This window comes from Anguilla rostrata, chromosome 10 (assembly GCF_018555375.3).
Source record: "Anguilla rostrata isolate EN2019 chromosome 10, ASM1855537v3, whole genome shotgun sequence".
Classification (NCBI taxonomy): domain Eukaryota; kingdom Metazoa; phylum Chordata; class Actinopteri; order Anguilliformes; family Anguillidae; genus Anguilla; species Anguilla rostrata.
The window spans coordinates 35,739,759-35,864,500 of record NC_057942.1 but is presented as its reverse complement, the minus strand read 5'-3'; the positions used below and the strand labels follow the sequence as shown (position 1 = coordinate 35,864,500).

The 124,742-nt window shown below is 42.0% G+C and overlaps 2 protein-coding genes across 2 annotated transcripts in view; one reads left to right on the top strand and one right to left on the bottom strand.

Annotated features, from left to right (window-relative positions):
* cdk7 (cyclin-dependent kinase 7) overlaps nucleotides 1-2,649 on the bottom strand; it is a 9,609-nt gene extending 6,960 nt beyond the window's left edge. The window contains 5 exon segments of the mRNA XM_064296760.1: nucleotides 944-1,012; nucleotides 1,194-1,261; nucleotides 1,479-1,512; nucleotides 1,849-1,908; nucleotides 2,500-2,649. Coding sequence (XP_064152830.1) covers nucleotides 944-1,012; nucleotides 1,194-1,261; nucleotides 1,479-1,512; nucleotides 1,849-1,908; nucleotides 2,500-2,565 — 297 coding nt within the window. The 5' untranslated portion in view covers nucleotides 2,566-2,649.
* A 39,371-nt stretch (nucleotides 2,650-42,020) lies between these two features.
* setbp1 (SET binding protein 1) lies at nucleotides 42,021-110,670 on the top strand. Its single transcript, XM_064296756.1, has 4 exons — nucleotides 42,021-42,743; nucleotides 58,373-59,034; nucleotides 95,096-98,555; nucleotides 105,986-110,670. The coding sequence occupies exons 2-4, from the start codon at nucleotides 58,555-58,557 to the stop codon at nucleotides 106,537-106,539; spliced, it is 4,494 nt and encodes a 1,497-aa protein (XP_064152826.1). The 5' UTR covers nucleotides 42,021-42,743; nucleotides 58,373-58,554; the 3' UTR covers nucleotides 106,540-110,670.
* The last annotated feature ends 14,072 nt before the right edge of the window (nucleotides 110,671-124,742 follow it).

Here is a 124,742-nt window from a genome sequence, read left to right as displayed (position 1 = left end):
TTAACACTTCCAGCACCCGTACTGTACGTTTCTGATATCAACTGTGACGAGTTTAACTGTCTGCATGATAAAGGGAGAGGAGGCTCCCGTACAAATCGAGGTGATGATAAAAGGATTAACGATGTGGGGAAAGTTTGTGTTACACACGGAGTCAGCTGCGTACAGCCAAAAGCGCTGAAACATAAAATTACAGTGCCAGCCTCAAAGAGATGCATGAATTTCACATCTCTGGAGAGCAATTATTTGAAAAGTTACAAAATGTGTGATCCCCCTCAAAGATGGAGATTTATACATTGTGAAGCAGGTTTCTTGCTACTGAAATGTGGGTATCTCCTAATCTGCAGAGCATAATATTCAACTTCAAATTACCATGGAGATAAACTAAATTTCACAGCCATAATAATACTACTGGCAGCAAGCCCATTCAATACACGAAATTCCTTGTTACGTTGCTCGGGTGTGAGAAGCAGTAACATTTTCTACTACGGTACTTCACATTGATGCTGTGAAAAGACTTGACACCTCATATGGAAAGAGTGCCCTCAGTTTTGAGCCACTTCAGGTCTTACGAGACAAAAGATCAGTGCAGTGAGCGGAAGCCAACAACAGAGGGCAGCCTCTGAACAGAACAGCATGCTTCAAGTATAACTTCCAAGTCCTCACACATCCAAATGGTAGTGTTAATAAAGCCTGCCCCTGAAAACTGAACAATAAGACTGTACACAGTCACCACTGCTGCTAGGCCTCAAGAACTTCACAAATCTCTCTGTGCAGGTGTAGAGGCCACTTCAGCATTTAGCTGCCATTTACCGCACTGCCTGCATGCCACTTGTATCAGAATACAGCAATTTTATTGACTTTTTTCACTGTTACTCTAGTTCACAGACTGTGGCGAAGCACAAGGGCTGGATAATTTGAGTTTATACACAGGGTCCTACTGTACCTCAAGATCGGTCTCCATGTAGTCAAACACCAGACTGATGTTGGATTTGTGTCCAAAAGCATCAAGAAGCTACAAAAAGACATAAACAAACAGGTTTAGGTTTTGTTTGATGCGTACAACTTTGGTTTTGATTTCACAAAGAACAATCCCAAGGGCTTCTTAAATTCCTGTTGTGCAAATGGCTCTCCGGTGCTAAATATGCTAAATAAACAACACAAGTTGATTTGAAAGGAAAAAAAGGAAAGCTTACCCCAATTATGTTGGGGTGACTCAGTTCTTGAAGCAGTTTGATTTCACGGAGGGCTGTCCTGTTGATGCCTGAGGGAAAAAAAATTGACAGTAAAATTTCAGCGTCATCTAATAACACCACTGAAAAGTTTCTTGAAGCTTGAATGGAAGAAGCCACATAAAGAAAGATACAAAACTTTTGCAAGGCTAAGAACATGTATTCGGCTACTGAAAAGGGGGCTTGGCAGTCCAATGGACTACCACATGAATTTATGATGCATCAACCCATAAAGCAACATTCACTCACCATCCTTGGCCTCTGTCCGGTGGCCTACTTTTATCTGCAATGCGAACGCACACATAAATAAATATCGTCATGTGAGGCAAAAGGAAACAAAAGGAATAAATATGGCACAAAAACTGTCGAGTGAGAAACATATTTGTATCCTGCTGGTTATGGTATTTTGCGTTTGTATCGGCGTGTTGCCAACCGTTGCCATAGATATACGATTACTGATGCAGCTAAAAGCAGGAAATGTGGATTATGTGCGCAACAGCAAACATGAAAAATATTCTACCAGAAAATACAACAAATAATAACCAACAAATAAGGCAGTTATCAAACAAAAATGAAATTGTAACAATAATATGATAATATCAAGGAAAAACACAATTACCTTTTTTATAGCAACTATCGTATTTGTAGTTTTATCCCTGGCTTTGTAAACAGTGGCAAACTGCGAAGAAAAAAGACAAAGCAAATGTATAAACTAACATATAACTATAAATCATGACACAGAAAGCTACGAAACATTCACTGCACCATAAGGTACAATAGTGATAGACTAGCTATGCATCTAACCACCCAAAAAAAGAGAATGCAGAGAGGGGGGAAACAAGAATATTCTCATTGCGTCCAGGAGCTAGCAACATGTAAATTAATTTAGTAAATTACTAAATTTATAATAAAACGCACTACAGCCAATAAAACAATACTAAATCAAAAAGCAATAGGAAGGTCATCTGAAAATATTATAGTCGGCTATTGTTCTTCACAATAGGAAACATTTTCATATCAGATAATGTTAGCCGCATAATAGCTGTCCAGCTGTTTCAACGGTGTTATCAACAAACAAGGTAGGTGGATATCTCCATAAATAATGCGAACTATTATCGATAGATGCTGTGATTTGCTTGGTTTAACTTGCCAGTTGTCTACCGTGCAGGTAACAGTTACCTAACTTGTTTATTTGAACTGTGAACGGTACTGAAAACTCTCCAACTGTACTAGATATCACATTATTTCATCTTAAAATTTTCGCAAGTACCTGACCCTCTCCGAGAAAATCAAGTTTTTCATATCGTTTTGTTCTGGATTTAACGTCCACCGCCATCACAGCTAGTAACTTCAAACTGTCAGCATGTACCAATTTCCGATTACAATATGTTAAAGATCCCCAAGCACTTCCGGGTTAAAGAAGAACATGGTGCAAGAGGATTATTGTCCAACACTGCCATCTGGCGACAAACTATTACACTTTGACGTTGTGCCTCAGATAGCACAGATCTCGGTATCTCCCCCCCACCCACGCCTCACACACACGCAGTCACAATTGATTAAATCATAATTTATGTAGTTAATAATTGCCCTATCAGCCCACAATTACCAGCCTCGGAATACATCCAAGAGCAAACAGCAGTTCTATAACAGCCTCAGCATTGACAATGGGCTTCTTGCTGTTCCTTGATAGACACAGTGTAGAGCACATCTCCCTTGCCAAACAGCTTTTATATCAACCCCTACAGCTTCAGATGGTAATGAAAGCTTCTTCTTTTTTCTCTGGCAGTCCTTCGTGTGATATCAGAAGACCTGCCATACCACTCGCAGATCTGGGATTTCACAGCAGAATAAACTTAGCAAGTGGAATGTGGAGGAATTGGCCTCAAATTCCCAGTGCCCACAAAGCCCCCCCCACCCCCCCACCCCCAGCCCACCCCCAGCCCCACCCCCCCTGCCCCCCCCCCCTCCCTCTACCCCCACCTCCCAAGCTCTGCATGCATCCATACCCTTGCACTGACAGGACATCAAAGAATCAAATGACAAGGAGCATATGTGTCCATGCCAGCGGTGAAGTCAGATGGAGATGAATCTAATTGAAAATGTCTGCAGCACTGGCTTGACATGTGAGCGAGGCAACATTTGCCTTTGATGTGAAGTGAAAAAGGCCTGTCAAGTTCGTGAATTTAATGCTGTCAGGTGAAAAGAAAAACATTCATGCCTCGTAAACATGCAGACAATGTATATTCTAACAAGCAAAGAGTAGGCGGAGGGAATACATTTAATGGATATAGATGCTTATGTGCAGGAGCCTACATGCAAGGCATGAGGCTTTGTACCTCTTTGAAGTATCCAAAATCAGAAATTCTAGTCCACGGTATGACACTGAAGAAACATGTGTGTTGTAGATAGTAACGCATCTGAATATTACTTGCGTTTATAATTACTTTAATTCATTCATTTTAAAAAATCTAATCTTGACTATCCCCCGGGGGCAATTCGTTTGCAGCATGTAAGACAAATATAAACCATTCAAACCACAAAACATCACCAAATTCATACAAGAAACATACAAATGAGATCATTGTGGGATGAGTGAGACAGACAGGATAAAGGGGCACTAATTCCAATTACTGGGTCTAGAAAGGATCCGGGTTCTGTCTGGGTTATTATGCAAGGGAAAATACACCAATGGTTATTGTAACAAAATAAAAATGCCTCCAATGAGTATCTATGAACTACAATCAAAATGGTGGTGATATGGGTTCAGGTGGTACAGAGTTATAATCATTTAAATAGAGGCAAATAACCAACATTATAAGAAATACATACGTACAAGTACATATTTCAAATGTATTTCTGCATACTATCTAGCCCTTTACGTCAGAATTGCACAAATCTGTTCCTGGAGACCCTGTATGTTTTCAATCCAACCCTAATGAAGCACACCTCATTCAACAGCGTGAAATCTCATTGAGCTGTTTATTAGTAGAATCAGATGAGCCAAATTAGAGCTGAAATGAAATCCTACAGGATGTTATAGGTTTGGGTCTCCAGGAACAGGGTTGGGCAGACCTGCTTCAAGTTATACTGCGAAAAATGTCTAAAACACAATACAAAAGAATAAACCAAAAGAAAATGAAAGAGAAAAAAAAAATGGATATAAATCTGAAAATCATAACAATAGCTCATGTTGAAGTTTTGAAGAACTTTGAAGAAATTTTGTAATTGTAGAATACTGTATGTTAGAATATCATAATGTGATAAGGAAAGTTGGAGGAAGAGAAGGAGGAGGAGGAGGAGGGTAGGAAAAGGAAGAAGATGAATATAGTGTTGATATTCACATTTTGTTTTTAAATGGCAGGGCTAACACCGAGACCCAGTGCCATGTAGATTTTTATTACCTTTTCAGCTGACTGAAAATCTTAGAAGAGAAAGGATGTTACCCCAGTTTTACTTGACAGCAGTCCTAAAATGGCTAGCTTGTCCACAAGCTGATTAAGGCATTCATCAATTTTCCCATTTGCACCAACATGACTTTCCAAGCTGTGTGGTGGCTTATGTAATCAATTGTGCTTTATGTATGTTGAATACCATAAATAGTGTAGGAGCTAAACATGTGCCAATATGTATAGATTCATTACTTGGCTGCATGCTTCACTTCCGCATAAAATGAACTTGCTTGATCAAATATTCGCAATTTCCATATCAAAGACTGTCCTTGTCGTTCAAGACCAGAAGGGTTGCATTTTCATTTCTCTTTATATCCCTCTTGCACTGCTGAAACTGCAGTGTCCAGCATTATTTTTTTCCAGTCTAATGCAGGGTGGCGTGTGCTTTCTATTATGAAGCCGTACATGTAATTCAAATTTAATGATGCTGTTTCAAAGTGAGAATCTTAGCTCTGAAGTTAAAAGAGGAAAGGCATATTCCCCTGATGTGAGGAGTGTAACTGCAGCTACTCTGTGTCCAACGGGCATTTGCACTGCAGTAGATTGTTTTCAATTTTCCACATAGTGAATTGACAAAGACAACATATTTTATTTAATTTAATGCCCCATAGCAGTGAGTTGTAAATTATTAATGCGCAAGTGTGGATGGCTGATGCATGTTGGTATTCAGTGCATCTTGAAAAGAAAGAAAAAAAAGACTTAAAAGTGCGTAGTAGCAGTGTATGACTGTTCAGGTCATTCCGCACACCCTCCACCTACAGCACAGACCTTTGTCACAATGCTAGAAAAGCTAACCAACTGAATGTAATGATTCCTGTTTGTTCAAATTCCATTTTAGTCCATTTGGAATACAATATTGGAATACTCAATATTGATTTAAATGTGTAGCAATGTTATGATGGAGCCAGGGAAACGAAACAAAACCATACCGTTGTGTCTCTCTATTGATGAAAACACCTGCGAATCTCGCCACACCCCAAGTGTCCTTGGGTGTAAATGCAGTAAGAACCAAATGGATCAAATGTAAAATATAACAGACTATGATTTATCATGCATCACCAAAAAAGGTGACGCAAATGTGGAACAACCCATACACAGCTCCCCCCTGGGCAGCAGGGTGTCTGATTATCTCTCCTGCTACTTTATGCTCTGTGATTGGTCTCTGCTTTCTTTGAGTCTTCAATATCTCCAGTAAGCCTCAGAGAAATATTCAATATCGCTGATTGTAAATCTCCATCTCCATCTTAAAAAATTCTAGTGTATAATCAAAAAAAGAAAGTCATATACTTTTTATTCAACATTTCGAGAGCATTTTCTTTTATGGATTTAAATGTTTTTGACACATTTTTGTGGCCGAATGCAAAACAAAAATAAAAAATAAATAATTTTTAAATAGTCTGATGACACCACTCTGTGCTGTGAATTTCTGTCCTAAGCTCATTTCAGACACACCAGCAAGTCTTAAGATCGTTTTTTTTTTAAACTGCTAAATAAAAGACACTCGATAAGAGGCTCATCTCAATGGAGGTGGCCTAATTTAATGATTAAAAATAGCCCTTTTTATTCCTGCATGTCATTCTGTCAGAAGTGATACCACTTGGGACTGGAGTCTTTATATATGTTAGAGGGCCTCATTACTGAAACCTTCCTGTCCCTTTATTTCGAACCCACAGTACGTATAATTAAACCTGTTCCACACTTTCAATTTTTTAGTGAAAAGAACTTTAATTAATTGGTCGTCAAAGCTACATTTTTATCTTGAATTTTCTCATTATCTCTGAAGGACTCCACACCTTAGCCACGAAGAAAAGCTTGCATAGCTGTTTAACAGCTGTCGCAATTTTGTAAGCAGTTAAGCTGGAAAGTCAACTCAACATGCAGCATATCACAGGAGAATGCCCTACAGTCTTATTACGATGCATGGAATGACTGCCAAGGTTTCTAAAGAAAATTCACCTCTTCTTAGTTTGTGGTGACCAGTTGAAGAGAGCAACAAAAAATAAAACTAGACCAATGAAGAGAAAATGAAGCGTCCATTTCAATATACTGCTTTGGATGTTTTCAGAATTAATTCTGTGCAAGCGTCTCACATTGACATTCCCTGATAAAAAACCGAAGACTGAAATCATTGTAGTTTAACTGACATTTTCACTCTTCATGTGCAATATTAGAGATTTTGGTGCCTTAAGTGCTATGAAAGTAATTTTAGCATGTATACATCCTATGCGAATGGATTGATGAGCTTTAATTATTCCTTTTTTTTGCTTATAGAATATGCATTGACTTAAGTAATTCCTCCATCTGAACAGCAACTGGTCCACCAATATATCTTTCGTTAGCTGTTTGTACCAGATATACCCCATTTAACAAAGGGTGTTAGCAGTTATGCTCTGGTCTACTTTAAAGTTTTGTCTTTCAGTTCAAGTAAAAAGTTCTCAGCCTAAAGCTGATTCCTGGTGGAGGCATGTTCTTTTAATGTGTTAGTACACTGAGAATAAACTCACAATTGTTATCAATTGACAGCAGTTTTAATAGATCATTTCACTGTAAAGTCCTGTAAAATTGGTCTAATCCACACATAGGTGATGTCATGGCACCCCTAAGAGGAGATGTGGAAGCCATATAGCTTTTTGCAGAAAGTATTCCAGTTGAGTGAGAATTCCAATTCCATGTTTTCTGTATGCCATTGAAACAAAAGTCGTCATAAAGTCTATATGTAAAAATTGTGTGTAACAAGTACATTTCCCACCCTACTTTACTTCATCCATCCATCTCCATCTTAGTTTGATTAGTACATAGTGTCTTATTGCGTTGAGGTCAGAAAAAAAAAAAAAAAAACTATTGTGCTAAGGGCTGTCATGATATTCAAGCTAGACAGCAATGCAACAATGGTTCACTAGCTTTGACAAACTCCACAATTAGGAAAGGGAACCAACTTCCGATATATGGAGATGGTAAATAAAGGCACCTCGGTGATGAGCCTCCGTCCAGCAGGTGTCACTCTGACCCAGCACACGGGCGTAGCCGTTCAGCCCCCCCCCCCCCCCCCAGAAAAACGCATTCACTGGAGGGTTTCCTAATCCTCTAAGCACACATGCTATCAATCTTCTCCCCTGCGCTGTGCAGGATTTAAACGTATTTACTTCAAGGTTAGTCCTCTCATAACTTACTGACTCTGTAAAGTGAACAATCACCATCACTCGGCGTTTGAAAAGCCTCGTCACTTCTTGTCTACTTGTGCACTTGTTCCTCCTCTCCTGTAACCCACTGGAAGGAAATTCAATTATGTGTGTTTTGCAATCAAATGTTCCAGAGTACATAACACTGCTAACTGTCGATGTCCATTGGCAGAAGATAATCGGTTTTCTAATTCTGCATCAAGAGTCCGAGCTGAGCTCTTTACTTCATCTTTGATCAATCCCCATTCACCATTATTTACTCCCCGAATAGGAAACTATATTATTTCAAATCAAAGGAATTGGAAACATACTCTACTGTTAGTGCTCTCTCTCTCTCTCTCTCTCTCTATGTCTCCCATCCCACATACACCCTCTGTTTCTATCTCATTTGCTCTCACTCTCTCACTCTCTCTCTCCTTCCCTCTCTACCCTTCCCATTTTTCCTTAAGTAAAGAAGATTTACTGGAGCTGACAAGCAATTATAAGGCAGGACTAGCCTGTCCCCTGCCATGAATTAGAAAGAGGAATTAAATTATCACTCAATTAAATTACAAAATGGACTCTCTTTTATTACTGAAATGCATTTGCCAGCATCAGCTTCACACATACTATAGTAATGCAGGTTACTGGGTTTCAGTTGAAACAATGTTGGTATTGTAGACAAAATGGAGGCGATGAGGTCATGAGGAGTATTCCATTATACTCTAAACAGAATGCAGTAGTAAATAATGGTCCACATTGCCAGTGTCTATAGTTTAACCTGTACTTACTGCGAATGAAGGGAATATACAATTTTATCTTTGCACCCATCACAGTTTTCTCCGGTTACATGCATATACAGGCAGAAGGAATTGATTCAGTACTCCCAGGGACAAAACATGTTTATATGAAACACCCTTCTCTTGGGATTGTTTCCCTATAATATAACCACAGCTGTGGTCTATTGCAACAATAGTACAGCTATGCAGTATATTTATCAGGCTTAGCTCTACAAATATTAACAAGGCTTTAAATTATTCTGTGTGAAATGAATATAGCACATGAAATTTGTCATTAACATAAATACAGCATCGGTACAACTGGTAGAATGATAGTGTTTGTGCACATTAAAATAAAGCTGCACATTCAGTGATGTGTGTGCCCACATGTTTTTGTTTTTTTAAAACAGAAAGAATAAAAGATCATTTACAGTCAGTTGAGAAGGAGAAATAACGGGAACATAGCACAAAGATAATGAAAGCCTGGCATGGCAGACAGTCTCTAACGGACACGTTCGTTTTAAGGTCACCTTAGTTGCTCATTGATATGTATTAGCTGTATAATATTTGGCTGGATGCATTGTTCATACAAAGAGTAAACAGGTTTGATCAAAAGCGTATTTTTAAAGGATATCTGAAGGGTATCACTGTCTTACAACGGGCTTGAAAAATAATTACTTGATTCACTGGATTGAAAACAAAACAACCAATAAGGTGCTGTGACAAGTATATTTTCTTTATCACTGATATTTATAATCATGTTACATTCATTCTCAGTGTTTAGGCACTGTAGTGTTTAGATAATATTGACTTTCAATCTCAACAAAGTAACTTGATTGATGGATTGATTCTAGGGATTTTCAGATATGAATTCTAATAGCATTACTGCGATTTTGCTTTGACATCTTTGTTCACCTTGGGCTGTTTATATATGTGCAGATCCAGTGAAAGACAGTTACTTTGTAGAGACATTCACAGACATTCCAACAGAAGACGGCAAAAATGAAAACAGGTGCCCCTCCTTTGGACAACATGACAGGACGTCACTGCTGACCCGTAGGATTATTCCGGAATAAGGAAAACAGTTTCCAAGATCTGTGAAGCGTCGCCATTCTTTAGCGATGGGAAGGGTGGATAAGCAGGTGAGTTACTGTATGGGAGGCTGAATAGTTAACTCATGGAGAGGTGGGTGAATATAATGACAGATGGAGGATTTAGCAGATATGCTACCATTATCCCTTTTCCTTTCAAGCTTAAATCCAGCATCAATCCCGAGCAAAGCCCACCTCCATTTCATTACTGCCACAGCCTTCCCAGCTTGACATCCCGCGTTGGGTCATTTCGTAGCTTGAAGGACGTCGAACATGAATAATGTCAGGGTGCCCCCTAAGCAGACTGGTTGCACGCCATGCACGTTTTGAATTCTTCCCAGCCTTTTCAAGGATTTCAAACAAATTGGTGACTCAAACGTTCTATAGACCGCACCTAGATGTTGTACGTTTGATACCTCTGCCCATATTGCTCAGGTGCAGCCACACTGGGGAAATATAATGATAGAATTAAAGACGGAGTTTGAAGGTGCGCACAGAAAACATTAGACACGGATAGTCGTTTGAGGGTGGCACAGACAGATGACTCCTCAGCCTTCAGCGAGTAACCCGAACTGATCTTTATTGACTTCATGTTGAAGCATGTCATCCCGATTATTGAAAGGACAGGAGCCCGCATTGCCCTTTTGAGTTGAGTTTATCTGTTCGATGATGATAACAACAGGCCCTCCCATTACAAATCAATTGATTTTCTATGGCAGCTTCACCTTTGGGCCTGGTCCTCTGTTAAACCGCCTTTGTGAGGCAATATTATATCACACATCGAGGCGTTTGGGGGAGGGGGTTTTAGTGGGACACTTATACATTCAGAAATGTATGTGTTCAGAGCTCACTGACCAAATATACTATATTTGGCCTGCAAATGTAATGCCATTGTATGATACAGGACTTGAAAAGTAATAATTGAGATTGGGAAAATAATTGTCAATTACCTGAATGAATAAATTAATCAGGTTACATGGAGCAACCAAGTGGTTTCAGTGATAAAGACTTTGATCTCAGCAGAGTTGTGTTACTATAGTAAAATTTTCACCTATGCATTTCTGGTTGACTTACTATAATTCTTGTGTTTTAACTTGCATTTCAATCAGCATTAGAGAAACAATGAAAACTTCACAAGACTGTGTATAGACTGTGTCATAATTACTATTACCCCACATTTGAATTACATAAGACTTGGAAACCAGTAAAATCACGTAGTCACGACCACCACTAAGAATTCTGTTTTAGCTCATTGCAGCTTTCAGAGAGAAGATGAGTCACACCGAAAGATACTATAAGACATGCTGAGCGTGGAATGATAAGTCATTAGGATGGAAAACATTACGAAGGGGCTCAAATAATAATCTTCCACTGAAACAGCCGCGGTGCGCTGTTGGACAGTTGTTCCACATCCACTTGGTAATGCGTTCGCACGTCCTGCACATTGCACATGCGCGCATCGTAAAAAAAAAATTATTTATGCTTTAATTATTATAAGTCACGCCGTCCCCGTGGGCCGTGAGTGCTGTGAAATTCACAAGCGCGGAGTCGCCCTGCCGCTCTATTGGACGGCTCGGCTCCGTTCGGGATTCCGTGCCGGGCGAGGGTGACCCGTGGCTCAACCCCTACCCTCGGCTCATTGGTTTGTGATTTACGCTGCGACTTCGCCTCTCCTGGAAGATGGACAAAAAAAGAATCCATTTGAGGTGTATGTGTAGCCCACTACTCATACGCTCATATACTCACCCCGTAATGAGCAATATCTCGTGCGGAGTACTGCCATTAAATCTCATAAAAAGCAGCAGGTGACGAATGATCTGGCGCAGAGGAACAAAGGAAAAGGTCTCAATCCGAAGGCCCCCAACCAAGCATGTATATCGCAGCTCTAGCATGAGCATAAAATCAATCTGGTTACCCTGGGTCCTCATCTTTACAGCAATGCGCATAGGTCTCAGACTCAAATATACGAATAATTCATTAATATACCTTAGTTTGGGGTTACTGTCAAACATCTGTGATTTGTATCTGGAACTATCAACATCAGCTGTCAGAAGGGATAGTCAATGTCAGACAAATAAGAGCTTATGATCGACTTTGGAGCCCAATAAGGAAGCCACATTTTTTTTTACAATACATATAAAATGTCTATAAAAAACCTTTTAGGTTATCTATGGGAGGTTTTCTTTTTTATTTTATTTTATTTATTTATTTTTTTTATTCATGAAGTTTTGCAGGTATGGAACATGGATACTTGCCTGTGTCATTTGTCTTAATTTAGCACTCACTGCATTTTTTTTGCATTTTCATAACGGCAGCTGGTGCGAACGATCACGGGGCAACAAAACAGCAACATGCTTTTATTGAACATATTTGTCATGCGGAATGAGATGAAAAAGTGTTTGTCGCTCAGTCCTCGGGGTTTGGACAATAACTCTTGGAGATGATATATCAGCGGGGAGACAATAATTACCATCCACTGTGGCAGCTGCGCACCGATTATTATGACTAGAGCCGTGTTTCCCATTATTATGACTATGTTTTTTATATATATATTACCATGTGTCCAGGATCCCTCTTTTCCACCGGGCATTAAATCAAAGGTTGATTGATGGTCCTAAAGAGTTAAAAGATGCCGGTGTCTCGATGATCTTTACAAACGTTGCTGATTTATTCCTAACTGCCCAGGCAGGTATAACAAGCTTTGGAAATATTGCGTTTTTGCTGGCTGCTGTTGCTGCGGGAACAAATAGCGGATGGATGTGGCCCTTTTCTTAATGTATTCTTTATGACAGGCGCCGTAAACATCGCGGATTAGCTTTTATAATCGGCCACTCTAATTGACTGTCTTCTCTTCTCTGGCCACGTGGTACGCGGCTCGCCGGAGCAACACATACGACTTGTTCTCAAGGTGCGGATGAAACTGTTGAGAGGGGCGATGAGAGTGATTTAGATGCCGCTGTGCGGATAAATTTAGATGGACGCTTCTGTTATTTGTTCAATTAATTTTGTTAAGGAGCATTTTGAAGCTATACCGCCTTTTCATCAGGGCTTCAGATACCATAAGACATCATGCAGGACATCCAGCCTATTACATTTTAGTGGTATTCGTTAATCGGGTAATAACAAAGCATTTTCTTGCATGGTGTTATCTTCAGCCCAGTCAAGTCATGCATTCTATTTCTTATGTAAGTCACACAAGTCACTTTGGGAATCCTGTAGACACCCCATGCAACTGTGAACCAATGGACCCCATTTCCATCCCAGAACACAGTCAGCCAGGAGCAAACTGAAATACTGCAGACGGAAATCTCTAAAGAACAGGAAAACACAGAGGTGGGAGCCTCTGAAATGAATGCATAATCAATAATGTCCCTTTGAACCTAGGTTTTAAGTAGAAACGCAATCACAATTTCTCACGGTCTAGCACTCAGTGACAGCACTGGAATGAATTAATATAATGTTAAGAATGTTAATAGAAGTGAATAGAATAGAATTAACGCTGTTGAATTTGACTGCAATGAAACCCAGACTTGGCCAGGCAATCTGTTCTGATCTGTTTTGTAAAATTTTGATTCGGAGTGTAACAAGTATTTATTGTCATCAAGAATTTTAGGCGGGCGGTTGGATAAACTTTGACCTGGAAATGTTCCAGAAGACCACCTTGTGCTGAAGTGTCTGTCTTTGAATATGCACTCAGCGCAGATCTTGACCTAAGATCCCAGTCTGTAAGATAGTGCCTCCACATCGTATACATAATTAAAGGCATTTTTAATGACTAGGGCTGCCCACACACTCAGTGATCATGAACCAAAAGCTTTGCATAAATGCTCAACGGTGAACGCACATTCAGGCTAACCGCCCTGGAGAACATCACAAATTAGGTAAGCCACACAGCCGTATTGCTAACCGAGCCTGCCGTGGTAAAGCTGAGGAGCGGGGAGAGAGGTTTAATACAGAGCACTTCCATACATCAATCAGGACAGGATCATCCGTCAGCCTGCATCTCACAGCTATCTTTTAAATAAACATTTTCTTCAAGAGAAGGCAGTCATCTGTCAGAGATATCACTATTTATGCTGCTGAGGATTCTGTTAGCAGCCACGCAATATGTCTGGATGGGGAAAGGACGCTTTTGGTATTAAGGGTGAAAGCTAGTTGAAAACAGCATGCAGAACGTCAGGCTACATCATCAGAAGTGTCGGACACCAGGAAGACTGGTCAGGAGTGCACCTTATATACATTGACTCATACCAGAGCCACAGCATCAGGCACTGTGGCTTTCCATGAATTGTCCTTCAAAACTCCTTTATACTACATAGAAATTAAATACTGCTTATGAGTTACACACTTGCAATTGCATAATTTAACTATATTTAACTATGAGGTAATGACATGTGGGCTTGTTATAAAGTGTGCAAGAGGAGTGTAAGGTCTTTGTACCGTCTTTGTACCATTTAACTGCAGGGGAGTGTACATAGTAAAATGTCCACAATGACCAGAGTACACTCATATAAACTCTGTAAAAGTTGAATTAACACTGAACATTTTACTGTGTAAACACCCACGCCTAAGACAGCAATTAGAAATAATCATGTGAATTAGGTTAAGCTTGCCACTGGCAGGTTTACAGTGCTCAACAATTTTACCAGTATACACCAGCATGTGTAAAGTTTTCTTTAGATACTGCACAGCTCTTTGCAAAAATAACCTATGGCATGTTTCCTTGTGCTATCAAAGTGTCAAATGGCAGACACAGACATCTCGTTTCAGAATTTCTGACTTGAATTAATCTTTGCTTCATATCGTCGTTCATCAATCCAAGCTAAAAATAAAATGGTTCTACAGCCATTTTACTCAAGGCAAGGGGAAACAAGCAGCCACAGACATCATAATACAGGAGAAAAAAAGAGAGAAAATATGGCATGCATGAATATATTTTTCCCTCTACCCATTTACAACTGGAAAAAGTAGGTCATTTCTCCTCCAGTGAATGCAGAGGCCGGGTGGAACAGCATTGATTTGTGTAATTAAATCGGATGTAAGTAAATCCTGACCCCTTGCTGTCTGTCACACACCACAACCGATCTGTGAATCTTAATAAGCTGTTTACTTGTGAACTCGCGCCAGAGAGCCAAGATGTTAACATTTTCTCAGCCCTGCTTGACCGGGTGGACCGTCCTCTCCTTTAATTGACTCGCCACAAGGTCCAGGATAAACAGAAGATGAGAAGCGTAGTGGCCCCAGCCATCCACCCTGAACCCTCAGAGCAACAGTTAATAGGCAGACTGGAAGAGAGAGCGGTTCTTTCCCTTGCTGCTATTATTATTTTTCTTCCTTTTTAAATTTGGATCACCATGTGCTGCTTGTACAGTTGAGGCCTTTAGCTTTGTTCTAGCTGCACTACATTTGTGTCCTTCATTTTGAAGGGGTAAACAAAGTCAAACCCAAAATGTAGCCCGTTTTCTGTCGAAACACAGTTCTTAAACAGTTAAAAAAAATATATATTTATGTATTTAATTGGATCTTTTTACAAAAATGAAATTCTATATTAAAATGAATAACTAATCAAATTTTGTCATAGGTCTACTTTGAGGTCTTCAGATGATGTCCATTATATCTGTTAATTTGCTAGCCACAAAGCTAATATTAGCTTAGCTTAGTTTAGCAGCACACAGTAGGCATTTTCTCCAAAAAAACTGGAAAAATTGTTTTTGAAATTTGAATGTGTTTCTATGCTTAAAACTTGCAGCAGATTGCTTTAAAGATCTAGCGCACGTATTGATGCAAACTGTGAGGAGAGTTCAGAAATTTCAGCCGATGCGCTACTTTGTTTGTATTTGCAGCCATTTGTTCCCAGAAGCAATACCCTCTTACGTTATGGTTTTGTTGTAAACAGTGCTCAACAATAGAAGATGGATAAGAAAGAAAACATGTTGCTCCAGAAAGACTGAAAACAGATCAATTTTTGATGACAGTGAGCAGTAGGAGCAGTTTGTCCTCCCATGTAAACAAACAGCTTGTTGTGAATCAGCAGGCTTCTGCCAGTCTGACAGGATGCTTGCAGGCAGCCTGTCTCTTTGTGTTTCTTGCTAGAAAGCTATTGGGGGGGGGTTTAACAAAAGAATCACGCTCAGATTTTCCAGCCTACCTCGGCCCCCTTCTTCCTCTTTGAACCGATAAATCACTTCAGGTATCGTAATTGAACAGAATAGAAGAGCAATCCCCTGTTTAAGAAAAGGGCTATAATGAGTCTCTAAATTGAGGAGAAGCGACTTCTGTTTGCATGGGCAGTTGTATTCTGGAGCTGAAGAAATTTGGCGGTACAGATGGCTAGCAGAGACAATTATAGGCTGTGTGTGTGTGTGTGTGTGTGTTGTGGGCTTATGAAAAGATTAAACAGAGTCTTTTTTTTGTTTTTTGTTTTTGCAGATTTCCTGGCTGGCTTCTGACTGTCAATGGCTTTCTTAGGTGTGGACATATATGCCTAAGTAGACTGATAAGAGCAGCAATAAATACATGTAACTTAAAGACCCCATTAGAGTGCAGACATTAAAATGGCTTTTAAGAGGGAGACAGAATAGAAAAGTGTATTCAAATGAAGAGATAAGGAAGTGCAAATGGCATCTGGCAAGTGAACTCATGCCTAAATAAGGACACATCCAAGGATGCTCAAAGGTAAATGTCTTTTTTGTACGAGATCCTGGTTACATTGCCACTATTCCAATGCACTCCTGAAATGATTTTAATACAATATCTTGAAGTTTATTTGCTTTTTTAAAAAGTGGTTTACCACCAGTGTAACCGCATGCCACACATTTAACAAAATTGTATCATAAATATATAACACAATTCATTATGTGTTTGATGATAGCATTCAGTCTTTATATAATTAATTCTTAAGCCTTGAGGGGAAAAAAAGAAAAAAAATTGAGCAGAAAGACTATGATAGCTCAACATTTTACTTGTCAAGCATGCTAAATTATACACAGACAAGCTGCAATCTCTGTGACAGTGTCAGATGTGTTCAGTTTCTCCAGCAATCCCCTGTGGACATTACATCTTAAAGTATAAAAAGAGGACGGCACAGGGAATAAATTTGCGAATGCCCACACGCGCTTATCCAACATTAGCATCTGATTAGTAATGTATTACCAAACCATAAAATTTCACAAGCGGAGTAAAAGGGGGGAAATAGAGTCCTTTCATATCATTTTCATCTGCTTGTAATATTTGTTTTATGGTCTGGCGTAGGCAAAATCTATTTTTAATGGCACGGCAGCCCTTCCTCTAGAACGCTGTCAAAACACTTCCAAGCGCAGTTCTCCATGGGCATTAGCGGAAATTAGCGTCACAGATCATCGTGACAGATCTCGATGAAGCGTCGGATGCACCCGCGGTCGTGAGCGTGGCGCATGATGCAATTGGGCAGCGGTGCAGGGCTCATTAGGCAGACCGGCGTTTCCAGGAGAACCCGAACGAGAAGGTGTCACTCAAGCACACTGACGTCCATATGCTGAATCGTGGCGGCGGGGGGGGGAGGGGGTGGGGGTGGAGGGGTAATGGCCCGAAATGAAGATGCACCCTATCTGCTTCACCAGGCATTGGTCTCTGGATCCTCACTGCTGTTACAAATGCTGTAATAGCTATTGCAGCTAATACAGAGCAGCAGCAGCAGTGCAGTGTGGTATTATGTCTTCAGATGGAACTTTTCTGTCCAATTTCTTTGAACAAGCCTCTGAGGATTAAAATTTAATGCAGGCATGCAATGCTACAAGACACACACGTGAAAACACGTGCACACACACACACACACACAGACATGTACATGCACACATACATACACACACACACGCACACACACCTAAACATACGCACACACACATACACACAGACATGTACATGCACACACACATACACACACAATACACACACACACACACACACAGACATGTACATGCACACACACACACACACACACACAGACATGTACATGCACACACACACACGCACACACACACACACACGTACATGCACACACACGTACACACACACCTAAACATACGCACACACACACACACACCCACACCCACACACCTTGCAGTAATAGAATAAAAGGAATGGCACTGGAGTAACAGGTCCAGACTGGTCTCTCTCACACCAGTTCTCGGGCTGAACTCGGGTGCCAGCACGTCCCCCAGAGCCAGGTGCCAGAAGCGGAGCGGCGAAACAGGAGCCACCGCCGCTGCACGCTTCCGCCACTGACCTGCTCGCGGGATCATAACAGCTGTCAGAGCCCGGCAGATGTGTGAACATACACTGCTGTACAGCTGGCTGCCTGTGGTGACATTCCCTTCACAGTCTGAGGGGAGCTTTAGAGCAGCCATCAGCCTTGTCAAAGGCATACAGACATCAGTGAAATCAGCTCAGAGAACATGTTTCACATACAGCACATGGACATATTTTGGCCTAATCAAAAAAAGACAACAGGCCTACCTCATACGGATTAGTAAAATAATGTGAGTAATAACTAATCTCAGCTATGAAAACTTTTTTATGATTACACAATTATTTACTCGTAACCAAAATAAATGTTGTAAGCTCTCTTGTGCGGTGGGGAATTATTAATTTTACACAGTTATTAAATGGTGTGCAGAAGTAGCTTTATTTACAGAAGGAAAATGATTCATTGATCATTCTTGTGGTTCTCAATTTATGTGACACATAACAAGATCAATGAGTCATGATTAGCTTACAAGATAAAATTGCCTTCAAATAAATATTACTGACGCGCTCACATATGTGGTAGGTGCGTGTATGACGATCACCAGACGAGCAAATATTGTCACTTCACTGTCTTAAGAAGTGGAAGCTATCCATCGGGGAGAGGCTGAGCGTATTCAACATCCCCCAGCTCATTTCGAAAGAACCGAAAGACTGACTGGGTGATAGCAGCTGGATTCTCACAAGTCAGGTGGTTTAAGGACACTTCCTTCTCTTGGGGTTCCCCTCTATGCGAAACCAGAGATCGCAGATAGATATTTGTTTCGATATACGCCCATATCTAGGTCCGTTCGTGACGGGTAGGCAAAGCGATGTCTGAAGCTTCGCTTCGCCTGGCCCCAACTTAACCAGCCGGGCTGGTAAACAGTGCATCTCCGAGCTGTGAGCGAGGGTGCACGGTAGCTAAAGTGTCTTGTTAGATGCACACAGCGTTCTCAGAATCCCGCTCCCACCCCGACTCTGTGACTTTCCGTGGGTGTTATGTTCCCTGCCGAGTGTTGATTTAACACACTGACACGCTGGTGGCAATGGTGTGACTAAAACATCAGCGCCTGTCGGTGGAGATGTTTCCGCCGTGTCTCCACTCCAGCTAATTGTGTTAATGACTGCTGTTATCGGGGTCTACAAAGTGCAACAAACGCAAATAAACACTGTTTTGCCTTTAATTGCCATTTGCAGAGGCTCAGCAATAGCAATTTGGGTGCCATCCTCAACTCATATGTAAAATAGAATTCATGTTGGTGATATGCAATCTTTGTACAGACCTCAATCTGAGCAACATTCAGTTGAGCCCCAGTGAAATTTAGCCTTTGTGTAAATAGCCACAACACTCACTATATGTGTTTTTAAGTTTGTATCAGCAACCATCTGTTCTAAGATTGAATGGTGTTACAGAGTTTCTCAGTAACCTGTTTATTTTTAGTTCTTGAGTCATCTATGAAATTATGTGACGATGATCATTTCTGTTTTTATACAGAGAAAGGAAAATGATGACATTCTTCCCCTTTTTTCTGTGTGTGCCAATTTTAGAGTGCTGTATTAACTTCTTGTATGAACACATGCTTCCAAATTTGTGTCCTGTGTTTCGAGCTACACCAATTGTGTTCGTTTTCCTTCCTGAATTAAACGTTATATGAACAGTTAAAACAGTAGACACACATTCATTTACTATTGCCTTAATTATTACAAACTGATCTCTAGAGTGTAGTGAATTTCAAAGGATTGTTGCTTTGTATAATTTATGTGCATATCAATGGCATTGACTATGTTTTTCATTTTCCTTTTTTCCCCAAAAAAAAAAAAAAAATCTTAAGACAAGCCTTTAAGGCTCGTCAGCTGATATCTCTTATTGCCTGAACCAGAGGTTGGCCAATAAATATGGCAAAAATCCTCTGAAAACGAGGACTGTCCCTCAGGGCCACCGTACAGTTGTCAAATTCAGTGCCGTGCTAATTTTCCACATTTGCTCCCTCACACAAATTTTCTGGTAGCAGTACCTGCCTTGTTTTTTAATATATTTTTTTTTAAACTTTTGACTTGGTGTGTGGTTTTTTAGAAGTTCTCACAAGCCATGAAAGATCCCCTCCCTGAAATGAAATCCGTTTTCAATATGCTTCCACTCTCGAAAGCATATGAAAGCCTTCTAGCTAACATTTTTTTTTACTCCTCTTTGAACTGGCATATTGCGAATTTTTATAAAACAGACCTCAAAGCGCTGACAAGACAGGTTATACTAGAGAGCATCTTACAGATTCTTAAATATGAGAAGCCACACATGTTTCATATTTTCTGATGTTTGAGGCACATACAGCATACCCTGGGCGAGATTAAGAAAGTTTACGCCAGATTTACAGCTCCGGCATACCAAGAATCTCAGAATAGACGGCAGCCCAGGTAATACAGCCGTTCTTTGATTTTCCTGCTATCATTCAGTATACTCACGGCACGCATGCACACACACACACACACACACACACGCACGCACACACACATGCACGCACACACACACACGTGCACACATGCATGCATGCACACACACGCACACACACACACACACACACACACACACACACGTGCACACATGCATGCATGCACACACACACACACACACACACACACGCACAGGGCTACTCACAGCTCTCTGCAGCAGGTCCTATGTCAGACTGTGGACCAGCCACACAGAGAAGTGTGATTAAACCTGTGCGTGTGTGTGTGTGTGCTTGCATGTGTAAGTGCGTGTGTGTGTGTGCATGTGTGTACTGTATGATAGCAGGATCAGCAATATACTGTACTATAAAACAGCAATGTAAAACATATAACCAACCAACCCATCAATAAATTAACTGTTCTAATAAATTTAGTATGGTACTTTTAGATGTTGTCCCTACACACTGAAGGAAGGAACTGGACCTATTACATGTAATTACTGTTATGTACTTGTAAGTTGCTCTGAATAAGATACATATACAATCTGAATGATAGTCATTTCCTGTTCTTGGTAATTAGATCATACAGATAAATAAATGTAAAGATACAATCGTATTTAGTATTATCAACTGGTAGGGATAAACTACCAGCTAAAAATACATCAAAAGAATGTAAATATTTTCTAATGCTAAGTCTCTTAGCTTGCTGTGTGTCAAGGGAAGACTTAATTAATGAGACCTGACTGACCTGTTAACTCAGTACTGATCAGGATTAGACGTTTCTCCTGTCCTTTTTTATTGTTTGAGGTCGGTTTATTCAAATAAAAAAATAATAATACTTCAAATAAAAACCAACACAGTGCACACAGTGAGTCCCCACACACAGGGACTGACTGTTCCAGTGGCTTATTCTTCATAAGGCCAGAGGCCCAAGTGTTGTTGCTCAGACCCGAATCTGGAAAGAACATCTAATTCAGCCCTGTACGGGGAATAACAATGCCAGTAAACCTCATCCAAAGATAATGAGAAAATGGACTACCTCTCATCTTTTTTTTTTTTTCAAACTCACCCCCAACCCCCATCCCCCCCTCCCCACCCCCACCCCCACCCCCACCATTTCTGATTGCTAAATCTTTCAGACATAAGCAATTCATGCCAAAAAGGCATTTTTCCAGGAGCAATTTTTGTTTTGATGGCCTCCCGGTGAGCCCGGGGTATTCAGCTCCTCAGACAGAATGTGACCTGACAGCCTGCATAACCTCACTCTCAAATTTCATCTGCTCCGTTCCATTTAAGGTGCCTTCCGTTAGCCACCGCGCGGCATTAGCGTCACCTCTGATCCCTTTGGAATCGCATGCGGGAAAATAAATTCGGCTCTTTGTCCTGCAGGTCCCCCCTCGCCCGCCCCTCCATGATCATATTAGCTCCCCCCGAAAGACGCGCAGACGTAGGTCCGCAGATGGGAGTTTCAAATTAATTTTGTCAATCCAGTGCGCCGATTTGCAATTCTTCCTTCCATGCCAAGTCGTGCCCTTTCCTCTCCAGCAACTGCGTGTCCTCAAATAGCTTTCTTGCAGTGATTACTGATGAGATAACATTTTTTTAATAACTAGGTTTGAGTCTAATGGGTTGCATTGGACCACTGAAAGACCATTTTTTTAAAAAAACAAAAATTGATTAAAGGTTATTTGCAGTCAAACATTGGAAAATTATATTGGGCTGCTTAATATTCTCATTCCAAAGAATGATTCCATGAAGATAAGAATAAAAAAAGAAATCTTATATAAGATGATTATAGTATTGGATAAACATGAATGAGAAATTTCAGTTAAGAAACGACAAAATGTGTGTCATTTGTTCCAAGAATCATCCATTTGCATATTATTTTTGTTTTTCTGCTTACGAATGCTCTAACCTCAAATGACCCTTTGCCGACTTCCTGTTTTTGTACAGAGATGAAAATGTTTTGAAGGACTGGCAGCCTCATAGGTGTGGACTCTGTTGAGTTATAACAGAACCCCATAAATCTACTTCAAGAGACAGAGTAGGATAAACAAAGGAGAAAGTTTCGACATACACTTTAGGGCTTCCTTTTTTATTAACCCTCACGGTAAGGCCATGAGTTATGGACACTGGCTCAGTATGAACGGAAGTTATACACATTGCACACTCCATTTACATGCTAAGGCCGGACATGTTAGTCCCCCCCCTTCCCGAAAAGACCGTTTGCCATTGCCATGACAGTTTGCAGTTGTGAAGTTAACTAACAAAATTTTGGCAGAGTATGCATACCCTTTTAAGCTATCCTTCTTGTTATGGTAGTGCTTATGTGTACTTATCCAAAAATGTATAATACAGTGAGCTCCATAATGTTTGGGACAAAGACATACTCCACAATTCACATGTGGTTAAAGTGCCCATTCTCAGCTTTTATTTAAGAGTATTTTTTAACCATGTCCACCTGACTGTTTTTCCTTATTTCTTAGCCCCATAATGACTTCATTGACTTTCATTGGCACAACTCCGGTCCTCCTGTTGACAAATGCCAATAGCAGACTCCAAATGCAATCAAAAGCCTATAATCAAGGCACAATATTGAAAGTGCTCTTATACCTGCACAAAGGAAACAATTGAACACACCTGACTAATCAGAAACACCTGTGAAGCCATTTATCCCAAACATTATGATGCCCTGAAATGGGGGGTGTATGTATAAGAAGTGCTGTAATTTCTAGTAAAATGCAGAATAAATACTTCATGCCTTAACAAAGACTGTGAATCTGTACTTTAACCACCTGCCTCTTGAAGAATGTTTCTGATCTGCCAGACATGTGTTTTGGGGCTTTTCTTCATTATAATAAGAATTCTCTCAACTGTAGAGGTCTTCCTTAGCCCACGATCTAAAATTGCGGAGTACAGAGCCAAATCAAGAAAAAAAAAAGTCTTTGTCCCAAACATTATGGAGCTCATTGTATGTTTTTCAAAAATACAAATCCAGCTTTCAGTTATCCAGAGTAACAGTGTTTTAATACCAAAGGACCAAAATAAATACATCTATAACAAGATGAGAATTGAAAACTGTTCAGGGGACAGTTGAGTTTGACCTCTGTGGTAACCAAGGGGATATCTCATGTGGTCCAGTTACTACCCAAACTATAGCCACAAGATAGAGACAGGCCAACTACTCACACAGTAGCTGCGTGCATCTCAGACATGCAGGGCAGAAGCTTGGCCATTTCTGTGTGAAAATAACAAAGAGAAAATAACACCCTTCAGCGAAACCAATGAGTTCTGAGTCAGAAGGAGACGATACAAATGTGTGGGACTGCTCCTGAAATAAATCACACTGTCTGATTTGTGAACTTGAAGAATGGTTTTAGTCACGGGGTTAAGGGAATCGAAATAAGTGTTGGCTCGGCAGACGTATTCTTCAACAGCTTTCTGTATTTCCATTTGTTAAGCCTCTTTGGGCTAGGTTTACTGAGCACTGCCCTGTTTGAAAGAAACGTGGGCTGTTTAATGTGGGAGATGAAGGCTAGCATTGAACCGCCATAGCATTATTATTATTTATTACTATTACGAGTACCTTGTAAAGCCTCCAGCTGTTGTGTGCAATATTAATCTTGAAATCCATCGCATTTGCACCAAAAATGCTCATTTCAGCAAGGCATTTTATGCCTTATGTAATGACTTGTTTGATAAACAGTTTGCTGCTTTTGCCACATTATTACTAAGCAAGAAGTCTCTCAGTCCACACTTCCTTTTTGATACCTTTTTTTCATTCTCTTGTTTACTGTACACCGTGTCACACCATCAAATGTTTCCCACTTCAACAGGAAGTGGTTGGTTAAAGTTCTTTTCTTATGAGAACACCCACTTCCTGTCGTTTTGATAAATGCTTTTGTGGCTTTGCTCTCTAACCCCTAAGATAAACCTTCCTAACTGCTGCTGTGCATTAACTGAGCTCTTCAAAGTGCCACTTGTGTTACAGGACAAAGCTTAGGAAGTGACCATGACACAAAAAAGCATCCATCTTGGTCTGATACAACATAATGCTGGCCTCATTAACTGGTGTATAGCAACAAGAAATGAAGTAGATGTCATTTTTGCTGCATTATAACATTTTTAGAACACAGGCTGCAGTTCAGGGATGACTCACAGCATATTTAATACTCAAGGTAAAGCCCATTGACACATTCTGTGGTCCCTGTAGCATTTGCAAGTGAGTCATTGGTAGCTAAATAGAAACTGCCCTAGAAACATTTATCCTGTCGTTCTTTCATCCTAGTAGTCCTGGACATATATGTGAAATTCTGTCCATTCAATCCAGTAGTCTACTCTTTTGTAAAATGCATTTTCTGTTGGTTTCCACATATTATCTGTTTCATCAAAATTACTTTCTTCTTCCAAAGGAAGATGTCGGTCGTAGAAACAATAGCTTCTCTTTACATCTTTATATCACAGTTCTAATGCTATACAAAATATGTTCATGTTCATTTGCACACCCATTTCTCAGAACTTTTTATGTTTGAGTCTGCCTTAACTTTATTTACAATGAATTAAACAAAGGCCTAGATTGTGCACCAGAGGGAAAAGTAATTTAATTATTTAGCAAAGAAAGAATTAGCGAGTGAAAAAAAATACTGGGCCGAACCTCAGGGGACCCAAGATGGCAATTATGTGCTACACTAAAATTGCATGTGATTATAATAATCACCCCTACTAAGAGCAGTACACCTATTTTGGGACACGTTCCCAAAGTGGCTTGGGTGATTATAATTTTAAATGGAAGACGATGGAGATGAAAAATGCTTTTTTATTTTTTTACTTCCACAAATAACCTTCAGGGCAAGACCCAGTGGGGTATGCAGGTGGCAAGAGATGGACCACCACTGTGCAGATGTCACTAGAGAAAAGGCCTGTTCTGACTTCAAGGTTACCGAGTGAGAGATAATTGGTAGGAGGTGAGAAACAGAAACTTCAAACCTATGGGCTTGTGCTTTGTCTCCCATTGCCGTTGCAGCCTTGAGAAGGTGATGTAACCTCAGATGATCAAAATTACCTTTGTGAGTAGCCTACACAGCAAAAATGGAGAACTCTGCTATTAAGGGTGAAAAAAGAAATATCTCCAATGTGCCTCTATGGGGCCATTTGGTTCAAAGGTTCAATAGAAATGGTTGTTACCAGAACTTTGCAGGCCATTCTGTGATATTGGCAGACATATTTTGCCCCGGAATGCTTCGCCACAGATCAGCACAAGTAAAGCGAGAGACATGGGGAATTCCCGGATTGGGAATTTTTGTACAGACATGACGGAACGTGTCCCGGTCCCTCCCTTTCGGAACTCTGTGCACGTTTCCCGTTTTCCCTCGCTCCTGTGAGTCTCCACCAGCTTTCACTCTGCATAGCTTCAATGGGCCACATCTTCAGCTAGCAGTGGAGTATCTCCGCCTCTCAACCATCCCTGGATTAGACCAACCCTATGGCTTTATGCTTTAAGACCCTGTACATAACCAAGTCAGTATTCAGTGAGATTAAAATCTCTTTTAGAGGGACAACTTATAGAATTAGCATATCATGAGAATGATTTGCCTTTCACGTCAAATTTCACATCACATTTCACTTCCATACACTTTCAGGTTTTTTTTGTAACGAATTTGCCTTGAGTGAAACTTATCATTTTCCCTGATATAATGTGGCTGACCATTAAACCTGTAAAATGGCAGTTTTACAGCAAGTGAAGATTGTTCTTATTCTTTATGAAGGCAGCTGAAGCCCTGGTTGACTTGACTGCAAATATCTCTCTCCTTCATTCATGTAAGCTGGCAAGTTAGGAAGACACACCCGTTCCTCTTTTCACACTGGCTAATGAAAAGCCTGCCATGTTTGTAAGCAAGGCTGCATGTTTATACGGCCTTACATATCTGTCTCAGACAGGAACCATGGAGTTACTCTAAAGGGGGGGAGGGGGCATGCAGAAGCAGCACCTGTGGTTTCATATTTTACTGGTCATACGCACCTCGTGGTAACGCACGTCTATCACAATGGTCGTGTTCCCTCAAAGTCCCTTTCTTGGTTGCACAAAGAAGCATGCACTCCACGCAGAAAAAAAAGTATAAATAAGCAAATGTGCACTTGCATTCTATGTTGTAAACACATTAAAACATGACTCAGATTCACTTAAGGTAATCTTGCTGTGAGCAGAAAAGGACTTTGTGGAGCTTTGCCGACTGATTGGCCTCATTTTACTAATTATTTGCTCTCTCTCTCTTTCTCTGTCTCTCATTCTGCATGTGTGTCTCTATGTGTGTATGAGAAAACAGATTTTGGTGTGTCCATATTCATCTAGTTGGCTATGACTGCAATCATGGAAAATCCTTAAATGCTTCAGGCTGCGGAAAATGCATTGAATTGCACTTATTCCTCCAAACCACAGAAAAACAGGGCTGCTTTGATGGCGGCGCGTAACAATTACATTTCAATGGTGTCACACACCCCCTGGTTTACCTGTGAAAGCATCAAAGTCCCTTTTTATCCAAAGATTAATTGCACAAAATCGCCAGAAATGTATAATAACAGAATTTATTCTTATTTCGGTGGATTACCGGGGGCCTCCTTCTTTCGTAATACCCTAAAATGACTGTTGCCTCCCGTCGGGATAATAAATGAAACGGCCTCCAATTACACGCTTCCATGCTGGTCAAGCTTAAAAGAAGCCATTAATGAACCGGCGCTGCCGCGCAGCCATTGGCCCAGACCCGGCGGATGTCTTCCGTGTGCCTTTGACACCACCTTGCTCTCGGTGATTGGCCTTTTGATTTTGAATGTGGTCCTTTCAAGACCCTTGTCTCACCGCGGCGCTAAATATTAGAGTGCTCGCCCGATTACGCTGAAAGGCCATTGAATGTTGTGGAGATGCAAAAACAATTCTTTGTACTTAAGAACAAAGGTGGAAGACCAGCGGGGGGGGGGGGGGGGGGGGGGCACTGACAAGAAGAGACAGTCATCTACAGATCACTTCACTCTTTCACAAAGGAAATTAGATTAATGAATCATATTTTATTAAAACAAGAATTTATATGTACCTTTAAAATGCATACATACATGAATACACACAAATATGCATGCATACATACGATCATACGTACATAACATGTCAGTTAAAGTACATACATGCAATGACGCAACAAGGGGCAGAGGCAGATACCTCCCGGCAACTTGCCTCAGTCATTCTGATGGCCAACACCTCCCCTCGTTTTGAGCACCTGATAAACATCAGAACTCATCAACAAAGTACAAAAGGGAGGGTGTGGAAGAGTTGGGGTTAGCTTCGAAAACTGTATGTATTGGGTGCAGTTTGTCTGAGAAAGGGCTGTTCTGAAGAACCTGTATTGTATGTTGGTTCTGAGCATCCAAGTACGACAACTGTTTTTTCTTGAATATCCTGTCTTTATTTTTTGCTTTAGCTGCAGTTTATGACCAGCAACCAGCTTAGTACCTGTTTTATTTTGAAATAAGGACTCTGAGTACCTTATTTCAAAATAAAAGTCCTGGTGGTCCCTGTTGTGAGGTTGTATCAAATTATTGCACAGCTCACACCCTCCTGGGTGGCTGCCAAAGTGTTGAGTTACAACACATACATTCATGCATTCTACATACGTACAGTATATACATGCAATCGCAGAACAATTTGCAAATAACTTTGGCTGAGTATCACAGTACCACAAGGTTGTGAAATACTGTAAAAAAAACAAACAGAAACAACAACAAAAAAAAACTCTTAATCATGTTGTGACAAATCCTTTGTAAAATGTACTACATAAATAAAATTTGATTGATTGTAAAAGACCAGCAAGCTCAAAGGCCCTGGACTTGTGTGTGCTGTGCAGTTGGAACTCTATCATATGTGAATCTTGCTTTAGGTTGCTGCCAGAATGGTATGACTGAAGTCAAAATTGAATTGTAAATCAGTCCAATTCTGCAGTACCAATGTGCGAGTCTTGATCAACTTGCTTTCTTAAATTCTGGCTACAGCTTTTTTTGAATGCTGACTTTCTGCTGCTTGGCAATCTTCATCCCTCCATCCTGAGAGAGCTGGAGGACTCAACCTTTCAGCCCATGCATTGTGTTGTTTACAGATTGCTCTCGATTTCATCATTTGGGATGGCTCAGTATCGCACTGAAAGGCCTTCTGTACCCACATCAGCTACCAGAACCAGCTGCACATCAATGGACATCAGCACAAGAACATGTTTATCTGGAAGATCCAAGTAAAATTTGAAGGGTGCCGGCTCTATCTCAATAACCCACACTGCAAAGCTCTCTGCTGTTTCATTTCATACATGGTACAGTGGTAGTCTTTGATTGATGGGAAGAGTAAAGTGACATTTCGTTTCTCTTTATGTCCTGTATTGACCTTGGGCTGTGTTCACTTGGTGTTCCTTGGTGTGCAGCATGATTCACTTGGAACTGTTAGATGCAATAGTGGGTAGGTGTAGCTGCAGGTTATTTGACAACAAGTAAGTCTGAGAAAGGCTTCGAGTACATTTTGTTCCATGTGGGTTAGAATTGTAAATTAGTCAAACAACAGTAGGTCCCAGTATGGACTATTAGGCAAGGGACTGGAATATATAAAAAAAAAGTTTTTGCACATTGTCATACTAATGTTTTGTTTTGTTTGCAGTAAACAAACAGACACCATAGCAATCATTATGTGCAGAGCAGTTATTGGCCATTTCTGTAGCCTTGGGGAAAAAGAGATTCTTAACAACAGAGCTCACTACAGTGTGGCAGTGGAGGGCTGACAGACTGTCCGTACCACAGATGGAATTTCTTTACCTCAACCAGACAGTACTAAATTATGATGACTAAAACACTGACGGTGGGTCAGTATGCTACATTTTGGCTTGGTCAGCCAGAGGGCACTCCTGCCATGTTCAACCTGACCCTGCTTTTGAATGGCAGCATGGTACAGTGGTTAGCCCTGTTGCCTCGCAAGAAGGTGGTTCTGGGTTTGAGTCTCAGCTGGCCTGGATCCTCTCTGCATGGAGCTTGCGTGTTCTCCCGCCATTTGCTCCGGGTGCTCCAGTTTCCTCTCACAGCCCTAACAGGTAGCCCAGGGACGACAGATGGAAATTAGCCTTCCTGGCTAACTCTGGCACATATACAGAACTGTTATTATAAAATTGAATACTGTTGAATAGGAAAAAATGCAATATGACACCACAACATGGGGGTTGAAATTGTGGTAAAAATAAAGGAGAGGTCTCTGCCACAACTCATGTCCATGTACATCGCCGAAATGCATAGGCCCCCTTGGTGTGGCAGTATACATCTTCTGTTTGTCTCCACTCCAACCAACTACATCAATGCCACTTCTAATGGTGTCAAATTTGCCAGGCAAAGTCCACACAAGATTTGACTGAAGAATAGACTACATGAATCTGATTAACCTGTGGTAATACTATAGTATTTAAGACTAAGGCAAATTGCATATGCAAGGGTACATTGAAAAAATGTAATGTGCCCCTTTCCCCCATATTCACACACACACTGTGCTCATCCCTGTATGAATGCATTATTATGGGGTGAAAATATGTTTATAAAACACTCGCTTTGTTCCCAAGTCAAAGTAAAAGATAAAATTTGATTGAGCCCAGGCCTGTGTCACTGTGGTTGAGTGTCACCTCGGGTCATTTTGAATAAAATTGCCAGAAAATTCTTACACTGTGACTTTTGAATCACATGATGCTGAAGATTCCATTTGCGGTTGACCAGCAGGAAACCGTGGTTACTGAGCTGCCATGGAGGATGAGACTGTCAGCCAAATTGACTCACTGTTCAGTTTGTCAGCCCTTCATAACACTGGGAATCGAAGTTAAAGGCCTTGCGGGTTTGTGGAGTCTCAGCCTCTTCATAGTATAGTAGCTAATCCCCCCTTTGTTTAGAGATCACATCACTTCCTTTAAAAAACTCATCCACGTTTGCATGTTGGCTTCCAATGTGATTAAAACATGTCACACTATGATGATGGGTGTGAAAAATGTACCCAGCTAAGTGTTCAGTGTTGATTTCATGCTAATTCTAATAGAGTTTAAATGAGTCCATGACAAAATGTACTGTACTCAGCCGAAGTAAAACGACCTCTATCAGTGAAGTTTTTACTGTGTAGTCATTTGCTTTATTAGAATAGGTAATCATTGGCCAGCTCACCTTTAGCATGCTTTTAAATGAACTATAGATTAATTTCACAGTGTTACAGTGTAACATTTTCATAGTTAGCCACAATACAATATAAAAAAGGAAAAAAAAATTGTTATGTGAGACACAACCATAAAAGATATGAAAGAGATTAAGTGAGAAAGTGGATTAAGAATCAAAACAGTGTTGCCTGTACGGATCCTTAGGGAAGACGCCGATCTGTTCATAGACTATGACCCTGTACTGATCTGCAGCCTTTCCACAGGTCAATAAGGCAAAGAGGCCATTCAGTCTCTATAGGAACACTATTTAAAAAGCTATCAATAGCAAATCAGATGATCTTTACCAGTTGTACTGCCTCTGGAATGCACTTGTCAAAGCTGATTTATGGTCCATTGTTCCATGGGTATTAAATAAATCCTATTGATTCTTTCTTCTCAAATTCACCCCAGTGCCTGAGAACCTTAAAGATGCCCATTAGATATTTGGTTCAGTCTATATTTTGTGCTAAAAATGAGACTAAAGACTTCTCAGCAAATCTTTTTAAAAACCCAGACACATTCACAGTTGCTCCCATTTTGTTCAGATGCTAAATAATAAAGACTGACTGTGGAGGGATTCTTTACCTCACAGAACTACAAACCTCTCAAAACATGAAAATGAGTGAGGCTATGTACAAGATCCATGGTGATTAGGCCCTTGCTGTGAAGCATTTCTTCAGTATCCTTCTTTGTCTTTGAAAAGAAGGGGTCAGGTCAATGCTTTGTTGATAAAATTCCATTATCTAACCAGTACCTGTGGTATCAGCCATACTACAACAGCACCATTCACAAAATATAAGCTTTTCACTGCAGGTATTTTATAAGGCATGTATCCATTGTGATGAAAATGCCTAATGTTTTTCTGTAGCACCTAACTGTAATACTTTATTTGTCACTGTTGTCACCTAAGAACTATTGGACTGGAATATTGTTATGGTTTTATTGCAAAGACCTATGCATACTATGTAAAGAAACTTTTGCCTAGCTGCAGCAATAAACTGAGAATCCAGAAAATGAAACATTTAACAAACCTTAAGGGCAACATATAGTTGCAGTTGTGTTTTATAGAGTGGATGGATTGTTGCTGTGGTGCATAATGGCCATTGTATGAGACTGTAAAATATAAAGAAACCATAGATTGCTTTTGTAAGTATTACATGACTCAAAAGGGTAACACTTAAGAATACCATGTATATTATTACAATTTATTCATAAAGCCTAATTAATTTCAAAATATGTGTTACACAAACAAATAATACAAACATTGATTCATGATGCTTCGTCTAACATTAACAAATGCTAGTGCTGGTCAACACACTGTACAGGGAATTTTCACAACACAGTAACAGTAGCAGCCCCGTCCACCTCCATAAGAATACTGTGCCTTTACTAATATTTATAACAGTTGGCCCTAACACCATCAGTGTGTTGTTTAATGCTTTTTTGGAGATTCTATTTGGAGATTCCATTCACAGGTCAACCCACCACCAATCCGGTTCCAGTAATATCAGTTTTTAATTACTATAAAAAAGTGGCAAGAACCTGTTGTCGTCGTGGTTACAAGGCCTATCACACCTGTGCTTAGACATACAATTGAACCCTGTTCTGACACGCACTGGCAGCCTAAGTCAGTCAGAGCAATCATGTGACTGGTCTGGATCAGCAGCCAGCTTGCTGTAAAAGTGATGCCAGCATGTGAATGATTTTTCTATTCAACAAAACAATATTTATTAGTAGCTTCCTGTTGCCTCTCATTTCTTTTTTTCCATTGCCTATTATGCCTGCCATTAAAGAATGTGGTTTCTTGCAATAAATAGCATGAGCATTTGTTTATGTATTTATTTTGTTCAGATGATTGGTGGTGGAATCTCTAACAGATTGGAGTTCCCTCAACTCCATCATATTCTCTGCCAAATTCCATAGGCCTATGTTTTTTTTTTTAATTATTAATACAATGAATGGATTTTAAAATTACATAAAGATGGATATATCATTACAGGCATATTTTGTAACTGGTAGATGTATGCTATTTTATGCCCATTCATTAATGAACTTTCTTGAAAATACAATTTGATAACAGTGTTGTGGGTGCCTGATTTAGTTTGTAGTTCGGTCGTTTCATTACAGTTTGATCTCAGAAATGATTGACATGATACCCTTGGGCTAAATACGCCACACAGTGCGGTGATTCCACAGTGTGGCGTTTCTCTTTGAGAAAGCCAGAAGAATTATCCATCTCCGGACCATTTAGTCTGGATGCTGAAGGAGTGTATTATCTTTATTAAGCCTATTATTTTGGTAATTGATGCTGTCCCTGTGGGTAGCTAGCTACAGACCTGTTGCTAGGGGCGCTTTCATATATTCCTTTGTAATTCACAGTGGTGAGCGATTGACAGCTCAATTCATGCTATGTGGCATGTGAAACTAAAACCATATCGGAGATGCATGAATGCCGGGTGAATACTGAATATGTGATTGAGGCTCTGGGCAGAGGAGTCCTGCTTCCAATTTGAGCTGGCTCATATAATTTAATGCCGGGCATGAGAATCGCCCACCTCATTCATTTTAAACACACTGACCACCCTGAATCCCGGTTATTAATCGCCTATCACCAGCGTGCAATTTTATAGGTGTTAGGTTGGTTTTTCCTTTGATTCTCTCATTAATTTTAATGCTACTCTAGTCATTAATATCCACAGTTGGAAAATCCTCAAGTCCTGAGGAGGAAGGCCAATAATTGCGTGAGATTCATCTTTAATTGTTTCATAACTGTATTTTTGGGGGGATATCAGTAGTGAAAAATTTAGTTGGAGTAGTTACATTACTGTATTAATTAATAACGTTGAAATGGTTAATCCTTCTATTTCCATATTTTACATGCGTAAATAAATGCCATATGTCTGACACCTTGTCAAAAACCTTCTGGTAAAATTACCAAATAATGATTGGGGTGAGATCATTAGTCATTATCATACAGTGAAATGGATTGAAATGTCCCTAAGTGCAGTTTAAATATGAGCAATTTTCAAACTTCTGCAAAGTGCTCCAGTAGCTACATTAACATTATCTCCGGAACGCACTAGCTCGGAAAGAATCCAGTTATCGCATGTGCTCAATAATTATGTCTTTTGACAAGTTGGAGGGCAATTTAATTGCTGAAGTCACAAAACCTGACAACTTTACATGGAAGGCAGTAAACCAGGTCTTCTTTAACTGTCTTCTCTCCTATTATACGACATAAAGGAGAACTGCATTTTGCTGAAACAGAGCTGGGGAACATTTCTTATCCCTTTAGCTTTTCAACTGCTTTCACCAGCTTTTCACCCCAAAGTTTGACTGCGAATTGGATCCAGAATTGGACCGAATAGTCCGTTTCAGTTTTCAAAGCCATTTCTTCTTGGATCGCTTTCAGAACAATCCAGCCATGCTTTGTATCATAAGTATAATCTTGTTTCCAGATGTTTCAGTCAAGTTTAATTATTTTCTTTCTGTCTTATTCTTTCAAGTCTCCCATGTAAAGAGGGCACTGAGTCAGAACTTTTTACACTGAGTTTTACCCAGAGCTTTTATTTACACAATTAAATGAGGTTAAAACCAGCTGACATTACAATTTATTTGACTCCTTTTGCAATGTTGGTAGGAAACTGAATTGGAAAGCATCATTTGTAAATTTATATTCTTAAATTGTACATTACAAATATTACTCTTTATATCAGGTGTTAGGGATTAAGGTTTAATAGATAATAAGTACTCTACATCCTGTGCATAGCCCTAATCTTATTGGATAACATATGGACCCAGTCTTAGCTGCTTTTAGTATGCCAACAAATATTATTTTATTCTGTATAATTTATAACATACTCATTTTATATTCTGTGAAATTGAAACATTTGGTGAAAATTGTCATCACAGAAACAAGAAAGAAATAAACAATTTGGATCTGTGAATTATTTGTGTTATGTACACAGTACCACCAAATGTCATACTGCAAGTGTTCATAGTAGTGACTTGTTCTCCTTCCCCTGAAAGAAAAAATCCAATATTTGGAGCTTAGGCTAGGAAGCTGCCATCCTTTTAACTGCCTGCATAGGGTATCCATGGTAACATATCCAAAAAGAAAATCACTAGACTTTTCACAGGCATGCAATTGGCAGAGTCAGTGATTTCTGCGGTGGCCTCTGCTTTCAATCTTGGAAGACTGTTTACTAATACATAACCCATTGATTGGCTATCAAGGGACCTGCTGCTGACCCCTGTTTCTCAAAGGTCTCGCTGTATCATTGCAAAACACACTCGATCGATAGCTGGCTCAGACGTAAACATTTAATTTCTGCTAGTTCTGAGGGCGAACACAGCAAGAGGCAATGAGGCACAGAAGAACACACAAACAAATCAAATTCTGTCATTATTCAACGCTCGTATCCCTGGTTATAAATAAAACCTCTGTCTAATCATCTTGTTTAAATGTCGTTAGCTATTTTTATCTTTGTTGTGCCTTATAATTGGAATTTATTTCCTTGCCTTGCTTATACTTTGTTTCCATTTTAGTGGAAGGTGTGCAGTCTTTTCAAGGTTTCCTTTGTTTTGGCTATGTGGTGACTGCTCGGAAGACAACATTATTAAGAGACACCAAGTAATAGTCTGGTGAGAAGTGAATACCATCAAACGTATATAGACGAATTAATTATAATTATATGAATTATATAAGAATGGTGGGGTGTGATAATAGAATTGAGTTGGTCTGAGCAACAAAGGTAATTTTTAATGATAGATTCTGGAATATTATAAAGCCTATAAGATTAGTGAATAGTTCATACAATTTTTTCTAAAGATAATCCCTAAAAACTGCAAATATATGAAAATTATCCCAGTAGGTTATCACAGGTATAAGACCTTTTGTCACAGAACGTGTCACATCCTTTTTGTTTCAGGGCTCCCACTGCTTTATGACAGAAGCCAAAAATGCATGGCCAAATATGTGTACTATAACCTCCATGCTGTTGATGTCCTTTTTTTTTTGCAGACAGGCAGGCATTAAATATGAAGAATTTTTGTTTGCATCAATAAGCCGTAACTCCCATTTTTTTAAGGACTTGTGCAAGAAAAACGATGACATCTCCCTACTCTCTCACACTAGGTGTTTTGCATGAACTTGGCAGCCAGGCAATGGGATCTGATTAGATCATTCACATTTGGGTACCATCAACTGATATGACACCTCGCACCGAGTCTGTGCGTACTTCCTGCTTGGAAAGCCTGTCTGTGTCTGTGGTTATTTCACAAATCTCTATCTTCCCTCCACCCTCCACCCCCCCCCCCCCACTCCAACCCCCATCCCTAGTGCCGCGATGTGCCACCACTCCGAATGCAGGAATAACGAGCAGTCATAAAAAGTTATGCTCTCGCATTGTTATGAAAATGCTGTCACAGAGATGTCGTAAAGAAAGCGCGCAGCTACTTTAATTGTGCTCTCCCTGTTTGCATTACACACATGCATAGTCATACGGTCTATATACTGTCATGCCCACTAATACGTGTAATCTACCACTGCTTTACTGGTTTGGGTTTATGGAGTGATTCAAGTTAATTACCTCAATCTGCCGCATAACAGCAATATGCCAGCATGGACTTTGAGCCTAGTGCCTTTGCTGTGATTTCATGCTGCTGCCATCAATCTCCTGGCCAATATCTCCTGGAATTCAGCAGAAACAAAGCTCTTCCTCTGTTACTGATTTTTCTTGTTAATTAAATGTAATATTACATCCTTAGGTAAGGGATGGGGTATCTCCATGATTATTATTTTCTCCATAAATCATATACCTGTATAGGTGTTACATATACTGCAAAAATGGATCTGGTCAGGAACCCAGGTGAAGTACTGCTGTTGCACCCTTGAGCTAGGTAATTAAACTGAATTGTTTAAGCAGCTATTCACTTTGACAAAAAGGACAACGGGCTAAATGGAAGCTAATCAAACTACTGTGGATGCGCAGAGAATGTAAAACTCAATGATAGGGCATTGTCAATGTCCAAAAACATTTCTCAAAAAGGCAGTGTATTATGCATAGGAAATGGAAAGTGGATGACAATCAGTTACACAAAATGTAGGCTAATAATTGTAATACAATCAACATATTACATCAGAATCACTCAAAATCAAGGCGACTCTCAGATGGTTAGATTATTTGACATTCATTGGTATTCAGAGAAACCCATCATATAAGTTGGTAGTAAGCTCTTTTGCGTTTAGGAAATGTCAGGTTCCTTACAGACAGAAAACTGTTCCTCTCAGCCAGTCAAATACCCAGGTGAACTTACGTGTGAATGGTGCAATTGTTCTTTGGGCTCCCACTTTTATCATAAAGCAAATAGCGAGCGTGCTCTAAACCTAATATTGGGCTCCCCTGTTTAGCAGTGATGAAATACACAATCATGCGCACGGACGCTGTTACACGCTGAAATATTTATGAAGAGGAGAGAGAAACAATGGGAAAGAGCGGCCAGAAACAGTGAATGGGGTAATAAAAAGTAAACTTTTGCAAAAGGAAACAAATCCCATCAATCGCGTTTCTGCGAAACTGATCTAAAGTTTTTCTGGGCAGTTCTCCCATACCAGTCTCACACAGTACTGTGTGCTCTTCTGTGGCTATACAGCATGTTGACCTGAAAAGAGGCAGGAGGCACTGCTGCTCTTTCATCCTGACATCTCCTTTCATTCGCGCTAACTGCAAGCGTGAGTTAAGCTGAGAGCACAGACGATCGCACTGACCTAAGGCACCTTGCAATCCAGGCCTGGACGGGCGAGAACTCATCGTACGACGGGGTGGTGAAAGGAGCGGACCAGATAGACTGTGCTACGCTCGCATCATGACCGTGTCCTCCCACCTCCCAGCAAGCTTAAAGAGAAATACTGGCCCAAAGCCCTCACCGTGCTCACTGTGAAGACCCCAATAAAACTACTTTGCTATCGCAAGCTAGCAAGCTGTTGATCTTCATTGATATGTTCACCACTCCTATTATTTAATGATTTAAGGAAGACAGATGTTAGAAAACTGTACTGGATGTTTTTATCAACATCACACACATACACTTTCTTTCTTCTCTCTCTCTCTCTGTCTTTTTATTACCCCCAAAATCCCTTTCTTTTATTCCTGGTCTTCCTCATCTATTAATAATAGCTAACACTGAATTCGAGCCTAACATTAGGTGGCAGCCTTTAATCTTAAAAAAAGGAACTGAGAACGTTTTACACTCTTGGATGTCTTACAGGTTGAATCAGCTGATATATTAAACTTGATGTCCAGTATTTTATTTTATTTTTATTTTTTTAAGCGATCGGCTTATGTTGTCTTGCATGCCGTGAACATTATCTTTTGGCCACGAAAGGTATTATTCAAATTGGTTTAAAAAAGAAATGATAGTAATTGAGATTCATGACACCGTTTGCTGTCCATTTTTACATTTTTAAACTCATTTTGTTTCATGCTTTCCTTTGCACTTTCATCACCTCATGCTCAGTAAGTCGCCCTAGAAAAGGGTGTCTGCCAAAACATGAATAAATTAATAATAATACCAGTATCGTTCTCCTGGTAACGTTAACCTACTTTTTTGTCCCTGAGCTTGTATTGTTATAGGGGTTTATTTTTAATCCTCTTGAATATGTGCTATCCTCTTAAATATCAAAAGCTCACTTATACAGGGAAATGTTTGTACATGACAACATAAATAGGATTTTTTTTTTCACTACGCCTCCAAATTTGAATGTGAATGCAATTACTTTGATTCCTCAGAAATTAAAACACAATTGGCTTAATTTAACACCCCCTGTCAATGTCTCCATTATTTATTTATTCATTTGTATCCGGTATCTGGGGGGTTTCCTGATCTGACAGCCATGAAAGCGCATTCTAAAAATCTCAACATGCGGGACATGTCTGTGAATGTGCAACTTTGCATATTTGAAATGCTTATAACACTATTTTTGACAGTCAAATACTCAAGTGCTCTCCTGCCTTCAAAAAAAATAGAGAAGCAGTATTGGGGCCTGACAGCTGCAGTGACATGTATGCTAAGTTTGATTTTATTGTTAACTAAGTCATCTAATTTGACTTGTACAGCCTTGCATATTAAAAACAATCTATGGCTCGGTGCTCAGTTCATACATAGAATTAAGCATTGTGTCAAATATTATCTATATATACAGTATATATATATATATATATATATATGATAAAACATTCCTTTATTGAATTTCTATTTTTATCTATTTTCTACAATTCACAGGTTTATATTCAGTGAAACAATGATAGGGATTGTTTCAATAACATGGCAGTTTTGGTTTATGTATATTCATCTAGATGCTATGTGATACAGTGTGAATGCAATTCAAGACCATGCAAAGACCCAAGACTGCATGACAATGTATGACTCTCATTGTAATGTGTCTTTTCAAAACTTGACCACCCTACCTATCAGAAATGATTCCGCCTCACATATTGATTGCCATATTGATCAGACTTTTCAGCAAGAAGTGGTGTTCACTTTTGTAGGAAGTGTGTTTGATTCGTAATATGTGATTGGCAGCTGGCTCAGTCCTGATTATGTACCTGGTACTTTGTTCTCTAAATGGCATACTCATTTCTTACCTCTTTCTTACCCCATATTTTGTCTTTTCTTCTGCCAATTTGAAATCTTCAGGAGTTTTGGGTGGCTCGCCACACACCAGAAACACCTTGCTTGTTTTGGAGATCGCATGCATGTGTCCTGATATGCATGCAGTCAGCCACCGCTTTGTTTTACTGCACAGCCTCCATGCTGAGCTGCACAGTCATTACATCAAATAGACAGACAGCAGCTACCTGCTTATGGTTGGTGCCATATCCAATCATCTGGAATTCTAAAGGTGAAATATGACACCACTCTTTCACGAGGAAGCCAATCAACTCATACTTAGTTGACTGAAATAGAAAATGCTGTCTCAGGCATCATTCCAAGTATCCAATAAGTGCTTGCTTGGGTTTTGTTCTGATGGCTTAAAAGGTCATGACATATGGATAACATCAGTGTCATGCCCGTTAAAGCACTGGCACAGTAGTTATGCTCTGCAGGTTTAGGCCTAGTCTTGTTGAAAGACACCTCTCTCTGCGCCAAAGTAATACTTTAACATGGTGTGCAGAAGGATCGCTCAGTACCATTAAGTAATAATTGATGATGATCTTGACTTCAAAAGGTATAAGTGATCCTATCAAGTGCTTTAGCCAAATATGCCACACAACACACCTTCTCTGGACCCTATATAAGTGAGTGAAGACCAATGCAAATGCCTTCCTATACCTATGAAAGTCGCCAAATCTGACTCTGGCCAGTCCTATACTAAAATACAATCTGCCAGGTAACCAAGTCTGTTACTATGCTGGATGAATGCATAGAAGATGCAAGCAAGGCACGTCAGCATAAAATTACCATTGAGAAATGGAATACCCTCAAACTGACACCCTCCCTTTCTGGGTAATATCCAATTGTATATTATCTCAATGGCCACAACTGACACTGGCCCATATTGCATGGACCCTCGGGTACATTACCAAACATATTTGCGGTAACCATTTGTGCAACTAACCAATAATGCTTTCAGTAAGGTTTCATTTGTGAGTCATGGCCAGGGAATTCACATTAAAAACAGATGGGTAAGATGTTAGCCCTATGGCTAACTACCTGAATCACTGAGGATGAAATATGTTAGGGGAATGAGTTTTTGATCCCTAAAACTGTTTAAATGACATAGCATCACTAGTCAGCCCAAAAAATCCTATCCAATAGCTGATGGCAGTTTGATAGCCTCTGGTATTCAATATGACTCAACAAAGTGATAAGTCAGTTGGTCAGGCAGTCAGTCAGTCAGTTGTTCAGTAAACCAGTGAAAAATGACTGATGTAGCTGTTAGCAGCAAAACTGGAGTCTAATGTCAGAGGTATTAAAATCTGAGAGTGAAGCTGCTTGAGCCTCCATTTCAATCATAATACACCCACTGAAGCAATATTAATGTTTATCTGCCTGACTGCAAAGTTAGCTGTTGTAGCACGGGCAGTTTACAAAAGCTGCAACAGTTCAAACGAAGGGGATTAGGAGAGGTTAGGCATGCGATTGGCTAGGAGGAGAGAGAAGACCAGCTGGGCAGCCAATTTATGGATGATTCTGAAGTAGCTGCTAACCCTGAGGCCAGTCAGTTAGCTTAATGAGGCTCGCCTGCAAGGTGTAGCCCACACAGTAGAGAACCAGGCCATTAATGCATTGTTCTTGGTAAATGTCACACTGCATTATCAACCATTAGTCCAAGATACATTATTTGGTATTCCGGAAAACTGTCATGCGTTGATTTCCAGGAGATGGCAAGATTTGTTAAAGGTGAAAACTTTCATGAAGGGTATTATAGAAATGGAGTATGGAGTTTGTTTCTTCCTCAAATTATGTTGCATGACATCACATTAATTTAGCAAATGCTCTTATCCAGATTGAATTTCAATGGAGGACAACATAAGCACATTCACGTGATTTATGAGAGAAATAATATCAAAGAGAAGGAAATTGTGATAGACCAGGCAGTAGAACAGCAAGGCCTGTATTAGGAGCTCTAAACGAGTAGGTACATTACACCTTGACACCGCACAAAAATTGATAAATCCGGCTCCATATCTCCATTGCAATAATGAAAAACGTAAGACTAGCAAGTACGTTTTAAAATAAGTAATGTTCATTTAACATTTAAAAACCACGTTGACGAGAGAGATGTAAACCACGTTCAAAGGGAACCGACCCATATGTAATTGATCATGAAAACCATGTCAGTGTATGACTCTTCCAGCAGAGGGTGCTGTGATATCCCCCCTCCACATAGTTTCTCTCTCACACACTCAAAAACTAAGTCGACAGTGATAATAATAATAATAATAATAATAATAATAATAATAATAATAATAATAATAATAATAATAATGACTGGTTTTGTTATTGTTCAGTAAAAGTGCAGAAGAGCTGTCGGTGAAGGGGGGTTTTAATAGCTAAAGGAACGAGTATGCCTGAAAAAACTCATTCTGATTCCTCCCCTGATACGCATCTAAACCTTAGTAAATGGCTTGGGACATGCAGACTTGGACGATGCTAGGACTTTGATCGCTTTCTTTCTCCACATCATGGCTACATTTATCTGGATTTACTAGTGATATAGCCTACCGTTAGGCTGATTTGCCGATTGCGCCTAGTTGCTGGCTGTTTAGAAAGCGGGATACTGCAATCTGTAGAGAGGTGACGTGTTGTTCTACTCCTCTTTTGACAGGTAGAGGCGACACTGAGCACCCTGCGCTGCTGGCGCTCATAACAGTGTTCTGTGCATGTGTCTGTGAGAGATCATTATCAGAAACTGCTGCAGGACTAGCCAGAGACCGAGCGAGAAGCAAATACTCTCAACTCTGATTGAGCATAGCTCAGAGGAAAATAACTGAAGAAGACCGTCTTTGCATCGATGTAAATCATCTCTCCAGTGAATCGTAGGGACAGTGTGGTTTAGTTTCAATTCCGAATTTAGTCAGGATAGTAATACGTTTTTCTTTTCATTCTTTTCACTGCAGTAAAGAAAAAAGCTTGATCGCCCCCCACCCCCCCGCTCCAAGTCTAGAATTTGAGAGGGAAGCTATGCAATGCAGGTCTCCGATTGACCAGCAACACGGCAGGAGGGATATTTTTTGCATCCAAGCTGGAAAGCTCACCAGAGAGCTAACTACGTCTTTTATCTTTGTTTTAACTAGTAGAGTCGGGGAAGCAGTTGGCTGGTTTGGGTATTGATATATTTATCGATTTTATATATTCTTATTATTTTGTACGTTTTTATTAACTCAGCCTTCAGTTAGACGCCATTTTCGTCTTATTTTTTTCCTTTTTTGAGCCTCGTTCCGTTTGACAGATCGCCGGAGGATGTCATTTCAGCTGGTAATCGTATAAGTGTATCTAACTGGATTTTGAATAATAAAGACGAAATCGTAACTAAGAAAAATAAAATAAAATAACAATTGAACAACACAGCATTGGACATGGGTAAGTCACCAGTCGTTTTCCTTGTTTTGACATTTAGCAAAACAGCAGTGCACAGTTGTCGAAAACAAAAAATACTACGTAACGACTGGTCATTTGCAGGTACCGTCTAAATGCCCTTCGATGTAAAGGGATACGCTAACTTTTTGTAATGTACTGCAATTCTGTAGAATTTTAGTACGACATGAAACGAAGATTTTGAAGTTACAATTATGGACCAATTCCGCGAGGTTACAAAATGTTTCAACTTTAAAATGAAACTGCTCGTTTCGTCTAGAGGAGTGGCAGAGCGTGTTGTAGATCCAGAGATTCCTACGGTAGGTTATTTTTTCTAGAAAAGATTTTTAAGAGCGACATATTCGTGGTAATGCACATATGTGAAACAAGTTGGGACATTAAAATGTTTCTTTTTAATTGCATGCATGTATAAATCCAATTAGAGGAAGCAGCATGGAATCACACCTACGTATGACGAAAATTTTAGTCGGAATGGATGTATTTTCCTTACTCATAAGTTGAGTTGAAGCTGTGTAATTGTATTTTGTGTAGGTTATGTTGTGTTGCCCATGTAGCACACGACTGACTGTGTAGTAGCATGGCAGCTTGTTACAACTCCACAGCAGCAATGCAAAGACACAAGATCATTATTTGAAATTAAATGACCTCTCCTGTTACAGTAGTCATCAAAAATACTTATTAGACATGGTAGAGCAGTATTATATCAAGGTGTTTCCTTATTTTGACGCTGATAATTGCGTATCTCTGCTAGAATGGAATTTTGTAATGTGTTAATTTGGTTAGGCTACACTAGTCTCCATAATGCCGCTGCAAATTTAATGGGTTTAACATACACGCACTGACCACAACTTGTACTGTTCGTCGCTTTGTTTTTTTAACACTTGAATAGTGTATGATTATCATCTTTATTTTCCCTCAGGGAAGCAGAGTGTAAAAAAAAAATGTTCTTTCAACATAGTGAATTCCTGTTCATAGGGAATCCCCTTTGATTGCTTTTTCGTGCTGCAACAATGGTCACCGCAGTCCTACGTCGCGTGGAGAGGACGTTCGGCAATTGATCTTCGTGAAGGGTTCCACTAGTTTATTCTAACCTATGACTTCAAGGTTTCAATCATTCTTGTGTCATGTAGGATAATTCAGTGGAATGTTACCCTCGTTGCCATAAATTACATTCTCAGTGTTTCATCAACTGACACAAGTTGGCTGCCAAGAACGAACGACGGACCACTGTAAACAATAATAAAACACTGGCAAACGGTAACAGTTGCGGTTTCAGTCTGTTGGTTACTGCGCCTGGTTTTGTATTTCATGCATATTTAATTCTTTTCCACAAGCATTTTAAGTCTGAACAATGCTGTTTTCAATTGTTATCTAGATTTAACCAAAATAAATAACTGATTTAACTATGTTTATGCTTCATGTTGTTTTATTTTGGCTAGTCTAGTCAATGCTGTTGAGTTCTGTTTTAAAATAAAGTCAGATACATTGTATGAGTCTGTGCCCCCTGAGCTCCCGAGTTGTTCAAATCCCTCACCACCTATGGAGACTAACCCCAGGAGCTGCAGGTCTCAGCCTTGACGATGTCATTAGCCAACTATGCGACTGTGTCCACGTTGGTGGGACACCATTGGCCTTGTCCCACCCAAGGCAGGTTGAGTTTAAGTCTTCCGGGTGCTACGGCTACATGAGTTCTTTCAGACTACCAGCTGTCTTTAGCTGGAGACATGTGTCTCCTCCGATAGGTTGCATGCTAGTTGTCCTTTAGTACTATGAGGTCTGGAGAGTGTGAAATGGTCACTATCTTGCTCAGAGTTGCATGTGAGGAGTGAATGTATCTGAGTTGTATAGTGCTCCTATAGATGGACTATCAGTGGGTTGAGAGGTACATTTAAAATGGGGGGAATTAATTGGTGTGGTTGCGGTTGGGGGGATCTGTGCATTTTAGATGTTGGTTGTACTGGTTGATTCGGTTGTGGGATCTGCCTTGGCAAAGCTGCAAAGAAACGTATTGATCAGGGGTTATCTTTGCTACTGTAATAATATGCCACAGGAAACCTTTTAGTGTGTTCAATTTTGGATCTATTCTGAAATGTCAAACTGACTGACCTGTGGAGTATTCACTTACAGTTGGCCTCAATGGAGCCTGCTCAGATGGGATATTGTGGAATATCCTTGTAAGAAATTGACAGTTCTGTCTAGGTACTCTTGGAACCATGGACTATTCATCTTATAGGACAGGGGTGTCAAACTGTAGTCCTGGAGGGCCACAGCATCTGCTGGTTTTTGGTGTGTTTCAGCACAAGTCATTAATTTAAGTCACTGATTGGCTAAGTGTCCACACACCTTGTTCTTAAGGCCTTAATTGGCTGTTGATTGAAAGTAAACCACAAATATCAGCAGTCACTGAGGTCCTCCCAGACTGTAGTTTGACACCCCTGTTGTAGGAGAATAATGTATTGTGCTGTTTTTCTGGAATAAAAAGAAAATTGTATCATCATGCTTTTTTGATAATCAAGGGCACATTGATTATGTGGTTTTGTATTTTCTGTATGTGACTATCGTGGGCGAGTCCTCTCAAAATGCACATTGATGCTGTTTTGCAGTAAATCAGTTTAGCTGCTTATCGTATTGGAAAAAAATATGATTGACTAGTGTGTTTCTGGCATTGGGAAGTATTCACTGATGCTCATTCGGAAATTAGAGGAGATCTCATTCCTTTACAAATTGCTAATCCTGTTTGTGCTTATGTGCCCTGGTGTTTATATGGTATAAGGTAAGCTATAAGTGTATCAGTGCATTGCAAAGGGGACTATTATGCCACACGTGCTAGAAGGTTATTAGAATGGTGCCATTTTGTGCAGTGGATGTACAAGGAAATGAATCGATTAAAATTTTAGAAGTCAAGCAGGGAAAAGGTTCCTGTTTATTTCTCAAATGGCTGGATTCATTGCAAGGACAGACATTCATTCAGGCAAGCTCATTTTAATACAATGTGTCCAAAAAGCATTAGTAACAATGGTTTAGAGCTTGAAGAGTAGGTGATACTCAGTCACCTGTGAGGCCATGGAATTGAAATACTATGCATGGTGCACATAGTTTTGTGTTATTTTTAAAAGCGCAGTTTAGATATGTTGACCTCTCTTTGTATTCTTCTTTTCTGAAAACAGAACACAGAAGAAGCGAGGTCAGTTAATACACCTACAAGAAATTGTATCTTGCGATGATGTGCATTCTCAGTAAATTACCATAAGCACAAATCCTGAGTGTCTTAAAATGTGATTAGTTTTCTCTCTGTTCTTGGCCATAGCTGGATTTTGTTGGAAGTCAGCCAATTCGTCACAGGAGGTAAAGGAAAGAGGAGAGATGTCCAAGGACAAACCTAATTGTTGGCAGCTTTTCAAAACTGAATCTCAGAGCAAGTATACCTTTTGGCAGCAGGCAGGAGGTGGAAAGTAATCTTTGTTATTGACAGCCATTTTGTGTTCCAAGCTGCAGTTTTTATGAGCCTTGCCACATTTATCTCCTGATTAAAAATCAAGTCTCTATTATACCCAGCGCTCCATATGTTGGTGGGAGTAAAGCTACATACTGGACCGTGCAGATGTTTTAGCAGAAGTCATTCTTAAATATCAGTTCCTGGTTTTGAAGGACTGGAATATTCTCCTTAGATGGTCCCTATTACAGTGCCATATGCTCAACTGCTAATATCACGTTTGCCTTTTGCAGCATGAGCTTATTGGTACAGGCTTGTCAAATATCACCATGCAGCCTGTGTATATTTATTTTAACTCTCTGCTATCCCATATGGAATTGACTACAGTGTTGTGGAATATGATTTGAGACAAAGCACCAGTGTGGTCAAATGCTGCATATGCACTTTCAGTTTAACTGAGCACTGGGGTTGTTAATCCTATCATCTCTGTGCTATTCTCCCTTTGGATGTGGGCTTCTATTAGGACATCAGATCTAGTTTTACTCTAATCTACAGCCTGGCTATTTACTGATTAAACAGGGCCTTAGTGGTGGGGAGATTACTAGTGTCTGGTGTCGATCCCACGTTGGCACGGTGGCTGATGTTTTCAGTACTCCAAGAACTTTCAGCACAGATGGCTGGTGTGCGTCTCCAGGAAGGTGCCGCCAGTAGAGAATTGTTTCCATGCCGCACGTGTTACATTAGATACCTCTGTTGTGCTTCTGAAATGGCCAGTGAAAGGGGTCCATTGTTCTCCTTTCAGTTCAGACTACAAGTGTGCTCTACTTGTTGATTTGCAAGATTCTGTTCTTGCAGCAGTGTCAGGAAGTAATTAAGAGTGAACTCTGACAGTGTTGTCTTTCTCTGCCATACTCCTTTCCTTTGTATATGACTTTTTTGGAAGAACAAGAAGAAGAAAAAGAAAAACAAAAACCAGTCTCTTCTACTTGTTTGCTTTTTTGTCAGTGAAAGTACCGTTTGCTGCCAAGATCTTAGTCATTTGAAATCCAAAGCAAGTTAACTACACAGAATTTGAAATATGAGGAAACAATTGGATTGCCTTTGTTGTTGGGGAGTAGAGTGAAAGCAAACAAGCAAGTTCGAACAGAGCAGTGTCAATTGCTTCATTAAAGAAAAATATGTAAGTGGAGTCACCTGGTTTGCAATACGAATACATCTATGAATAAGCATGAGGTTGACTTGATAAGTACATGGCATGTCATTTAAATTCCATGTTAATCTGATGCTTCAATATCTAGATGGTGCAGCACATTTGAATCTCCCTGGCCAGGTTAGGGAAGTTATCTTTCATTAAGCTTCAGGAATGTGAGGAATAGAAGTTGTCAGTCGAATGATTTGGATGTACCATTTCCTTTTTTTGTAGTCATCTGTTATTTTTACCCGGGCCCTGAGGTTTGCTCGAGTTCAGAGCAGTCACCACCGTGTCCACTGTATTTACTGATGCAGCTAATATCTCAGTCAAGCGTCTGACTGCAGTCTATTGTGCACGATGCAAAGCAGCCGTATCTGACATTGAGTCAATATAGCTGACGGCGCAGACATAAAAGGAACTGAAGTGACTCCAGAGGAAGTGTGACAATGAATGATAAACCTACCTGATCTACCGACTGGTTCCCCCGCGATGAGTTAGATTTAATTCTGTTTAGCTTTAGCTGAACGCGTGCCCTTTCCGGTGTGCAATTCCCCGGCCGTTAGTTTCCGCCTTGGTCGTACCCATCCCGCAAGTCCCGGCTCGTTTTGGGGGGGGCGGGGGGGGGTCTCCCAGGAGCCTGTCCCAGGTTCGGCCTCCTCCTAGTGACCTGTCAAGCTCACCGCACCGGGAGACGGTTCGCCGGTGTGGTGGGTTTAATCGCTTCTCTCCGCCCAGGGGCTGATGCGACTGTTCAGGAGGCTGATTATGCAGAGCCGGGCCCCAGTTAGCCAGGGGTCCGTGTGAGTGACTGCAAATGCCCGCGCCTGGCCTCTAACTGACAGCCGTTGTCATCCCATTGCTCCCGCTAATGATGTATTGAATGTAACAAGATCGCACAGCGAGGATCCTCAAAACGGGAATAATACCACATTGCAGTATAATGCCATTTAAAAAAAAAAAAAAGAAAGAATTAAAACGTCCCCTTTCTGCATTCTCCTGTGCCAAGGTCATGCTGAGGCTTAACTAATGTAAAATGTACAGCACAATGTTTTGCTTTTAAAGCTGCTTTCCAGTTTCAGAGTGGGAGGGGAGTCATGGCAATCCTAATGTTAACATCCTAGTCTAATGCACGGTCAAATCCCCATCCACTGTTTAATTGGAAGAGGAAAAAAAATAATGAAATAATAGACTAAATGTAGCTGCTGAAGTACTCTAATTTGGCATTGGCGTCGGTGTACTTGGTGCGCTCCTCCTGAGTTATTTCGTGGAAAACAGGCCTCCTCCCCGTAGAGCTTTCTGCTTTGGGCAGACTGATTTTTCTCTTCGCCTTTTGCAGACACTGGGAGCGCAACTGTTTGGCGGAGCTATTTGTGAGTCTCCCTCAGACCTCTCTGTTCATATCCTTAAAAGGGGCTGTATTCAGCACTTCCTCTCTTTTTAGTCCGGCCCCGCACGGCGAGGAATCCTTTCACAGATTCGGTAGGGGTGTAAACGTGCTCAGGAGGAAGCGCTAATTTCTTAGCGAGACTGGTCTTTCAAGTTAATGCCCTATCTGCGTAAACTGGCCCGGGAGTACAATCAAATTCTGTTTAATACAGTCTAGCCGTCTTATCCGTGAAATTGCAGCGGAGCTTTTCTAGATCACAGAAAAGTGATTGCGAGGCAGTAGCTAAATAAAATTAAACTGGAGCAGATCGGTACGAAATGCCCGAGATGATAAAATCACAAGAATTGTTTGTGTCAGAACAATCGGTTCACACAATAAGCAAATTACTGCAAAGCGACAGTTTATCTTCCTATCAGAGCAGATCACAACATGATGTTGAACTGAGGAATTCCAGTAATTGGTAGGCTTATCTGTTCAGTCACATCCAGTTTTGAGGAGGCTGGTGCTAGAACACCCAGGTAGACATTCCTGTAATGTTCTAGTGAAACTGTATTTTTGTCTTTAGGTTAACTGTGAAGGAATAGGCATATATAGATATGTAGGCCCTCTGAGAGATAAAGCCTACTGTATGAAAATCACCACTGAGTGAGCCGGGCACTGCTATAACAAACCTCCCTTATGTTTTATGAAGAAAACGCCTAAGGATTTCCCCATGTATATGGGAGAACACAATAAACCTAATTATGAACCGAACATGGTCTTTCACAGTCAGCCAGCTGTTTGAAGGCCTGCCTGACTCAACATGGTCCGCGATTGCGTAAACTGTTTACTTCACATAGAATAGTAGTAGTCTGTGTTGGGAAAAGGCAGGTTGTTCCATGGGGTTGAAAAACACACATGTTATTGTTGAATGGTGTTTGTTTTGAATCTTTCAGATCACTGGACCATATATTTGTTCTGAAACTCACGCCCATGAAGCTAACAGACACAATAAGAGCATACATTTGACAGGTCTTAGTTTGTATTGAGGTTTCTTGGGGACATCATTGATTTTTATAATGGTTACATTCTGTAGATAGACAGCCTGTTTGCCTATTTAAGCAAATTTGAAAATTTGTATCGCATGCAATGTGCTTTTCCATATATCAACCTCATCAATCACGCGAGGTGCCAGTGCATGCCTTCTGGTGTTGAAAGCTGTGATTCAGGTATGTGCGTGTGACATACTGCGCAGTCGTTGGATGGGGCTTTGAGGATCTCCTCATCCTTTGATGACTCGGTTCGTGCCATTTTATTTTTCCTTCTGGTTCAGCTGTCACCGTTATCCATTCAAGGCCATTGAAACTTCAGGCACACGGTGGTGATACTGTGTGGCTTAAACGCTGGCATTTTACTAAGACTTTTGCCCTATATATTCACAGCCCTCCAAGTCGGCCAGGAAGAGTGACATCCCGGTGCCTGCGGGAACGTAGTCCTTTCAGGACTGCCTTTAAAAATAAACCACATTTCACGAACTGAACCCACAGCTATGTGCGCATAACAACTGGCTGGAGCTTGTGATTCCAACGTTGTATTTACTGCTAATTCTGCTTGAAGCTAAACATAACTTTCGTTAACCACTCAGGAAATTAAAGAATAACAAGTCTGCATGTACAATCTTTAATTCTACATGACAGTTATATAATGCTGTTCTGATATCTTATAATGTTCCTACCTCAAGATATATGTCTCTAAGTATCATAAATATCCACTTTTTCTTTCACATTGGTTTCCGCTTTCTTGCTGAAAACATGGCAATTGCAAAGACTAATGGGCAAGTACTGAAATTGGGATGCAACATTTTTCCACTGGTGTTCACTTGGAATTGCAACTTGTTAATCGGAAATTGCTTCTTGTTGACAAGAGGTCACATCTGACCACTCAAGAGAGTTTTGTGTTGAAATGGGCAGTTGAAATGGGAAGCTCATTAATTGTATGGCTTCTAAGATTTTTCATTGGCTGCATGTAAGATTTGGCAGTGGCTTCATGAAGCTGAAGCATGTTCAATGCATGACCTTTGTTGACTTTCCTCTGTCTGATAGTTTTGGTAAGACTTCAATAAAATGATTTGCCATCAGCGAGATGATTACCTGAAAGTAAAATTATGTGATACCAAGTGGCTAATTTACATTTTAGTGCCAAAAGTATGTCAGGTACCACCAGGGCACAAAATGAATTTTTAAAAGTTTGACAACAAACAAAGGTCTGAGACATTATTTCACAGCTAGGTAGTGCATCAGAAAGCAAGCTGAATGCCAAATAAGTTCTAGGGTGTAATGTGTTGCATGATAATGGGCTATGGCAAAATCTTTTTGAAGGATCAGCTTTAATCTTTTCAAAAAGAATAGCTGGAAACAAATTTGTCTCAACGTAGAAACAAACTATGCAAATTGTTTTACTAATATTGATATAGTCTAAACAGCTTTGCCCATTAGGCATGGGTCCTGGAAGATATTTCTAATTAAGCATGCCTAATTGGAAGGGAAAATCTGTATAATGCATTCTGTTCTAGCCTGTGCAAGTACACATTACATTAAATCTTTATTGAAATGGAGATTTCACTTAAGCCAGTTTGTTTTTCCAAACATATCCCTCATTCTTTGTGAGAGTATCCATTCCATTAACTGCTGCCTGTACAGCCAGCTCCCAGCTGGGAGGGAACAACAGACAAAGCTGCAAACATATCAAGCGGTTTACAGTTTGCCTCCATTAACAACTGAGGAGACAAAACAGAAAGATAGGGAAAGGCTTATATGGAGATTATATAGACATAAATGCCACTGTGACAAGTGGCATCCATTTTGGCTCTGGCGATCTGTTTCTGTGGTATGGCATCCGTGGATTGCACCAGGAAGCAGGCCTTGTGAGCTTCATCAATCCCAATGTGTCAAATGGTGTCATTGCCAGGACGATTAATCAATCCAGAGCACTAGGTGTAAATGGAACAGTAGTTAACCACTAACAGCTTGATGATTAATCCTGGCTCAGCAGCAGCTCAGATCTCTGCTCAACAGTGCAATACGTCGAAGTAACTTTAGGGAGGCAAAGCGTCGAAAGCGCCGACCGTCGGCTATCGCTCGGATCGCTCGCCGCGGAAGTTGCCCATAATAGGTGGTCCGCGGGGCTGCCAGCTGTCAAGTTCAAGTGACTGAGTGAACTGTCACCTGTCAGACATTCACAGCAGAAAATTGCACCGCGAGCTCGCTGACCGTGGGCCGAAAGCGTTTCGAGTCAGAAGGGTAACTGGGCAAAGTCTGTGAATAGTGCTCTGAACCGGTGTGCACCCAGTCGATACAGATCAATAAGAACATGACACGGAGAAAGCGCTGGGGACGATGTCACCAAACCAGGCAGTTGTCGTTTATAACCGTGTGCTTAACTCCGTAAGGGACTTCAGTGACTGCTACTCTGGATTTTTCCCTCTTTCAAATGCTTTTAGTGCCGCAGCTGAATTTTACATGGAATTTCTATGCTCTGTGCCAGAATAGTAACACCATCTTTTCCATGTTTAAGTTTAACCTTATCATCTGATCCTGAAAGCATGTAAATGTCTGATCGTTTAAGAAAATTGTAGATTGAGATCTCAGTGCTCTCTTCTAACAGGGATGCTATATTTTAGTAGCAGGTGCTAGAAGCAGGTATGGCCATGGTTCTGTAAGGATTGCTGAACTCGGTGGACCGGTGACACAAATATGAAAGGAGAAAACGCCCAAAACTGGTTTGATTTGTAGCTGCCGTGCTTTCCTTAATATATTTATCTTATTTGGAAAGCGTGACACTCACAGTGTCATTTCGGTGCTAATGTAGAGGTCGTCAGAACTGCATAGGCTTATTTTTAGTGGAGGTCAGGATCTGGCTACACAATACACAAAAAGTAGGCCAAAATGCTCTCTGCTAAAGGGTAGTCTTCTAATGCTAAATGAGTATGTGGAGTGTGTGGAATATTTTGAGTGTCAATACCACCTGACCCGAGAGTTGCAAACCCTTTAAGATTTTGCTTTGCGTATCATTGCCTTCCTTGGCAGCGGAATCTCTTAACGCGATGGGTCGCGTCTGAATGATCCGGCCGCGCCGCGGTTGACGTGGTCCGGGGAAGGCAAGCGGTCCGTCAGAAGGGTCCCTGACCTCCAGGATTTACTGTGGGAAGGTCCGCTCCACACCTTGACAGCCTGCGTGGCGGAGCGTTGGTTGCCCCGGAGACGGGGCCGTCGCTGCCCGGCTGCCAGTGGCGGGGGAGGGGTTGGGGGTTCGGGGGTGGGGGGGGGGGGCTTGAGGACGGCCGCGAAATGGGGCGTGCTCTTCTCTCGCTCAATACAACGCCTGACCTCTTCTTTTGACCCGCTTGCAGTCTGTTCTGATTGCAGACACACTGGGTCAGTAACATCGCCCAAGCCTAAATTTCTACAATGTTTTTTTATACTTTTTTTTTGTTTTTGTTCGTTCAGGTGTGATTTCATTGCAATGGATTTAATTCACACAGTCTGAGAACCAGATTGTTGAAATAACAATAATTATGCCCTGGCAGACGAAATGCATAGCAACACGATTATAAAATAACATGAGCAATTACAATTAAGTCATTGATTAAAATGTAAAGCAGTGAAAATGTGTTAATGTTTAAATATAACTCAAGCTGAGCTTTTTTATGTTTGTTGAAACTGGCTAGCGCCCAGTGTTATGTTGTCGTATCGCTTTCCGCCATCAATCCCCCAGATTTTATTGCTCAAGCAAAGGGCAGTGTGCTATCTCCGCCGCTTCTATGGAGAAGCTTCTCCCAGCACACCTCCATCTGAAATAGACAAGGCATTTCTGCCCCCAAAATGGATAGGCATGATGTGGGGACGGGGTCAGATAGGGATTGAGACACAAAAAAAGAAAGAATTTGCCGTCATTTCCAATTCAAATGTGATAAAGTGCGGATTTGGGAACTGAAGTGGAATTTCAGTTCTCGAGGGCTTTGGAACTGGAACTGAATTGAATTTGTCACTCTCGGTGGAAGTGGAATTATCACAAGGAACCTTTGCTGGTCATGTGGCTCCTCAGGGGACATGGACCGGGGGTGGGCAACTTGAAATGGGTCCTTTCTGGCTCTGTTTGACCACAGAGACCCATCTGAGAGAACAGGGCAGTCTGTGTATGGATGCCTGTGGGCTCCTACTCTTATACCCTGATGTTTGTCTAGTTCTAGTAAGGAAATTATTCATGTTGTAACTAGCTCTTGAAGAAATTGATTTTTATTCAGTGGTGCACATTACTTGTTGGCAGACAGTATGTTTTTTTGCCTTCTTATCATTTTGTGTGTGCAAGCAGAGATGAACAGTTTGCTCAAAATAGGGTAGGTATGGATGTTCATTGTATCAACTCCACTTCACTTATCTATGCTTAAGAACACAAGACAAGCTGCCCCTAATCCCTGGCTTTACACAATGGGGTATTCCTTTCAAGGATCACTAGCTCAAGGTAGGTTTCAATTTTATAGATGTGGGTGTTTGTTTGGCTCTTGGGAGTTAATTTTAGGCTAATCCAACATTCTGGTCTAACCACCATGAAGGGTTGCATTACCCAACCCTGACTGAGGGCAAAGGTCATCATGTGGAATTGTGCTTTGTCTTTGAAGTTGAAACGTCATATTTGTGGTTGTTGTGTGCACATATTTCCGACAAGTTTGGATCGGCAGGCAAAAGCACGGTCTTGCTGTTTGCCATTTCCTGCAGTTTCGTGATTAAACATTGTCAAGTGAGTGGGTTTAAGGTTGAACAAAGCAGTTGTAAACAAATCAATTATCATTCCATCAGCGTTTCCAATTACTTTTCTAATTAACATTTAGATTTTTTGTTTGCTTTTTAAGTGTTTCGGAAATGACATTGTTTTTAATCAAAAGAATGAGTACATTTGGATAATTAATATGCTACAAAGACATTGGTCTCTGTACGTGGTAACTAATTAAATCAAGCTGCAAATATAGACGAGAATATCCTTTCTGAGTTGTTGTGGGTCTTTTTTTAAGGAATTCCTTTTACCTCGCCATGTCATCATTCGTTGCTGTCAATTAAATCTGTCAATCAATTTTTAATTGATTAGCCCGTAACTTTTGTATTTAATTAATTATCACATGTCATTCTGTGCAGTGGGTCTCTATTGCTATAACCATCCACTAGCTCACAAAAGCAGGTTTAAGGAATAACAAACAAGCCCGCCCCCCCCCCCCCCCCCCAAGGAAAGAGTGAGAGAAGCACTGCTGAGCACGATGAAAGGAGTCTGAAATCCAGCCTGAATTGTTTCCAAGTCCTGCAAGTGTAGAAGGAGAAAGGGACCCAATGATTGCTCTCTCCGCTGCTCAGAAGCCCCAACCCCCCCGGTCCTTTTGCCAATCCGTGATGACGTGCGTTCAGTATTCGAGTTTACAGAGCACCATGTCCTGTCTCCGCGGGGTGACCCAGTTCTCAGAAGAAAAAAAAAACCCGGTTTCAAGAGATCTGTGGTTTAATGTGTCTGAGCCCAGGCTCATCGCCGCCCCTGCAAAGTCAATCTGTAGGCAGACGCGGTTGTGAAATACGTGTCCTGCACGTACAATGGGGAGCGGTGGCGGTAACCCTGATTAAAACGCGCTCTTAAAGGTGAAGGCGTGGCCCCGGGTTTGAAAGGGCAGCTGGATGAAAAGGCTGGGACCGTCCTCCCGTTGACAGGAGCTGTAATAGATGGTCCTCGTTTCTCCGGCCAATTTGAAGGGCGGTCATCGCTAAGCATAGACTTGCAGTGCCAGATCCTTGAAGTCCGGCAGTTTTGCAAGTTTCTGCAGTTCCACTTTTTTGTGAAATGCAATATGGCCGCCCTACTTTTGTTTCCAATTTTTATGATTTAATCTTCCATCAGTTGCATGCAAGCATGTTTAGCTAAAGGCTATGCTGTACTGTAACAAGTTATACGTAGGCTGGCTTGAATTGGTAGTGGCTTGCATATGGTACTAGTTTTCAGAGTCTAACTTGACCCCAGAAGTTTGAGGTTTAGCTCCCAGCTGAATTAACGACTTGACAGGGTCAGATACTTAACGACGGCATCTGTGGCCTCTTTTTTTGGCTCTCCGCATTAAGAGGTTTGGCTTGTGGCTAACAGCCTTGGCGTAGACCGGAGCGCTGTCCGGGGGCTACGCTCGCACGTCGACCGCTGTGCTCCACGGAGATCGTGGATGAACTCCAGCCTTCCGAGCCCCTCGGCCCGGACGTGGCTCCGTGCCACCGTTACAACGACGGCCGCATCCGAAGTGGCGAAACGGTGAAGTAACGACGGACCCGCGCCGCGCTTTCCACAAGTCTGACACGGGTAACGGCTCATTCAGGTTACTGTCAGTGCGGAGTTGTCATTGGTTACGTAATAAATAACCGATGTAGGGCCTTTGTGTGTTTAGGAACAGCATGCTCATAACTTAATGTTGACTTAATGTATCTTGAGGAGGCAGTTGGCTTGAAAATATGGGATTAGTCTCCATAGAGCTTTTTAGGTGGCCAAGCCTGTCTGTCAGTGTTCTCTTGCTGCATTTAACTACTGCTGTGCTCTTACAGTGGTTTGGCTGTATTTTTATTACTTTTATTAGCTTGTTTTTTGCCAATTTTCCATCATAGAGATTTTCATTTTTTAATGAAAATCTCTATGATGGAATTGCAGCAGTATGGTTTAAAGCTCATGCAGAGTCAAAAATACAGGTTTTGATTTTTGAAATTGTCCAAATAACAGGGATAAAAATGAACGCGATCGTGCTGTTTTTATCATTCTGTGCTGTTATTTGCGTTATGTTTTTGAAACTACCTTTTGATGAGCTGCTGTTTTGTGCCGAAGGTTGCAATATACGCACCAGAGGTGGGAAGGTTGCTCTGAATTATGCGGTCATGAGTATTTCTCGAAGGATGGGCATCCCTACACTTCCCACAGATACTTATCACAGGAGCATTTAGGAACAGTGCAATGAAAACGTTAAATTAATTAAATCGAATACATTTTGTATAACTTCATTTAATAAATTGAATGATGAGTGCATGCAAATCTTCCATAATAATCCCCTACTGTGCCATTTGAGTATTGCCGCTTGCAGTGCTCCTGGTGCAGCATGGTTTGTTGGAAAGGACATTTGTCTGGTGATAGGCCGAGTTGGATGCCTAGTGCCCTGGTGTGTGAACGTACTGCATGTAAATCCTTATAAATATTCCCACATAGGCTACATAGGCTTGGTCTTGCTTTCAGTCATAGTGTAGGCCAATTCTAAAAAGAACTCTCAAGAACAGTCTGCTGTTTTAGTGGAAGCTAATTGCAGAAGGCAACGCTGCACCCTGGAAACAGATCACATTTGTTCCTTCCGGAGATACAAACTAGACACACCTGAGTTTACAGCTATTTTAAAGATTTAATTTTCTCAGAGGGGCTTTGACTGCATGCAGGCTGTCAGGAAGCTTTTCTGCAGATTAAACATACTGGCTCCCTGGCGGTTCCCGTGTGTTATAGTTATGCAGAGAATGTCTGAGGCATAAATCTGAGGGATTATCTTCCGCGGATGTTTATCAGGGAATTTTTCTTGTTTATTATATTATGATTGCTCGTTGATATACTGTACGCATTTATGAACTTGGTTATCAGACGGAGCTTGCCGTTGGGGTTGTCTCATAAAATGTTTACGACAGACTGATAGATCTGACTTGAGAAAGGGGTTTGATACTCCGCAAGAGATGAAAAGTGTCTGGTTTCAACTAGCTTTCAGCTAAATTTTTTGTTGTTTTTAGTGCTTACAGGTGTGTGTTTCTGAGTGTTTGATGGTGCCGTTGATTGATGGGCGATGTGGGGATTTTGACAAAAATGATTCTACCTTGATGTTGAAGAGCTTGTGTTGAGGAGTGATAGGGTTGCGGTAATATTCAGCTTCTCTAAAACTGGAATGGCACGGGTTGGGAGTTTATTTACTCTGGAAAGCACGTTCATCGCCTGTTTAGAGCACTTTGCACGGAACTCCTCCCTCCCTGATGTAGCGTTATCACTCAGTAGAGCACTGCGCTGTGTAATGAGGTGGTCGGGTGGAGCGCTACAGTGTGTGAATTAGGTGGCCGGGTGGAGCACTGCCGTGTGTGAATGAGGAGGCTGGGGGTTTAATTGCATTCTTGCTTTGTGCCTGGCTCTCTGCTCCAGAGGAATTCGTGGAAAATTCCAGCCGAATGGCTCTGGTTGCATGAGTAATGGGTTCACGCTGAAATCTACAGCCTGTTCTGTTGTACCTTTGGTTTTGCTTAAGGGAGATCACTTTTAAGTATTCTGAGCACAGTTATGGCTGCTGACCCCTTCAAATATGATTAGTAGCCTGAGCGTTGGGTATGCAGGTATACCAAGAAAGACATGTACTTTCAGCATTATGTAGCTTAGGTTTCTTATGGAAATGATTTAAGGGGAAAGTGTGTACGAGTACTTATCTTTCTTTTTTTTTTGGGGGGGGGTGGGGGTGGTTGGGTGGTTGTCAAATGGAATTGAAGTTCTGCCTTTCCTAATGTTACTCTTCCTCTCTTTTTCTCTCTCCATTCTCTCCACAGTTTCACCTTGGAAGACTTGCCTTCTTGTGGGATTTATAGGCTTTCTGGAGCAATAGCAACGTGGGACATCTGAGCCTTCATTAACTGGGGTCGCTGAGCGGTTGACTTGACAGGTTCACTCCTGCTTTCCAGTTAGCTGCTGGTTTTGCGTGTCCCCCAAAAAGAGCTTTGGGAGCCTCAGCATGGAGCAGAGAGAACTCTCCGGCCCGGCCCGGCCCAAGGGGGGCGAGGCCGAGTTCTACACCCCCGGGAGCACCATCAATCGGGCCGACCTGACGGAGGTGGTGGGGGGTCTGCTGCCTGTCCCGGTGAAGGGCCTCTCCATGGCGGGGGAGCGGCTGGACCCCGAGGAAGAGGACGACCTGGGGCTGGGCAGGGACGTGGACGACAACTCGAACCCGGACAGCGAGAAGTGGGTGCAGGGGGACGGCCTGGAGGAGCAGGAGTTCTCCATTAAGGAGGCCAGCTTCTCGGAGGGAAGCCTCAAGCTGAAGATCCAGACCACCAAGAGGGCCAAGAAACCCCCCAAGAGCCTGGAGAACTACATCTGCCCTCCGGAGATCCGCATCACCATCAAACAGCCCGGAGAGCAGAAGGGGGCCAAGCAGGGCAAGAGCTCCAGGGGGGCCAAGGAGGAGGACAAGGGCCCTCCCAGAAGGAAGGTAAGCTCTCTCTGATGAAACAGAAGGAGGCTGTGTCTGAGTTTGAATCCGTGCCATTTCCGCTTAGCTTTGTGGTTTTAGGCAGTTTGACTCAGAAGTAAAAAAAACCCACAGACATGTCCATCCAGTGTACAGACATCCTCCCTGGCCATCTCTTGTCAAGGTCAGTGACAAGTTGAGAGATGAGGGATTATATATTATTATGATTTGGGTGCAGATTGAGGCTGGAACACACATCAGCGATAAATTAATTGAATATTTTCATGTACTTTCAGTTATTATTGGCCATTAAAAAGAATCTAAAATAATGACTGTGATTTAATATGATAATCATTATTTTATAACATAAAATAAGTTTGGCTAATAAGTAGTTCAGCTATTTTCAATATCATTAAGATACTTGCCACCAATGCTGGATCCATTGGCTGGTTTGTCTAACTGCCAAAATAATATGAAACTTAAAAATGTACTGAAACCTTTAGCCACAGTGGGTACCTTTAATAAGAAAGCCTTTATATCAGAGCTACAGTACATACTTCAGCTCAGTGCAGCACTTTTAAAGGCTAGAGGGTCCAATTTCACTGGCTGTAGCACCACTGATTACAAAACACTATATTTGAGCGGTCTTAGGATGAATGTTAGTTCAGTGGATTGCTTCCATATTTTAGCGGTAGCCCAGAAGGAAGTCTTTGTTTTGGATTTCTGAACGTCACCCAGAGAAATCTTAAAATTGGCTCAGATAAGAGGCGTCCATTCAGCAAAAACAGTTGGCTGTTACGAAATGATGTTAGCAGCGCATTGCATATCATCCAGCTTTTGGAGACCTTGGAAACCAAGATAATAAATCCTTGGTCTGTGCGAATCAGATGATACAGCATGTTCCTTTTTGTTCCCTGAAAATGCACACATTTGTATGAATACGAAGAGAGAGAGATGTCTGCTCCATTCCTTACCTCTTTTTGATCCATTGTCTGTCTTCTCATTTAAAAAAACAATTAATTTCTGCCGGGCTGGCACAATTTGAACTCCCCTCCCTTGGTGTGTAGCTCATGCACCTATCTACTCTTGATGTCCCCTGATGGGTGGGGGTGGGAGGGGAAGGGGGGGGGGGGGACTGCACACGGTGTGTCACGAAGTGGCCTTTGTTGAAGCCATTAACCTTTACCGACATTTACCACAATGGATTCACAGACTCCATGTCAACCATGCATATAGCTGAATCTTCACTTTCGTCCAGAGTGCACTCTGCTTCTCCTGAAGCCATTTACTACTTAAAGGTGGATAGATGTAACACAGATTTATAGCAGGAATTTGCTCAGTGGAGTAAATAAGCCAATTGACTGACAAACAACAGTACAAAAAAAACACAACAAAAAACTGTCTAAGCTTCTAAGTATGGTTGAACACAACAGTAAATAGTGGGTGTTTGGCTTTCCAAGAAGCGGTCCTACAATGGCACACTTTAAATATAAAGCTTTAGGCACACATTCTTATCCAGACAACATATTATTTTCATTCAGTCCATTCATATAGCCCAATGTTTTCTGAAACCTAGCAATGGGAAGTACCTAGCTCAAAATGAATCAAACCATAACCTCCTTAACCATTACACTACGCTGTTGCCCTTCACAATGCTAGTTCTGTTAGGTGTTGTTAATTTCACAGAGGCATAAGTGGACATGAGCAATCAGTTGTTCCATCACTTTAGCTAAAGGTCACAACAGCCCACAAGCTCTCAAGGGTTATTTATGTGTTGGAAGTTCCAGAAATACTTGTTTTCTTTGACTTATTTGCATACGGTGCAAGTGGGATGTGTAACTTTCAGGACGTTGAAGCCCACAGCTGCTGTAGCTGAGGATACCAGAATGATGCAGATGTGCCATCGGTACAGTGTACATGTCAAGGGCTCAAATTGTATGAACGCTATTGTGTAATAAGTGTATAAATAACCTTGTGTATAAATAGCATTAATCCAAGGCCCCGTTGTTGAACTGGGACGGAACACCCATTTAACTCCCGCGTTATCTAGTCTACGGAGAGCAGCAGTAAGCACCTCCAATTTCCCACAACAGATTCGTTGTTGTGCCCCCCCCCCCTTCTCTTTCTTTCTGTGGAAATGAAGGCTGGAGAGGAGAGAGCGGTGGATTCTGGGAGAGAATGAAAGGAAAGGATTGTGATACCGCAGCCCGACCCTGTAATTTAATATAATTAGGCTGAAAATGCTTGCTTGCAGAACCAGAGTGGAACCACAAGCATCAGCAGCTTTCAGCGAGAGCACCGGAGCTCAAATTGATTCTTCCCTCCCAGCAAACGCGCACACTCACACACACACACACACACACACACATACACACACACACACACAAAACATGGTGGAATTCGGTTAACCTCCTAGTAGAATGTCCACTTGTGTCTTGTCATTTACACGGAGGGCACTGGTCATATTTCCAGTGTAAGTACTTGTAAATTGCCACTGAAAGGGAAGACATTTTTTTTCTTTCTTCTTGCTCTGTGGTATTGCTGTCGGGCTAATCGTTTGGTGTGCTGTAGCAAGACCTCCTATAAAGAGCCCCACTAAGATACATTCGAGTACCTGTACTTCATTATAATTTAATGCGTCTCGATGAATATATTTGGATGGTATTAACTAGGCTTCACAATGCCTTCCATTTAGTCTGTTTGAATGCCTTAGACTGCATCCACGCAATATGGGCAGCATAACAGCAAATTAAATGACAAGAAAAGCAATCACGCTGATGGTTTGTTAGCCGGAATGAGATCAGATCTGCGGCGGAGCCCAGCAATGACCGAAGGGACGCGCGCTTTAAAAAGCGCCCGTTTCTCGGCAACAGGGGACGATCAATCACCGCACTGGCTCTGGCTGTGCATTGATTGCAGCTTGAAGTGGCGACCAGAAGTGGAATCCCTGATCTTTGGTTTTTTTTTTTTTTTTTTTTGACGCGCCGCTTTTGAACTCCCGCGTTATCGCCCGTCCCCGTCGACAAATTTGTCCGCTGGCGTTTTTGGAAGCGAGCCGGTGGCGACTCGAAAACCGCGGCCGACGCCTCGTTAGCGGGCCGTTGCGGAAATACGGCTTTCCCGGTGAGTCGTGGGGTGCGGTGCCCGGCTGGAGGGCAAAGGTCACGGGTGAGCGGGTCTGAGGGGGGCGGCGGGGGAGAGGGACGGAGACGGGACAGCCCCGGCAGCCTGCGGTACGGCTGTCCGGTCCAGGCGTCTCCACATCGAGCGAGACGGAAGGTCAGAAGGGACTCGAAAGGGACAAAGGAGGTTAGCATCAGGCGACACAACAAGGGGAGGGGTCCACACCATGCATCAAGTCTGACACTATCGAGTGGTTGGATGAGGAGGAAGCCGTGCACGTGGAGGCGCAAGGCCCTGTAAACCTCTTCCCTCAGGTCTTCGTATTACAAATGTGCGTCATGCAAGGTCGGTGAGCATGTACGCTTAATGGTGAAGTTGTTGATTTCATCAGAAATGCTTAATTTTTTGTGACTGTTTACAACACATCACCATCCAGGAAAAAAAAGCCTAGATGGGTTAGAGGCATGCGGTTGTATTTTCTGTTAAAGAAGCCAAATGCTTTTCTGAATTCAGACTGAATCCATAACTGGACTGGGGGACTGTCCTTAGTGTACACACAAGATATGAGATCAAAAGGGGAAAAAAATCAAGCCTTCCTGTCAAAATTTACCCTGAATTAAAATGCTGCTGATGTTTCATGTGAAAAATAATAATATGTTTAAACATAATAATAATAATAATAATAGTAATAATCATCATCATCATCATCATCATCGCCATTCCAGTGTTGGATCTCTATGAGGTCAAAATGGCAGCAGTTCTCACAATGGTCTCATCAGGATTCAGAAGAGGGGACTAAATGTATAAGGGCGAACACTATCTTCCCTTCAGATCTCCCCGGTTACAAGCTGGCAGGGTTCAGGGGTCACGGTGTAATTGAAACTGGTCAGGGCTTGCTGAGAATAGGGCTTACATCAGCCCCTGAGACTGTGACAGCTGGTCTCTGCTCCCTCTCCACCCGTGGCTGCGGACCCCTTTCCTGTCAACTGCGGGCCCCTCCGCGTGTTTGGCCCTTCACTATCTACTGGGCGATCACAACACCGCCCCCCCCGCCCCCCCCCCAGCGTGTTTGGCCCTTTGCTATCTACTGGGTGATCACAACACCGGCCCCTCAGCGTGTTTGGCCCTTCCCTATCTAATGCGGGATCACAACACCCCCCCCCCCCCACTCTGTGTTTGGCCCTTTCTTATCTACAACGCGATCACAACACCGGTCCCTTCAGCTTGTTTGGACACGGCTCTCTCCATTCATCCGATCGATATATCTCACATTTACATCGCAGCCTTTTCTGCTTGTGCTCCGCGCTGCCGACTCGTCTCGGGGGGAGAGGATGTTTTTGGGGGGAGCACCGGTCCCGTTGAGAACAAGGGAACGGAGCGCGGCCAAAAGACGGCAGCGTTTTTTTTAAAAACCACCGTGACGGGGCGGTCGCGGCGAACGCTCGACTTGGCGACGCGCTGAGCCGGGTTTTTTTTGCCATCTTTGTCATTAGGCGCGGGTGCAGAGAAGCCTGTCCGTGTAATTAGGCGCTTCTGACCGCGCCGCGAAATGGCGCGCCGGCTACATTACGCCGCGCGCCAATTCGCATTAGCATTCGGCGGCGCCGCAAACGGGTATCTACCGCGTTCGGCTCGCATTCGGCGGCGGGAGATCAAATCATTTTCGGGAGATGGCTTTCTTTGCCCTTCCTGAATGACTCATTTCAAATCATGGCGAAGCGGGATGAAATGGGCTTTGATTGAACAGCCCGGAGATGGCTGAGTTTTGACATTATCTGCCGCCATAGATGAGACTCTAATCCTGTCGTTCAAAGGCTCATAAATAAACATCAGTGTGGGGGGAAATGATTTGGCTAAATGAATCATTTAAATTACTCCGCATTGCATCTGTGGACTACCTGAATTAAATTATCCCCACAGGATTATTCTTTTTTTTTTTTTTCTTTTTCTTTCACAATATACTGTATGGCCCGGGGTGCGATGAGGGTGAAAGTTCAAAGCGGTGCCCGCGCGTATCGTTACCGAATCAATACCTTATCGCTGCCCTTGAACAGGTCGGCGCTCGACCCCAGCGGCGGGACGAGAGCGGGGTTTTTTTTAAGTTTTTTTTTTTTTGCCGATGGCGAGTCTGAGGGGAGTCTGGAGCTCCCGCGGTATTTGGAGGAGCGGACCGGCGGTCCGTTTCCTGCCCTCTCCCCGTCTAACTGCCCTGTCAGTTTTGCGCGCGGAGCCCCGAGCTGATGGAGAGGAACAGGTTAAATAAATGAGGGATTGTGTTTGGGTTAAATGCCGCCTTTGTGTCGTAATGATTGGGGAGTCTGGCGTGGAACAGATGGGCTACCTCCATGTCTCATTGTGTCTGGGTCCCTCTTTTTTTTCATTTTGGCTGAACTAATAGGCCAGATGGTGGCAAAGAGGAAAGGCCAACAAGTGAGGCTCTGCATATGGGAAGGCTGTTTAAAATGGGACCCCGCTGAGGTGGGGGTTGGGGGAATAGGGTGGGCCGCACAATGGAAGGTAATTAAGGACAGGACTTGACATTACCCAGGAAAGGTGTAAGCCTTTGTCCGTCGCAAAATATTTCCTGGAAAATAACCCCACGAGCCGAACGGCTCGGTGTCGCGCCGCCGAAGGCGATGGCGGATTATAAGAACGGCGGTTTTGGGCCTTTAAAGGTGAGGCGCCCGCATATCGCGCTCGTAGCACGATGTGGGAAGCGCTGTCACGATGACTTATTGTCGCTAAGTGCGGAGAGGGAAAACACCTCGCTGCATTGAGATGGATAGCGCACACAACGGGAGTGACTCATGGATAATCCGGGATATTATTACACGGAGTGCGTAAGCTTCAAGGAATTTGAAACTGGACGGACAGCGCGTGATGGGGTGTTTACCGTTTTTAATGCACGTAATGCACGTGTAACTGTGTTCTTGCCCTTAAGGGAAGAACAATGAGCCTAATGGCTCGGATCGGGGAATAAAGGGCGGCCTCTTCCCTTGACGTGCGTGCAGTGGGTATAGGCCTGACCGATATGAAGGGAAAGGGTGAGCTGTCGACCAGCTTGTCGCTGGGGGCTTGCTGTCACAGCTTAGGGTGTGGTCTGAGGTGGGAGGGGTGGGGGGGGTGGCGGGGAGCGAGGGTGTGTTTTGGCATATTGAACCTAGGGTTAAACCCCCTATCCACCCCTCCCCCCCAGGGCTGTACTCTAACATTTTTTCCAAGGAGCGCATGTGCTCCTAAGTTGAAAAATTTAAGAGCACGCTAATGCATCCCAATTAGTAGATGTGGTCCTAAATTATTTTTACAGTTAGCACACATCAATTTTCTGCAGCAAATGGTCCTAAAAATGGGAGTCACTTCCCCCCATGTTCTTCTTGAGCTACCTCTTCCAGCAGTTCAGCATTTAAAATCATGCACACTCACACACACACACACACACACACACTCACGCACACGTGCACACACACTCCCGTCCAGGGTTACAGCCCCCGTCCGGGCGCACCCACCCTCCCTCCGCCACCAGCCAGGAGTGTGACCTTCATTTCGAATGCGCCGCATATCCAAATGATCTATTGGCCCGAAACGATCGGAGTGACACTCTCGCCCGTATTTTGTTTCGGACAGGGTGAGGACACCGCGGAGAGGCGTAATTGATGTCTGAGGAATACCATAACAATTTCTCCCTCTCTGATGCAATCTAAGATTACACACATAATATATTTTTAATATATAAAATGTACGTCTCTCTTTTTTTAACATGGCTTGTAGCCAGCTAGTCTTTTCTCCTCCTCCCCCCGGATTATCTTTTTGTGGCTTGGTCGGTGCCAGACCCTTGCTTAAAAATCCCCTTTAATATCTGTGGAGAGTGATAAGGAAGGGCCCCCTTAAGTGTGTCCAGTCCAATTCGCACACCCAGGTGGGACTTTTGTGTCCTAATGGCATTGGTGGCACGGTTATCTCCCAGCCACACAACCCGCTCTTTTTTGCAGGGGGGGACTGTATTACAGGGACCCTGTAAGCCATTTTCAACGCCGCGGAGAGTTATCATTAGGTGCCGGTCCGGTTTATTTAGCGGAAAATTAATTCCGTAATGGTTGCCAAGTGGAGAGGTGACTTCCACACTTCCGCCGCGTCTTCATGCCAAATGTTTATCACAGATCATTGGCCGCACTGGTCCAGTGGTTGCTGACCCATAGCAAAATCATGGACGGTTACAGATCCAATAAAATGTCGAATGACTCTGTGACTCTGTGAATGACTTCTGTGATCATTTAAAGTGTTCCTGCAGAAAGACGGAGTGACTTTTCCGTTGTCAACATCTGTTGGATTGGGGAAAGGATTTGAGATCACATGAAATGTGATTTCAAGAAGTCGGCCTATCCTTTCAATTTGGACGTTACTCATCGTGGACGTTTTTTTTTTCTTTGTTGAAAGCGATTTTTCCTGCATATTTCAGGTCTTGGCTTTAATATCAAGTATCCAGCGAATATTCCAAAACTCAGATAATAGTGCTCGTGCAAGTGCCAGACTCTCCCACACAATCAAATCTGTTTTCCATTATCAACTCAGACATTTTATTTTTAAAACTTTCCACCGAGAGCTGCTTTGTCAAGGTGCATTTTTATAGGCAAACGGAATACACATTAATAATTTAATTCTGGTCGATTCATCTGAAGGGATTAATGTTGAATGCAGAGTTTATATATATTATATTTATATCGGAATCGTATATATATGTATATTTTTTCAGATAGAATGGCTATGGTTGACTTCACTTCATACATCATATGAAATATTTATTTCCCTGTGTTGTTTACCAGATAAGTGTTGGCAGCGGGCTGTGCGTTATGTTCTGGCTGCGTTCGCTCAGCCCCAAATGAAGCCATCTCCTTTTTTTTGTCTCATGCTCTTTGGCTAGCTGCAAGCTGCCTCCGCCTTTGTTGTGGAGCCGCTGTGCTGGATGGGGGGGTGGGGGGGGGTGTTTTCTTGTGGGTGGGGGGGGGGGGCAGGGGGTGAGGAGCGGGAGACTGGTGCAGGGGGTTTGGTGGGGGGATGTTCGGGGGTTGTTTCTGTATGATTTACCACTGCCGAAACACCAGCTGTCCCCCTGTGTCTGTCTCTCTGAAACCCGCGCCCCACACCCACCATCCCATCTTCCATCCCCTCCCCCCTTCCCCTCCCCCAGCCTGGTCAGGAAGAGACTGCTGGATGTGTCACTCTCAACTAAGAATCTCCACAAAATCCCAGGAAAACGCCTGCTTTTATCTCCATTTCCGTTCTGAAACAGAAAAGCGTTTGTTTATTCATTTATTTTTTTTTGGTGTTGGTTTTTTAAAGAGCCATATAATCATATATAAGCAAATGTTATTTTATTTATTTATTTATTTATTTATTTATTTTGAGAATGCAGCTCAAAATCACAGAAAACGGAAGCACATTTTAACCTCAAGGGCCTGTCATTTTTAAACAAGGACCTGGATTTAACTTAGCTGCTGATGTACCCAAAAGATGCCCTTTAAATCAGATTACATTTAAGTGCCCCGGCTCAAAGTCATTTTCCTTTCATGTTTTGGCATTCGGTGCAGTGCGGCCTGTCAGAGCGATCGTGCGTGAACGCGTCTAGCAGGAGCGCGAGCGTAGCCCTGATTAGAGAGACTCACCTTTTCTTGAAGCCAGGATGTCAGTTTTGACCCAGGGTGAACCGTTGGGCTGGAGGTGAGAATTGCACCTTGGGGGATTGCTGTGAGGGCCAATTGCGAGCTTGCGCGATGAGGTCGGGGTTGAGACAACTGGAATCCGCCCCGCGTTGACTCGCCCCCGGGGTTGGACGGTGCCGTCTGCGAGCGGCCACTGTGGCCAGCTGCGCTGGGCTGTTCTTAACTTGCGTGGCGTGGAAGAGGTTGTCTGAGGGCCACATTTTGAACAAGCATGTCAGACCACCTCTGCCACTGGCTCCTTAATATCCCCCACATGCGCTGCTCTGGGTATTCAAAATCGGGAGAAAGCTCGCATTTAAGCTCTTCAAAGTAGCTTAATGGTGTTGTGTGAATTCAGAAATGTAATTAAATCCTATTATAGGTCTACCTACTATGACAGTCAAGGTTCTTACGTTTTGTAATTTAGCTTTCATTAATTTTTCAATCCAGTATTTTAACCTAAAGCTGGGTTTTTCAACAGGGTTTCCGCAATCACAATCTCAGTATCCTAGTACTCATGCTAGTGCTAGTATAGTTATGCACCCTCTAAAGTAAAGCCCTACACGTACCAGTGCCGACTGTCTCCAATGGCTTGATTTACTAAGACCTTCAGCATATGCAAAATCTTTTAGCACACGCAAAACTAATAGCGCACTTTGTTCAGCGGTTGTTTTGCCTTTCGAATTTTTGAAATACCATCAACCTTATAATTTACAAAATGCATTCTGCAGTCTTCTGGCTCCTGGAATGCGAGGGTCATGGTATTTGTGTCTGAGATTTCAGCGCACTTTGATTTAAAAAAAAAAGTTTTAAAACTGCGTAGGTCAAGTGAGTGCCCCCGTATACACAGGATAAGCAGAAGCTAAATAAAGATCTTTGTACGTGCAGAGAAATGCTAGCTCAGGGCAATAAGTGATATTGTACTCCCGTTGACTCTAACACATCTCCCTGTCCTTGTAACTACTAGCGCTTTGGAGAAAGAAGGTGTTCCAGTCCATTGTTCATTTCTTGTGCATTAATGCCTCGGAAGTATATAATTGACCTAATCAGACCTTCAAATACTTTTCTGTGCTCTATTGATCTTTCCTGGTGTAATGGAGCCTGCCAATATGACCAGAAGGCAGGGTTTGCACTTTTTGAGAGCATTTCATTGGTTCCAATACAGCAGACAAGATCAGTAAAGTGTAGAAAAGTATTTGAATCCAAAACAAATACGTATTAGACCCAGGTCTACATTGTATCAATTATATAAATATATATCAGTTTTGGTATTAAATGAGAATGCATTAAGCTGAATTTGCCTTTAGCTGTCATTAATTGGCCAGTGTAACGAAAGTTGCATGCAAAGCATCTAGACCAGCGGCAGAGCTTAAATAGACAGTGAATGAATGCTGAGCTATATTGGAACATCACCTGTGCCTCTACATGTAGCAAGCTCAGGGTTCCTGTTAACACTGCCCTGATGTCAAATGACTGTTTTGGCACCAGAGAGATGTTTGGGGAATGTGGGGACCGTGTTTGGAATAGCCTGCCATGGATGAATTTTGATGTACTGCAGTTGAAATAGGTGGTCTTAGGTGCCTTTTCTGTCCTTTTCTGAAATGTTAATGTAAATTTTGTCTTAGGAAAGTAAGATACTAGTTATTTGAATGGTATTCAATCGACGTTTGTCCTTAACTTTGACCTACAAACTCTTTTTAAATGTCACAACAACAGTTTGGTGAGTTTGTGAAGAGAAAGGTGTACCACTTTCATTTACTTGTAAGTCGCAGTTAAGGAGAAATGTTGATTGAATTCAGACCATATTCTGTCTTCTTCAGCGTGATTTAGCTCTTTTGACTGTTTGTCAGTTTCAGCATATCCACTGGGAAGGTTCAGCAATGTCAAAACACTGAGTGATAAATTAGTCTGTGGAAAAAATGAAGAATAAAATGAAAAATAAAACTGACAGGTTTTAGGAATAGAAATCTTTGTTATTCATCATTTTAAGAAATCCTTGAGAGAACCTGAACCAAACCAAGTGCTTGAGGCCCTTTTTTCCGTTCTATTGTAGAAGTACAAAGTCCAAACTTGTTTTCGCATTGTAGCATTGCAAAAATAACGACTTCATGGGTGGGTAAGGTGTATATTATTTAGAGTATGTGCTACCAAAAACCTATTGTTCTGGTCTATCACAAAATGTGGACAAAAAATTCAGCTCTGGTCATAAACAAAGCATATGACTAATTTCCAAAAACACTGGGATTTCATTTGTCACATCCTCTCTGTCATTGTTTGTTCTCTCTCATGTTAACCAAAGCCTGACATCACTAGGGGTCCATGGCAAAGGTCAGACTTCCTGTACTGGTCACATGACTTTGTGCACAGTGTCACCCTCAGGGGTAGACTTGCTGTGAAGCAAGCTATTGCTCCTATAATCTAAATCCTGTGACTAGCGCAGTAGCTAACACCTTCTGGTGTGCCCCTTCCCTGAACCCTAAGTGTAGCACTATTGCGCGAAAGAGTGCAAGTAATTGACTTTAAACTTCCAAAGCCATCATACGTAGCGCGTGGCCCACACTTTTGTATCGCGGGGGGACTTAAGTCCCTCTTCATCTTTCCTGATCCTTTCTTGAACCCTGTAATCTTTTAATGTCGCCTAGCTTATCGGCCTTGGCGAATTGGACTCTGCACTTAAGACCTTTGGTTGAGCGGCGTGTGGCATTGCTGGCGGAGAGGGGGCTTGGACGTTGGGAGAGGGAGGGAGGGAGGGAGGGAGGGGGCAGGGCGAGTGGGTGGTACGGGCCGGCAGCAGGATTGGAACCGCCCTCAAAATCGATTCCGTCCCCGGGCAGGAAACTGGTGAGCAGCCGCCGGTGCGGTTGTGCCAGTGTGTGTGTCGACGGACGAACCCGAGGAGGCGAGGGGAGAGCGGGGGTCACCAGGCCGAGATCGCCCTCCTTCTCATTAGCCGAGCCGTCAACGCCGTCCGTCCAGAAACGTTTCCTCTTACATTTTGTACATTCTCACCTTTGTCATTTGAACAGAGCCCCCCCCCCCCCCTCACCTCCCTACTCCCCTGACCCCCTCCCCAAAGCCCACCAACTGCAAGCATAGCTCAGCGTGCTGGAACTTAAGATAGAATGTGAAAAATGAAACCGGCCTGGCATCTCAGGTCTTCTTGGAAATCTGACCTCCCCGTGGGCCACGGCTGCCTGTTGTGTTCATGCCACGGTAATTGCGGGTTGTGAACGGCGTAGCGTTCTGCGAGCTCCCAGCTGGCATGGATCAGCTCTACTCAGGGCTCATAACACACGATCTAAACTCAGGTATCTGGACCGCACACTGGAAGCTGTCTCAAATTCCAGCCATTAAACTCTCACTGCCTGTTATTAATATTATAAATGTCTGAATTCCATGGCTTCTAATAAGAATACTGATGAGTATATATTTGAATTCCGGGTCTTTTGGAGTATTAGCTCCATAACCTTGATTAATAATATACAACTGATCAATATATTATCATTGCATGCCGGAAAGCTCACGGTTAGTCTTTAGTTAACAGGCAAGCTGGAAAGAGCAGCAAGGGACCGTGTATCGCCATATGCGCTCGAGCTCTGCAGTGCATGTTGGAGAAGGAGTTGAGTTTCCTTTTGACCCGACAGCAGTTCTTTTAATTGTTCCCATGTTAAGCTACTAATCTCCTCCGGTTGCGCAACCGAATTCCCCGCCTGCGGTGTTTGCCTGGAGGGCCTCCGCTGCTGGTAACCGCACGCTCGGCTGCGGTCGGCTCTCATCTGGTCAGCGATCGGGGGCCCGCGAGCGAGCCCGAGCGGCCTCCTGCGTGTTCGGCGGTCGGATTTATGTGCTTCTGCGAAAACCCTCCCTCGTAAGCGAGGGGGGGGTGGGGGGGGGTCAGAAACAAGAGGGAGTATTCAAACGTAAGAGAGAGTTTTTGACCGACGCGATGGCGGCAAGACTCTTACTGATTGCGCGATGCTAATCAGGACACTTAAGGCCGCGCTCATAAAACTAGCATTTAATCATTTTGAGCGTCCGGGCTCAAGGTGTCTCTTACGACCGCGCGTAATTAATAAGGTGTTCGGTGTCGCGTTTATTTTGTTTTCTTACGAGGCTCCGGGTGAACGGAGGGGAGGGTCTCTGGGGCGGTGTCCCTGCCAGAACCGGCACGCTCTCGATAGTCCGGAGGGGGAGGGGGGGCGGGGGGAGAGATTAACGAGGAGCCGTTACCCTGGGCCGAACTGCAGCAGGCATTCCAAAACAGTGGAAGATGCGGTGGAAAAATAATAAATAAATGAGAGGCTAATGTGTGGGCCAGGATATCTTGTCCCGCTAGGTCGCTGTTAGTGCCCGAAGGGTGGGGGGGTGGGGGGGGCGGGGGGGTTGGGGGCGGGGGTACTGTGGCATATTGACTTTCACTAGATCTCACTTCAAGCGCAATTGAGTTTGTCAGTGAAATGCGATCGGGTCCATCAGCTGTCACCCGGAGATGCTCCTGTCACAGCCGGTGCCACGTCAGCGCCCCCGGATCCCTTTTCAGCGAGGCTTTTTCCTCCCGGCGGCCATTGAAAAGCCAGTAATTAATAGCGCCAGACACAAAGGCCTCTCTGCTTACATCTTGATTAAAGGAAGGGCAGGTAAAAGCGGCTTCAGGTGGGTTCTCTTACCCAAATGAAAGGCGCGGGTTCAAACGAGGTAGCCGCTTCTGTGACCGTTGGGATGTTTTTGAGCGATGTTTTCCTACGCTGGACGCCCCCCCCCCCCCCCCCGTGTCGAAGTTAACTGGAGGAGGTCTTCTGGAAGCAGAGTACATTCGTAGTTTAACAGTGTGTATTCCATTAAACAAGGTTCATATGTACAGGCGTTCAACGAATCAGCTTTTGCTGTCGGCTCATGAGCAGATATTTGCTATACAGTTTAATTGGTACAGTTACATTTTCATGGGATATGTTTGCACTACTGAATTCAGCACAGAACAAGCAGCGAGAGTTCAAACTGTATCTGCCTGTTGAGACGCGAATAGATGGGGAAGATAGCTTGTACTGCAGACTCTGAGAGTCTGACTGAGAGCAATGAAAGACCTCTTTATTTCAGCCGCGGTGCCTGTACACTCGAGCCCGGTACATTATCAAAGCAAAATCTTGTCTTTTTTTTTTACTGTCCTTTTCCACAATAAGCTTGTTTTGCATGAATACCACAGGCTGGATGGAACGCTTGCTCTTGAAAGCTCTTGGAAACTGTCCAGGCGCTCTGAGCAGTGAATCAATATGTAATCTGGCCACATCTATGGACATTAAATCATGCTGGCCAATTTAGATGGTTTGGTAAAGTAGACATTAGCCCACGGTCCAAAGATCTACATTTGTTCAATGTTTTTGAATATTGTTTGTTTGGTTAATGTATTTTTTTGTATTTGAGTTATGATTACATTTTCCGGTGTGCAAATTGCATGTAAGAAACTAGTTAAGGCTGTTGTTTTTTGGAAATAAGTCATGGCACCAGACCAGACCAGACCAGTACATTGTTTGAAATAGTTTAACCTCCAGTAATATTCTGTTGATTACTGACTGTTTTCAGAGAAACAGTACATAGTTTCAGCAATATTGAGAACAGAAGTCTTATTTTATTAGATTTTTCAGTTGGGTTAGTGGCTTGTTTCTCAGGAATGAGTCGGACCATCTGCAGTTTTTTTCCCAGCATTTAACGAGTTACGCATTTGACCCAGGCCTGCATGGCACAGATGTGTTAGGGATCCGTGCTGTATGGGGTGGTAATCTCTGTAAGCCCATGCGGCTTCAGCTGCCCAGGAACCTGGCCTTACACTAGCAGCGCCAAGGCGGGACCAGAACAGTCGCACAAGACACAGGCGCCAAGGAGAAGCGAGCACTCTTGTCCATGATTGGGGGGACGGAGGGGGGGGTGGCAGAGAAGGGGTGTCATGTCCGCCGGTCGTTCTGACCACACACGTTCACTGCCGCGGGATCCCGCGAGCCAAGCAGCCGTTCTCCACCCCTGGGGGGGAGGGGAAAGGGGGGGGGGGGGGGTTAACGGCTCGGCACGTCTTTTAGCGAATCCTGGAATGGCTGGGCTGGATTAGAGGGTGAAAACCTTCCCCCCCCCCCCTTCTTCTCTTTCTCTTTTCACTGCTGCACTCGCGCGTTTCAGACTGTGTGGAATGCTTCTTTACTGTGACCTTTCACCCACACCGCGGTGAATGCAGCCTGGCCTATTCCGTGGTGGGGGATGGGGGGGGAGGGGGGTTGGGGGTGGAGAGCGGAGGGAAAAAAGGGTGGGGAGGGATGGGGGTGCTGCAGTCATGTGCCCAGGTGAAAACAAATGCTGGCAGTTAAACTGAAAACCAGAAACGGAGGGCGAGACCCACAGCCGTTCACTTGTTTTCTTGTTGCCACGTCCAGAAAAGCTGTTGAAAACAAAAGGTTTCCATTTGTTTATAACTGATTGGAAACCCTCTTCAGAGACGTGAGAGCTAAGGCTGATGTTGTTGTACACTCGAGCGTAACCGCGGTGAATGTTCTGGAAACGCGTGCTTTTGTCTTCTCAGTTACGATGTTTCAGTTCTGCTGTGCACAGTTCACCGTTTCCGTAATCGTGAGAAATAATTAATGAAACGTAAATAAAAGGACATTGTGATTAGACTGAATGTTAATTCTCCATGAAGACGTTATTCGTGTAAACACAGGTCCTGCAAAATGTCTGATTTCCAGATGGAACGAGATCAAAGTACTTCACTTGTGTGACTTAAAGCCGCTGATCAAAATGTGAGATCTGGGAGTTTTCATATATTGCGTAATCCTTGATAAATATTTAGCCTGGCTTCTGAAGGAATTATTGGATAAAAGGAAAGATTTTGTGATCTCATTTCAGATATTTGAATATATTCTGGGCCTGTCTTTCATATTTATAAGAGTTTTAAAATGTGTTGACCTGACATAAAATATTAAAAGATTATAACATATGGTGCATGTTGAATAGACTGACAGTATTTCACATCTAGTAGCAATTATATTTGGGACAAAATAATGTGAATTACAGAGCAAAAAATCATTTTGCATTGTGTAATGTTTTGGTAAGGGATTTGCGAAGTGATTGATTCTGAGCAGAATCAGTATTTCTGTTTCCCCAGTGGAAATGAATAAGTCATGCGGTTCAATATGCCAGAGGTTAGCGCGCGCGCTGGCTAAACACTGGAGCGGATGGACGTGTGGAGTGGGGGGGCGGTGGTGGACGCAGAGGGAGGAAGGTGGACCGGTTGCCCCGCGGAGCCGCTCTCCCACCGGCCTGACCTTTCGGGGCAGCTGCGTGCGTCAGCTGACACACGGGGTGCGCTGGAGCAAACACGGAAACGGCCGTTTGACGCTGGCTGCCTCCGAGTCACCTGCCTCCCCCGGCGTCTCTTGACATGACGCGCAGGACCATGACAAAGCAAGCCTATTTAACAGCTGAAATAGAAAGGGCCACAGAAACACACACACACACACGTGCGCGCACACACACACACATACAATTTGTAAATGCACTCAGAATTAAAGCTGACAGTCTTCACTTCAACCTCAGATTCGTTGATTTATTGCAAATACAATGTGCTGGAGTACACAGCCAAAACAGAAATTGCATACCTTTACAAGTACATACATTAAATATAAATAGAACACATCAACAGGCGTATACCAGAATAAATACACAAACACATGCACACATGTATATGGCACATTTTTGGTCACAGCCAACACCGGCCTATGAAGTCTGCCGCATGTTCTCCTGGGTTGTTGATGGCGGCGGTGAAGCTCATAATTTGTTTTGTATTGAGCCAGCATCCCCGGGACGGCTGCCGTCCCCTGTTCCTGAGCCCAGGTGGTTTGCACAACTCTTAGCCTCCTGGGTTTTCTTCCTATGCTGGGAGATCGATAAGGAGTAAAAACCAGCTGCCCAGGAGTAAAGACCCCCCCCCCCCCATCCTACACCCGCCCCTGGCCTGCACAAAGGAACCATTATTTAGTCACTCGAGGATGGTAGCCAAGCAATCCTTTTCATTAACTTAAGCCATTATGTCCCGATTCCCCACATTCTTCCTGTTTTGGTTGGAGCCAGCCATCAAAATGCGTTCTCTCTCCCTCTCTGAGCCCCGTTTAGGAAACGGTTGTGGGCTTGTGTGTGTGTGTGCGTGTGTGTGTACCCGTGTGCACATTCGTGTGCTTACATGTTTTTCTGTTATTCAGAATTCCTGTTATGATGTCATCTTTGTTAGTGTTAACCGTGAAGACTCATTAAGGGATTAGGTGGGGTGAGTGTCATGAGATTTTCCTGATGAAGCAGTCTCTGAAAAAGGTTTGTTTTGTTTCTGGGTCATGTATTGTTGAAGTAATTCCTGAGGTGGTCAAATTCAGGAGATCAGTTCTCCTTTCTGTTTTTGTGGTTGTGAAACTGTCATCCCGGCAACATGGTTTCACATTGAAAAGATGCAGTTAAAACCACTTTGGCTCTTAGAGATATGGAAAGTCTTTTAGTTGTGAATGAAAGTAGGAAGTATGGAACAGCTCTTGCTAGGGAAGTAAATGGTAGGCCTGCATCTTTCATTAGTTTTTATATTTCCATGTTCCTGAAAAAAAAGACATTTAAAAACATCTCCCACCATGTTTTAAGGCTCATTATTTTTCCTCTATTGAACACAATTGTGTGTCCCACGGTAAGGTGATTCTATGACTGTGATCACGGTTAGTGACTGACTAATATTGACTCTGGTTGCGTCATGAGCTAAATATAAACAGCACGGTACAGGCGCAAGATACAATTTATATCGGGGACAAGATGTTCCGACAAACTGCTGTGTCCTACGGTGCAGGTCAGTGGGAATGAACATTAGAAGCCCATGGGTACATTCGCTTGGGCCTAAATATTTAATAACCACCCCCAACCCCGCTGTGTAATGAGGAATGATGTGTCATTCACAAACTGTATTAGAAACGGGGAGGCCGTTTCTTGCTCCCAGACACCTGAGTGTGTGTTAAGATTTGAACACCGGAACCGCTGGCGAAATAGCGGGCAGCAGCCTTCCGAGAGCGCGTGTCGGTAAACACGCCGACTGTCGGCCCAGCAGAGTCCGCTTTGTGTCCTTTAAAGGACTGGCGGTTCCAGGGGGGGGGGGAGGGTTTTTTGCAGGAGGACTCGCTGTTGCCGTGTTGCATAATGGTGTCTTAACGGGGCTTCTCCCAGCTGGTTTTAAAACCGCTCCGCTTCGCAATCGTCGTGTTGTCTACAAGGGCTGGGCAAGTTCTGTTTGATGTTTGTTAAGTCCCTTCCATTTTTGAGTTACGGTTTTGCCAAATGCGATTTTCGCAGATGAACCAGTGGTGGATTTGAAGAAAAAATCTAATTGAAATTAAAAGCCTCCACAATTAAATCTCTCTAACTAAAACTTATTTTTTACTTTTGAACTTCTGCTTTCATTTCGGAAGTGACGGTGAACTTCAAATAGAATTCACACTCATTCTGTGATTATTTCTTCTCTATCCATATTTTCTCATTTGTACCAAATTAATCATGAGAGGACGGTAGTGAATCTAAAGATAATAATGTTTCTTCTATATGAACATCTGCATTAGTGATCTGTTTGCTAGAGCTGAGATTCTAAGGCACTCCTGTTGAGATCTGCTTTACTGTGCATTACTAAGAAACTGTCTGTTTTCAGTGAACCTCTAGACATGTAAAAATTGAAGAACCTGAGCCAGAGCTTGTCAACAACACCAGTCTCTATCCACAGGAGCTGTCGAAGGAGAGATACTAGCATGCACACTGCATTGCTTCCTAAAATATGAAACTGACTTGCAACATCATTGTTTTACCACTTGGAAGTCATTTTCTGATGCCGTTATCAGTGTCTGTTTGTACTTTCCAATGTTTTTTTTATGATAAATTAAATGACAGTACAATGAACATGCAAAATTCCTCTCCCCATACCCTATTTCTTTGTGTATCAACCATCAGTGATTGATAGTATGAGTTAGGCTTAGGTCACATAGCAACTTATGTTAAAATACAGCTCTCGAAGGCACCTTGCCCAGCTTGTCAGATATGACCCATTGCACCAGGACTAGGGAATTCATAGCTTAGTCATAACAGCCCTTGCATGTAACTTCAGAGCTCTATGAAATAACAGTGGAAGCAGTTGCAAATACTGAAGCCTGCTGGATCAAAAACATCTGTAATATTTCCCCCTGTATACATAAAACATTTTTCATGCAATCTTTTGGCACATTTGTTTTTAAAAGCCTACAGTGTAACAGTAGAGCACCATGTTCTTATGTTTAAAAACATGAATTTTGTTCCTGTGCTCTGTTGTAAGGAAGCATTTGAAAAATAATTTAAAAATAATCCTTTAAGATTGATTCTCACCAGTTTATTGGTGGCAAGTTGTTTCCTGCAATACTTCAGCAATCAGATTGTGTTAATTGCAGTAAAACTATGGCTTGTGGGGATGCCCGCATTCTTCCCCCTCTCTGTTGCGTTTCTTTTTTCCTCTCAAAATTACAGGGCCCGAGGCATTTCCACAACCAGAAATAACCCTGAATCTTTCAAAAACCTGGAATTGTTTCCTTCCTCAAAATGTCTGACCAGCCTTCATTAGCCAGGAAGACTCTCTTGCCAGCAGACCAAAATAAATGTTTTTTTTTTTTTTCTGGAAAAAAACTCTAGGATGCTTCTAACAATTATCCAAAAATGGCTGAATATTGGGAGATAATCACACTCCCATTATGCTCATTGTTCTGTGATTAAAATAATGAAATGAGATGTGATGTGACCAAAAATATCTGAGTAATCACTGCACGTAAGATGCACTGATTTCATGTGATGAGACATAATTGTTAAAGCGTGTTCAAAATTGACATAAAACCAGACAGATTCTGTCTGTGGATGTCTAATGTTACTGCTATTCAGTTTCACTATTCAAAAAACACAGTGGCTTGTTTTACATTGACAGCCAAGGAATATGCGGTCTTCAATCTTGAAGCGCATGATAAGTATATTTTGTGAACCACTTATACTTTCTGCCCCTAACATCTGCTTGATTTAATTACCTATAGAATTACGGGGAACAACAGACACAACCAAATGGTGTGATTGCAAGGGGCGAGTTTAGGGACCTACATGTAGCCTGGAAGGGTACACAATGCAAATCTTAAGTTCTTAAGTGCTGAGGTAATGGGGGCAACATTGTCTTGTCGTTGCGTTTTTTTAAATAGCTAGTTAGTGTCCCTTTGGAAATGGTTCGCGTGTTCTCCCATGCAGCGCGTCTTCAGAACGCCAATGTCATGGTCTGCGCAACCTTTCCTGTTTGGGAAGCATCGGAAGTGCGTTATTGAGATGTCTCCAAGCACCATGTTGTGATGTCATTGTTCAGCCCAATAATGAAACTAATATCTGCTCCACAATGAAATCTGGGCCATTGATTCAGTTAATGTAAATCCCCAGTTTTAATAACCCTAAAGGCTGAGGCTTCTTCATACCGAGCGTGTGTGGAATTATCGGGGTCCCTGTTGAATGCCAAGCCCATTTGAATCCAAAAAGCGTGCATCCATTAATTTCCAAGCACACATAAATATCTATGAGCAAAGGCTAGGACGGGGGGTCTGAAATTGAAAACGAAAGTGGCACATGAGATGTCTTTTTGATGTAGAAGAGCCAAACTGTCAATTTCATGCTAAATTCAACCTACTAAGCTTTTAAAGCAATTGGGTGGGGGGGGGGAAGTTAAGCGTAAAGCAGTTTTTCAAATCGTTCTTTTGAGCCCACACAAGCCTATTTTTGAGCACTGGTGATGGAAATCATAGGCACTCCACATCAATATTCTTGCTCGGCACATTCGCTATAATTAAAACTAAGTTTCATACCTTACAACTCACTCTATGACTGAAATTTCCGGACGTCTAGAGCTATTCTCAGCAGTGTGACTTGTTATTTAATAGATCACTCCTGTTGATCAAAGTAGCGCTTTGATAAATACCCAGCTGTAAAGCTGGAATTATTCAAATGTACACTATATGACCAAAGGTATCTCGATACCCTTTGGTCTGGGGCTGTTTTTCATGGTTTGTGCTAGGCCCCTTAGTTCCAGTGAAGGCAAATCTTAATGCTACAGCATATAATCACATTCTAGATGATTCTGTGCTTCACCAATGTGCCTCCGGGCACACAGCAAGGTCTATATATAAATGGTTTTGTTGAGAAACGGTGTGGAAGAACTTGACTGGCCTGCACAGAGACCTGACCTCAACCCCATCCTCAACACCTTTGGGATCAATTGGAAAGCTGCAATACAGGCCTAATCGCCCAATCAGTACCCGACCTCACTAATGCTCTTGTGGCTGAATCGAAACAAGTCCCTGCAGCAATGCTCCAACATCTAGCATGAAGCCTTCCCAGAGGAGTGGAGGCTGTTGTAGCAGCAAAGGGTGGACCAACTCCATGTTAATACCCACAATTTTGGATGAGATTTTGGATGTCAGGTGTCCACGTACTTTTGTCCGTGTAGTGGAAATTGTGTTAGTTGCCTGAAACAAGGTTCCCTGCTAAACAAGTAAATAGGCTGTACATAAGCCTAGTTGGCTACACAAAACCTTGAAGGAACGGTTATCCAAAATTAAGTGCAGTTGAATTTGGTAAAAGAACAGAAAAGAACAGTAGTATGTAGTAAAGCTGTGTTTGAGTCCTGCCATGAAAGCAGAAAACTTAAGGGAGAAGTTAGAAAAACTGGATTAGTTTGAAATTTGTGGATTTTGAATCCAAAATTTTTTTTAAAATGAACTCATTAGGTGGTACAGCTGGGTTCTGGTGCAATATAAATCGGTTTTCTTAAAGAGGATTTTTTTTAGGGGGTTAGTGAACACTGATTAAATCTGAGAGGATTACGTCTATGCAACAAATCTGCAGCTTCTTTAAATAAATTGACAGAATATTATTTTTACATTTGGAGTTTTACAGTTAAATCCTTTAGTCTTCAAGATGTAAAATATGTTTTTTTTCCTTCATGAAAATTCTCCTTGCTCTTTTGCGCAAGGTATTCAAGTGCCTGTGTGCTATGTTCAATATAAAAAGTAATTTTTGTGTGTGCACCAGAAGATGCTGAAGGGGGAATATCTTAGTTTGGGGTGCACGAAGCCCCAGTGGATAGATTGAGTTCTGAAGTGCGGCATTGTCATTTGAAGGAGACAGACTGTGCAACTGTGACTTTTGTCCCTTGTAAAGAGGGGGCCCGCCTAATCTGAGGTCCCTCTGAACACACTGGCCAGACAGACAGCATACTTTTAACAGAGAGCAACATCAGCCCAGCCACACCTTGAGAGGACGCCCACCCCCGCGCGCACACACACACACACACACACACACACACAGACACTCACACACTCTCTCACAGTCTGCAGCAGGCCTTGAGGTTTCTTCCATGGGCATGAATGGGGGTCTTTATTCCTGAGAGAGCTGGTGAAGGGGGGGGGGGGGGGGGACAGCAGCGTGCGTGAGAGGCTTGGGGGATCAGGCCCAGAGTTCCCGTTTTCCCTTTTCTTTTTCTTTTTTCCTTCTCTTTCTCTTATTCTAACCCCCCCGCAGCACTAGCACCACTGACCCCCCTCTTTTAAGTGCTTCTCGTCGGGGAGCGGACACAAAGGCGTGTTAGTATTCATTTTGTTTGTTTGCTCTGGACCTGTCAGCCAGCCGCACAAAGCCGGGAAAGATCAGAGAAGAGCCAGGCTCTCAATGGAGCCGGAGGGGGTCCCGCGGGGTTTGTTTGGCAGAGCGTGGTTCCCACAGGGGAGGGTGGTCCTTTAGAGAAAAAGGGAAAGAGGGAGAAAGAAAGAGGGCAGGGGGCAGGGGGGTCGGGGGGCCGGTGGTGCGCGAGGGCGGGCCCAGAGAGAAAGCGGGGGGGGGGGGGGGGGGGGCACCCCCGTCTCAAAGCCAAGGGAACTGTGTGAGGATCATATCAATCACTTTGGTTTTTGGAGGGAACTGTTATTAAAGAAGATTTGGGTGAGGGAGGTGGGAGGTGGGGGGGTGGTATTGGTGGTGGTGGGGGACCCTCTCCCCTTTGTGCTGAAGATCCTCTGGACATCTGCCCAGTCCTATATGCAAGGGGGGGGGGGCTGGGTGGACCTACACTCAAACCACTGGGCACTTTGCCCAAAAGGGTTGCAAAAAAAAGAAAAGCAATTTGAAGGACACTGTGTGTATATGTGTTTGCGTGGGAGGTTTGTTTAGTGGTAGCTTGTATAGTGTCCTTATAGATTTAGGGATTTGGTTTCCTGTTGAACAGTTTTGATTTAATTATCTTTGACTTGAACATATTCAGAACTTGGCTGTTAGAACATACACCGTGGGTGAAAGAAAGTGGGTTCCTCATTGGTCAGTGTGAAACACAGGGAGGCTTTGGCAGGGCACAAAACTATTAATTTTGGTACACAGATGCCATTTTGCAGTTGGTGTTTAATTGCAAGGTTTCTTTCTTCGTTTTCTTTTTGTCTGTGGGTTGGGGGTTTGGCGGGAGAGGCATGTGGCACGTTGGTCTTTTATGCTTAGAGGCCACCCTTTTACCATTCCCTCCACAAAAAAAACAAAAAAAAACACCACCTCCCCCAGCACTCCCGCCTGTCACCCGACAACCTCTCAGTCCTGATTGGAGGAGAGAACCAGCGTGCGATCATATCATCACCTTCATGCATTCCATAGACATCCATGTTTCCTTTTACTTGCGAGATAACGTAAAAGATGTCTCTATTTCACAAAACGAAACAGAAAAACTTTTCACAGTGAAACTGCAAAGTAAGGCCTGTTGTGCATCTTGACAGGGGGACTAACCGTGTGCTTTGTATCTCCTGAATGGAGAAAGGATTACATTAAAATAATCTCTGTCTGTTCGGGGTCCTGTATGTGGACTGTGATTCCGTGTGTCGGAAAACAGATGCCCAGTGTCCCCCAGCATTCTGGGGGTTGTGGATCTCTTTCCACTGCGTGTCGAATATGGGAGGGGAAGTCCTTCACTTGCTCCCACACTCTTTCTTTCGTCTGCCCTTCCTTTCTCTCTCTGGGGCTAGTGTTTTGTCTAAGGGGCAAGTGTAGTTTATGTTTTGAAGACTAGGTTTTTTGGAATTTTTTTTCTAAATTCTATATCAGTGTTTTAGAACTCCATTGCTTTCACTTACGAGTAGTGTTTGTTACATCAGCATTAGAATTTTCAGTTAAGAACACTCTAATCACATATATGTGATCCCACACCTTAAATGATTAGCCTGCTGTTTGCCTTGCCCTTCCTGGACGCCTCTGCTGGTAGTGTGCGGGTAGCGTACGGCCGGCAAACCGCTCCTCTACGTAACCGAGACAAGCTTTGTATCGGTGCGGAGATGGAGGGAATCCGCAGAAAATTCTGCTTTGTGCTGCCTGTGCTCAGGGCGGAGTTCCCATTTGCACCTCCTGTCTGCACCTCCGATTATCAACTCAGGCTGTTTAGCGTCTGAAATTCGCAAGTGTCTAAAACGAGATTTGCGCTACGCTTGGATGCAGTTGTGCTACGGTATAGTCGAATGCAGACACAAGCAAATGGTTTAAACAGCAGTATAGGAGAGATAGGGTAAGCAATTCAAATCAAAGCAATTCCTGGGTCCGGGACAAAATTATATTATTATATTATTCCCAGGTCTGGGACAATAATTGTTTACCCCAAGTTCACAGACTATTGGGCCCCCCCTCCTTCAGAGCCTGTCCCTCCCTGATGGTTGCCGTGGCCTGTTGGCTCCTGCAACATTCAATGGAGGAGCTTATTCAGTTGTTAACACAAGGGTGATATGTTGAAAACAATTATTAAAGTAAATAAATTTAGCCAGGGATGTTCTTATCAAAAACAAGCATTTTTTTCTGAAAGGAAGCAGCAGAGTGAACTGTTGACTCAAGTGGTAATTGTAGAGGTGAGCCCTTGCTTCCTGTTCCGGGTGAAAGGTCACTGTTCCCGCTGGCTTGTGAAACAGCTCGTGTCTGTTATCCATTCGGCCGTTGCGCAATGCAAACACACGTGGAGGCCCTGACACAGGTTGCGTAAAAAACAAAAGCACAGTCTGTGTTGGCTCAGAAGGTCAGCAGGGAAAGTGTGGCTTATTGGTAACCTATCAGCTTGAACTACCGAGCATGCTGCTAAAAAGGTCACCTCCAGCTTTCCTTAGTGAGGCCTCTCAATCTGACCTTAATCCAGAGTCATGGAACTCTGTTTTAGGGGAAACAGACCTAGTTTATCTTGTACTCTCTATTCCAAGACTCAATGACTTCATTTTTTCACTACATTAAAATACATTTCTGTATTAATACATTTCTGTATCAATAATTAATCATGTTTGATGGATGTTATATTTGTGGACCATGTTCATAACTGTGTGAGTCTAGCTTGGCAATACTCGAACACCATTGATTTTATCTGGGATTGGGCTAAAATAATTTTTAGAAAAGTTCATAGAGCTGAGTGCTCTCTGAGTGGTTGGCTATAATGGTCAGCTACTTGGCATTGGATGGACTTTGGACGTCCGTAGTGGCAGCCACAAAGTGCCGTTTTGTCTTTCGGACTTGACGTCTTTCAGGTCCTGATTACTGTGCAGCGCTTTTGTGATGCCGATTTGAGCACTTACAGGGACCATTAGTTTGTCTTAATTTCAGCAATCACACACAGCCGTACTTCATCGCTTTCACAAAACGTAGAGCCTGTGCTGTTTCATTACAGCCAATCATCAGTTATTTGAAACTAGGCATTTGATGACAAGATAATTAAATCCAGACAATTACAAGCAATCGGACATTTAACAAGAAAACAGGGCGAGTTTGTTACTTCTCTTAACCACTTTTGCAGCCAATGACTCCTGATGATTGTACAAAGAAGTGAATTAGAATGGAATAGAATAGAATAGAATAGAATTTTATTTTCTACAAGTGCCAGGTTGTCGTAAATTGTGTTCTGCTTCTGCACCCTTCCGACGATTAAGAATTGTTCTGAATCAATTGACCACACAGTTTATGTGTTATTATTAGAAATGATTAATTTCAAGTTCGTTTTTGTTTTGCGGAGTCTCTGCATGCATGTGTATGGCTCCTGCAGATCAAGCAGATCAAGGACCTGATTACTGATGTCTATAACAAATAATGCTCTTCAAGTAGCTTATCTCCAAAGCAGGTTGTGTACAGTGATGATATCCCTCCAGTGGTGGGTGTATCCATACTACCAAATTATTCTTCAAAAATTACATTTAATCTTATTTTTGGTTGGAACTACAGTATGTCCTTTGTTACACATAGCCTGAAACCACTTCTCTCAATGAAAGCAGCACAGCACAATATAAAAGCATATGTCTTCTATAATTGTGAATAAATGCTATACAATTAATCTGTTCCTATGTTCAGCCTCTGGAAACATAACATAGAATCATAATCATACTGTACAAGCTGCTGTAAGTGTATTTTCTTGCTTTAGACCACAAATCCCCAAATGAGCCCTTATAAAATTGTGGTAAGGCTGGCTGGTTGTGAGGAACTTCTGCAAGTATCTAAAATAACGTTCATTGTACATAAAAAGCGGGCAAACCAAAATCATTCACTAAAATTGAAATTATATCAAACATACCCCAGAAGGAGAACCATCATTCTTTTTAAGGTTACCTTATCATGAGCTTTACGTTGCAGGCGTGGATTTATTTCCGTTGGAGTCGAAAGGAGTCGACGCCCCTCTGCTTTTCACGCTAACAATGGCAGCATTGAACCCTCCTCCTGCAGTAACGAGCGCCGAAATCGGTTACTCGAGAATAACGTTTTATGCGCTTTGCCTGTTTGATTTGTTTGTTTTTTTTTTAATGCTGGGGAATTTCCAGGCCGCATCTCCCAGAGCTCCCAGAGCCTTGATCATTTTATTATGGATGTTATTTGGCAGCCTCCCTGAGCCGGGCCTCCCCTGGCCAGCGCGCCAGAGTTCATGGTTCACTTCCCCGGTGCCTCTGACAGCCGAACTTTAAAGCGTGCGCTTTCCTACTGACTGGGGGACTTGCGGAATGCCAAAACTGCGGAATGCCAGTTTTGGGATTAACAGTTGCCGCTTGCGTGATTCGTGGACAGAAAATTGACTGTCGTGCCCTGGCTCGGGGGAAAGAGAGGCTTTTTTTAAAAAAAATGTGCGGGTCTCTGTATGTAATTGTGCTTTTTTTTTTCATCCTCTTGTCAGTCTCTCTTCTCGAGTCTTTCCCGTGCCAAGTCGGTGTCTCCTTCGCCCAGCATTAGGAGACCGGTGGTTTTAAAATGGGGGCATGGCGTCCACCAAAAATGTCTTGACAGGAGCAGCTCTAGTGTAGTATGAATGGAGTGACTATGGTATTATTTGCATATTCATTCACGACATATTTACATACAACCTGTATAATGGGGTTGTGATTCACTGCTGTCAAGTATTTTATCAAACCCGCAAAAGTCAGTTATAGGCAACGCCTGCATGCATATTTGTATTTGCAATGACTGATATCTGTAAATGGCAGAATGGAGGTGTTGATTTTTTACCCAGACCAGACGGGACATCGATAAATAGAATGACATTATCAGGCAGCGCCTATGCCTCAGACCACGGCCATTTGTGTAAATAAGTAACAAAGATGGCCGCCTTCCCACCCGCTTGTCAGTCAGCAGTGGCTGTGCTACTTTCCCCTCCCTCTCTTTTTCAGATATTTAAGTTTGGAGAGAGAGAGAGAGAGAGAGACCAAGACAGAGAGAGAGGGAGAGGGGAAGAGAGAGAGGGAGAGCAGGAGAGAGAGAGGGAGGGAGAGAGGCAGGGGAGTGTGGAGGCAGACAAAAAGCTGAACCTGTGCCAAAAGCACAACCGCTGCAGCAGGAACAGGGACTGCAGTCAGATTAATATTTGCAATGTGAAATGTTGTTTCCCCCCCCCCCCCCCTTTCTACAGTGCCAGGGCTGCTGTTTAGAGAGGACGTGATGAGAATGAGAAAACTCGGGTTCCACCCAACCGTTGTCGTGAAATGTATCCTGGAGATTCACAGACCACCAAAAATAAATTGCTGCGTTTGTTTGTCCCCCCCCCCCTCCCCCCCCACACACACGTAGACACATTTAACCACTTGATATCTCTCTACATAGCCGTCGTCATCTTGTTGTGGTCGCTGTTGTTCTTTTTCAGTTACTGGAATTAGTGTTCCATGCGCTTTCTGCATTGCTTGTCAAGCATCATTATACGAACATAGCATTCGCTTGTCCTTGTCCTTTTGCTGGTCGAGCAATCAAGTGCGCTGCTGAGATGATGTAGTGACTGAAAAGGCGTTCCCTCCGCCAAAGCAGCCATTCCTTCCCCCTAGCGTGGCAGGGAGACAGCATGGCCTTTGACGCGGGTGTTTCCATTTTCCATTACACCTAATTCAGGGGTGAGCCCACACAGATGTTTCACTATCTGGGCACGTACTCCTGCATCCTCACATTTTATTATTTTTTTTAGAAAATTGAGACGCCTCCATTTTGTTTTGTGGCAGGTTTGAATGCGTACAGTTTCCTCTGCTCTCTGCTTTAACCTGGCCTCTTAAATGTAATTATTTTTATTTAACTATTGTTGTAATATGTATTACCTTTAATGTGGTAACCAGTAACTGGTATTCCTTCTGACAGCTGAGGGTAATTTAGGGAATCTGGACGGCTGTGCTGTACACATTGGGACAGGATGCTAGCTGTGGCTAACCGCACCAGTCGCCGTACTCCGGTCGTTCCGATTGGCTGATTAAAGAAAGGTGGTGCGGTATAGTCGGAGGGGCTCAGGAGGAGGGGGATTGTGCATTGTGTCTTCATTATCTTAGCTTCAAAGCCCGTCAGTAACTGCGTGGTTTGCAGCCAGCCCTTGTTAATGAAGGCTTTCAAACTCTTAACTGCACACGTTCTGTTAATCAGCCAGTTCAAAAGGATGGATGAGTTAAGGGAGTGTAGTGGGATTACTCATAATTAATTAGTCAAAACAGCAACAAATACACAGCGTGAATGACACTTTAAGCAAATTGCGGTAATCATCGAGGCTAATAATGATAAGACCGGAATGAAATATTTAGACAGGGGTTTGGGACAGTGTTGAATCGCACAGGTTTGTTCGGGTTTGACCCTCTCAACTAATCAATTGACTGGAGTATTTTAATCATTATGGGAGACGGGGGGGGCGGGAATGTGGTCTTGGAATTCTGTTGTAGACTCACTCACAAAGTTTGACTTGATGCAAAAATGAGTTTGTACCACACAAGGGCAGAGCAAGCCGCACTACTCTGATGGTATTGCTGGCACAGTCTAGATGCTGATAGTTTTTTTTTTTTGTTTTGTTTTTTCAGTTATTTCTGAATGGATTCCAGTGCATAGAATGTGCAAAAAAAAAAAGTGAATGGATTGCCGTGTTGTCAGAGCATAGATAGGGAAAAATGTTTTTTCTTCGATTAGCCATGAATTTTTTAAAATAAAGTTATCGGCAATTTATCTTCATCTACTGAATAAAGTGTATAATACATTTGGTGTGCAGCTCTTCTACACGCACTTTAAAATCCATGCACTATTTCCTTTTATATCCAAGCAAAATTTAATCTGACACAGCTGTCCTTACTTAATCGCTTACTTAAAAGCATGCAGCATCTTTTACACGTAACAAAATTTGTGAATGGCTGAACAGTTGGGGTAAACTGGCTGCTCCTTCTAGAACAGTGCTCAGTTAAGTGTTGGAGGTGCCAACTTCGGTTCTACGAATTGCAGAAATTCCCCTGGGTATCGCAAGCAGAGTGGATGCACCAGCTCCATTACCTTTTATCACAATATATTCTCAGGTTTTGAGGCCTTTGGTCTCCCAACGGACGCCATTAGCTTAGATTGTGTGGCCGTTGCCCCTAACTGTCACTTGCAGACTGTCTGAATGCCTGGTCCTACACCAGACTGTGGGATGACCAAAGCTTGTCTGAACCTCCCACATAGTGAACAGACACAGCCTTAAGCAGGAGTGGTAGTAACACTCTCATACATAGCAATCAGATCCGTTCCAACTTTTACTTGGAAGAGTGTAGTGCACCGTCAATGGGCAGCTTCTGTTCACCACACTTGCTAGCTTCTATAAAAACCTGGAATGGCTCTAACTGCTGAGCACTGGAAGTGATATTACTATCCCTACAGAAGCCAAGGGACCAAAGGACAATGTGTGAGACCATCTCACTTGTTGAAATTGTCATGGATTGTTCCATTAAATGGCTGGTTTGTTTATTACCTATTTAAGGTAATGAAACGGAATACTGCAGACAAGTCGAGGTTCTGAAGTTACTTCAGTGTCATGCATTCAGGTTCTGGTGTGTGCTGCATTGCTCTGAATTTGATATCATGCCACATCATATGAGATTAGCATTTTTTCTTCTTTTTTTCTTCAACAATACTAGAAGCATTTCTCATCCATCACAAGCTGTTTTAGATTGTGTACTTTTCTGTACAGATACATGGTTAAATGGTTAAATCCTCAAATCAGAAGTCTTTGAGCACAGAAAAAATTGACTCAATATTGCTTTGCAAAGCCAGGTGACTGCAAGGGATGACTTGACTGCTTCATCTAGATGACAAGAATACGGTTATAAATCTATGTAAACTTGTCGTACAAAGCCTGAATCCATGGAGAGACATCATTTATTCTTCTCCAGGAATAGCCAGTTTAAGAGAGCAGTCAGATCAAATCAGATCAGAGTAAATTAAATATGTGGATATTATAATAAAGGCAGCTGTGAAAATGAACTCATATTCGCCATTAGTTCCTCAGAACAACAATTACGTTATCCAACTGGTGGTTACAGTCTAATATATTTAACCTCATTATTTCCCCCTGTTCCAAGGGGAGCAGAAGCACGCTAGTCATTTTGAGATGCTCGTACGTGTTCGTTCTGAAGCCGTCTCATTTTTCTCCTGTTGCGTCTGCCATTCTTAACCCTTTTACCCTACGTCTTGGTCTTTTATGTTATCTCTCTTAGGACTTTTTTATTCTCCTTTGTGTATTCCATACTACCTGTCTCCCTCTCTGTCTCTCTTTTTTTGTTTTGTTTTGTGTGCTTTGACACTGATCAAAAGGTGTCCCGTGTAATTGGAGAAACCTTTTCCATATCGGGTGAAGGATACCCAATCCGGCTTTGTGTTGTCTTCGCCCAAGTGTCGCATGACTTTGCGTAGCAGTTGTCAGATGATCCTGCGGTCCCATTCACCACTGGGTCTCTTAAACTGTCACCAGAGACTGGCTTACAAACACTGTAATTTGACCAATTAGTACAGTGGTTATAAGGAACACTAGCGGTGGTCAGGGTGCAAGCTGACACAGATATGTCCTACCACGTGGGCACCAATAACTTTAAGAGGCTAATGTAATAGCGTAATGGCTCTCTCTAGCCGGTGATGACCTTTGGCTTGGAAAACAATACATTTTATTCTTCACACAGGGAAAGAAGCAGCCAGTTCTGTGTCACTTTCTTTGGGAATGATTCTCTTGGGCAGGGTTGGGTACTGTATGGCGTACAGTGTCAGGTCAGTGAGTTGATTTGTTTCACTTCTTTTCCTGGTGCTGAGGTTGAATGGGGTGGGATTATCACATTTTCAGTTCAGCTTTGTTCTAATATGTTGGAAAAACTACGCAAGGGACCTCTTTGAAGTCTCTCACTTCCCTCCTTGTTCCTGATGCCCTCTGAGTCATCTGCTACATGACTCATAAATCACTGCCAGACACTTTTTTCATTTTTCCCCTTTTCATTTTTTTTTAAACAAACACCCTGACAGGTCATCATCATAAAAACCGGTGTATTGGAGAAGGATAAGGACGTATAATATGTAGTTTCCTGACCTGCGGCTTCGTGCTTCATCAACTTCTCTCAGCCATTTTACTTAATTCTTCCGGAGACTTCTGTCTTCTCTTGAGTTTTGTTTATTTTTATTTTTTATTAATGTCTGGGTGATTTTACTGTCTGACTGAAGTGAAGCTGATTGTTTAAATAAACTAAAATTTGACAAAGGGTATCCCAAAGAATGGAAAGAGGAAAAAATAGTTGCAAAGTTTCCCCTAATGATAGCAATTATAAAAAGCAAAAAAAATTATTACATCATCATTTTATTTCATAGATACATGCTGTTCAACGGACAGGACAGGTCTTGTTTGGTTGACACTGTAAATCAGTGAAAATGGATTTAATATATGTAAAAATAACATTGGTCCTGGTTCAGTCCCTTGTGGGACACCATATTCGGTACAAATTGAAGTCTTATAGGTATGATCCAAAAAAATGTATTGACCTCTAAATGGAGCTATATCAAGGTGAGTGTACTGAGGTTCAATTGTGAGTTATTTTAAACCGAGCACTCGATTAAACAAACAAGGCGAGAAATGCAAACCGGATCAGGGTAGAGAAATAGCCCCTTTACAACCTTGACAAGAGCAGTCCGCTTGCATAATACACACAAACGGTCACGCTCCTGTGCGCGACAGCAAGGGATGTTTGACCTTAAGATGTGCTGGTGTGGGTCTGAACCCTACGTGCCGGTTAATTATAAACGCGGCTCGGTGCTGTCCTGTCCCTTCGGGAAGGCACCGGACCACTGGCTGCGTGTCACATTCAGTTCAGGGATGGGCAGGGGGAAGGGGGGCAACGTGTTCCGCTGGCTATTTCTGGCAGCTCTGACTCATGGTAACCCTTGGTTACCAAGCACACACGTGTCACCAGAATACCGTGAGCTGCCACTCATTATATCGGAGGTTAAAAAAACGGAGGGAAGAAAGGAAGATTGGAGAAGGAGCGGAGAGGAAGGTTCTCTCTGCAACTTCATGCCAGGCCCCACTCATTATGCCTGTGTCATCTCTGCTGCCATTTTTTTGTGTATTCTTCTTAAGGGTGATTCTGCTTGCGGATTTTAAACCACCGGGGTTTGGGGGGACCTTCGCAGCCAGCTGGGCAAAGGCTCTGTCAAAGCCAAGTTCTGTTTTGGGAAGATAGCAGTCCCTCATTATGGGTGACTATACAGTTTTATTACCATTAAGGTTTTTGTTTTCGATCAGAACCTTTCATAATGGCTGCAGTTCAGGACCTGTGGTTTCATATAACAACAGCAACTCCAATCTGCTCACCACAAAAAAAAATAATAATATGGAGCTAGGATACTCTGCTTGCCTGATATTGTTTACTCATCTGTATTAAAACTCTCCTTGAGCAATCCAGCTGCACTTTGTTGTTGGTGAATAACTGTGTTGTTTGTTGTATGAATGCCTCAGTGGTACACAGTTCCTATCCTTGTGAAAACGTGTTTTTAGCAATTGCATCACCGGAGGTTTGGATATGACACTGCATTCCTTTCGGATGAAGCAGCCTTCCTACTGCCGCTGAGAAAATGCATGTTGAAGTTCAGTAGGGATTATTATGGTAACAGCATCGACTCGACTAAGCCTTTTGGGACCGCATTGCACAAAGCCGTCGCAATAGGAAAGTGATAAAACGCAGTAGCTTCGCCGTTACTGCCACTCATTCCAGCCTGCTACCTGCCTCGCATATCAATTTGATTTAATATATTTTAAATAAGGAAATTGACATATCCAATGTGAAGGTTATGCAGTGGCTCTCTTATTGTTATCGGAAGCGGGGGAAATATAAAATGGCATTTAGCTAAATTAAAAGAGCTGCAGGAAGGTTTGGCACGCAGGGCCTGAGACTGTATCATCTAGGCTGGGGGAGCCCGCAAATTCCTCCAAGGATTACAGGATTAAGAATGTGAAAGGTGATGCAGTTTCTCACAGATGGAGAAATAAAAAGCGCAAACCCTGCAGTGGGAGCTCTCCCGTTAATGCAACCCTCAACGGTGCTCCTTTTTAATTAAAAGCCACTGATTGAAAGATATTGGAGAGGATTAGGCACTAGAAGGACTGAACAGCCCTGCTGTAGGGACACACACATACACGCAGGCACACCACCAGCCCTCTCTCTCCCTCCCTCCCTCTCTCTCCCTCCCTCTCTTCTTCCAGCACGCTTCCCCTGGACTCCTCCTAGAGCATGCTGGGAATTTTTACAGCCAAGCGTGACTGCATAGACTGTGCGCTGCAGATAAAATGCCCTGCTGCTGCTGTCTGCTCTGAGGGGAAAGCTTAATGAGTTGTCACTCACTGATTAGAGCTTGGAAGGAGGGGAGAGAAAGAGAAATGGAGAGAGAAAGCAGAGCCCCAGCAGTTATATACGTGTATGAAAGGAAAGATATAGGGATAGGAGGAACACGTATGATTGACCTATGTTGATGTACAAAGTGGGGGGAGGGGTGGGTGGGTGATGTCAATTTGTTTCCTGTTAAGTGAACATAATTATTAAATAGAAGAGTGCTGTCCAAAGAGACATTTCTACTTGATGGGAACACGTTTGAATGTTTCCATTACAGTGAAGTAAGTAGAGGAAATCGTGGAACATACGCATGTTTGAAAGGCGTGCACATCTTGTAATGGTTGGCATATCATTTCTTTCCAGTTTCTGCCCTTTCCTTGTTTGCATCGCTAGCTATTAACAAGACACTCCCCTAGCTGGCGCCAGAACTCGGAATGGGTTGTTATCTCTCATCATTGGTTAAAAGATATCCTGGAGCAAAGGCGCTTTGGTTTTTAGTGTTTTTGTGATGCTTTTGGTGATCTCTGTGCTTGATAGATCATCTCAAGCATGTGCCATTATAAACTCAGTATGGGGAAAGATCCATATTAATTCTCCACTGGTGAATTAGGGGTACTATTACTAGTACTAGTAATTAGTATTAGCATCCCTCTGTTTGATAATGATGTGATTATATGATTTATGGAACAAGATTAACTCAGGTGTCTATAAGTGGTTGTTTTAAATATGATATGCTCTTCTGATTAAAATATATTTAATCTGTTTTGACCAAGAAACACTGCTTATCTGTATGCAAAGGTAGAAGATTTTAAGTATGTTTAGAATGCCATACTGTTGGTGAATCATTTTCTTGTTTCTGGTTTGAACTTTAATGTGAGGATGTGGTTGCAGAAAAAAATAATGTTTGTATGATTTCTTTTATACAAGCATTTAATATTCAAAGCCTGTGGGAACCCAACAGCATGATAAAAAGCCCTCTGAAAAGCTTAACTGTAACCACAGAGGCAAAATGAATACTTCAAAACTGCTTTTATGCCCCAGTCTCTGCTGCAAAAGCTGCTGCAAAATGGAAGTTGACCTGTGTTGAAAAACAAAATTGCGGTTAGACTTCAGGAGTGCCTGTAGCAGTTGGCTTTGAAAACAGGATGGCTTTAAAAAAAACATGCTCTCATATCAAGCGCTAATCTTGTTACTTTTGGTTAATAACATAAAAAACCACAAGAGCGCTTTGCACCTATTGTCGCAGATGTGTACACACCAGTTAGGTTGTCATTTACACTACAGTTGATGAGTTGTTAACAGACGCAAGTCAATGCATATGGCAACCAGTAACTTAGCTCAGTAGATACACTGAACTCAAGATGCCATTTAACCACTAACTCTAGATGACTTTTATTTTTAGGCTTTTTGCAAAAGAAAGTTGATAGGAATGATCAAAATGATTTGTTTGTGGATATAGAGGGAATTAGCTACAAGGATTATTAGCTACAAGGATTCTCGATAAAAACTTCATAAATTCTGCATGATCAGTTATGAGACCAGGCATTTCAGTGTAGTGCTTTCATTTCATTGCATCTGTTAAACTGATATCTGCTATCTGCAGTTCTAAGGCATTGATGTTATTTGCCTGGAGGACATGCCATTAGAATATTAGAATATGGAACCTTTTATATTTCCTAAATTTCAGGGAGAATTTTTAACACAATAGCTGTGGTGAAAGCACCTATCTATTAAATCTGCTGCCAAACTTTAACACAAATAAATACATAAATAACCAAAGTTTAGCAAAGTCATTTTCTGCAAATTAAAAATAAAAAGAAACCTAAATATTTTAGCGGTTATTCAAACAATAATACTTCCTGCAATGGCTAAACATTTTGTGGTGGCCACTTCCTGTATTTCTACTGATAGAAAGCTCTCTAATATGAAAGAAACATCAGTTTATATGTGTATTTGTTTTTATTCTTACTTCATTATATTTTTATTCACAATTTAAAAAAAATATGATCTCTATTGTATCTACTTTGGTTTTTATTCCTCTAAATATGTCATTATTTTTCTTTGCAGACATATGAAAAATGTTTCAAGTCTACTGAACAAGATGGAAGTGATCCGGTGAACTTCCTGGGAGAATCCATGAAACCAAAGCATCCACCCAAAACCACCCTGAAGCACCAACTGGATTGGACGAAGCCTCCGTCAGGGGGGTCTTCATCCCAAGGAACCATGGTGGATTCTGAACCAAGGAAAGAATCTGCAAGCATTAATAAGAGCTCTCTTCCTGATTTGACAAGCACCCACACCAAAACTCAGCCGAAAAAGGTCCCAGAGAGCCCGTCTCTGATTCACTTCACCCCTGGAATGTCCAGCCAAATCACCGGCTCACTACTTCAACCTTCTCCTGCCGCTAATGTACCACTGACGACGCAGCCGGACGGTGGTCAGATGATGGTCACATCTTTGAGCAAAGATAGATGTTTGCAGGAAGTTGCGGAGCAAGTGTTTGGGCACATCAAGAGGAAGTATGGCAGGAAAGACTCTATGAGGAGCCTGATCGCTCATGGCTCAGATCACCAATGGGGCAAAAAGCCAGAGATAGACTTTGAACCCAAAACACAGGACAGTGCTAAAGAGAAGCACACGCGTGAGCCTGAGAAGGTGACGGAGCCGACGGATGCGGAGGTTGACAGTACTGGGAAGACTGCAGAAGGAGAGGGCGAGATTCTGCCAGGATCCCTTCCTCTGCTGATGGATGAATCTAAAGTGCACCCTGGGAGAAAGAGAAGATATCAACGATCATTAAAAGACCAAATGCCTTTGGAGGATTTAACAGAGGAGACACTGACCTCTGAAATCACTGAAAAGACGGAAAGAGGTTATACAGAACCAAAAGCGCCCAGCAAAATCGAATCAAGGGTAGCAAAATCAGTGGCAGAGAGACAGCCTGAGGTCGAGAAAGTGGTATCAGTAACTTCGGGCGATCTGGCTGGGATCTGTCCGAACAGGCCGAGGAAGAACCCTGTGGGAAGACCCAGAACAGTAGTTAATCCAAGCAAACAAGAGGCCGTGAAACAGCAGAAGAGTAAGGGGAGGTGGTCATATCTGAAGTCCAAAACTTCCTGTCACCAGAAAGACAACAGTGGTCCAACATCAGCTGTCCTAGAGCCTCCTTCAGCCTATCCCATCACACCGTCCAGCCCACTCTACACCAACACTGATAGCTTGACGGTCATCACCCCTGTCAAAAAGAAGCGTGGACGGCCCAAAAAGCAACCTCTGCTTACAGTTGAAACCATTCATGAGGGAACGTCTACCAGTCCTGTGAGCCCGATTGCCAGAGAGTCATCTGGCACTGTGAAGAAATGGAGGAAGAGGCGCAATTTAGCTAAATTGGTACAAATGACTACAATCAATGCACCCCCAACTAAACAACTGAAGCTCAATAAAAAGACAGGCTATGCCAATGTCCTTGACAAGAAGACCATTCAGACGGTCAACAAAATGAAATTGGTTACGATGCAGAACATCTTGAATGAAATTTTGTCATGTTCTTCTAAAAGCAATCTAGGACTAAAATCTATGGCCCCTATGTCAACTGCGGTTTCAACTATGGCATCAACGATTGAGGCCCGGCTGGGCAAACAGATCAATGTCAGTAAGAGGGGGACAATATACATCGGCAAGAAGAGGGGCAGAAAGCCAAGAGCTGATATGAAGGTCCAGCAAGATGAGCACAAAGCCAGTGATAAGCACCCCGTGCCTGTTTCTAGCCAGTATGAGAACCTCGTAGTGCCTTCTAATCCACCAACTACAGCCGCGATGCCTTCTCCCAGGGCTATGCAGCCGCTCTCTGTCCAAGCTGCCGGAGCTGGTGGGATACTATGCCCTGCCACAGCAGATACCAGCCTGCAGGACCTGAAGACCATGCCAAATCTGCAACCGATCAGTGCGTTGCCCACAAAAGCTCCCAAGGGCTTGCATAGCAGCAACTGGAAGCTCTCTCCTCCACGGCTCATGGCCAACTCGCCTTCTCATCTCTCTGAGGTGGCCTCTCTCAAAGAGGTCACCTTGTCCCCCGTCAGTGAGTCCCACAGTGAAGAAACAATCCCGAGTGACAGTGGGATCGGCACGGACAACAACAGCACATCCGACCAAGCTGAGAAAGGCCCAGCATCCCGTAGGAGGTACTCTTTTGACTTCTGCAGCCTGGACGCCTCTGAAGTCGCTGCATTGGAGGCTAACAACAAAGCCATGAGGGGGCACTGCCCAAAGCATGTCACCACAGTGGCTGTAGAGAATTTCCTTGCCCAGGAGAGCTTGAAGAAGCAGAAACATCGACGAAAGCGCAAGGGTCTTCAGAGCCGGGATGACATTCAGTTTCTGGCTGACCTTGAGGAGCTTATTGGAAAGTTCCAGGTCTTCCGAATCTCTCATCGCAGCTACAACTTTTACCATGAGAATTCGTATCCAAGCATCTTCCGGATCAACTTTGACCACTACTACCCTATGCCGTACTTTCCTTATGACCCTCTGCACTATCTTCGCAGGAATTCGGAAATTAAGTCAAAGAGGAGACGCGGTAGGCCGGCCAAAGCCAATGAGCCAATGACGAAGATGCCTTTCATTCAAGGGTTTGGCTACCCGATTCCCAGCGGCAATTACTATGCACCCTACGCAATGCCTTATACGTCGATGCCTATTGCCACCAGTATGATGAACTTGGGCTATTATGGCCAGTATCCAGCGCCTGTGTACTTGGGTCACCATGCCGTTGGGTCCACGAGTTCTCCATTCATGAGGCCAGCAGTCCCGCCACCCCAGTTCCATTCTGGTGCGCACGTGAAGTTGGCTGCTGCCGCCGCCAAACACAAGACCAAGCATGGTTCCCACCAGACGCCCTCGGCTGGAATGGATAATGGCGAGCCCACGTTAGTATCTCTCAAAGGTGGCACCAGCAGCTTGCCAAGTGTTCGGCTCCACAAGCGCAAACACAAACACAAGCACAAACACAAGGAGGATCAGCTCTCCAATTCCCAGAGGGAAGACTTGGGTGGGCTTTTCAGCGGGGCGAAAAAACCCACCATGCTGAGCCTTCTGAGTGAACGGCAGGAGATACCAGACAAAGAACCCTCCTTGACTAAGCTGAAAGACAAGCAACGGAATCAACAAAGCACAGACATGCTGTCGAGAAGCTCGAGGAACATCTTTGAGGTGGACACCCTCTCCACATTGTCCCTGTCTGACCCGCAGCAGTGCAAGCGCACCCGTGAGCTCGGAGATGCGATGGGTGACCTCCACGCCGCCTGCACTCGCCGACACTCTGAAACCCTGCGGTCCCGACAGGAGTTGTCGCCAGAGCTGTTCGGGGGGATGCAGTCTCCTCGAGAGGAGGAATCTAGCGGACGTGGCAGAAGACGGAGCTTGGAGAGCTTTGGGATGTACAGGGAACAAAACGTGGTGCCATTTGGAAACGTCCGAAGGGAGACGGCACAGCAGATATTCCATTGCCCAAGTCCCTCAGTGGCAGGTAAGGGTTTTCATGCTGTATGCGACACCTAATAAACCAAGGGTCTTTCCTGTCATAAAATCACTTAGCTAGTGTCTGGAGCATTTTGATTATATTTGTGCTAGGGTAGAGATTTTTGTAGAGAGAAACAGCATTTCATGTTTCTACCGTTTTTTAATGACAACAAAGTCGGAATAAATGCATGTTTTTTAATACATTCAGCTTTTTGTGTTTGTACAGACATTTTGTTAGGCTACAAAGCTGGAGTGAATGCGTGCGTGTTTAATACATTCAGCATTTTGTATTCAGTACATCTGGTGGAGAAAATGTAATGCATGGATGAAGACAACTATAATTCACGTATTTCTCTCTCCTCCCATTTTGCCTTTGCCTGCCAATGGTCTTCGCGGAGATATATTATTCACACATTTTGATTTATTTTCTACAGACATGCAATAAAAAAACCTCTCCTTGTGTTAAAAGAGCTGGATAACAGCCAGGAGTTTAATGAATCCAGCCTACTCCAGTGAAGGAGAAATGCAAGCCCTGGGCTTAGTTAGATTACATTCCCACTCCCCAGGGAAAAAAAAGGGGGGGGGGGGTGACTCATATCCCGCCTAACCCCCTCTCCCATCCACCTCTATGACTTACTGATATGCTTGACAGATCATGCTTGTCACAATTAAAATGCACACAAACACTTAAAAATACAGATGATTTTGTATTCTATTGAACCATTTACACATACATGTAGGTTTGTTCTATTAATTTTGTAAAATAATTTGACCAAGAAATAATTATTCCTTTTTCCCCTGGAATCATGTGTTTATCCTGGCCATAAAAGAACATGTAATTCCCAATGTAACTTGATAGCCATTTTTTATGTGATGATTTACATAAATCAAGGTCATTTTAGTTTTTGCAGAATTGCATTTTCAAACCTTGGAACCCCAATCCTCACTCTACAAAAAACTATTTTCATTGTACCTTCGAAAACTAAATAAATTCAAAGCCATTAAATATGAATAAATAAATATATAAAATAAATAAATTCATCTGAACATGTAGCTAATTCACCCTTAGAGAATGTTTTGAGTTGGCTGTGGTTGTAACTCTGTTGGAAGACTCTTGGATTCTTACTACAAAGAAACTGTTTGTTTTTAATGGACTTAGGAGGCAAGAATGTTAAATAAGCTGTAAGATGATTTCCTCAAGAGGGTCTTTTTGTATCTTGCTGATGTGCTTTGTGAGTACAGAGGGTATGAAAAATGGCAACACATGAGGAGTGAAGCCAAGGAGCTCCTAAACATTATTTAACATCTTAGGATGTCCATTATTGTAGTTAAAGGGAATTATTTTGAATTGTGAATTGAAGTGTTTGTGTCTTCGATTACAATGTAGAATTCTTCTAGAATAATACATTTATACACAATATGTACATACACATGTAGTCAAACTGGCCTACCTACATTACTCTGAGGTTGACACATTTTTATTATTGCTCAGATACAATATTTAATTATCCTATTTCCTCACATCCAAAGTGCTGAACTATCCTTCTAGAATGCAATTAACTAAAACTGCATGTTCAATGACAAAGTTACCACATTACAGTCATATTAGGATAATATTTTATGGATGTTCAGTGTGCTAGTTGTTTGTTCTGTTAAATTTGCAGAAACCATTGGCTTGCATTCAATCCACATTTTTCCTTTTTGCTTACACATAAGTGCAAGTGGTGCTCTGGGATTCAGTTCTATGGACAAGTGTGGATTGAATCCAGGTTATAGCCTACCACAGGACTAGCACAGTTATCAAAGTCAAGAGTAGCCTATTTGAAGCATAATAACAAATTATGTTGAGGTTAGTTACCACCATTCCCCCAAATGAATTATAAATATTAGGCTATTTATCACATCTAGTAATCCTGTATTTTGCATTTCATATTTAGTTTAGACATGTGATCATGCTGCTGGCCTTGGCCTAGGCTATTTTACAATTGTAACTTTTACATGAAATATTAATTTCAGCATCACTATCATTGCATCTGTATTATATTAATTATAATTAATATAATTATTAGATTGTGAATACAATCCACATGAAAAGTTAGATTTAAATCATCGCAAGTTTACACAAACAAAAGTGTCATCTACCTTACATAATTACACCCATGATAATGTGCTTCAGGGTTGAAGCACATATTTCAGTACTTCATTCGGATTCACAAAAATGCGTCACCATAGATCAGAACGGCCCAAGTCTAGATTAAATGGGATCCAGACAAACTCCTACGCCGCAACAGCATTAGATTAGCCTGTCAGCCAGAGATAGCCGAGCTGATACCTGCACCAGAGCTGTGTGGTTTGAGAGGGAGGTTAAATGTTTTCATGAGGTCAGTAGTACTGCTCTTTGATGGGTTCCTAACTTGAGTGGTGTGCTGCACATCATGTATAATGGACATGTGGTATTGATTGGAGTGTACTCAGCGTGTTGTCCCTTGTGCTGTATTGCGGTAAAAAAAAAATGTTGGAGAATCGCTGTCTGTTTTGCTTCCCCAAGACACTCCTGTCCCAGATTGTCATCTTTTCTTCCCGAAGAAAACTTTTTTAAGATACAACTTTTAAAAAAAAAGTTTTTATTCTAAGATTATAAAGCAACATCATTTTGAGGCCTCCACAGTTTCTAGAATTTTTTTTTTCTTGCCTTTTTGGAATGCACCTAACTTCAGACCCGTCTCATCGTCACAACTTTGTCCATAAATTCAGTCGGGCAAGGACCACGGGGACCTACGGTAGCATGTGCAACTTGTGCAAATCAACTGCCAGTCTTATCTCGTACACTGCAGTCTGCAAGCCAAGCGCTACTGTGCTAGAGAGCTGTATTGCTGATGGAGGTAGATCACAGGTGCCTGTACTAGAACAGTCTCTATTGATCAATGAGCCAGGGGTTACCCTGCCAACAGAAACCCCGCCTTCCCTGGGAATTTGTATGGCCAATTACGAATCACCCTGTGGCACTCCCAGTCATAAATACATAAAATAAAATACATCATCCAATGAGTTCCAGCATTGTCCCACTACTGACTGGCTTGTTTGCGATATTACTGACAGTTATTATGCCAAACAAAGCCTATGTACAACTTAAGCTATATATCACCCAGGCTGCAGGTAATATGCAGTGTGGATATTCTATGAGATGGATACACATGGATATTTGTGGTTGATTTTATAAATCACATTTATGATAACTTAAAGCTCAATCATGCAAGACTGGAGCCATTTCGAACTGGTTTTTCAGTGTATAACTGGTCTCAACAATAAGCTGGTGGTGCTTTGACCCCAAAATGTCCCTATAATCTCAGGTCCATTATGTGGCCCTTGGAATCTGTTTTAATCAATATTCCCCCACTGTATTTGCAAAAAAGGGTTTGTGAGTAATTTTCTAAGCTTTGTTTAAAAAAAACCTTCATCTCACTCAGGGTGTGTATATGATAAAAATGTAATACTTGTCTATACATGAAATACATCTCCCCAGTTGTCTTCCTACACAAGTTTTGGGTAGAAAAGAACTAGCTCTTTATTACACTGGATTTTGCGCAGTTAGCAGGAACTCCCTTTGTTTCCCTTGTGGTGCAATTTCTGACCAGCTTATTTTATGAAATTATTACACCCAGAATGGATTGTGATAAGTTATCTTTATTTTTTATTGTCTTGTTTGTATAAAATTTTTGTGAACCGAACTGTGTTTATTGTATGAGATGAATAGCACTCGCAGCTGTTTGTGAAATGGATTTGTTTTAAAACATTATTTACGTCAGAAATATTAGAACCAATATATTCCAGTACCCCCTTTCTGCAACCCTTCTGTTTTTAAGCACTTCCTGAAAAAAAAAAAAAGAACTCCCATGTGTTTTCTGGTGGACATTTGGCCTTGGAAACGAGATAGCCAATTATCGTATTCAATCATGTGTACATATCCCATCATATCATCAGGAGACAACAGTGTTGTCTGTCTCGTAGGGGGGTAGTGAACGTTGCTCAGCCTTGGCACCCACTCTGTTTATCCTTGCCTCTCTCCAAAGGTCGGTAATTGACCAGCAGTGTCTCCAAACATCTGATAAATCCCCGTGAAATAGAAATCAATGTCTGGATCTCAAATCGCTGGCACTGTTAAATACTTGCCTCTGACCTTTTGCGGATCCTTTTCCGAGTCAATAAAAAACCCGCAGCTGAACGCCGCGATCTGACGCCGTATTTGCTTGGGGAATATTTTAACCTTGAACTCTTTGGCTTTGGTTTCCATGACAACGGGAAGTAGGTCTCTGCGTGTGGGGGGGGGGGGGTGGGGTTGGGGGGGAGCTGGAGGGGCAGCGCGGAGGCGAGTCCATAAATCGGTGTCCCTAATGAAAACATGGTGTGCAGGATGCAGGTAGAGATTTTCGGGGGGATAAAGGGCTTGTGACGGTCCCTTTGAAAAGGGATGTCTCTTTCCGATGATTTGTAGGCACCAGGGAGCCCTGCATAAGGTTCAGCGGAGAAGGTTTTTGGGAGCGGTGGGCAGGCTCATAGATTACTTGATTAAAACCAAACCAGGAATTCGGTTGCATGTGTTTTTCTAATTTTGTTACAGATTTGAAAGTCCCCCTTCTTCTCTTACTGTTATTTGTATCTGCGTGATTCGTATGTGAATACGAGTTGGGTGACTGACCAGACTGAGTGGTATAGAGACAGAAGTTATATGAGATTAACTCTTCCTGTTGGGGCAGATTAGAGAGGAATGCTAAAATGTCACTGTAGATGGCCATTACCTGTGCTGAAATATAGTTACCAGCTGTTTTCTTAATTCAGTTGTCTTATTCAGTATGTTGGAATGGTTCATTGATTCTTCAACCATACGTTAGTGTTTTGCTTCTGTGTTCGCCTTGTATTTTTATGACAATAAAAAAATGTCAGTATGTTGGTATGAGTCATGCATTCATGTAATGGGAATTGAAGTATCTCAGAGAAAGATGATTGATGAAAGATTGTGTATTTGTATTTTTGTTGAGCAGATTTAAAGACATAAAAAGTAAAATTATCAGAAGCTATTTCCAATGCACTCCAAATATCTTCTGTATATTCATATCAAAAGACTCACTCATTTAATCAGTCAGAGGGAGGTTTCGTTAGTACTGTTGAGTATTTATGTCCATTTTCAGGCTGTCTGGCATAGATTGGCCATGATCCGCCAGCAATTTCCCCTGACTGAACACTGCACAAAGTTAAGAAAACGTACACCACTGTCTTCCCAGTGGCAGTTTACATTGCGTTTTAAATACAGCACTGTGCGCCTCTCTGTGGTATTCGCGGCCCAGCGTCTGAACCCTCTGCCTCGCCGATCACCTTGCACACAGGAAACCTTCTGCCGTCGGCGTTCTCCAGTTACGCCTGCTCGGTTTTAGGTTAGCTCACGCTAATTTATGGAGTCATTGCATCTTAAAGAGTGCCCGAGAAAGGAGAAACAAGGTGAGAGAGAGGGAAAGAGAGTGAGAGAGGGAACGTTTTTACTTGTCCCTCAACGGCAGCCAGGAAGTGAAGCTTTTTGGAAAGCTGAAGCCCTTCTGAAGCATCCGTCCCTATCTCAACGCCTTCTCAACGGGCCACATCTTAAAGCCTGTAATCCGTGGCCTGTTTTGTCTCAGGCCTGTTCTTTTTTGTCCCCTGCATTCGTCCATTTAAATCCTCCGTAATAATAGTTTTGTTTGTTCTCCGGGAACGCTGCCTAGACGGAATACCATAGAGCGAGAGAGGGTAGAGTTCCCCAAGGACAGGTGAAGCCCAGAGGAGATCTTGAGGGTGGAATACACATTTGTGCTGCTCTAGGCTGTCTGACCTGAGTTAGCATGACGGCCAGCGGTACAGTGACTTATCCTCTGGGCCCGGGCTGTCTTCCAGGGCTCAGAAGAGAGATGGAAAAGACTGTAAAGGAGTCGCCCGTGTTTCCAGCCCCATAGCATTAGTTTATGGCTTGAATTTGCAGCCACTGAAGTGCATGACTTAGAGCGGAACTACTGAAATGAGCTAATCTTCTGCCACATTTTTACTGCTGGTTCTTTTTGTATTATTAACATTATAGCTATGGAGTTGTAATTAGGTTTCCCTTTCTGTTTGGCAATTATATGTGATAATGTGTTTATTAAAGAATTGCTTCATTTTTGACACTTGTTTATATAGTGTGGTGCAGTCAAGTTTTGTATCTGTGCAGGTTTTAATCTGACTTTATAGTGTGCATTGTGTTGTAAGTCCCCCCTAGAGATGTCTGCTAAATAAATACATGTGAAATGTGGAACTGTAGGTGGATGATGGCAGATCATATTGAAGGATCTTACCTGTCTGGAAGTAGACACAGAAAGACATATGTCTTGTTTTCTAGTTTCTTAAAAAGTGTAAAACATTGTTATAAGGATGCCTCTGGTAACAGGGAATCTATGGACACGATGCTGGATCACAGACTGTCTATGTGATGTGCAGGAGTGCGCATCTGTTCCTCTCCTAGATGCTTTTTCTTTTTTGACATTTCAAAACTTGGCACGCGAAAATCTCTCTGCAAAAAGGATTTCATTTAATCTCCCCGTTTAATCTCCTCAGAAAAAGAAGGGTCCCAAATGGAGGGCATTGACGCTCATCCTTAAAACTTTGGCATTCCGGAGACTTCCGTCCTCTGGCAGGCCTCGCCAGCTCTGCAAAAGCGGGCACAAGGGATTAGCTCTGTGCCCAAGGCGTGCTCCTAATTTACAGGAACGAAGGGGACAATATGAATGCAGTTGCCGTGGCTCCTGCCAAGGTCTAATTCTGCATGTGCCCCAGCCTTCTAGCTAGAGAGAGGGATACGTACCAGCTGCCTGAGTCCCAGATGCTGAGAGATAAGTCACCGTAACAACACATTTGATGGCTGAAGGAGACATTTCTGTGGATTTCCTGTCATTACAGAATAGTTCTTAGCACTTCCGCATGCAAAACGAGATCCACAAGCTTGTCTCAGCTGCCTTTTCAAAAGAGAATCATGTATGGGCCGGAACTTGGGGAGGGAAGCATGTATAAAGAAAATTAGTTTTTCAATGAACAATATTTGCATTTTTTTTCATCAGATTTTTTCACTTGTGCGTATTCTTTCTGTTCTCTTTCATGTGAGATGTGAGAAATAAGCTAGAATTTCAAATGATTTTGCAATCAGCAATTATACAGCAGTTAAAATTCTAAAATGCATTTGTCTCATCTTGCTTCAATTAAGCTAAATTTATACTTTGAAAACTGAGTTAATTATACTGAGGGGAAACCTGAGCCGCTATGCAAGAGCATGTTCTCTTGCATGTAAACACGTACACATTAGTAACCAGGGAAAAGCGCGGTAGCGGTAATGGGTTTAAGTGATATTTTTCTCACCGACCTCTCCCCCCGTCTCTCTTGCAGAACATAATCCCCTGAAAAAGAGGTTCAAGAGGAAAGAGATCGAGGAGATCCAGTGCGAAGTGCGCAAGATGTGCACTTTCTCCAAGATCCTCTCCACCAAGAAGAACCTAGATCACGTCAACAAAATCCTGAAAGTCAAGAGGCTCCAAAGGCAGGCCAAGACCGGCAACAACATCGTGAAGCGGAGGAGGGGGCGGCCCAGGAAGCAGCCCCTGCCCCCGGACGAGGAGCTGGCGGGCCAGATGCCCGTGCTGGAGAGGTGCGTGGACCTCCCCGGCAAGAGGATCCTTCGCGCGGGACTGGCGCCCGAGCCGCTGGAGTTCTCCAACCTGGACTCCATTGCGGACACCATCGAATCGGTGGTCCACATGGCCCGGTCGCAGCCCAAGCAGCCTCCGGCGCTCGCCGGCAGGCGCTGGACCAAGTCGGCGGTGGAGGAGGAGGAGGAGGTCCGAGCCAAGCGGCCGAGGAGGTGTCAGGGAAGCAAGACGGAAGAGGCCGGCGTTCCCGGGAGAAGGCCTGGCAGCTCGAGCCTTTCACCGGCCAATTACTGAGCGGCGCGCTTGGCGCCCTCAATCCTCCTTGCACTTTGGCCTTTGATGTTGTTGTTGTTGTTGTCGTTGTCGTCGTCGTTTTTTTGTTACGTTCGTTCGTTTGTTGTTTTTTCTCTGTTATTCAGCTATTTACGGGCATTCACGGAGGATTCGGATGGAGAATGTGGACATCGTTTCCGAGCTGCCGTTTCGTACCGAACGTACTTGGCGTACCGTGCACTTCCGATGCAGCTCTTTTTATGTCTGTGTGGAACTGGCATCCGGCAAAGCTCCGCTTTGCTTCTAACTGTCTTCTTCATTCACGATTTCTCATAACTTTGGCTCTGCCATACCTTTACCAGCAAGTATTGAAAGGATTTATTTGCTCATACTGTGGTTGTTTTGCCTTGGATTTCTAACCTTGTCAAAGCACAGTGATATTAAGTGCATTGACTGATTTTTATTTCACACCAGTAACCCTGCCCTCCTGCTCACGATTTGTCTGAGCTTGGGTAGGTGGCAATACTTTGGAATAAGACCTTTTTTGGATGCTGTCTCCAAAAGGCCTAACTGTACATAGGAACATAATCTTCATACAATACATGCCTTTTCTCTGTACAACATGTTTCAGAAAGTATTTTTGACGTACTGATTTAAATCGTGAAGTGTTGTACCCTAGAAAATGAAAGTTGGGTATTATTTTAACCAAAAATTTTAAATGGGTGTGACTCGAGACAAGTTTGTTTTCAGATGAAAGAATCCATATTCAGTCATTCATTCACTCATGTATTCACCCATTGATGTGAAGCAGGTACACCACATAAGTGGAAGTATCAGGCTTGTTAAAAAAAGTATCAGAAATATCACCTGCTTAAAATGTAGTTTTGTTTTTTTTGTATTTAGATTTATTGTATTTGCCTCCACTTAAAATTCAACTAAATTAATCAATTTCAGCACTTACAGAGGTAATCAGGCCTCCACTATCTTGGCTATCAATATTACATACTGTTACTGATACCAGTTCATAGACAAACTCTACATTTATAGCCCTTTTATAAAATTATTAATCTCCGTAACTGAAATGAAAAGGACAGAATACAAAATGGGGGGGGGGGGGGGGGAATACTTACAGGTTACCGTCCTTCACCGCAGTCTTTTGTTTTTCAGGAAGTCAGAAACCATGCAGACAGGGAAAAAATGAAATGAGATTAGCTTTTCTAGCCCCAGCTTTGAAACAGATCCAGAAATGTAGGTTTGGTGAGAAATCTGAGTTGTAGGACAGTATCAACAGTACATCTGCCGAGCAATTTAGAAAAAGATGAGCTCTTAGAGAAGTTTGGCCTTTGCATGCTTTCTATAGCCTACCAGTTTGCCTGTGTTGAATTCTGCCTCCGGAACAAAGTAATTGTACATGAATAAATTATGTACAAAACTATGTGTTTAAATCTATAAACCAAAGTTTTGAAGATGTATCTTTCGGAAGGTTAACAACCTTCAGTCTTTTTCTCAGTATGGTCTCACCCAGTAGGCATTACGAGTTTGTAAATAAACTCACCAGGGTTCAAGGGCAATAGTTACTGCTTAAGGAACCAGATGAATAAACATGATGATTCATTTTTTTTTTTTTAACTTCATGTTGTGTAGAAATACCATTGAAAGGACATCACATTGTAGTACTTCCCTGATACTTCCTTCACCCATCTCATAACAGTTTTGGAAAGCATGCTATTCCAAGTCCATTTTTGCTATCACTGCTGTTGGTTTTGATGGGAGTAGAGCAGGAAAAGTAACAATCAATCCATCTTTGCTCCATTTGGAAAATCCTGTCAGTACATTCCCTGGTATCTCTTCTTTGATGAGACTGTTCAAGAGTCTCTTAGCCGTTACGCACGTGCCTTATGTTTGTTTCCTAATGCATAACATTTTATTTTGGAGGAATTCAGCTTTTAGAAAGAGAAACATCCTGTAATTTGTGCCGTTGTTATTGTGCGTTCAGCTTGACCTAGCTCTCAGAACATCAATGCAAGTCCTGTTCCCAGTGACCAAAAGACAAATTCATGTCTGCAGGACACGTCTGTTCTGGAAGTAAAGTACTAAAGCAGTCCAGTTATAGCAAATCGCTGGACTGATCAAATGATCATTGGAGGTGTTGCAAAATGACAGTGCACTATGGCATTCTGGGACAGGCAGCGTGCACCCTTGCCCCGTACAACGTAAAGCACTCCCCTCCGCTCTCCCCTTGTGATTGTTGTCGATCGTGGGCTGTTTTGTTTTGTGGCGTTCTCACTTCCTCGTTTGCTATGCATCAGGTTTATACCAGCAAACGCGATGGGCGGACAGATTTTCCAAAACCTTTTTGGGTCAATCCATGATAGCTTTCTGTTTTGGGTCCACCCTTTGACAAAGATAATTAAGTGGTCTTATTTAACTTAAAATGTAATTAGAAGAATTATAATTTGAATTGATAATATTAATAACGATTTGTAAATTGTGCAAAAGGTGACTATCATTGCAGCTGTTGTTACTGCAAAGAACCGGAATGTTCTGTCTTTCTGCAGTGGAGCCTTAATCTGAATTTCAATTCAACTATAAGTCAATTGTAAATAGTGTAAAAAGCATACTGATCTCACTGCATGGATGCAAGCTTTGCTTAACTTAAACGTGGGACTGTTCAGCCGTCAAGATGTCGGAACTGAGGCCCGCGCGGGGCTTTCACGCCTGAAATATCGTTCAGAGCTGAGTGCTGTCGAGACTGAAGTCAACTCGTGCCGTTTCTCAGCCAAGAAAAACACGTTGCATTGGCTAACAGCTATTCCCTACAGTCTGTAGTACAAAAACAGAGTATGCAGGCCTAACTTGGTTTGGGAGTGGCTTTGAATACCCCTGGAAAACATTGCCAAAAATGAAGAATTATGTCCATTAAACAGTATTTAATCTAGAGCCATTCAAAGTTCAGTTTGAAAGAAGCCGAATCTGAATGTCATTTTTAACCAAAATATAACTTACAAAATGATGATGATGATTTATGTACCATTGTTGTTTATTGTCATTCAGGATTTTGAATAGGGAATGGAGGTATGTGGGGGGGGGGGGGGGGTTGGTAAATAGGCTAGTCTAATCACAAAAAGAGCATTCTTCTTAAGCAGCTAGTTATTGTCGAAGTTTAAATACCAGATAATATTTTACTCTACCAGCCGATGTTCCGGTGCCTTCTAAAGCTGAATAGTATTCTCTTTATCTGGTACTTAAACTTGAACAAGTAAAGGTAATAGTGATTTCATGTAAAGTACTCCACATATGCATTTAAGAAGTCAATTGATATGTCTGTGTGTAATTGAATAAATTGGCACTACAAAACTCAATTCAGACTGTGAAACACTAAGGCTAGAAGTTGTTAAAAAATTTGTTATGCTCACATGAACACAGGCTGCATAAATCAGAGTTCTTTTTTGTTTGTTTTTTTTTTACTATATTGTTGTTTAAAAATAAAGTGCAAATTAAGTATTGAGAAAATAAATGAATGGAACAGTGTACTTTGCAAGAGCACAAATTGAGCTCTAAACTGTGTTGGCATATTTTAGTTTGTATACATAGTGTTTTTAACTGCTTTTTAATAGAGTGGATTTTTTTCTCCTTTATTTGCATGTTCGACTTGATTGTATGCATACATATTTTAGACAAACAGAAAGTTATTTCAATTTTAATTAAATTGGGAGGAAAAACTTGTACATTGTTTGATATGTTTTGTAATGGATTTCTAATTCATGAAGCATTTTTGTACATTGTATGAATATTAAACAGCAAATATTTGGCATATATACACATATGTGTGTACATATGCATATATCCACACAAATATATATATAAAATGTATGTTTGCACACACATACATTATGTATATGTGTGCATGTATGTATATGCTCGCATGCTTTTGGTCATGTTTGTTCATGATCTAGGTGTTATTATTTTTTTGTTTGTTTTTTTGTTTTGTTTTTTTGCTTTTGTTTATTTTCCCTTTTTTCTTAAAGAAAAGCTCGTCTTTTTGCTGCCATTTCCTGGTTAGCAGTATAGAGCACTTAAAAATTAAATAAAGTTGATCTTGTTCATGTTATTCATTGTGTGAAAATAAATGAGTTTATTGAAAGATAAAAATGTCTGTGGCTCTTATTTTTTTTTGAGGGGGGGGCAATTCAGTTAATGCACTGCAAATATATGTTTTGTCCCTCAAAGGCCTGTTGTAAAGGTAAAAGGAATGCATTTGATTGACTTCTTTAAGTGTCAAGTTAGTATTTTTTCTCATACAGGGTGTTTTAAGCTTATTTTCTAATAAATGTTTCCGATCTGGCTTGGAAAATACTTGGAAAATGAATGTTATACACAATAAGAAATATAAGCTGACAGTTCATTCATTTTTATTTTCTTTTATATAACTTTTATTTTACCAGGTAGGTCAATTAAGATTAGAATATTATTTACAATGATGCCCTGGAACTAAATATGACATAGTCATGTTCTTTTTATTATTTTGAAACATATTTAATGGGTGGCCTAATCATTTTTCTTTTTGATGTTATATTTGGTTAAATCACAAAAGTTGCTTTCGAAGACTAACAAATATTGCCAAATTATAAATATAAATGGACATAAAGCTCAAATTAGACGGGAAAAAAAAATGTACTTGTGTCCAGCTTGTTGTCCTAATGGTCTCACATCTGAAACTGTGTTGTGTGGAGTCAGACACGGAATGTAATGAACTGAACAGAATCCCCTCTGCTCCTTCTCCTTGCATATTCTCAGCCAGCGTGTTAGTCTAACACTGTGGAGCTGTGATAAATGGATTGGACTGCATCCCTGGCATTGGTTGGTCGAAGGAATTTGGAAAGTGGTTTACTATAGGCTGATGCCCCTCTGTAAAATCCTGTTGCCATGGCTGCTGAGGGAACTGCCCACATGCTCCTGAGCAGTGGCTCTGCAGATGCGATTTCTCTGCTCAGATACGCTGCCCGTTTCAATCAACCCGCTGAGACGTGCTCTTGTAAAGATGTGCTCCTGGGTGTTCTCTCTGGCGGTTAGGGTTAGCAGAGAGCCTGTGCTTTGCATTGATATGAGCCACAGAGTCCTATTCAGAGAAATTCTATGTTTCGTGAAGCACCGTACAGGCGGGACTGAAAATCATCTCAAATAAGGGGTCTTTATAGCAACCGTCAGTCAGGAAGGGAACAATGAACAATTGTACGCCATACAAGGAGGGATCGATATGAGCTTTTCTTGAAATATTTACTTATGTAGGAGTGTGGAACTCGTGCTTTATCCTCTACAAATCTGCAGTAGCTTTGCTAAGCTGTGCATGCTCAGGACCTGGATGTGGCTTGACAAGAAAATCAATGTGGTGCTGGCCCAGTAGGCCAGTAGCAAGCACATATCACCCTGGACCTACTTAAACCTAAACTCCACTGTAGTGTGGAGTTTACGGTGCTATAAGATGACTGACAGGTGCAATTCTCCACACTGTACCTTTGTTGAATTCTAATTGAATCCTAATCCTGTTTTCTCTGATCATTCCCATGGTACATTGGCCATGTAGTGTTCATATCAGCATGTTCTGTGGTGGGAGGACCTCAAAGCACCCTGGGTTTCATGGTGTTTTCATTCATACACTTGGTAAGGGAGAATCATCAAGCAACCAGCATAAGCATTAGAATAAAAACTGGAATTTTTTCTCACAAAAAAATAAATAAAAATTAAAAATTCATCTCATGGGTGCTTTTGAACACTTTCTGTGTCAGAATACCATTACAGATTAACTTGAAAGGCATCAGTGGTCTCAAACATCTCAAACTATCACTGACTCCCATATTATATTGGGTCACAGTTGCACGCCTTGTATCTTTATCTCAGCTATAATGATAGCATGAAATATTGCAGTGCCACCTTCTTAAACATATGGAAATTGATCCTGACATAGTCTACATTAGGCATGCATGCGTATCTTGCATGATACCTGCATGCTGTTTATTTTCCTCAACATTTTCTTCATATCCTGTTCACTGAAAGGAAGGGTAAAGAAACATGTCAATATGGAATAAATCCTTGCCCCAGGCTAACAATTTGATTACCTTAGGGAATACCCACATATCAAAGTGGCATCAAACCCTTCCTGTACACAACTGAATGTATAAATTTAACAGACAGCAATATTAAACAATAACTGACATTCCAGCCTCCATTTACCTTTAGTTATTTATTTATGGATTTATGCTGAGTAATGACAACCACAATAACTGCATTCTAATATGTGTTGCATTATGTATCTAAAATGGTAGCAGATCTTTAGTGAGTGTTTTCTGTGCTAAATCAATACTATTTAGAAAATACTAAATTAAAAGCTATGGCATGCCTCCATATAATCTTGTATTTTAATGTTGATAGATAAAAATAAAAAAAATGGTGTGCATTTAGCCCAGAGTGAAGACACTTCAGTCTGGTGAGTTTGAGAAGTTAAAAAATATCCAATTTGTATAAGTATTTGGTGGACGTAGAGGTTTATAACTGCAGGTAACATCAACTACCATATTAAAATATACCTGTACAAAAGGATTTACAATACAAATGGTCTACTTTACATGAACTGTTCAGATGTAATCTCTAATATTTCTGAGGATAAGATTATAGTATGTGACACAAGGACATAGCACAATATAAGATTCAGCAATGCTTTATCAGTTTGAATACAACATTAATGATAAGGAAGCCCAACTGTCATTAGCTAAATCATAAATTTTGGCACCTGCTGCTGTATCAAATCTAACCACAGTGAGATTACATTATTGACTTTATCATGAGTTGATGGAATTCATTTGGCCATTATTGCTTTTTGAGATAATAATTTTAATCTTGTCAAGAGCACATTAAAACCCTCAACCCACTGTATTTTAAATCAGTTCTCATTTTATTGAGACATAATGAACAAAATTCCAATTAAACATTACCTAAATGAATTACAAATGCTCCATTAAATCTTTATAACGACACTCGATTGATGCACTTTTTCTTTTTAGTTTTTATTTCGTCAGAATATGCAATGTCGCCATAAACATTGAAAGTAAGTATTTATTTATTTATTTTTATTTATTTTTATTGTTTTTATAATATTTTTTCACATTTTTGCTTATTTTGCTTTTTTTTTTACTGCCTGACATCCAAGTCTCCAAATAAAAACTACCCGACTTTCCAGAAATCCCTGGCGAATCCCTTGTAGGCAGTCAATACGTCCGTGTGCTATATCTCAAGAACATGCAGCTGACCAAGACCGCTCGCATCTAAGAAACACTTATTTGGTGCCCGGCCCAAGGGCACTGGTTTCAGCTGCTATCAGTGAAGTGGCTATTACAGCACTAATAAGTGAAGGTTCACTTGCTTCATCAGCGCAGACTGGAGGCTGTCTCCCCAAGGAGGAGGGCTAATGTCCAGATCCATAATAACTTTCAGGCCTCTTGGTGGTATTGATCTCCATTTGAGGTGACCCATGTCCATCATACATCCTGCGTATGTTTTCCCCGGTAATTGTCTGTTTGCTAAGTGCAGTGTCACTGATGCGCTGCTCGCAGGTGTCAGTCCTGTCAGCGTTTAATGTCAGAAAAGGCAGCTATTAAAGCATATCTTTGCCAAAACCTCATCTCTTTTTATTTGTGATATTCATTTGATGAGGCAAACATGAGCTAAAAATGTGTAATGCTTTTCAGAAATGCTCCAGCAATGCTTACTTTGTTATAGGAGTTGCTGATTGAACTTGAGACACTTTATCATGCAAGCTGTGAAAATCATTAACCCCTTCTGTATCACCCATTTCTTTTAACACAAGCCTGGAAATGCATTGCTAAAATAAAATGCCACATCACTGGAAAATCCTGGTTCAAATTTGATGACAATGCTACCAGAAATGAGGGTTCTGCATTGTCTAAGCTATGTCTAGGCAGGTTTCTAATAAGGCCATTTGGAGACTCCTAAATGACACTTGGTAACAAAATTGTATTATGGGTGTTTTGAGGTGTAAAATACTACATATTTTATGCTCTATGCTAGAGGAAGACATTTGCAAAAATTAGCTTGCTTTCCCCCAAAACCCATAGAAGGTGAGTACCCCCAAGCGTTTGCCACCCCATATTACAAAATAAGGAACCAGTGTTGTTTTAATAAGTCATTCAAATGGTATATCGTGTGACCAGACTAACTGAAAATCTCACCATAAAAAACGGACTGAACAGTAATAATGCCACTCCGGCTGAAATATGGGACTTAAGGGGTTAAGGTCCAAAGGTCCCATTGGCAAACACGCTACCCAGTGAGATATTAGTGAAGTAGCTGCTGGGACCGAAAGTAAAACTTTTTTCTATTTTTTTTTTTTTAAACGTGTGCATTTCTATATATGTCCATTTTGTGTGTGTATCCAATGTTTTTATTTGCTGATGTAGTTAAATGTCCAGTGGGGAAATGTATTCTTTGTGGGCTTGGAGCATTTGGGGCTTGTGTGTACGTGTGAAGTTGTTTGTGAATTCTGTCTGTTGACATGAGGTCAGAAGGTACAGACATTTTTTTTTTTAAGGGCTGACAGTCTGTGGTCATTCCTGTTGGAAAATTTTGGTTCTGTATAGGTATGGGGCACGCCGCCCCACCAAGGCGTTACATGGCGAGATGGCATACCTGCCATCCCTATATTGCCATCTGCAGAAACTGCTGTATCCCCAGTCCTCCTAACTTTGTTTGACCTCCTAATTCCAACTTCGCACACTTTGTTTGGCGATATCAGAGCCTGTAACTCCTCATTGGCAGCGCTGAAATTAAATATATGAGGTGACCATTACTGGCAATCATCTGAGGCCTGAAACGTCCTGCCAAGATCTCATACATCAGCTCAATGGATCAAGTCCAAGTCTAATACGGACCTGCTGCCATGCAAAACAATCTCCTTAATCACTGTTTCTTGAGCTTTCTGATTCAAGAAACACGGTGAAATCCTCGTAATTCAAGCCTGTTCACATCTTATAAAATTGTGTCAAGAAAAACTTAGCTTTTGATTGAAGCTTAAGGGTGGGCCATGTCACATTAAACTACCATATTTTTTTGCAAAACTGTTTCTGATGAGCTCCAGGTAGGAATGATTGAATGATCAGTTGATAATGTTGTTGTTATTTCATGGAGAGCCTTTTCATTCAGCTGCTCTTCCTGTCATTAACATATTTATGGCCATTACCCACATAAGCTATCCTGAGTAGTTAGGGACTTGGGATAGATACAATAAGATCCATAATGTTTGGGACAAAGATATATTTTTCTTAAATTGGCTCTGTATTCCACAATTTTAGATTTGTATTCAAACAGTAGACGTGTGGTTAAATTGCACATTCTCAGCTTTTATATACATTTTTATGCACTTTGGTTTCCTCATGTAGAAATGACAGCACTTTTTATACAAAGCATAGAGTTGTTTGATTACAAGTCTAAAACTGAGTGCAGAGCCCAATCCAGAAAAAATGTGTATTTGTCCCAAACATTATGGAGCTCCCTGTATGGACATCATTTGTCCAGTATACATTGAAGCACCAATGATACGGTGATAATTCTTCTTGTGTTCACAAAGATGAAATATTACCAATAATCCAATTTAAACAAGAAATTTATCTTCTGAGGCAACACCTCATTTAAAAGCTGGAATGATTTAAATAAAACATAATAAGATTATAAAACAGGGAGTGGGTCAGAGGGGGGTATAACCTGAAAGATTCTCATTGAGGATAATGTGACTGTAAATATATATGCCCTAAAATATGACTTTAAATGTCCAATACATAAAGTGGCGCATATTCCAAGAAATGTTGTGCCACGAGGAATGTTCATCCTTATATATTGCACTTTTATGTGCCCCGAGGAAGCATAATTTCACCTGTCTTGCATTACTTCTGTAGCTCTTCCTATGGGGCAACAATAATTAAATAAAAATCTAAAATAAAATTTTAAAACCAGATTTTAATTATGTGCATGGACAAATGATGTTTTTGAAGCTTTATGACGTGTGCTAAAATCGTATGGTTCTGACTGCAATTACTGTTTCTAAACATTGAAAACCTGTGATTTTATCCAACTAAAGGCAAAAGGCTAAGAATAGTTATCCAGAAAACCACAGGAGAAGCCAAGCTGAAAACAAGCCATTACTGGAATAGCTTTTGAGCGCTGATAAAAATACAAAGATTTAAATGATACCAGACTAATGAAAGACAAACTGCTAATAACAGCAGGTGACACTGCCCCCCCACGCTAACCTACCACTTACATTCACCAATTACATGCAATCGCCAAGTAGCTATCGGGTGAAACTCAATCTGTTTGTTTGTTTGTGTTGCTAATTCCTTTCCTTGCTGTGTTTGTTGGCTCAGGCTAGTCCAGGTGCCCATTCGTAAGCAGCTTATGAGTATGCGAGATGCCGGCCTCTTGACACCACAGACCGCAGAGCGATACAGAATCGACGAGGCTGACCCGCAGGTCAGGGGTGGTGTCCAAGGAAGAATGAAGTCATTTGTGAAGAAGTCAAAATGAAAAGCTCAGGGTTTAACTGAGAGCATTGATGTACAGTACGTTTCACTGACATTATTAAGATGATCATGGCAAAAAAGCTAACAATCTGCTTTGCTGTCAGACTTGGTTAATTTATCCCCTGGCTCATGTAGACTGTTATGAGAGGAATGTTTGCTGCAGAGTCAGTGAATAACACTTCTAACAGCAGTTTAAATGACAAGGTTTACAAGCGCCTCTAATGTCCTATTTTAGGCAGATATTGAGGATTCTTATTACGGCACATTTACTGTTTGCATGATTGTGATGAAGTGCTCTTTGTGTGCTGAGCAGTAGAGGCCTGCTCTGTGTAACAGTAGAGTGCAAAATGTAAATACAGCAAAGCAAACATACCTCCCACCTCTGGTCAACCTGTTGGGGCACCTTACGACCACAGTTTATTTTGTGTGTACCGGAAAAGTAGGCTATCCTTCTGAGCAGCAATGCTAGTTAATCTCAGGTAGGAACTGCCACTTTAACATGGTGGATCCTACCACAGATACTCTGCATACAGACCAGATATTCCACTCCACGTGTTCAGATTAGCATATCACTGTGGTTACCCAAAAAGAGGCCTGGTTAGAGTGGCTCTTTAAATGCTAATGTGGTAGGAAATTAAATAATGTGTACTAACAAGCTAGCTAACATATTACCGTAGCTGCCACCTCCCTGAATATGGCATGTAGTGTTAACAACCTATTCGTTCCCACTCCCTCAGAACTGCAAAGAATTACCAGCAATACCCAAGGCAAAGTGTTTGGATAGAAACTAGGAGCGAAACACATAATGTTACCATTACCGTGGCCTACAAACAGAGGCCTGCAAATACAGCACAGGCAGAGTCTGGAATTAATCCAAGGCAACGTGCCAGAGTTTGGAAGTGGGCCTAGGCGAAAATGGAATAAAAATCCACAACTACAGTTTGCATTAGGCCTCTTGCCCTCAGGGCTGGAAACATGACGCTCAGAGTCAAAAAATGTTGACGGGCTGAATAAAATCAACATTTGCAAGTCAGGGGGAAAGGGGAAGTTTTCGTCCTCGTGCTCACGGATGGTTATCCTGGATTTAATCAATTCAGTTTACATCCCCTCATGAGAAAATTTGCTCATTGAATATATTGGGGATAGCGCACCAATGGGCCAGAACTGGACAGGACAGTGAAGAGAATCTGTGAGGGGGTTGATCTTAAAAGATTACCAGACTGATCCAGGGACAGCATAACGGGGTACGCATTGGAAACGGGCTACATATCAAGTGCTCCCAAGCGCAGGATCTCGGTTACTGTTGTGAGTCATCAAGCATCACTCTCGGTCAGAAGAGACTGCTCATGACCACAGACCAGAGAGGGTGATATTAGCCCACCGCCTTGGCTCTTGAAGATGCTGAAGCTAATGGAGGACATGATAAAAGTACACATGCTCTCACAAAAAGCACTGAATTCACTGAGAAGGTTGTTTATGTGCTGATCCTGGGAGTCATTGAACGTTAAGCTGATTGATTCTGGAGTAGTGAGAGATTGATTAGGCTGCGATAAAACCAAGGCTGGTTCATGGCCTGTTATCTAATGATCTGTGATTGCAATGTAATGCTTCAGTGCTACCATGGTGTCAAAGCTACAGCAAACATACTGAAGAGTGAGGCAAATCTACAGATGTACAACTTAAGAGGCTCTCTGAAGCTTTAGAGGGCATTGGAGGATGCTTTTTTCATTCAGAAGAGCACAGCAATAGGAATTTTCATTCATTTTGGGGAGCTGCATATGTTTTGGTTATGTTTGGCTAAAAGACTCATTTGTTTGTCTTGTTCATTTGTTCACTACTTCCATAAAGACCAGAATGTTCATGCCTGAGTCCTACTGTGTTCGTCCGTTCATTGTTTACTGGCTATTTATTTACAGGCTGATTGTTTAATAAAATTGCTAATTATGTAATGAAACAATCAATCTGTATATTGTCCACTCTTTTGAAAGATTTGTTCAAAAAGATTCATTTGTTCCGTCAACTCCCCATCACTAGTAGAGTATCCAACAAAGCTGTGCAATACATGCTTTCATCTAAACAAAATTTAACAATGCAATGTTTCTGTAAGTACCTCAGAGCAAGTATGACAGAGGAATACCAAAGACGTGAAATCCGAGCGCTTAAATGCAAACTGAAAGAAAAACAGCTTAATCTTCATTTACTTGGATGCCAACACGGATTGCCTGGCGGAATTAAATCCACCCGAAAAGATTTAAAGTTAAATCCAAATTGAGTTACTCAAAGCTCAGATTTTAAAGTGAAAATTCAAAATTATTTATGAGGGCTGAATGCCGCTATTTAGACTTGCAAATATCTTTTGCATTTTTTTTCACAGGGCTCAGCGCTGCACCTCCATGAACAAGGAGGGAGAGAGGGAGGGAGAGGGGGAGGGATGGAGGGAAAGAGAAGGAGGGAGTGAGGGAGGGAGGGAGGGATGGGGAGAGAGAAAGAGGGAGGGAGGGATAGAGAGAGGGAGGGATGGAGGTCTGTAGCTAAGCTGCTCCCCTGCTGGGACCTCGTGTAATATGAATTCCAGCACAATTTTTTTTTAAATCCTCAACTGTACGAAGCAACCAATTACACTAAAGCAGTGTCTGACCTGACAGTGGCACAACTAATTATTCTATAACATAGTTAAGCCCCCTCTAATTGACTTCAAGTGCTTTGCTTTAAAAAAAAAAAAAAACATCTTCTTCACAGTCACCTCCGTCAAAGTCACATTGATATGCAAATAGCAATCCACCTGACAGAAAATTGCTTAAGAAAGAGTGAAACTCTAAATTGAATTATCTCTTGTGCCCCCTCCCCCACCATCCATTACCACCACGGCCACTTCCCTTTCCAACCCCCAACCCCCCACCCCCCCCCACCGCCCACCCCCACGCCTGCACCCTAACCCCCCCACCCCCAGCCCCATCAACCCTCAGCCCTTAGAACACCACTTACTATTTGTGCAAGCCGTAGCCATCAATCTGCATATATATGTCTAAAGATGTGGAGGATTCTATTTTTTATGGAGATAAACGGGGGAGCGGGAGCCGCAGTTGCCAAGGTGACGGCGTGACTCATGGCAATTTGGTGGGTGAATGAAGCCGTTAGCCGAGCAGGGGCTGCGTGATGCGGTTTTTAAAGCAGGCTTCCCGGGATCCTGTCAGCGGCCGCCCCCTCTCCCAGCTTTTCATTAAAGGCAATTGCGGGGCCTTCAATCCGACATCTCATTACTTTTTTATGTGCTACTTGAGGAATATTGTGATGCTCTGCGGATGTGTTTCACGGCCCGGGGTTTATGGCGAGGAGCACCACAAGAATTCGAATGGTACAGTGAAACAGACCTCGGGATCGGGAGCGAGGCGGCACGGGCGGATCGGAATACGGGAGCGAGCGAACGCCCTTGTTTTTAAACGCGCCGCCTGACCTCGTTCCCTCGGTGTCTTCCGCCATACGCCGCCCGACAGCCACTCTGCATGCGCTCTAATTGGATGAGTTATCTGGAATGGGCTGCGGTTGATACGCGGTAATCCGGTTAGTTTTTTCTCGGCATGGCACCAAATTCAAAACGTAATCCCAAAGCCGGGAATCTCTTTTCGCTGAAAAACATCATCACAACTCAATGTCACTCCCCTACTGAGGTTTAATTTTCCTTCTTCACTTTATTAGGGAATGAATTTAAGAAATATATCCATGCGATGAAAACATCCCTGCTATATTTAGGGTATAGCTCTCCAAAGAAAAGGATACAAGAATTAGTTAAAAAATGTTACATGTTTACAGGACAAACTAACAACATGCCCAAGTACCTTAGAATGTCACAACAAGAACCAGGAAGTGTACTAAAGTGTGGGCTTATCAGCTTATAGTAATATGCTATTTTAGGCGTGCATGTGCATAAAAATGGCTTTCTCCTGTGAACGGAGCATCATTCAAAAAAAAACATTTTTCCCCTCTGCAACACCTAAAAAACTACCCTCCATGTGGCCAAAATCTGCTTGTAAATGACATATTTCATTTTTAAAGAGCATTTAGTCTTGAAAATTAGAACGCCGCTTCAAATTCAAATTCATGACGCATTCGAGGCCCTTTGGCATACAACTATTTAATGTGCCAGGTGTGCTTCGCCATCTTTGCTTAGCGTGGCTTGCAGTTGGCAATATGTGTTGCCAAATTAGAGCGCAAATTAGTGAATCATTAATGGATTCTACCAGCTGTAGGGATATAAATAGGTGCTGAGAGCCCTTGGGAGGCTTGACACAGAGTGGGTGTTGTCAGGAAGCGGAATTATTAGCACTTTAAGTCACAGAGCACTTCCACGAAATGATGCATTTGACTGTGAGCCATTCCGCAAAATTAAACAGTGTTAACCCATTTTTTTTCTTTTGTGTTTTCTTTTTTTTTTGAGGAAAGTGATGTTTGAGGGAGAGTGCCCATCATTTAGTAAAGCATTTACATTTTCCTTACTGAGATTCAGACACATCTGGGTTTATTGCACATATTTAGATTCTTTTGGCTCTATTCAAAATGAATCCAAACCTGACTAAAATGCAGGTACTGACATTTTACTGACATTTTACAAACACTAACATCTTGTTAAGTTTTGGCTGTTCTGGCTTCCCCTGCCAATGAACAATTATCAAAATGCCCCTTCTTTTGATTTTCAAAATATTAAGCTGCTGAATACAATTCCATTTCTGAGGTAGTTATTACTCTTAAAACCTTCACATGGCCCAAAGTATTAGTGTGTATATGGTGGGTAACTGCCAATTTCAAAAAATAAATTTGAAGTAGCTGCTAAATGAAAGCTCTTACTAATATAAAATGGTGGCATTTCTGTGCACCTGCATGATAATGGCTAGCTTTTCCACTGGAGCCAAATATGAAACACAGAGAGAAAATGATGAGCTGGGCATTGTGTTGCATCATTTAAACTATACTTGACATTTGAATTTGAATGACTAGATGAAGTACTTATACTTTGTTTCCACACTGACATTCTACGTACCATTCACATTAAGACAAGGGAATTATTTGTATGCGTTGGTCATTGAAAAAAACTGATGCAATATAACTACTTTGATAGCTACAGTACATACCAGAGCTTTATGAATACACTCAAATGGTATGTACCAATGTACTACTTAATCTAGAATGTATTGTATTATTAATATCACTCAATTTGGATATTTCTGTTACAAATTCCTCCCAACAGCTGCTTTCCACCATCAAGTAAATGGGTAGCAGTCTCATTTTTAGAAATCCCACTTTGACTCTTGTCATTTTTCTTCGCAAATGAGCAACTTGATGGAATTTTGACATATTACAACAAAAAAAATCATACTAGCTGCACATCACCCAATGGACTGGATGGATATAGCCAGCTTTACTCCAATTTGACTAAAGAAGAAGAATCAAGGCGTGACTGCAGAACAAATGCTCACTGGTTAAAGGCTTAAACGTATGGCAAATCCCAGGATTAAAGCGCACTGTCCATGGAGTTAACATACATTTTCTGAAACCAATGGAAAAATATAGATAAAACCAAAAAGAAAGGAACGGCTTTGGTCTGTAATTCTGTGGAGATCAAATTATCGTTCTTTCCCTGTGCCGTCTAATTGCTTCCCTTCCGTCAAGTCTTTTTAGGTATGCAAGAGATTCTACTATTATGCCAAGATAAAAAATCAATCAAAAAATCAAAATCAAAATCAAAATATTTCCACTAAAGGTTAAATGTTAAAATATTTAAGATTGAAATCGCATTTATTATACTGCAGATGAATTGATACACTGAATAAAATGTATTTTTATAAACCATTTGCCAATTATTCTAGGTATGCATAAAATGGCCTAAAATAAATTTTGGTAGTTATGCCTGAACTGAACATTTTTGAATGACATTTTCATTACAAAACCAGTGACAGTAGGTCTGCATAATTCCTGCTAAAAATATTCCTTATGCTTTTCTCAGACAAATCAATTCCAACTTCAAAAACTGACTTTCAGAACTGCAAGTTGTGTGCAGTAACTTTGCTGTTAATCATACATCATCATATAACTTTGCTGTAATCATACATCATTACAAGTCACAAAACTTTACCCCGAGCCTTGTTATCCTTGTCTTCTGATTTGCATGTGGAGCTGAGAAAGCAAATACAAATTTTATTTGGTGTGGTCGGTTGCTTCGTTTGCTTGTGTTGTTCACCCTGGTTCTGTTGGCAACGTTGGGCAGAGAGGGAAAATAATTACATCAAAAAGGTGATTTAAAACATCTCAAGGAAATATGCTGCAGACAATTGCTGCTTCATGTCTTTCAGGGCATGCCTGTCTTCAACTGAAATCTGTTTTGGGTTTCTTCAGGGGTATTATCTGGCATGGGGATATGAGAGATGCTTTTAACTGAACCTAATTAAATGAGAAAGTCAACTGAGCAGAGATGGCAAGATCGCTGCTCAATTTCACTGCAAACACCAGTGCTCTGGATCTTACACTATAGTTCTTTTCTTTCGGGGGATCTATTAATTGCCTCAGTTCACTACGAACATCCAATAATTACATTAGCAGGGTACTCTAGTGATCTTCTGAGGGGTGCATGCAAAGCTCATGGTATCAACAGAAATGTGGGAATAATTACACGGAGCATTACCATATACTAAAGTCCTGCAACTCCGGAGGGGAATTACAGGTTGCATCACTCAAGGTTCCATTGGAAATGGTGCACTATGGTTCATTAGATCACAAACATATTAAAGACAAGAAAAAGAAAGGAGAAGAAAAGAAGGGGGAGAAATTAAACCACAACTTTTTACAATAGCAGTCATCCTGCGTGTAAATATATTGGTCACTTGTCACATAAAAGCATTTGTTGTTGTCAGTTAACCAAAGATGAAACACATGTTGAAAGTTCTCAGCCAGCACTGTGTACTGTAAATGGTCCTAACTGAAAACACTGATTCAAAACTCCATCTGACTAAACTGCAGTGCTGCTTTGATAAGTTTTTTGGAGAAATGAAGATTCCATTGATTGTTTAATTCTTTGAGTCTTGACATGCACGCAGTGTGTAAAGTCCATTTCAGTTATCAGCATCGCCATTATTGAAAATACAGCAAAATAATTCAGTCGTGCCAATTGTCATCAGTGAGAAATGGGCCTCTAGCTTGGAGAGGTTTGCGCAAGCTCTGATGTAGTACTGTGTGCCAGGTAACCTGTAGATGGCTGACTAACTCAGAGGCATGCACCCCCTTCATCTGCTGAGCTTGTTGTAGAGGTTACTCAAAGGCATGCTCGGTGATTTAAAAATGTGTAGAGAAAAGGAGTTTTTTTCCTTTAAAAATCTGATCTCTGAACAACTGAAAGTCATTAAGACAGCAAAGCTAGACCTAGCTGAATTATTCATCACATATTAGCATATGCTACATTTACACAGCACTATAGAGGTTATCATTTAGGATGCACAGCACATTTACAGAAAAGTAATTGGACAGTAAATCTTGCTTGCTATAACAAGCAATGATTTTAGGGAGCTCCTCTTTCTTTAGACAGATGATCTATTTATTCAAACACACACACACACACACACACACAGAGGCACACACGCATGCACATACACA

What these genes read in the sequence shown, in the direction of transcription:
- setbp1 (XM_064296756.1), top strand. Translation starts at nt 58,555, where the DNA reads ATGGAGCAGAGAGAACTCTCCGGCCCGGCCCGGCCCAAGGGGGGCGAG. An exon ending in AGGGCCCTCCCAGAAGGAAG is followed by an intron (nt 59,035 to 95,095) that starts GTAAGCTCTCTC and finishes TTTTCTTTGCAG; the next exon opens with ACATATGAAAAATGTTTCAA. An exon ending in CCCAAGTCCCTCAGTGGCAG is followed by an intron (nt 98,556 to 105,985) that starts GTAAGGGTTTTC and finishes TCTCTCTTGCAG; the next exon opens with AACATAATCCCCTGAAAAAG.